The sequence below is a fragment of the Lichenostomus cassidix genome, chromosome 1Aa (assembly GCF_008360975.1).
Source record: "Lichenostomus cassidix isolate B80296 chromosome 1Aa, HeHo_3.0, whole genome shotgun sequence".
Lineage (NCBI taxonomy): Eukaryota > Metazoa > Chordata > Aves > Passeriformes > Meliphagidae > Lichenostomus > Lichenostomus cassidix.
Window position 1 is genome coordinate 15,949,552 of NC_139480.1, and position 144,179 is coordinate 16,093,730.

Below are 144,179 nucleotides of genomic sequence, written 5' to 3' on the forward strand. Positions count from 1 at the left end.
AAAAGCATTGTATCATTCTATTAATGTTAGCGACAGTATTCTGTTAAGTACTATCTGACTTCTGCCAAGCTACGAAAGCTGTTCTAAAATCAATTGGATCAATAGTATAGTGTCTAAAAATAAAATACCCTCCTGTTCCTCCCTTTTCAGCTGTGAATTGGAGAGCTGCTTTATATAGATGATACTTACACACAATAATGCCACTTATATGGGTTTGAATGGACAATACCAACCTCAGCACAGAAACTCTTCCTGATCTACTTTGGATCTTGGAATTTGAAAACTTACAATTCTAAAGTTTTAGACATGGAATAAAAAATATTCTTTACTTTTTATAAGAGTACTTACCATATTAACTAGGCTCATCAGGAACTATTTAGGTGAAAATAAATTAATTGACATCTAAACACCTGTTCAAACATTGCTACTACTCTGACCAAGGTAGCTACTCATTTGAGTGTGTATTTTTTAAAGGCCAAAGAAATGTGGCAGCACTTACAAGAAATTGCTCTTAATTCAAGGGCAAATGTGCTAATCAGCACATCCTTAAATCTGCTACTGTATAGAGCTATGAGCCCCAAACTGCTTGGTACTCACAACTACTGCCACATATATTCAAGAAATATAAACACAGGATCCTTTTCCTTGGCCTAACTATTGTCACACCCAAAGAAGTTTTCCTCTAACTTATCTAAGTAATATCCAACCCAATATTTGCTTAGTACTCCCCAATTCTTGATCTATCACCACTGATGGTAATCCTGTTATCCATCTGATGGAAGCTGGCCTATCTAATAAAAATGGAACTCCCCAGTTATCTTCACATAATCTGTTATTGGTTCTTCTTACTTGACCTGCATTGGAACGTCTTCACTTTGGTTTCACTGTCACTTACAGTTTAAATATACAAATCTTTCTTCCTATGATCCTTTACACACTTTGCTAGCTGTACTTCATTTAATGCTGTGCCCAGTTTCTGCATTTCCTACCCTTTTATTCCTAGTCATTCATCATGGTTTATGGAAAGTATATACTTTTTCTACAAAGTATATGTATATATTTTTTATATATACATATATATCTTATCTTTTATCTATATATTATATATTATCTATTATATATTATACATTATACATTTTATATTATATATTATATACATACTAAAATATCTGATTAACAGGGCAATTCCTAGATATACTGGTTTTGACTGGGAGAGTTAATTTTCTCCATTGGAGTTCATCCTGCTATGCTGTTTTGGATCTTTGACAGAGGCAGTGCTGATAACAGGAGGGTGTTTAAGCTGTTGCTGAGCAGTGAGCACAATGCTAAAGATTTGTCTCTTTCTCACACTGCCATGCCACCACATACACTGGGGATGCACAAGGAGTTGAGAGAGGCATAGAGAACGACTGTTCAAAAAGAAGAAATCTTGAGAGGATTGCCTCTAGATTTGCATATAGACTGAGTTAGCTTCTCTGAATTTCTCTCCTGGTATTGCCACAGGAAAGAGCTATGAGATAAAAGAACGTTTTTCAGTCTAGTAAAACAAATTATAACAGAATCCAGTGTCTGGAAATTGAAGCCACAAAAAATTTATATATTTTAAAGTTGAGAAATTAACTACTGGAAAAGTTTGCAAAAGATCATTTGGAAGTTCATTGCTTAAAATATGAATATCAAGACTAATTTTTTCCTTATGAGATTTATTCTCACTTAAAGGGAAATCGCTAAATGACATTTGTGTAGAAATTCAAGCTGGGTAATCACAATTTCTTTTTTGGATTTCAAGAATCTGCCAAGTTCCTTTGTGTCTGTTTAAGAGATGGCTCTCATATGTCCTGAGCTGGTAAAATTCTGGGTTCTAGATGGATACCATTTTAAAAATTTCATGCGTAAGACCTAGTTAGTTTTATGAATCTCAAAAAAATTGACAAAAGGTACTCAAAAAGAAGCTGCTTTTCAAATGTTTCCAGGTCTAATAAGACCTAATGTAGAGATATACTACTGATATTTAAATATATAAATAAAAGAGCCAAGAAATAAATACATTTGAGGAATCAGCAGGAGAAGAACATTTTCACACAGTTTCATAACTGCTGAATGATATTTAAATATAGAGAATGTTAGGCCCAGATGGGCATGCTGTGAACTGTTCATAATGTTAAATGCATTAGCATTTAATATTCATAAAACAACAGATTTCACCCTTTATGTATTGAAATACATGAAACTGTTGCTGGCCTATTATGGTTGCTTTTATCAGCAAACCTTAAATATGTTTCAATTTTATCAGTTAATTGTTTATCAGCAGAAAATTTTCCCTACTTATTCTTTCTTTATCATGTGGTAAAGTCATAAGTGCCTAAAAATTAAGATTAGTGATCTGAGTGGGCTTGAGTTTCAAGACATGAGCATTGTGTCACTGCTCACCCATGCCAAAGGAATGGGACAACCTGTTCCTGCATTTTCATGACACAGAGTGAACATAACCCACACACAGGCCAAACCTCAGCATTATTTGGTATGGTAGCTGCTGCTTCAAAAGACATAATTTCCTCAAAATCCATGTGAAGTAATGTGAAGTATCTATTACCATGCACAGTTGAGTAGAACAACACCAAAATAGGACAAGTCACTCTCACATTTTTAAATGGTGGGTGAGCACTGTTAATTTACTCGCACTGCCTCTTTAAAAGGAAGTAAATCACAGTAAAAATGAAAAGGCTAGAAAAGAAGTTTCTTGGAAAAGGAAGGTAGACTAAACCAAAATTGTCTTTACCTGTGTATAGCTCAAAACATAATTTTATTTACTGTGTTAGCTGCATGCACAGTTCAGAGGTCACTAATCTATTTATTAAAGGAAATGAAAAACAAAAATCACTTTGCAGGGGCAGGAGGTGAGGTTTGAGGGGCACTAATTTTCACTGCAGTGGATGATAAACATCTCTAGTCTTAGCTGGGAAAAATAAACTCTTTTTGTTGTAATGATTTATGGGAGGCATGTCTGATTTGGTTTGTATCTCCATTTTCTCCTGTGGTCTCAGTTCCCAAACACACTGCCTGTTCAATGATTCACTGGCATCACAGAACCATAGTGCATTATAAAAAATGCAGTTTGGTCAGAAAGTTTAATCCAGTTGATTGTGAAGACAGACAAAACCATCACACAACAGTACTTCAGTTGGAAGGAAGCTACAGTGATTACCTTGTTCAACTGCTTGACCAAGTCAGGGCTGACCAAAAGTTAGCGTATGGTGTCAAGGGCATTGTCCATATGCCTCTTAAATGCTGGCAGGCTTGAGGTATAAACCACCTTTCTAGGTATCCTGTTTGACCACCCTTTCAGTAAAGAAGTGCTTCCTATTGGTCAGTCCAAAACTCCTCTGATGCAGCTTTGAACCATTCCTGTCACTGGATCCCAGGGAGAAGAGTGCAGCATCTCCCTCTCCACCTCCCCTCCTCAGGAAACCAGAGAGTAATGAGGTCACCCCTCAACATCCTTTTCTCCAAACTAGACAAACCCAGGGTTCTGAGATGCTCCTTAGAGGATATTCCATCCAGCCTTTTCACAGCTCCAATTCCCTGATCCATGCACAAATCCAACTGATGCCATCTCTCTACTTGTTCTCAAAGATATTAGTAGCTGTAAGTTTCCTAAGTAAGTTTTGTATTTAGCAGTAACTGCTGTATAATTAAAGTTTTTAAGGAACCATTCATGAAAAAGATTTTGCAAGATGCAAATGAAGAAAATTTCTTACTTACATGCAGAATTGTATTTCTGCTCCTCTTCTTTTAGGTAGAAGAACATAATTCATATTCCACAGCTCTACATTAAGATTTTTCTGGGTTTTTTTCCCTTTGTATGCCTTTTTTAGATCATTTCCCCAGCACACAGAAGCACAATGGAAGTCTTGCTTATATGGAGCACTCTGTTCAATCAGGAAGTGCTTAATCAGGTCACCCATTTTATCAGGTTATCTTTGCAGGTGTTGGTGTGCATAATGATAATGTCAATAATTAGAAAGAGAAGCTATAGCATTATGTTATATTTGGCCACTGTAATGTTTTAAAGTTTAAAATATTTTATGTATCTTTATGGACTTCATATTGCTAGCAGCCCCAATTAAGATGGTAAGATAAAGTAGACCTCCTGCAAGAACTAAAGACACTAGGGGTGGCAGTTAATCCCCACTGCTGAAACAATGTTTTCTTCTTGGGGCTTATATGCATCAGGCTTGATATGCCAGCAGGAGAAAAAAATCAAAGAGGATAATTCTATATGAAAAGAAAAGCTAGATGTGGAAGAAGAACACAGTCTAGTTTAACACAAAGGACAAAAGGCCCTAGAAAGAGAGTACAGGAAATTCAAATACACTAGGATATTCAAGGGGAGGAAGCGTGACTATGTAGGAGGCTCATGCAGACCTAGACATATAAGCAGTTTTTTGTGTTAGGTTTATGGGATCATAGAATATGACTTTGTGATAAATTGGAGTGGAAGGTGTCTATGGATATTCCTAATCCAACTTCCTGCCCAAAACAAGGTGACCTCTGGGGTCAGACAAGGTTGCTCAGGATTTTATACCACTAGGTCTTGAAAACCTCCAGAGATGGACAATTTCTCTGGTTAACCTGCTTGCAACCAAGCTTCCACCTGTTGCTTCTGCAGAAAAAGGTTGTTTTATACACAATATGAAACTTATTTTAACTTACACCTCTTGCCTCTTATAGACTTCCCATGCACCAATGTGCAGACCCTAGATCTGACATTTCTATAACCTCCTCATAGGACCTATGAGAGGCTACTGTTCAGTTTATGCAGTTCTTTTCAGTTTCTCCAGTTTAGCCTGGAGAAGATCTTTCTTCCCCAGGCTAAACAGGACAGACTCCCAGCTTCCACCCACCTTGGTGGCCCTTTGATGAACTTGCTACAGCTCGTCTGTGGCAGCGCAGTCTTGCAAGTCACGAGCGACCACCCCACGCCACACAATGGGGGAGTTGCTCAGGGCCAAAACATGCCAGGTGGGCACGCAGCTGCGGCAAGTGGTGGAGCTGCTGGGGACATGAGCTGCTGTGGAGGCACGGTGATAAAAGAAGTGCAGGATCACGAGCTGAGATTTCCAGGGAATTTGTTAAGGTCCACAGGTGAAGGTCCGGGGATGGTGAAGAGTGATGGAGAGCAAGGGAGGATGGAGGGGCTGGAAATGCAAGATGGCAAACCCCGAGCGAGGTTCTCGCAGAGGGTTAAGAGGAGAGGGAAGAGGGGAGTGATTAGCTCTGAACAGCCAACCAGGGAAAGCCAGAGGGGAGGAGCTAAGGAGGGGAAAACGGTACACCAATAATCTTACAGCATGGGATGGTACAGGCTCCTGCTAGGGAGAAATTTCTGGAACATAAACCATATACAGAAATCCTATTAGCACACTGCAACACTCATCAATGTCTATCTCATATTGGTGGGCCAAAACTGGACACTGTACTCCAGGTGCAGTCTAATAAATGGTGAATGAAGGAGGAAAACCTCTCCCCTTGAACTAATAGCTCTGTTCATGTTAATATAGACCAGAAGGCTGTTGGATTTATTTTCTGTCAGTACATATTGTTGGTTCATTTTCAACCAGCTGTCTGATGAGACCCCAGGGCCTCATTTCACAGAGTTACTCTTCAGCTAGTCTGTCCCCAGCCTCTGTCCCTGTAGGGTTTGTTCTGTTTCATGTGCAGGTCTGCATATCTGGCCCTGTTCAATTTCATAAGGCCCCTGTCAACCCATTCCTACAGCTCTGCTGTCAAGCCCATGGATAAGTCTCTTCCATTCGATACCATCTCCAAAGTTGATGAGACCACACTCCACTGCCTTTTCCAGACCCTTGTTAGAGATATTAAGCACAACAGTTCTTAGGTTAGACCTCTCTGGCACTCTGTTAGTTATCAGCCTCCATCCAATATGGACACAACCCATTAACTTCTGCCTTTTGAGCCTGATTATTCCACTAGACTTTTACCCACTGGTTGTTTGCTCACTCAGCCTTTAGTGCCCTAAATCATGTGCAAGAACATGGAGGAAGGCAGTGTTGAAAGATGTTTCCTGAACACACTTAAGGATACTTGCCTGAAGTCCAGGGTCAGTTTTCTTGCTCTTCTCTTCTGTCACTCCTTTCTGAGCTCCACTGCTTCAAGGTCACTACAGCCAAGACTGCAATTGATTGTCATCTTCCCAGCCAGTAATTCCTTGCCAGTGAATAGCAAAACCAGCTGTGTGTCACTGGTTTTGCTATTCACAGGGCTGGTCCACTCTGTACTTCTCTGCTTCAGAAATCTGCTGGAGTGCTTGCATCCCACAGCATTGTCATTCCAGCAAGGAAAAGAGAGATCAAACACCCCATAAGAGCCAGGGCCTGTGATACAGAAACTTCCAGGAATTGTTCTCCTTTTATGCCCTTTTCAAAATACTATTGATTCGAATAAATTGAAGGAGAGAAGTCTGACCACAGAATAACCTTGTCATTGCTGCTGAGAGAGCAGATGCTGAACTTCAGTGATGTCCTGTGGTGAACAAGGCAGATTCTTAATGTGGAGTCCAGGGACTGCAGTCCTGACAAATGCAGGCTTGAAAATGAGGTGTGTTAGCCATTTCAGCATGTGTGAGGGACTACGAGTGCAGATAGATATCTGTAGCCTGCATTGGGAATGCCAGCAGTTCAGAGAAACAGAGCAGAGTCCTGGCACAGCTGAACCTGGTGGCTTGCAGTCATGGAGTCATAGAATACTAGGATGGAAGGATTCCTCAAGTGTCATCTGGTCTAACCTTTACTGGCAAAATCACAGTCAGGAGAAGAACAGCCAAGCACCCTGTTCAGCTAAATCTTTAGTGTCCAATGCTGGGAAATCCACCACTTACCTGGGGAGATTATTCCAACATCTGATCGTTCTCATTAGGAAAAATTTTCCCATTGTTTCTGACCAGAATTTTCCCAGGAGTGAGATATGCACTTCCACCGAGTACAGACAAATTTATGACTACATTAGCATGGAATTAATTTATTATACCTTCCGTCACAATTTTGCTTTAACAACCATGATGTAAGTCTTAATCCTTAGTTTTCTTAAATTGGAATAACCTCTGAGATTACCTTTGTGCAGTTGTACTTTAGTGATCTTTCAGACAGCTACAGTATATGTACAGCAGCACTATGACAAGCTTTGATTTAATTTTTGTCCTGAAATCCTGAAATCCATCCTTATTACTTCAGGATGTTGTTCTGTGAGGTCATGCAATGTTACTTGCTCATTCAGAGGTGGCACAGGACAGCACTTGCTGTGCTGTACAGTGCAGAGTGACACAAAAATAGAAAAAAATAGGAAATTTAAGCTCCAAATTTAACGTGGAAGCTGCATTTTATTTGTGACTGCCGCGTGTCACAGGCTACCATTGTTGTTCCAACATGGCAGGATACAAAAGGGTTATGGAAATGCTTTATTAAAGTACTATCTTTAACCAATAAACAGCTTTTAATGACAATTTACACCGCACCTTGAGCTGAATAATTTAACTTGTTGTAGGGATCATATTTAACAAATCTAAATGTCTGCAAATATACTAACATATTAATTTTGAGTATTTTTAAATATTATTATTTCTTACCATAGTTGCAATAAACTGCAGGAGTTTGCAATTTTTTTGAGACTGTCCCAGGGTTTTTCCACATAGGACATGTTTAAATTCATAAAGTATGCAAATTTGATGCTGCCTTTGTTTTAATCTTAATATTGTCTTCTTTGCAAGTGCAGTCTTAATAACTAGTAGTGTTAACTCGTACAGTTTTTGTTACCAAGACACTTTCTCACTGATAGGCGAAAATATGTGTGTGGCAATATAAAAATCCATGCATATCTACACATATGTATGTATATATAACATTTTGCAATCACATTGCTATTCCCAAAAGTTTATTCATCAAGATAAGTTTTTATGGTTGCCAGCTGGGGTTAAGGCACAACATATGGTTTTTCATTTATATTTTTCTCTAAAGTAAAATACAACTGCAATCTCAGAATTTATGCTGTTAATTTTTCCGTGTTCAAAACATACTGAAGTAGAAAACTATCCAGTCAGCTAATAAGGTGATGCTGGTTATTCTATAAATACTCACCAAATGCTGAAACGTTTTGGATCATAAAGCTTTTCTTTCTTGGACACATTATCACACTTGGAAATAGAAATACATATTACCCCAGTATCAACTTGTAAATTACATTTTCTGTGAAGATAAGTAGTAGCACCTAGATTTCATGGGATGGAATCACTCTGAGCATCACATTGCAATTATTTTTACTCTTTGCTGCTTTAAATTTTGATTCATGCACAGTTTAAAGGTTTGAATAATTGAATCAAATAATTTACCATACACTAAAAGTTAGAAAGAAGTCATCATTGGTTTCACCAAAATTGTGTCCAGAGTGTGGTTTTTTCTGGGGCAAGGGGTAGGTTGTTGGCTGGAATGTTGAATGTTTCTTCAGGAAAAACATATTTTTCCATAAAAGTCTCACTGAAAAGAAAAAACCTCTAGGTATGGCCATTTCCTGGCAACATCTTTAAACTCACTCAGTGAGTGTAGTTTTATTCCTCTCTTCATGTTTGCAACTTCTTCCTCAACCTGCCTTTCTTCTCACCCATTAAAGAGCACCCTTTTTTTTTTTTTTTTGTTGTTGTTACTGGAATTCATCTTTTTATTATACAAACCTCCCAGATGGTTCCCACTTCAGCCATGGTTTCTCTTCATTATTCTAAATATTTCTTTTTTTCTTCTCTTATTAAAACTGTATAATCTTGACAATTTCTAAATGTTGTTTTAGGAATATAGCCAGCTTTGCAATGGCACTTGTTTTCTCTTTTGTCTAGTCTCAACCAGAGCCTGCTGATCTCTTTTTCTCAGAGACTACTTTGGCCAAAACTGTTAAAGAAAAGCCTGACAATTCCTGGCTGGTGAAGTCTCTGGGAATTTAACAAGTACTTTTAAATTAAAAGAAAAAATATTCCTAATTAGTACACGCAATAAATATGTACTGTAGAATTCAGGATTTGATATATTCAGATGTGTCATTTAATGAGAAATTATTTCTGCACCTGCGATGACCCTTTTTAGTAAAAGAGAAATTGGATCAACAAATGTTAAAAGGAAGAATTTTTAGGACTCCGATCTGTTTCTGATTTAGTAATTCTTCCAGCACATTTTAACAAGCAGCTGAATGAGGGCATTCCAGGACTTGTAGGATTTCAGTCCATTCTTCTGAAAGGGCCAGACACCCTTAGAGATGTTTCTTACATAATCCTGAGAAGACCAGAGTTTGCCCTGTCAGGTAAGCACAGCAACACCACATCTCATATGGAAGGTGAACAGGCTTTAGGTAGATGCAGAATACCAGATAAAACATAACTCTTTCCCTTTTTGTGTTTGTCCTGGCATTCTGCAGAAAGAGGGGGAAAAGTAACAAAGGAATACAGATGACTGAAAAATCAATAAATTTTTCTAAGATTTAAACTTCCCAATTAATAACCTGCCCTGCTTTATTTTTATGTGTTCTATGAACTGGTATTACTTTGGCAAGAAAGACACAAATACAGCCCCCTCCCAAAAATTTTATACAATTGTTCCCAAAGTTACTTCCAATTTCATTAATTCAAAATTCAGTCTAATCTGTGGGATGACCACTTTCTGAAGACTACTGTGTATCAATTTGTCAACACATCTCTTTTTTGTGGCATTGTCTAGCAATATGCAAGTTTTTTTCCTGTATCACTATCAGTTTCTTCCCCAGCAGTACCAGTTCACACAAGAATGACAGTAGGAACACAGCTGTCAGACTAATTTGGTTTGTCTAATTTTGACAGCAAGAAACCCACAGTATTTGCTATTTCATGAACAGTACAAACATCCCAGCTATTTTTAACTTATGTCATCATGATAAAAAATAAAACTTACATGAAGCACAGCTTGAGCCAAGCTGCTTTGGATCCATTTCAGAAATTGCACCCCTTGGGGTTTCTGTTCACATCTCAGCCAACTGGGCAGGGCTTGCAGGCACAGGGACAGAAACAGCTGCCTACAAAATAACTGATCATATTCACCTCATATGCTCAAAGCTAGAATCATCTAAAGGTCTAGTCTACAGTAACCTATGGCTATCTGAGTTTTCTGTTTTCTGACAAGCTATTTTAAGCAATGAAGACAACTTAAGAGACTTAGTGCTGTGCTATGTGAAAGCCCAGAAAAAAAAAAAACATCCTTGTGCCATTGGGTAGTCTAACAGCTTATACTTATTTTCACACGGTGCTGTCCTGTATCATGATTCTATAGCACATGCCGAAAAAAATTTTATTATTGTGTATTTTCTGTTTCCTAAAATAAATGCAATATCAGGGGGAAAAAAAAAAAGTTCCAGAGCACAAAATGCAACATACACCCGTTAGGAGGAATAGACATAAATCTTTGTTTTCTAAAATACTCTCTGAAATAATCTAATTGGTGGTATATTTCTAGTTTATAATGAGGCAGAAAACCCAGGCCGTTTTAAATTTAGGGATATGTGATCTCACTGCCTTTACATTCTATGGTATTGGCAGTAAATTCAGAGTAAGACACAGGTTTTTTCAGACAGCCTAACATCACAATTAGAGAGACCAGAATCAAGTTGAACAAGTTGAAAGCTTTATTGTATAATCACCACATTTATTTTATCAGATAATTTAGATGCTTTCTTGCTTCATTAATTTTTTTATGACCAATCTCATTTACATACTACGGTTTAGTCCTTCTACATATATTTATATTGGGCCTTATTCAAACTACCCTTGCCAAAATCTCAAAATATAATGCTCTTCTGATACATGGCTGTAACCAGTTTTACAGGCACGATAATAGTGCTGGAAACATTATTGGAGGAAACATGGAATGTCTTTTGTCCCCTCAGGCTGACACAGATATTGTGAGAAATAGATCATCATTAATTTGCAGGACAACTGCATTGTTTCCAATATCCTATCAATTCCTCCCAGAAAGTGTCAGAGAAGCAGCACTTTCAGAGAGTGATTTAGCAATACAGCAATTTTTCTAACAGAGAATGTATGTTTAATGATGTTTCAGCATTTTTGACAATGACTTTTCATGTTCATTTACTTTAAATATGCTGTATATATGTTAAAAGATAATTCCCAAATCCAAAACCAAGACACATCTTTAAAACTAATGTGATTATACTAAACAAATCCAACACCAAGAGTAAATGAGGTTACTGAAATGTAAGGATAAGCTGAAATGTTCTGAAGACATCTTAATAATGGGAAGGGGAAAGCCTGTGTGACTCTCTTTTTCTCTGTGAAATGTCTAGACAGGGGGCTATAAGTCGACACATGGAGGCATGCTCAGTGTGCAAGGAATGGCTTCTTACTGTAATGCATCTGTTAATTCAGCCAACGACTAGTCAAAGTTAAAATATATTCAAGTTCATTGAAGTAATTGAGGAAATTCACCTCATGTAGTTTCACTGTGTGATTTTCCCACATCTGAGCTCAGCTGTGAATCATGGCTGCAGCATTAGAGATCTGAGCTGTGGAGAAGGCTGAGCAGCTCTGTGTGGCATTCAACTTTTGTTGAGATGATCAAACTCCAGGGTGTCCCTGCGTTACTCTAAGCATTCATCTATAAAAGACCTGGATAGGATCATGAGTGAAAAATGAGAATCCACACATTAGGTCTTCAGTAAAATCATTTTCATGATGCCTTAGAATGACTGTTTTGAAAGAGACAGCTAAAAATGAAACATGAAGGATGCATTCAAAAAAACATGAGGTTTTATGGTAGGTTGGTTGGCATATGGTAAGCTGACATATTTACTGCAAATGAAATGAAAATTAAAGATATACTAGAAAAAATGCTATAAAGTCTTAAAAACAGATGCTTTTTATTCTGCACAGGTTGAAATGTTAGCCACAACAGAAGCAGAGAACTACAGAATGACATTGCTAGGATGATCCTTTCCTTGTTGAATTAAAACCATTTACATGAAAGATTAACTCAGGGTGTTATAAATGCATTTTTTGATGTAGTAACATTGACTCTGTATTCTGTCTTTGAGGAAAATACAGTAACATACTAAACTTAAAATAAATAGTGTGTGAAGTGGTTTTAATTTAGGGAATTAAGTTAATTCTTTTCACTAAATTTGATTAAATCAAATACATGGATTCAATATGGTTTAGCCAATGAAGCTTAGAATCACATCTTTAACTAATCCAGGCTGCAATCCTTGAATGTCATACATACAAAAGTTGTAACTGATGATGACTGAGACCTGAAAGGAATTAAAAAAAAGTACTAAGTGCCTTTGGTATCATGAATATTTCTTTGTATTTCTTCTTTATCGTCTTCCCATAATTTTTTAGAGCTAGAAGGTACGGGCTTTCTTTTCCTTTCCTATAAGATATTGAGACTTTTTTTGGTTTGGATTTTTTTTGTACTTGAATGTCTCATTGGTCAGACTGAAGGCTATTCCAGGATATTGCATAACCTCCCACTTAGGGACATATTGTCAATTATTTTGCCTCAGGTTTTAAAACAATCTTTCTCTTAGTCTGTCTAAAAGACAAAAAGTGAGAAATGTTTTTACATATGCTATAGAACATACTAAATTCTTTATGTCAGTCATACTCCCTTGGGAGTCTAATTATGAAGTTTACAGGTCTGTGCACTTTTGTCAAAATTATGACCAGATAATAATTGTGCTTCTTTTCCTTACTCTATTTAAGGACTATTTGTATTGTATCGATTTCTAAAATTTTTGTGTATCAAAATTTATTTTTGTTGGACAAATATTATAGTCATGTTATAAAATTGATGTTAAGCCACCCAGGAGGTAGTAAGAGTTATATGAGCTTATTTTCTTAAATATAAGTGATAATAAAGAAGAAGGAGTAAGCATTGCATCAATTACATTTGAAAAAAACTAAGAGTAGTTGTCAATATGGGTGAAGCTTAAAATTACATAAAGAAAGGCGCTATGAATAATATAATGAGTTCAAACTAGGAAACAATATTCAAACTGGTATTTTCAATTGGTTCTTGACTCTGAAATCTCTTCAAATTTTGTTTGCAGTTTAACGTGGCCAAGGAAAGAAGTCAATAGTTCATGGTTATGACTTCATTAGTTAATTAAACTGGGCTGAGAACAAACTTTTTTCATTACTGCTTATGTAACCTGGAAGACATTTATAAGGGTTTAAAAATTGGAGAGAGCTATTGATTCAAGTAATTTTGCTGTAAAAATTTGCATTAATGTCAGTGTACTTGTCCATTATTTCTGGCTACAGAAATTACTACTGTCCTGGATAGTAGATATATATTAAAAAAACACAGTTGAAAAGATTAGCCTGTGTCTAAGGACTAGGCTCTGTGTCTGAAGTTTCCAAGACCACAAAACTGTGCCAGCTCTCCTCTCATAGCAGACCCTAAAAATTTCCCAACTCACCTTCATATCCTGTTCTGCAGAGGTACACGTGAGCACTTGGACAGGTTAAGAAAGTGCACAAAGTGAATACTGAATTTTACTAAACTGTTAATATTGGCCAGACAGCGGCTTGGTACACCAGTGATATAATTTATTTACATAAGGTGGGAGGCCTCCTCAGATATGCCAGATCCTCTGAGCTCTAGAGGATGGTCTTCAGTTGCCATGAGGGTGACAACCCTGGTGTACTTGATCTACATGAACTTACAGTGGTTACACAAGTAAATATATCAGTCCCAATAAGAGATCCCGGATACCTAGACCAACTGGTGCAGAGTTTTAGAATCATAAGAGTGAGATTTAGCACAATCAATAGCACAATTCATGCCATGATGTGCAATTATCATCTCACTCTGTTCTCTGTTCAAAATACTGAAAATAAATTCCCTGGAATTATCTATCTTCAAGATAATGTCCAGACTCTGTCTTACAGAGCTAGCTCAAGCCCTAGCAAAAACAAAGCAAAACAAAGAAAAAAGAATCCAAAGAGCAAGATAATTCTACAGTATGGACAAAAGGAGATCCAGTATGTCTAGTATTGCAACATAAACATATGTTCTGTGTATGTAATTTGTCTCATTAAAGGGATCACAGGACTCTCCTCTGAGCAGAACCCAAGGAAATCTAGATACAGTTAGCATTGTGCAGGAATGATGACATGGGAGCAACAGGGACTGTTCCATAGTCCAGGCTCGGCTGTCCTGAGTAGTATGCTCAAATCCCTTTATAAATAGGTCTATCTTCATTATAAAACTAATTATTCATGACAAAGTACCTCCTCTTCCAAAACTTACAGAAAATTATAATGTTGAAAGTGCAAATTATTATTTGGATTCCTCTCTAAGCTTTAGAGAACACACATTCAGCTGCTGTTTATTTTGCTTAAAAAACATCTTATAGCCATGATCATAAAATGTGTATGCCCAGTGGCAGTTCAAATGATATTTAGCTTGTAAGAATTGACACCAAACTCTTCTACGGAGGAATGATGCATTTTCTGCTCTCATGCATTGGCGAACATTTCTTGTTTTAGTGTGCAGTAGTGCCAGACTTGAGACTAGTCCTCTGCTTTTTGTAAGAGGGAAATAGGGCTCAGGAAGATTTTCCTGAGGATTATAAAGTTTTGAGGGGGGTGGACCCCATGTTCCCAAGGTAGTGGATACTGGTTGCTCTTAAAACTTCAGAGTGCCACTATAAGAAAAACAAGAAATTCCATTTAAAAAAAAACAAAAAAACAAAAACAAACAAACAAGCAGTACAAACTCTATAATGTTTTATAACATGGATCTGAACATTTAAGCAGCATACACGTTTGAAAGAGACAAATCATATCTGCATCTTCTGTTTCTTGGAACCATAGAACACACAAATTGAGCAGACTACTTACCAGAGAGGAAAGCAGAAAGTTCATATGTAACTGTGATATTTTGAGAATGAAAAAGCTTAGTATGCATAATAGCTCCACATCTACATTGTGCATTCAGTGGCAAGAGGACATATGGAAAAAATAGAAATGTCATTGCATTAGTCATTGAATTAATGTTGCGACTGCCTGTTAGTATCAAGGTTATGACTTATACAGGACAAACTCTTCAGTCTTTTTGTTTATCAGCACTAGTTATACTATTTACATGTCCTTACTTTAACTTTGTTGACGGCAGAGATGTTTCCTCTAGACTTTTATTTTTATCTGCTCAAGTAAAGTTGCAGAGGCTGTCACTTCAAATAATAAACTGCAACACAACATTTCTATGTGCAATAAACAATATTCAGTTCATGTTTGATCTAAAACATAAAAAATGTGGAGATTTGGAGAGATTTTGGACATCCCTTACTGTGGAAGATACTGTATGGGTACTTCAGTAATGGGATCCAATAGACCAAGCACCTCAAAGTACATTTCAAATTAAGGAGTTCTATTGATAGCAGTATGTATAAGTTTGACGAAACTTCCCAAGTTTCATGCAGAATATTAATACTTTTATGATATCTTCTCATGTTTTTCTACCTTTTGTTCATGGAAAATATACTTCAAATCTTATCTTTTAGATATAGAAACTAAACCTTCCCAGGTCACCTGTTTAGTCTTTTAAAATTCAATACTATCACAGTTCTCTGAATTAACTGTTGTTCAGCCACTGTTCCATACACCAGTATATCTGTGAAACAGCAGATACAACATTGATATTTTTATATTCATATTGATTGAGAAATCTAATTGCCTTTCTAAAAAAGTATGGCAGAAAATTGGACATGTGATATATGGTACTTACGTGAATCATCATATATTTAAATCTAAATAAGGCATACGTATAAATTTTATAAACCAAAATAATATTTTAGCACATTTTATTAATTCTAGCTTGCAACATTTATATTAGCAATTGATTTAAGTGAACTTATCATGCACACAAGATTCAGGATATGTATAAAATCAAAAATCACTTGTCACTGGACTTAACATTGTTTTAAAACTTTGTCAGGGTTGAAGAAAAAATTATGGCATTGGCTTTGATAAATACTTAATCACAGAATTTTTTTATTTATTCCTTTTTACTAATAAATAAAACTTTACATCTCTTTCTAAAATGCTGGAAGTAAAATAAGTTTTCAAAATTTAAAAAAAGTCAGACCTCCGAAATTCACATGGTTACACTCACTAGCAATTCACAGAATAATCCTCAAAACAGCATACAGCCTATAACTGTTACACCTTCTACACAACTAAAACACAAATAAAGCTTTGTACTGAGCTGTGCAGTGTCTAGGAGGAATGTGAGCAGGCAGTACATTTACATGAAATAGGTTCAAAGCCCTGAGCTCAGGCAGTGGCTCAGGTAGCTAATGATCCCAAGAAAGAAGAACTTGTAATACTCTGCATCTAGCTGTCATTTAATATGGAACTGCAAAAACAGAGGTCCTGTGAAAGCAGGGATTGGTTTCTAAGCTAGAAAGCTCATCAGCAATAAGCAATCACAGGCCTGTGGATGGCTCCACCTGGATCCAGTTGTAGTGAGTGAAGCTCAATTCACTTGAGGCGTCCAGGCTACACCTGAGAGAAGCAATTTTCTCTGGAGAGTTGATCCCTAGTGGAAGGACTGGTGAATCTCAGCCTGGGGAGCAACCTGGAAGTTTGAGGTCTTTTGGGAAGCAGTTCAAGCCCTGTCAGTCTAAAATCCAGAACCCTCCTTGCTTAGAGGGCTTTGTTATCTTCCCCTTCTCCATCCCTCTTCTCTCTTTCTTTCTGTTCTTCTCTTAATCCTATTTCTATTGATTTTCAGTCACTCTCTTGAGAATGCAGGAGCCTTATAAAGCCAGTGGATAGTGACAAACACCTTATTAAAGCGTCCTCAGACACAGTGAAGGCTGTGGATCTGTCCCTTTCCACTCCTAAGGAAGGTGTTCCAATTCATCCTGCCAAACAGACAGCAGCTCATTAAATACTACCAGACCTAAAGTGCCCATAATAGAAAATGTGACTGCAAATAGAGAAACTAACAAGAGTCCCATCTTACACCAGAAATCTGGAACAGACAATAGAAACAAATTCAGACCAACACTATTGTAACGTCCCTTCTCTGGCTCATCAAAACAGCTTTGCAGGGTTTTCTTATCACACATGCCATGCATTTTCTGCCTATAAGCTTTCCCACAAACCTTGTTTTGCTTCTGCATGTATATAGCCCTCGCCACTTTTTAATCTATGGTTATCAATGTCTCTAAAAAAGTGAGCAATTCACTGAAGAAATTAGGCTGTGGAAAAGATTGGCAAAAATTAGCATGAATGTATTACAATACTGTGTCTAACCAAAGCTTTGTGCAGTAATTGAAAGGAGCAAAATAAATAGTGCAATTCAGTACAAGGAAAGTCAGTTTACATTGTTAGGATTTGATTGTTTTTTTCCTAAACTAACAGCATGACATGTTTTATAATTACATTTTAGTCTTTCTGATGTGCTTGTGTTTTAACTATCTTGCACAACTGCTAAACAATTGCATTATCTTCAGCAACATTTTGATGGTGCTAGAGCTGTTTTGTGTTGGGGTAAAAAGGGAATGTGTCTGGCTGCAGTACTGTGGTAAGAATGCTATTGTATTGATGCACACAGCAGTGTCACAGATAATTCCAGGGTTTTAAGATAAACAAATAAAAGCCTGTAAAATATAAAGAGCTCAGTTCTTGGTTTTTTAGCAAGGAGCTCTGCCATGGCAAAACTTGAAAAGTGGCTGATCTGGGACCAGCTGTATGAAGGTAGCATGTGAAGCTGCAGCATCTTGGTATCCTTGAAAACCCCTCCAAGATGTTTAAGATGACAAAAATATCAGCCATTTCTACAAATGAGACAGGGAGTGTGGAGGGTTGAGTTCATGAAGAGGCAGAGCAGCCCTGTGCCTGGTCAGAGGTAGAGCACTCCACCAGGAGAGGCATGAGAGGCAGAGTCCTTCAGAGACTGACACCTGAAGAGGGGAGCAGGACATGATAGAAAAAAAAAATATGAAAACAGCTGGTGCAGGAGCTTTACCCATAATAATTTATATAGTCTGCCAAACCAGCTCTCAACAAGGTTCTCTCCTAAATTCATAACCAGACAAGTCAGCAGTAATCAGAGATGCATGTCTGGGAATGAAATATTCAGCCTACCAATTGGGACACCTCAGGGACAGCAATACAAACACACAGGAAAAAAAAAAAAAAAACCAAACCCTGGTACTAAAATCACTGGACTTCAGAATTATCCATGAAATGAGAAATGGCTTCCAGAACTTTTCTTTCAAGGCAATTACCAATTACATTTCTGTAAGGAAGAGAAGGGTTAAAACCTTTGGGCAGTAAAAGTTTGAAATGCAAGAAGCTATAACAGGCAAACATTTATGTACCAGGGTTGCATACAATGTCCTATGCAACAAGAGCTGAACATAAACTGTTATGTGCTGCTTATGCACAGTTGTACATAAATAACACAAGTTTCATGCAGGGCTTCATATTATGAAGGTTATGTGCAAAATCTTTCCATCTCACTAACTTTTCATGCTTGCATTTGTAGTAAATTGAACCACCAAAACCAACCTGAAGGCAATCAAAAAAGAAAAGCAAATGAAAAACCACAATACACATTACATTAGCCAATTCAGAAGAATAAAATTTTGCAAAATTTCACATCACAAGGTAGCTAGCTTTTATTAAAATTCTTCTCTGTGCAGTTTTATTCACACTTTGTAACACTTCCTAGTTAAACAATCACCAAAAGTGGACCTCCATTCTGCCCATTCTGTGGTTTTTTAGGGAATCTCAAAAAAGTGTTCTTGAAAATTCTTGCACAGGGAGATGGGAGTTTATTTTTACCGCCAGAGCATCACCTCTTCCATTGTGAGAGACTCGAAGGATTGCTGGCTCAAAATATTTCACATGTGTGTGGGAAGGGGCAGGTTGGGCCATTCCCTGGCTAGGCAGTGCCCTGCTCTCTACAGCCCACACCCCCCAGCCAGTATCCCACCTGGCAGTGGCTGCCAATCCCTGGCATACAGGAGTCAATGCTCCACACCTGCCCCTGGAGCCTCTGACCAGCTCCTGAGTGGCCAAATGACCAGAATTCCCACCTGGAGGAAGGGCCCTGCAAGGCCAAGGGTATTTAAGGCAGAAAAGGAAGCAAGCACAAGTTTTGATCCCACCTCCTCTTGGAGTTTCTGCCAGCTGGACACTATTGGAAACAACAATGGTACCTATATTTTTTCTTTTCTGTCTTATTTTTCTTTTTCTACTGCTCTCTTTTTGGAATTTTTAAGTAACTTCAAATTGAAAGGGCTTGGAGTTTGTGAGGTTGAATGGCTTAAATTAATATGTTGTGGAATGTTTTATATTGAGTGAATGTCCCGCTAAACCTTTTTCCAAAGTGCTCTGATTTTCTAAAGTTCCTAGTGAAGTTTTTTTGTTTGTTTGTTTTGATCTCTTGGGAATACCTTGTCAGTATTTTTCCTGTGCATCTAACTCAGAGTACATGAATGACTGTGAGCCCTTTTAAAATTCTCATTGAGTGAGTTTTCCATCATCTAGTTTAATTCTCCAGTTTCACACATCTATTTGATAAATGTCTTTATAAACTAACAAAAATTGCAAGTTCAACTGTAATAACTGAGTTTTCCATCTGACCTTTACTTTGTATAGATACTTATGTGTCCATGTTGCCATACCTTTCATTTTCCTCCATATGTGTAAAGTGTTATAGCTGTAATAAATTTATTAATGAAGGAGTATTGTGCTTTCCAATAGAACAACCTAACAGATTCTGGAAAAGAGGCCAACTATGTTGATTCAAGTTCTATTATAATCTCTGGAGTCCCCTTTCAATAAAAGTAAACTGTAGTGCTATTTATAACTTCAGAAGATTTTAAAGTATTGTTTTACAAGTCCCAAAGGTTTCCTTTCACACTTCATGTTTTCTGTTTTGGTCTCTACAGATTTCGGCGTTGTGCTACAGGTCTTGTATTCTAGCTAAGACATTTGCATAGGTATTATTTTCTGCAGTTAATTCCCTTTAAATTATCAAGTTCTTGAGGAATTTATAACTTGCTGTAGTGTGCTACAGTTTATTCACAAATGAACTCATCTGTTTCAATAACTAAAAATAGGCAAGCATGTATTTTTGCTCTTATGACTTGGGACTTGTGTATTAAATTAGATTTCTGAACTGTTTAACAGAAAGAAAAGAGAAGAAATGCAAAAATGCTAAATATTCACTTTTAACACAAGGAATATCTAGTCATCCTAGATCTTACCTGATAATACATTTCATTGTCTTCCAGGCTCAAAAGGCATTTTTGGCTTTTTTTGAAGGCTCCTTTAAATAGGGTCTTATTATATTTAATATATAAATACTATTCTTAATTAGAGACCAAGAAGTCTTATGTTTGCTTGGAGGCCTCCTTACTCCAGAACCATTTTCTAACATCTCTCATTATTAATGCCCTGTACAGCAACAGTAGTGTTATTATTTAGTGATTGCTATTTGTCTTTTGAAAACTTTAAATGTGGTGACTTCCCTAATTAAACTGTCACAAATGGGGTTAATTTTGAGTAATAACTCATGCTTTGCTGGAAAGAAAAACCAAACAAGATTTAATTTTCAATGTTTCTTTCCTGTTCTGCCCAATAAAATAAGAACGTGTCAACATATCAAGCACTAGAGCCTATGTTTGTGCCCCTACTCATGCTCATGTTCATTCTGTGCTGTCAGAGCAGATGTATTGAGGTTGCTTTTTGGTTGGTTGGGGTTCATTTGGTTTGGTTTTTTTAAAGGATCACAGTGCCAAACTCTCTGCAGCAATGTCCAACAACATAATTGTTACAGCAGTTACAATCTGCAGCTTGAAAAACTAAGATTAGATATTGCAGGGGGGAAAAGTCACAAGGTAGGTAGTACTTCACTGAAAGAAGTTGCACAAAGAGGCAGTGAAATCTCTCTCCTGGGCATCTTGAAGACTCTGCCAGACACAGACAAAGCTGCCCCTGTGCACTGCTGGCAATAGTCCAGTTTCAAGCAGGAGACTCCAACTGACACTTCTATTATACTATGAAATAATTTCAGTCCCTTACTACATCCCAGAAGTAATAATAGCTACTGTCTAGCACAGGAAATAACTCATTGTGTGCCTAAAGACTGCATTACCTTTAAACCTTAGTGTGTTAAGAATAATGCAGAAAGAAAAAAATTGCTAAATCACTGGGTTTTGCTGATTGTGTTTATACCCTTAATATTATTTTAACAATGGTCTTTTGTGGTTTATTAAATGCTCTCTTGTGTTGATCAAAGTGGAAAAAGTCCTTTATAATGGGACCCGATCTTTGAGAGCTGTAAATGCTGTACAGTGTGTATTTTTGATCAGCAAGAAAAAGTAATGCATAGCAGCAGCTTTTGGGAATTACAGATATCTTGCAAGAAAATAAAAGGCCATTGTGTAGACAATGGCACAGAAGTTCAGCTCGTTATTGATTTGACAAGAATGATTCTCATGGTTTGATTTTCCAGAAGAGCTGAATGATTTGAACTCTTTCATATTCTCAATAATTACCTTTACTCAGACATAAAGTCAGTTTGGAACTGCATTCAAAAGTATAAAATAAGAAGATCTGCATTGCAGAGATCTTTGCTCATTCATGGTTGATCAAACTGATTACTTAATAAATCCTGATTGCTCTAATTTTTTAAAGATGTTCCTATTTAAAGATCTGCTGCCAAATGAAAACAAATCCATATTCCTCCACAGACAAATAAATAATAGTAAATAGGTAGAAACAGTGATGGAATTTGTATGGAAGCACATTGACAGGAGATGGCTTATAATGAGGAGTGTTATCCCACACTGTGGAGCAAGGGACAGTGACTCAGAGCTGACCATGCCTCTGACTCTGCCTCATTAGTAAAAAATTCTGTCCCTGGTTTACTCTGCTGTTTCTGGTACGTCAGCGGATGTTCTGCAATAAGGCAAATAATCTATATAATAACTTTTTGGTTTTTTCAGTCAATAGAATAAATGCAGACATTATTATTATTAAATGTGGTTAATTACTCTATCTGTAAAAATGCTGTAGCATTTTCTGATAAACATACATCTTGTCTGCAAAACAGCTTTAGTTTTATTGACTTTTTTCTCATTTATTCACTTACCAGAAATAATTTAGAAAAGGAGTTCACTGACAAATATGTTCATAGAAACAACGTATTTCCATGGGGTGTCTCAAATCTTTGGAAAAGAAAAATCAGATTGGAAGTAATCTCAAATGGAACCTGTTCAAAATGGACCATGTTTGGTCAAAGAGGGAGCAGGAATACAGATCAAAGCAGACTTACCAAGATGATTTCCAGGATGTCAGCAGTAACCATGATTTTGTTTAAGGCCATGCATTGCAGCAAAATTCACTATCCCATTCCCCCCAGAAAATACAAATTTCACAAAGTAAGCTTTAGGACTAATTTATCCAGTCTCATAAATTAAAAGTGTCTTAAGCAATGAAGCAACAAAGCATTAAATGAACAATGCTCCAGCTTCTTCCTTAAGATATTTTAATCAGTGAGTATGGAACATCTAGAAACAATAAAAAATTCTTTAGGCCACAGTGAAGAAAGGTACCTGTTTACTGCACAGAGATTTCTGTATGGAAATTGAGTAAGTTTGCCTTTTGAAAATGTACTATGGGTTGAGCTGAAAAACTTTCTTGCAATCAATGGCTAAGAAAGTGATATATTAAAATTATCATGTGTAAGTGGTAGAAAAGTACTGGATGAATGATAGGCTGATAAATAATAATCAGATTTTGGATAATACAGAATTTTTTTCTAAATAATGAAAATACTGATCATAAGTACATGATAAATTATTTACACAGATTTTTTACACTGTTCCCATCCTAGTTCTCTTTACTGATGGTTACCTAAAAGGCTGTCTAGAAAAAAAGGCTAGTCACTAACTGATCAGCATTTTAACTTTTCAGCACTTTAACCATTGGAATATGTGAAGTTTTCTGGAACTACTGTATAAAGATAGCTGAGAATGAATGTAGTGAAGCACGGAGACCGAGACGTTTTTGTAAAAATTTTCAAATTGATATGAAGAGCTGCAACTTTAGAGTATTTTGGACCTTCTTAGATGTCCAGTTCTGTTCAACAATGAAGAGAATTTAGTGCTTGGATACTCTTGGGCAACTAGGCCTAAGATAATTGGCAGAGAGAAGATGAGGGTCTGAACTGAGCAGAGAATGGTTTAAGAATAGGGACTTTGAGAGAAGGTGATGGTAGACTGGGGGTCTGCTGTCAGAATACAGACTGCCAAGGATAAAAACAGCTTTTATTTTCACTATACAGGGGAAGGTATTAATTCCTTTGAAATATGTGATGTTCTTGTTCTTAAGAGAGCTTTAAGAGCTCTGAGTCATGCAGTGGAGGTTATTTTCTACAGGAAAAATAAAGATTGGTTTAAATAACTGCTGATGTCTTTAAACCAATAGGATAATAACTAGTGAAGGTTAAAAATATATTGCTTTTATATAACATGAGAAGATAGTTAACAAGGGGAGAAGAACGTTGCAACCTGCAACCAAGTTATCCAAGGATAACTTGTTTATCCTTAGGATAAAAGGCCCTATATTCACCAAAGTTATTGTTTCAGCATTTATTAACATCACTGCATCTGCCTACTTGCTCACAGATATTTACTGTGACTGCAGCACCTGTTGCACATTTCACTCTTCTGGTCAAACAGAAGACGTCTTTCTCTTGCTTGTGTATGTAAATGTTTTATTGCTTAACCCCCTCCTTCACCTCATAATCATAGAAATGATGGCAGCCTTCAAAAATTTAAATGGTGCCTTTTTGTTCTGGGGAAAATGTTGCCCATATCAAGGGCACATTTAAACAGACTGTGTTCTTGAAGATCACCAGCTGAGAATTTTCTGAATATCACCTTTTCTTTTTTTCCTTGGAAAATCTTATACAAAAAACAATCACAAATCTAAAATTCTAATTCAGATCTGTGGCCTTTTCAGTATCTGAAATGAACTTCAGTTATAAAAGCTCTCACACCTTCTGGTGGCCTGCTTGAATTACCTGTGTCTCTGTACCCTTCCTGCTGAAGTGCTGATTGAATGTTAGTGGATAGAAATGCAGACCTTAGGAATGTGACAGACAGGTCACCCTCCAGCCTATATTCTTGTTATGCACAGAATCACTTTGTCCAAGCCAGTAAGAATGTGTTCTGAAAGCTGCCTCCCTACCACCAACAGCTGATCTGCACTTTACAGATGTAAATTTATTGGTGCAGTTATAACATCTAAGCCCCAGTTCTTGTTCAGCAGGTATAACGCTAATTGCAGGAACAGTCAAGACACCTCTAATTAGGATAAAATCCATATACTGCGTATAGCTTTTTTGTTGGAGTTGCTGAAGCAGGTTAATGGGGAATTCCCTGGTGACAGGGGATGTGTCTCATGGTTGCATTGAAGTATTCCTCCATGCAGTACAGCAGGCTCTGGCAATCAAGAGGCAGGGATCAGTAGGGTTTAACACTTTGCAGTGGGATGAAAGTTTCAGAAGAAATTCTCTTTGCCTCCAGCATTAACTCTATTTGGAGTAAAACAGTGACAGAGGTGGCAGTAATTATCCTACAGTTATCAATGTAGCAATCTATTTGCAAACTATCAGATGCAGAGCTGTTTGTCACAGGGACTGATGGCTAAGGTAGCATGTAGCAGCAGCACCAGCTAGTCTAGGCTTCCATGAACAGCTTATAATGATTTCAGTAGTGCCTTCAGTTTACATTTAAATTCAATCAGGAAGAGCATGATGGCACAGCTGGAATAGCCAACAAGCAAACACTGAAATGTCCACTCCACTTTCAGGAGAATTAAATTCATTACTAATTTGTTATGCTTGAAGTACTCATCATATAAAACAGGATATGGAAACAAAATATAGAACCACTGCAGGTGTGCTGTTTTTCACACAGTGAAGGCAGACCAGCCTTTTTTTTTCTGGGCAGAGATCTCAAGAGCACTGCTGGTACCATCTGGTGTGGGGCAGGGAAGGAGATTGATATAGGTCTTTAGTGAGGGTTTAGATCATTGTGCCCTCATACATGGATTTGCCAATATAGCCATTTACTTCTGAACTGTGAGTCTCCCCTGGGTTTATATGACTGTCTGCTCTGGGTTGTTAACCCCATCTGAATCTGATAATTTCTAGAAGGTGAGATAGTTGCTTTTTTAAGCTCTCCAAAGATTTTTCTTAGAAAGAAACCAATCTTAGGCAAGCCTGCTGTGAAAAAAAACTGTTTTCCCCTCAGACTAAAACTTGTCAGACAGAAGAGCAGCCAGTTGCATATCGCCTAGGAGACACAAAGGATCAGGGGCACACTGCTGCCTGGAATCTGACTTTAGACCTAAGTGACACATAAATATGAGCATGATGACTTTGGTTATGGGAGAAGTGTCAATTTTGTCTCTGTTTGGATAAATGCATTTGAAATGTTCAGATACCTTATGGATTCCCAGCTCCTTGGCACATCATTACAGCCACCTTTAGAGGAGTGCCTAGAGGACACGATGGAATAACAGTACTGGTAACACAAGGTATATCTCTGGTAGAGATAGGTCCTGTGAAAGATACATTCTGAGCAATCTGCCATAGAGTGGTTTGTTGTTGTTTTTTGTTGTTTGTTTGAATAAGAAGAGAACTTCCTTGCCATAAGAGTTATCCTGCTAGGCATGCCTGACACTTAGACCTTGGGAGACCACATGCCCTTGCAGTGGGGCCTTCAAACTTGTTTAGTGGGTGCTTAAAGGATGGAAATAATACATGGAATAACAAAAGAGCAGTGTTTCTAGCTGCAGCCAGAAACATGGGTATAAAGGTATTTTCTAGCCAATGTTTTATCATCGTATCACAAAAGACAGATTTTGTGCATGTGAAAGTGCTCTGAAGTTAGGATTGCTTCTTGTCAGCCCTGCCCAACACCCTGCTGCAGGTTACAGCATGACGCAAAGATTCAAAAGGAATTTGGGAAACTGTTGAGGTTGTACCTGAGAATGCAGTATCTCATAGCTAATTGAAGGCACGCTTGATTGTCACATGACAGGAATTAAGATTCAATTTTCCAAATAAAAAAAGTGAAAAAATCTCTCCCTTCAGGCATTTGAAAATGCCATTCTCACATACAAAATGTTAATTTTTGATTGAGCTCCCTTAGTGGCCTGAATTTCTGAGTTGAGAACTATGTGAGTAGTGGCAGCAAGGCATGCAGATCATCACCTGTGCAAAGGTAATTCATGTCTTGTCCACAGACAAAACTGCATGACTGTCTGCAATTTAGGGCTGGTAAGTTCTGTAACACGTAGGCAGCAGGTTTTACACCTATGGCAGGTGGTGACTATTTGTGATACAACATGCATGGCTCATGAGGGTCTGGAGAGTCAGGGAGTCATTTCCCTGCTGACAGAGCTGCTGAGCACTGTGTGGCCAGCTGTTTGGGAAACCCCTCTTAAAAAGAGCACAGACCCATATCTACTCTTGCACAGAAAGCAACAGAGTGCTTCTCCCAAAGGAATTATTACTCTGACATTGGCATAGAGTAATTATTGGAAGGGTAATCAGGTCTCTCACACAGGATGGTCAGTTGCTGTTGGGACAGCCATGGGAGCCTCCATTGCAAAGGTTCCTGTGACATCTTCAGCTGGATTGATTGAGACTCTTCAAATCACTCTTCTTCTCAATTTTTATAAACCAACTGTTCTACTATGCAACTGCCCCAACACATGTGATCTATCTCTATCAATTGTTTTAACTGCAGACAAAACATCTCTCAAGCATCCTTAAAACTTAAAAATGAAAAAGGACAATTTCTTCCTCTTTGGGTATGGTTTTTATTTGCAATTGCCTTATTTGTGTACAGTCTGATAACTTCTGCAGCAGCAGCTACCTGGGAATCTCTGGGAATTACTACTCAGGGTGTTAATCAACACATAAATTAGATTAGTCATAGAAGGAGCTGTCTGGGGGAATCTTGAGAACTGTCCAAAATCTCATGTCAAGAATCCTGTAACCATCAGTCAAATACTTATTTGTGAATTTTCCTAGGAGCTGGTCAATCTCCAAGTCACGTCCCTTGTCTCAAACCAGGCATTTGCCAGATCACATCTATGCAAATAATTTGCTGTCAGATTCTTGGACCAGTGACTGAGTTCATGTTTTCAGAGTGCTGGGTGAGTATAAAGGCACAGCCTTGATCATTATCTACACCAGAATTACAAATACTGAAGAAACTAATTTTCACACATACAACTTGGAATTTTACTTCTGTATCTCTTGCCACATTATGGCGATATAGAAAAATTTAAATCTAAAGTATTATAATACTGTTTACTAGTCAATAAAATCCTAAAAAAATATATAAATGTCTCAGCTATTTTTATTCTCTTTAGAATCTCTTTGCTTATGGTAAAATTAAGCAAACAAAAGTGAACGAGTGAGGAGAGTTCAGGCTTGCAAGCTCTGAAGAAGGTCCCTTGTTGAAGCTGATTTTCACATGCATCTCTCTTAACACCAGCTGAGGGCGACAGCCAATAATGATCACTCAATGCTGGTTTTCTCAAGCAAGGGGAGACTGGCCTAGACAAAAGCTGTAATCTAGGCCGTCTCGTGAGAGGAAGAGAGAAGCAGCTTTGCTATATTTCCGTCACTGACAAGGATATAATAAAAACCTATTCAATTTCTTTTCTGTTTATTCTTGTGATAGAAATTAACTAATTCTGTTAACAGACCTAATTTGAAGTCCCTGGTGCAGCAATAGGCAGCATTGCTGTGAAATTTCAGTAGAGGGATGAAAGACTTCTTATACAAATATGCTGGATAGGTCCTTGGGTGTGTATGAAGGGATCTTGGCCACCCATTTGGCATGGCCACTCACAGTAACATGTGGAAGGTGTTATGTAGTTATCATCACCCTGTGAGTTCGCACCAAAATTCTGCACAGCCACAGGCAGTGAGTACTACTGTCACAGTAGCATTTACACAAGAAGTAAATGCCCTTTGACCCATGAAAATAAACAAGCACTCAGGCCCTGCTATCAAAGGCAATATAAGTGTAAGGAGAGTTTAGTTACCATCATCCCTTTTGAACCTGCAACACAGAAATACTGATTTATCTCTTAATATTAATGGCAGAATAATTTAATCTGTGAGAGCCATAAATGTGGAGTCATGGTTCCAAAGCAGTCTCAAGTGCAGCTTTACCACGGAGGAATCAGGGATTTACAAGGATGGCATAAATCTAATTTCTCAGAGCTTATTAGAGATGTTGACTTGAGACTAGGAGATGACAGCTGATCACTGAGTTTTGTCTCGTTTGTAACATGTTTCCTTATTTTTTAGTCATGAGCAAATATCAGAATTACTCCATAGGTGTTCTTATTTCAGTCCAGGAGCTGTCATCAGTGTAAATTGGATACAACATATTTACACAGGCACACCTGAAATCAGAAAGAGTTTCCTAGCAACCTCATCTTCATCAAAACTGGAAGGAAAAATAATTATATTTAATAGAATAAAACTTTGCTAAATAAAGGATATGACACTTCAGTTTCATTTTCCTAAAGAATATTCACAGTGTTTCCCTTGTTCTTGTTCCCTAAATTTCCTGTCAGTTACATAACTCCTTTTTTAATTCATAGGCATCACCATCAGCTATGTTAAAAGTGCTCTTCACTTCTGTTGAAATTCAAGGTCTCTGTGCCATGATTTTTCTTCTGTACATTGTCTTGAGAGGTGTTCAAAAGGCAGAATTAAGACAAACATGCACTTCAGAGCTCAAAATATATTCAGTGGATTTAAGTTTAAAAGTTGATGCAGACACATCATTATACAAACTGGATACCTTTTTATTGTGCTATTTAGAATGCCTATCTTCTTAATGCAGAAGCTCAACAACTTTTTAAAAATTATTTTAGTAAGCTTTGATAGAATAAATATTTTGGGTTTATGTTTAACCCTGATGTACAGGATGGCACTTTGAACAAGGAGCTCTAAAGGAAAAATTCTTTCATGTGTTCATCAACAGCTTCTGTCAATCTCCAGGAGCAGAGGAGCAAGGAGACCATTCCAGATCTGGGACTAGAGTTTGGCTGTCTGTGTGCTATGGTATATATGCCTGCATAAAATAAGCCCAAATTTTAATGAGGACAGAACAGAAATTATGAGGCTACGAAAAGCTTTCTTAACCAAGAAGCTGACACAGATGACTGAATAAAACAGTATTGAGTCAATTTATGGAAGTGAAATAAAGTTAAGATCAGTTAGTAAAGTCTTTTGACATAGAACGGCATAGTAATCTGAGATTAAGCATAAACTGAAAGCCAGAAAATGAAATCCGAAGTGCAAAAGAACCTCATAAATAAGAAGATTATTTCTTTTTTGTAGACTTCATTGCATGTACAAAAAAAATAAAAGAGTTTTATTCTTTTGTTTCTCAACTGGTAAAGTATGATAAATCACAGAATTGTAGAATAGAATCGTAGAATGGTTTGGACAGGAAAGCACCTTCCAGATCTTCTAGTTCTGACCTCCTGCCTTGGCCATGGACACCTCCCACTAGAAAATGTTCAGAGCCCCATCCAGCCTGGCCTTGAACACTTCCAGGAATGGGATAACCACAGCTTCTCTGAGAAACCTGTTGCAGTGTTTTGCCATCCTCACCATAAAGAATTTATACTGAATATAAAATCTAAACCTACCCTCTTTCAGTTTAAAGCCATTACCCCCTGTCCTACCCCTACATGCCCTCGTCAAAGGTCCCTCTCCCTCTCTCTTTTAGGCCCTCTTTAAGTACTGAGTCAGCTCTATAGATCACTAAAATGCCTTCTATGATCATCCTTAGTAAACTATCTCAGTGACAACATACCGAAACATGCACCTCTTTTCAGTATAAAAATGTACATGCAAACATAATAAAAGTACTAGTAGCTAGGTAGATAACTTCCAACTATTTTTAAATTCAAATTGAAAATGCCATTCCTAACTTGGGAGGGACTAGATTTAAACTTGAACTAGATTTAATTCGATTTTTTTAAAAATCAGGTCTTTCCCCTTTTGATTGGAAAATTGTATTCCACAGGGTATATCTCTGTATACCTTGGACTGTTCTGACAGTGAGATTAGTTTATTACAATTACTATGGAAATAAATAGAGTGTGAACAAACAATTCTGCTCACAGTAGGAGCCTCATATTAGAATGAAATGTGACTTTGTGAAGAACACTTCACAGCTTTAATGTAATACTGCTCGCAAAATAACTATGTGAACATCATAGGCCATTATTTAGGATAAAAATTGACAGCACTTACTTAAAGTAGTCAAGTTTTCAAGTTACTACTTAATGCGTATAATTTAAAAGAATTCAAATAACTTTGGCTAAGACTCTGACCTCACAAAGAATCCCCATAGGGCATTGAGGATCATGTATAAAAAGTTTATTGCTAGATCTGAATCTGAAGGATCTCCTTAACAATCATTTGCTGAATGTCATTGAAAATATTCCTAGCAGCCTGTTTGAAAAATTCAGTCCTTAAGAACTTAATCTGACACTGGCTATATATATTTGGAAATCACTCCCTCCTGAGAACATGGAAAGGTCTTTGTGAAACTCAAATTTCATTTAAGATCTTGAGGCCTAATGGGATTTTAAACATTTTACTCACACAAAGAAATGCTTTGGCACAGCTGTTCCACAGGTGGGGGTCTTTTCTATTCACACTCAAATTTTTTTAATAATTCCAATTACTTTTTTCTTCTACTACTAAGTAAATAGAGATTCAAGGCAGAAGAATTTTCATTAAAATTTTATACTTGGTCAGACAAGTAATGAATAAATATTTTAAAAATCAATGAGATGAAAAAAGTTCTAAAAAATTAATTAGTCTCAATTAAAACACTATAAACATAAGATTGGCTTGCTAAAAAGCAGTAGATCTATTAAAGGGGACAGATTCCTCCCAAGAAAACAATGATATATTTATTTTCCCACAGTATGTAGGTAGTTCATCTCATAGTTTTGTAGAAAGGCATGAAAAAAACCCAAAGGATATAAAACCCATGTGTGATCCATGTTCTTTTATAAACACGGTATTTCTAAGATTTCTGTAATTCAGTATTTATTTACAATAACACCAACGATAACTTTTAATACCCTGTAAAACACTGATAAGAGTTGGAAAAGCTGGAAAGAGATGTTCCATCTGAACATTCAATGGCTCGTATTACCCCTCTTTTTGTATACCTATAAATGCAGTGCTTCCTTCCTCTTTAGGTATTGTACTGGAAAATGCAACAAAAGAAAGAAGAATGAATGATTGTTTAAGTGTTGCTGGCTAGTCTTAGATGGTTGGCTCATAAGTGTTTTAAAAAGATTAAAAATTTAACATTAAATTGCATTTGCTATTTGATTTATAGCAGCAAAAAGATAATTTAGTTTTAGAGTGGTCCACTCCAGCACTAGGTGTTATGGAAATTATCTGTGAGAAGTTCTGTAAATCCCCAAAAGTTACTATTTTAAAAAGACATGAGTAAATGAAAGAAATTAATTTTATCTAGTTAAAATATTGAGGGACTAATCCTGGTGCGATTACCACTGACTCTTAATAAGGTGGAGGAAGGCTGCCTGCCACAGGCAATTTGGCAGTGGCTGTGACTTCGAGGGTTGTTTCAGTCAATTGTTCAGCTGTCTCCAGTGCAGCCTTTTGCAGGAGGATGGGTGTATTTGCCTTTGGCAATGTCCAAGACTCTACAGTTTTGGCAGTGCTCCTGTTCTGGTCTCCTGTTCCTCTCCCTGGGCTCCTCTGATCATCCCAGGTTCCAGCCCTCACCCCATCTGTGGGGACAGGGTCAGCTTGCTCCTTCTTGGTGGCCATGATCTCTGGAAGTTCACAACTCAGAAAGATGCCTTTTCAAAACACATGGAGGAAATCTCTCCATGTTAACCAAGAATTCCTGGGTTTTTTTTTTCTTTTGTATCTGTTTTGTTATGGATTTTGAAAGAAAACAAATTTTTTTCTACAGATGTTTCCTTATTTATGTTTATACATGGCAAAGCATATGGATGCTGCCATGACAGTCAAGTGCTTTCAAAATTAGACTTAATGAGCACTAATGACAGCCAAACCACACTATTGCTATTGCATTTTCAGTGTACTGTTTTCAGTGTACACTGTATCATTTACTTTAATGATGATTATATCTATCCCAGAAGTCAGAACCTGGTTTAAGCTTTTAAAAATGTGATTTTAGAATATGTTCTATTTTTCATTCAAAGTACTACTTTTGCCAGTTTTTACAGTGCATGTTAAATGCATTTACACAAATCTTTACACTTCAAAACAGAAAGACTTCAGAATTCATCAAAACTATGATACAATCTAACATTTTGGAAAACCGTGAAAATATGTTGGGAAGGAACCTATTAACACAGAGGCTAGCTGTTTTGACCCATCTCTGTAGCCATGTTAATAAACCTGCATTTTGCAAAGGCTGACATGTAAGGAACAGGAAGAAAAGAGTGGCAAAGCATCACTGCAGGAGCAAAAAAAAATGTATTTTGTACAAGTAGCCCTGTAAGGGATGTTCAGTAAAAACACTACATCCCAGGAAAGGGCTTTTGTTCTAAATGGACTGTGGTTTTGGTTCTATTTTGAGGTCTCGATTTCTTTTGGGGAAGATTTTTGCTGTCAAATTATTTCAGTTTCATCAGAGTTTCCAACTGTGTCCAGAAGGAGACGAGAGTGGATATTGCCCTTGTAGTTAAATAGACTACCCATTGTAAGAGATTTGGGAAAATTAAAAGACTACAAACGAAGTCAGGAACTCACCTTTTGGGCTTGTGTGCCCAGAGACTGTAAATACATTTGGAAGCCACTATCTATTGACAGATGGCTGTCTTTTAGGCCATGTTTTAGCTCAAGTTTTTATGCATTCACTTAAAGGTATTAGCAAAAAAAGTTATTATATAATTATAAAATGTGTAATAGGCAGAGCAGTATCCTCCTATCATATGAGTCAAGCAATGGGCAAAGACTATGTGACCAAAGAAGTTAATCAAGGGAATATAAATGTTTTAGAATTAAAGTTGTTTAGTGTCTTCCTTTTACTCTTCAGACATTTTCAAAGTGCTTACTCAAAGACAAAATATTGTAAGAAAATTAAGAAAAATATGAACACATGAATATTGTATTATTGTGGTGTGTATGAGTGGTATTAATGTTCACGTCTGCCTACTAACATCTCCAGTAAGGCGGTTGTAAAGCTATTTTCTCTGCTAAATATTTCCCAGTAATAAGCATTTCCTTTACCATTCTTCCTCCCCCACCATGTCCCCACCTCCCAAATGTCAAGGACATTTGAGACATGCAACTTTTTTAAATGCTTAGTAGCCATAAGATTTTAGAAGAAGTGTCACGATTTCTCATGTCTGACTCAGGACTCTTCATCATTTGGGTTTAGCAGAATTGCACATACATTGGTGCATTAAGCTGCAGAAACAGTGAATTCTCTCAGCCTTATCTTGTTTCAGTTTGTAGGAGATAAACATTTTCCATCTCCACACCAATAGAGACAGATCCTCACGGAGAATCCAAACTAAATGTCATTTGTCAGGAAGAGATGTCCAGATTTCTAGGCATCCAGACAATATCCTTTCATGGAAATGTAGCTTAAGACAGGGTCATTTGTACTCAGCACTTAAGGCTGAGTAAAAACAGGACAGACCTATTTATAGCAAACCAAAAAAGGAAATATTTTTCCACTAGTCCAGAAAAAATAAATCTGCAACATAGTCAAGAATCCAAGAATGTTAGTGAAGTGAAGAATAAGGAAAAGAGTAGACAATCACAAAGTCAGACAAACCAGTCAGCAACTGCAAAAAACATTAAGAGATTCAGGGATCAGGATTGAAGATCAAGAGCCTAGAACACATCTGTAAGTAAGAGGCATATCATACAGAAATCACTGTGGATTTTCCAAGTGGATGCATCCCACAGGGCAGCCCTTCTCTTTTTTTGCAGATTAATTACAGCCAGATGTAGCTTGATTGCCCAGGTGGAACTGACTGAGACACACAGAGGCTGAACTTCCAATTTCTTTTTGGAACAGAGGTTTCACAGAGCATTTAACCTAGTGTTTCTTTATCTCCAAGGACTGGTTTTATTTCCCCTCAGAAAATTCCAAAGAAAAAATATCTGAGGTGGTTTGAAGGATAGCCCCTCTCTTTTTGTTGCCACTCGGAATCAGCAGATGGAAACAGCAGGCTGCAGGAACTGAGCTCTCAGTTGGTGTCTGAGCAATTGTCTCATGCCAAGAGAATTGAGAAGGCCACAGAGGAACCAGCTCCCAGCCAGCATTTGGACAAAAGCCATGCCAAGGTGGTTAAGCAGCCTGCAGGGAAATCTGGCTTCTGCCAGTGTGTAGATGAAGTGCAAGGCACAGTGAAATGTGACTCCCAGCTGGCACAAAGGCAAAAATCCATGCCAAGATAGTTGATCCAGTCACAGAAAGACGGCCTTTGTTGGTACCAGGCCAGATATCAGTAGCAGTGAGTCGAGAAAAGCTTTCAAAACTCTCCTGTCTCTTGATTCAGATATGAGTCCCTCAGAGCAAGCAGAAAAGTTTCATTATCATTTTCTGAATCTCAGGGGAAAGCAGAATTCCAACCTTGTTTTTACAGCAACCAGAAGGAAAAATTTCTATTTCCAGAAAGAACATACATAAGGCCAGGGATGACATGCATAGCAAGAGGAGGAAAGTCCATCCTGTACATGTACACCCTGAGCTTCCTTGAAACATTCTTAGAGCTTTCTGACATCAATGAGTCATTTGCATCCAATGCATCTAATTCAATTGTCATTCTGTGAGGTTGTTTCTACTTCACTATCATCTCAAGAAGAATGAGATGGTGGTTTGTGCTCACTGTATGTAGAGATAGACCTGCTTCCTTTCCTCATCGTCTTAGAGGGATTTATGGCATGGCTATTTTTCTCCTTAGGATATACCCACACATGTTCAGAAACTGCTTGCAATTTAACTGGTAAAAATATTGGTAAGAAAGGGCACCTTCCTTAGACTTTCAGAAGTTTTACAGGGTGACCAAAGAATGGCTTTTTTCACACAGCTCCTTGAGAGGGAGCAAAAAGTCTCATTAACAAGGATCTCCAGAACTCTGTGAAGCAAAAAAAAAAAAAAGATACTTTTCAAGCTGGGACATTACTAATGCTCTCAAATATGTAGCCAAGGTTTTCATTCAGGAGAACAAATGGAATCTAATTTCATGGGTGTTTTCAGGAAATAACTTTCTCACCTTCCAAACATAAACATATATTTGTCTTTGATTCTTACTATCCAAATTTATTTTATTTGTCAATAAAGTAAATTAATTTTACCCAAGTCAAATGTGTGATGACAACTGGTAAGTGATCTCCCTGTGACAACCCGTGCACTTTTCCGTCTTATTTTTTGTCCCATCCTGTTTGAGAAGGCTTAGAGAGTGTCTGGGTTTGGTCTGGCAGCTAGCCAAGACAAACCCATGAACATTTACTTTGCTTTCTATTCTGATTTTCTAGGGGAAAGGCAATTGAGCCAAGACATATCCAAGAGCTAATCCAAAGACAATTTTTCTCTACTTTACTATTGTCATGTGCAGGAATTTTTGTCAAGAAATAGGATTTTTTTCCACTTTGTCAGTCAGTCATAATTTTCAAATATGCTGCAAGGCAGACAAACATATCACTTTGAGGTACCAACATGAAACAATATTTATGATTAACAAGTTTGGGTTTACAGATTGAGATGATTGAACAATTATTTTGTATCTGTAGAATTATTACAATGAATCCTTTGTAAACTCTTTAGTCAGAAAGCCTCTTCAAATTTTGTGATTATCAACACTTCAACACATTTTAGGGTGCCAGAAAAATAGTTTGACTGAAGTAACTGGTTTTCAAACTAATTAATGCTTGTCACAGACTATATTCTTACAGTAGGTTCCTAAATACTGCTTTCTAAAATCCTTTTTCCCCCCCTATTAACATTTTCCTAGAATTTTTGCCTTGGAGATTAAAATTTTTCAAGCCTAGCTTAAATCTGCAGTTTGTTTATTTTTCTGCAGTGTTTGAATTAATACCATTTAGTTCTCTGGAATTTAAGTAGACTGAAATTGACTTCTGTTATAAATTGCCTTATGACTACTTGCTGAAGAACTGTACTGATGAATCAGCTGAACCTAGAAAATTAGAAATTGGCAGATATTTATTCTTTATTGAGAGCAGTGCATTTGAGTGTTCCAGGAAAAATTGGTTTTGACTTGGCTGAGCTGTGGAGGTTTGAAAATAATGCCTCTAAAATATGCCTTGTGCACGGAAACTGAGTTCTTTTAGCATGTCTCACTAGTGTTCTTAGTAAATCAGGTTGCAGTGACACCCAGCAGACAGCCCAGAGTGCAAGGGAAGCTCAGAGTACTGCTGAAAGACAAGATGGTTCCAAAGACCCTTCCTTATTCAATCTGTATTGGCACACACCCTGACAAGTATGTGCACCATGTACTCAAAGGCTTCCCAGACACTGACTGCAATATGCTTTGTTTTAGATCTGCTAACCAACAAAGAAATGCTTTTTCCAGGGTTTTGTGCTTGTGATAGTTCCAGATGATCTACTTTATTATGCATTTATAATCACATTTATGTTACCTTAATAAAGCAGCTAAAAAGAGCTTACTGGGAGGAGAAAGTGAGATTTTTCCTTCCCTGAGGGACTTACTGAGCATACTCAAGAGGATCTTGGAGACAGGAGAGTCAGATACAGTCACCAATAAGAGTCTGACACTCATGAAAGGACATTTTACAGTGGAGAAAAGGTAGCAAAAATACTTTAGAGGGGTCTAGAAGGGTCTGAGATTGGTGCGACGCAGAAGATGATTGAGTAGGGAAAAGCAAGGATAACAGACAAAGGATATCAATCAAATTTCCTTTATTTGAGTATTCTTTACTTAAATAACTAAATATTTGCTTTTTATTTAAAGAAATTATGTCCTTTGAGGGTCTTAAAATATTTTGGTTTTACAGCAGACTCATTAGATGTGGAAGACACAGTGACATCCACACTGAAACTTTGGTTTTGATCATACCAGATCACAGTTAGAGCAGAGCAAAAATAGCTGGCATTTTGTGGAAGCTGAAACATGTTAGCATTTCGTTCACAGAATAAAAGGAAATACAATGAATAGTGGGGCCAAAACTCTCTTTTTGAAATAAGGTAGCATTTATATTTATCAGTGTTTTAAGTGTAGGAAGAGTCAACATTTCATTAAATAAGGTCAGTAATAGAACAGCAGAAAAATAGTCACAAAATTCTTTCATCAATGCTGCAGGATCACAATAAGGAAAAGCTCACCAAGTGTGACACAAATTAGATTGTGACTGGTTTCACTCTAGCCTATATGACCTCAAGGAAATTGTTCACAGTAACAGAAATTTCTGAAGGTTGTGCTGAAATTTTCAACTACTTTTTTTATTAGATTGATATTTTCCAAAAATTGAAATCCTTGAAGTGAATGTTTATAGAGTATGAAGTCTTTTAGATCAAATGCACAATGCTTAAAGGGTTTAGAAAATCACAGAATATTTAGGGTGGGAAGGGCCATCTGGAGATCATGCAGTCCAACCCCCCTGCCAAAGCAGGGTCACCTAAAGCAGGTGACACGGGAATGTGTCCAGGTTGGTTTGGAATGTTTCCAGAGAGGGAGACTCCACAACCTCTCTGGACAGCTGTTCCAGTGCTCTGCCACCCTAAATATAAAGAAGTTCTCCCTCATGTTGAGGTGAAACTTCTTGTGTTTCAGTTCATGGACATTGCTCCTCATCCTGTCGCTGGCACCACAGAAAAGTCTGGCACCATCCTCGTGGCACCCACCTTTGAGATATTTGTATTGATGAGATCCCCTCTCAGTCTTCTCTTCTCTAGACTAAATAGGCCAAGCTCCAGCAATCTCTCCTCATGACAGAGATGCTCCAGACCTTTCATCATCTTTATGGCCTCTTCCAGGCACTCTCTGGTAGTTCCTTGTATTTTACTGAGGAGCTCAGAACTGGAGGAGTTTATGTTATACATTAATCTGTAATAAAATAAAAAATGCTCAGTGAAGTATGGGCAAGGTAAGGGAACAATATGTTTTCTTTTTTTTCTTACAGTTTGTGAGTTACAAATGAGGTAGACATTTTTTGTTGATAATAATGATCTGAACAAGGTTTATTATGGCAACTTTAGTATGGCAGTTATGCAGAAGAGCCTAAAAATGGACTTTCAGAGCTATAATTTCTGTGGTCATAGAGCTCATTTCTGTGGTCATGGAGCTCATTTTCCAGTACAAAGGCTTCTGTAAAGACTAAGGATGACATCTATCCCACATGAACCTTATTAAAACATCCTTAAAGAAATGTAGTTTATTTATGGATTTTGGGAAAGTTCTTGAAATGAGGATAACATTTGTGATCATATAAATATGACACAGATTAAATCTCTTGACAGCTACGCAGTTATTAAAACAAAACAAACAAAAAAAACCCAACCAACCAAACAAAAAACAAAACAAAGCTAACAAACAAAACTATTATTTTCAAATTTATTCCTCATCAAAAAATTCAGAAAAAAAATGAAGTACTAACTGTAGAGAACAATTCAAGGGAATTTATCTGAATTTAGTTTTCTATCTGCCTCTCATTTGACTGTATCTTTGTTAGATGGGTATTTCTTAATCACATTGGCAATGAAAATGCCCAAATTCAGTATGTCAAGAACTATAACAATTTTGCTGGGATGTGTACATCTTTTCCAAGATCCATTTATTCATTCTTATGTTGAACTCAAAAATAATTTGATCTCTTAATTTTCCCAAATAACTTCTGACAGTGTAACTACTAAATTTATGTTGCAAAAATCTCCTGAAGGTATTAAGACTTTTCTCATTTTTAGTCATGATAATTCATTTTTGCCTAAAAAGATTAGGATTCTTGGGTCACTAAATTATTTTCCATTTCCCTTATCTATGATAAAAGCACTTTATAAATTGATATCTGTAAGCTTTCTGGTTTTACTGAAAATATGCTGGACATAGAGCATACCTTGATCATACTGTCTTTCTTCTGGTTTCTGATACACCACCTTTTTGGAAACATCATCAAATCTTAATGAAACATATGTGTACATATCCTTTTCTGCTTGGAAATTTTCTGTAGTGCTGGCTAGATAAATTCTCTGAATGGTTCTTCGGAACAGGCACATCAGAAAAGTGGAGACTAATGCATGCTGACCTGCCATATGGGCAGGATTTCACTGAAACCCTTTTTTTCTTCTTATGAGACATACATACAAATCCCAGAAGCTATGTACACAGTTTTGTGTTTAATAACATAGTGCAGCATACTGTTCACAAAAGTATGTAGGCACAGATGAATCATGAACATAAACAGAGGGAGACAGATTGTATACATTGAGCCTCTGTGTCTAACTCTCACACCAAGCACAGTGGATGCCAGTCCTTACGCCTGCGGCAGCAACAACCCTCAGAACCTCTACCCTGGGCCTCAGAAGCATCTTATTAACCCCAAAAGAGCCACAGATTCTGTATTACCTGCTGTAAGTCTCTCCTCTGGAGACACCTGCAGACTCCCTGTCTCCTGGGCCTTCAGCATGGAAATAATCTTTGCTGCAACCCTGAGCAGCTTTATCAGCTTCCCTTGAGTTACGCTCACGGGCTCTGCTCCTCACCTTGTCACTCACAGCAGGGTGACAGTATCAAAGCTGGTAAATTTTGTTGTGCAATCAGCTGCTGTGTTGCAGACAGACACAACAAATTCTCTGCTGAAGGAGTTTGAACAGGGGGCCAAAAACTACAGTTAGTAAGAGAAGACAGATTTTTTTAAAGATGGAGAGAGTGGATAGGACACTACAGAGACAAAGGAGGAGGAATGTGCAGAAACATAATAGCCAGAAGACACCAATGACAGAAGTAATCTTTAGACTGTAAAAGGATGAGACAAGAAGGGCTCGAGGGGGATATATTTTTTAGAAAGAGCAAACAAAATCCCAAAGAAATGGAGCAGAGCCGTCCATCCTGTGCATTTGTGGAAAAAAAACAGCACAACATTCCCTCTTTCTGCTAACATCTGGTCACAAAAGGAAGCCAAGAACCAGTCAAAGAAGAGCATTTCACTGGCAAACACATGCCAGAATTCTTGCTATCACTATCATACAGCACTGGTCCATGTCTCAGGCAGAGATTTAATGACTATGTAACTTGAAGAAAATAAATGTACACAAGGGTGCTTATTTCCCCCCCAAAATTGTGGGGTTTGAGATGAAACAAAGAATTTCAACTGAGAAAGAAGAAAAACTCTTAATGTTGTGTAGTCACATTCAAAATGTTTCTCTACATGGAGCCTTTGGCTGAAGACTCCAAGAAGGGCTGGAGATCCCTAGATGATGTGGTGGAATTGCCTCCCCTCAGCACACACATGACGTTTAAATATCCAGCCAGCCACAAGATGTCAGCACACTCAACGGGAATTCTTACAAAACCTAAAATCTGTATAAATGGGGTATTTCTGCGTCACACATCTCTCTTCCTGCTATTAATGGCAAAAAGAAAAAGATGTTTCTGAGGAGTTACATGAAATTTCACATTCGGGCTCTGCCTTCAAAGTGGAAATACCTGATCTATCATGGTCTGACCATAGTACCTTAATGAGAGTAAAATGCTGAGACAGAACAGAGAACATGGTTTTCTCTTCCCATTCTGAAACCAAAGGATGTTGGACAAGCTCATAATAAAATAGCTCATAAACACTTTAAAATAGCTCATAAAAGCTTAAAAAATATTCAGTAACAGAAAGTAAGCTCTGGCCAGCTGCTTAGATGTTTTAGACTGCACACTCAGTCTTGAAATCCTGCTTCAGTACCTCTCCAGAAATTACTTCAACTCGATAAAGTGTCCAGATACCTGTTTCATGGCCTTCATCGTCACAATATCTATAAACCCTTAAATACAAATTGTACAGGTGTACTCTGGCTTGTGTGTTAAGTACCATAAGTGGAGACCATAAGGGATGTGGGCACAGCACAAAATACATTAATCATGTCCACTTCCTTTCAAAAATAGTTCAGACTCAAGATGTCATGATATCAGTAGTCTTTTGCAATTTGTATACTGATCAAAATATTCAGCTAGTTATTCCTACTACTGCATTCTTATCTACAAATATTCAAGTTTCACCTTGGGCAGAAAAATGCCTGGAACCTTCCTGGAGAATATAGTCAGAATTCCATCTATGTTACTTGAATTCTTTCAGCACATCAATGTAGCCACAGCAGATGGTATATGAGAGGCTTTCTGGGGAGATTGGGGTAGCTAGATTCTCTCATCCTGACCTCCATATTAGGTAAATTAGTAGTCAAAATATACAACTAAGTTAGTGGCATCTGGATAAATACAAGCTACTTGGAAAGACCAGCATGCCTCCTGTAGAGGAGAGTTCTGTAACGTGGGTATTTTGGGGGTTTTTTTTGACAAAGTCATTAAATATGAAAATAAGAATGATTTAGTTGATATAGTCTATCTGTATGTCCAAAAGACTTGACAATGCCACCTGTCACGCCTTTTAAAGAAAATCATAGAATCTTAGAATAATAAAATATGCCAAGTTGGAAGGCACCCATGAGGATGATTGAGTCCAACCCCTGGCCCTGCACAGGACACCCCAAGGATCACACTGTGTCTCTATGGTCTTTTACAGGGGGCTGAGGTGAGACTTGTGCTTTACAGTGACTTCATGCAAGTCCTAGAAAAGGCATTTTGTAGGGAGCTTGGCAAGTTTGCTGTTAATACTAAATTATTCAGAATAGGAAAAATGCAGACTGACTGTGAAGAATTGCTGCAGAAACTCATGAGGCTGATTGGGCAATAATATGGCAGATGAAATGCAGTGCAGAAAAATGTAAAGTGATGCACAAGAGGAGAAAACCCACAAATTCACATATAAAATGATGAGCTCCAAGCTAAGTGCTACCTCTCAGAAGAAAAATCTTGAGATAATGAGAGTTAGCTCCACAAATATGTCAGTCCTATGCTGAATAACAAAAAAAAGACAAAAAAAAAAAAACCAAACCCAAATCAAATGTTAGTAACTCTTAGGAAAAAAAATAGAACAAAACAGAGAACAAGGTAATTCTCAGCTGAATAAATCATGAATCAAATATAAAACAAGTTCTGGCCTCTCTCCCATTATCCTCCCATATTCAAAAGGATATAGCAGAATTTGAAATTATTATCAAAATAATTGAAGCAACAATAATTATTAAAGGTAAGGATTTATTTCCAAGTGGCAAAACTGAGGCATATAGAGTCAGCTAAGACTCTTCTATCTAGAGAAGAACTAAACTACAAGGAAGAGTAAACATGTCCATAAACTCACAGAAAGGCTGAGCTGAGAGATGACCCCCAGCTGGATGGCCCTTTCTGACTGACATAGTACAGCCATTCCACTGTGCTGCTCACATTCTGGCCAACAGGTAATATGAACTAATAAGAAGCATTTTGGCTATTAATTTAGCTATTGGCTAGTATCACCTCCAGAGCTTTTATTATCTGTGATGCTGCCATTTATCAAGCGCATTTTGATTAGTAAATTCACTTTTTTGGAAGAAAATAAGTAGAAAGCTTTTGAGAACAAAGATTAGGAATAATATAGTGATGGTATTACTCATATTATAAAATAGAATAATTATATCTATAATCTGGTAATATGCCCATCTTAATCATTACCCAGGTAAAAGTCTAATTGAAATTAATGAACATTTTCCCAGAGGAATGGTTTCAGGATTCTCTTCTATATAGATTATTTATATCATGTTCATCACCATAGTTTCTGAATCCATTCCAGTAGTACATTAAGCAATGTGACTAACATCTGTCACATGTTTTTTTCTTCAGTCTCTCTCCAGGGAGATAAATATATGCAGTAGAGTTTCTTGTATCCAAAAGGAATTTTGCCAGGTGAAGAGAGGAAGAGAAGATAAAAAAATCAAGGTGGGGAAAATATTCGGGGGTTTTTTTTTTTCTATTAATATACAATTTGCTTTATATTTATATTAGTGAAATCATGGGGGAAAATATGCACTGCATTTAGACCTTGCTATTTCAATTTTCAGCCTTGCTTTTGAGTATGACCTTGGTGCTGAATTAAGCTGCAAGTAAAATGAAGTTATATCCATTAATTTGACTCACTTTCTTTTCTGAACTAACAGTGGTAATCAGAAGACAAAAGAAAACTATGAATCATGTTTTGTTAATGCAGAAGAAAAGACAAAATGTCACCGATCATGAAGTACTAACAATTTTTCAACGATGATAATTGAATGGTGTCTAGTTACTAAGAAACGATGGTAACATTTTAAAATATTTAATTACTTTAAATTACAACTGATTTGCAAAATAAAATATTTCATATACATGGATTAATTAACAAAATTTGCAGTGAAGTTTAACAAAACAGTACCATTCACTGTTTGACTTGGAATATATCTGCATAATTTTTGAGCCATCCTTTTATAGACTGATATGTAATTTTCTTTGCAAACTTCAAGATATATTTTTCAAGGAGCAGTTACTATGACCAAAATCTGCATTTTACAGATGTAGTCAGTAGAATACAAAATTACTCACTTAGTGAAAAATTGAGCTAATGCTAAATTCATGGTTGCCATTGGACCATATGGCCTCCCCAAACAAAAGAACAAAACAAAAGTAATTAATAATAGACTAACATGGTTTGAAAGCCCTCCATTTAATTTTTTTTTAGAGTTCACTATAAAAGTGGCTTCTCCTTCTTTATTTAGAGAAGTACAGGGATTGCAATCTTACCAGCAGATAAGACGAGGGTGCAAATAACCATCCCATCTTGGATGTGACCTTGGCTGCGCCCTTCCAATTAAGATATTCAAAACCAAAGGATCATTTCCAGGAAGTGTATATGGGCTATCAACTGGTAGTATTCTACAGCCCATAAAATTATGAATGGCATGTTCATTATTGTGCTGGAGAGTTCAGGGAAGTATCTTAAGAATGTACCCCAGCAGCACACAGACAAAACCAGTTCCTACACTGGATTGTCAGGCTTTTGTTAAAGACCTTGATGAAATATCGAGCTGTTTAGTTCTGTAATATTAAAGGAAGCTTGGTCCTGCTATTATTAAATAGGTCTTCCTTTTCTCAGCGACAGACTTCCCATTCTAGCTAATGATAGCAAACACATCTGAATATTTATTATGTGTTGAAAGCACAAATGTTGGATAGAGACAGAATATAATAATGCCTTTTATTTTTCTTGAGGGGATCTGTCTTGGTGTTCTAAGTGCCACAGATAAAAGCAGCAATAAAAAAAAAGGAAAAAGAAGAAATGAATATCTCAAAATAACAAAGCATTACTGACTAAAGGCTAAAATCATCTTAATGCATCAGGCTGAAAGCCATCCAAAAGTGACCTATGAGAGCATCCTGTAAAATTACAACCCTGTGCCTTTGCCAGAAGCAAACCTTCCTTAAGCCTTAGGCTGCAAAGGTGAATTTTTCCAGAGCTTGGCTCTAGAAATAGTTCATATCTCCTATGAGGGTTAAAAGGTATAGAGAGTGCCAGCATTTCTGCAAGAGGTGGAAGTTGCGTAATAAAACCACTGACTATGGATCTGAGACTATACCTCATTTTCTTTGTGTCATTTAGTACGGCTATGTGCTAAACGAGATCAGAATTATTCATGCTGATGAATACCTAAGGAATTGCCCTATGGCAGATCTGCATATTGTGTGTGCCAGATACACAAGAGTTAGACATGCAGTTTAACTGGGTCTAGTGACCTTTAGAATCATGCCTGTTTTTTATTCATGAATCATCACTTTGTTTAGGAGGCAGTTAATGTTCATTCAGATTTCTAGCCTTTGCTGACCCCCTTCCAGCCTAAGTCCCTTATTGCAGCAGATGAATGTTCTGAGGTAAACCTAAGCCAAGGTACGAAGTGGCAAGTTGTAGCTATTTAGTGACTATTTTATTTAAATATTCACAATGAGCTTAAACACCACACACACACACTTGAATTGTAATCACAGACTTATCTGTAGCAGCAACAGGGAAAATATTTTCCTGCAAGCTTTGATAGTGTCTCCAAAATGTAATTGATTTATTTTAGATGAAAATGGACAGTGAAAGACCAAATGTCTCCCTAGTCCGTTTCCCTGGTGAGGAGAGTGCTCTGGTCAAAATCTGATTGTCAGGATTTGATATTTCTTCCAAAGGACAATTCTTGCCAGACAAATTACCTGTTGATTTTGGCCCTCTGGCACTACTTTTTTCTAAACTAGACAAAAATTATTTTGAGCAAAAAGAAGCACCAGGTGCAAACATCTTTGCCATTTATTTCCTTATTTCTCCTTCAGCTTTGAATCTTTAATTCCTTTCCTGTTCTGTATGCCCATATAATCTCTTCCCACTCTCTTTTCCTCTTGCTGTTGTCATTCTTTTACTTTGTTTGTACAAACAGCATTTATTTTGTTTTCAATTTGCACTTCTTGTGTTCACTGCATTCCTTTGACAGAAGGCATCCTGCTCTCTGTCTTGCTCCCCATTGACCTCCCTCCCTCTTTTTAAGTTTCTCGTCCCTTTACTTTCAATGTGACTATCTCTTTGTATACTCTCCAGTATATTCTTTGAGTGTATGTGTGCATATAGAACAGACAATCCCATCTTTTATCACAATCTTTAAGCTGCACAGAGCTTCCAGCTCTTGATCTCCTTATCTCACACATTCTGTGCCATGTTTTTATGCTGTGATTAATAAAAAGTCTGTGTTGGAGGCTTTTAGCTATATAATAGCAAACAAACCAAAACTTTGTTTCATTGGGGTTTTTGTTGTTTTTTACAGGACCATTAAACAGTTAACAAACTATCAACTCCCATGTGGCTTCTAATCAATAACTGACTGAAACCTTAGATTTTCTGACGGTGTCTTGACCTTTTGAGTAGCAGCCATCCTTGTGGCAACCCATCCAAATTTCTTGCCTAACACATGTTCTTGTTGAATTACAGAGTCCCTTCCTTTCCACGTTCTTCCAAGGGCACTAGCTGTTGGTATGAGTGATCCATATGATGAGGCTTAAGACAGTCAGGGAACTGAGCTGAGCTGAGCTGCCATATCACTGTGCCTGGGGGATGAGACAGCCCTATAGCAATCACCTTTAGGCAGTCAGTATATAGTGGACAGGAAGTTATAACACCTTTACCGGAATCAGGCCAAAACACAATATGTACATGGCAGTATTCTAGTCAGGTTCTTCCCCAAAATACCTAGATCTGGGGAAGATGGTAAAGTATTTCACTTCCCAGTGACTTTCATCCCTAGTATTTGTTTGCTGCCTTAGCAACAAGGCATCAGAATTTATTTTTGAAAGCTGAGGTAAACACTGGCAATAATAAGACTTAAGTTTTTAGAGCTTTTTTCAAACAAAATCCATCATATCTGTCTTTGCTTAGAATCCAGTTAGACCTTTGTATGTATATTTATTGATGACCTGTATGGAATAATAGCATTAAGATGACAAACATAATTCTCTTTGCTCAACTAGTAAAAAAAAGCAAAATGCTTTCATCCAAACGTCAAATACATAATTTGGATAAATCCACGAGGGTAATGTTCACTCTCTGCAATAGACCATCTGGCACAGAAGACAGTGTGCCAATTAATATAGATGGAATGACTGTTAGCACTACAGATAGTAAATATTTCAGGCTAATCTTTTTTGTCATTTATCAGCTACACTCATCCTTCAAAATTTGCGGTCAGAGTCTCCAGCATGTTGAAACAGATCGATCACATTCAGATTTTTACTATCATGCAAAACCTTTGCTTTCTTTTAAATTCTTCTGTAGTCCTGGTTTCCACTGTTTGTATGAGGGTGAAAGATGATTATGAAGCAGCAGCACAGTTAGCAGCATTATTTGGCTGAGTTGTATGCCTTTCCCATTAATGTATATGTATTGCCTTGCTATTGTTATGATTAATCCAAAGGTTGTGATTCACCTTTTCTTCTCTAAGGAAAAGGTAAATATAGTTTGAGGGATACAACCCTAATGGCTATTACAGAAGAGAGAATAATACTATGTTTGCAATATTAACTATCAAGTTGATGTTGAGAAGGCTGGGTCAACTGTGCCTCTCACCTAAAATAATTTGCCATGACTGTATTTCAGTTATATTTTTGAGAGACTTGGGAAGTTCTTTTATAATACTCAGGAATTATTCTTTTAACAGTACTCAAAGAAAGTTTTTGAATGTTAATTTGTTTTCCAGAGACATTTGATAAAGCTGTAAACAAAGCTGTATAGGAGCCAAGTAAACTATTCTCCAGACAATGTTCAGAATGCTTCAGAAACATCTTTTGAATCTTACCCTTTAATGTTGGAAACTTAGTAATGAAGCATTCAAAACCTTTCTCATTATAATACAATACCAGCAGTAAAACAGTGTGATGGTGGAAGTAGCAGATCAGGATTCTTTTTTAGTTTTCAGGCCATCATCTAGCAGCCTAAAAGAAAAAGTGAAAAAAGAAGAAAATTATCAAAACACAACTGGTTTTATTCGTTTATTTTCTAGTTGCCTTTAAAGGTGTAGAAAGACAGGCAGAAACTTTGCATATTACTCATATGGAAACTTGGAGAATGCATACAGAGCAGTGCAGATTGAGGCTCTGCAATGAGATCAGGGAAGGGTTTTTTGAAGACGGCTTCAGCACTTCTCCCATCTGACCACATTCTCCATTGCATCACAGTAAGCATTCAACACATTATGAAAAAAGGATATTTTCTTAAGTATCAGGATTGAAACATACCTTCATGAATATGAATAACACAGGGTCATAGAATTGAAATCATAGAATGGTTTGGGTTTAAAGAGACCTTAAAAATCACCTTATTCCAACCCCCCTACTGTGGGCAGGAACACCTTTCACTAGATCAGGTTGTTCAAAGCCCCATCCAATTCTTCCTTGAACACTTCTAGGGATGTAGTGTCAGCAACTTCTCTGGGCAACCTCTGCCAGTGCCTCACCACTCTCACAATAAAAAATTTCCTTCTAATATGTGATCTAAATCTATCCTCTTTCAATTTAAAGCCATTACTTGTCATATTAACAAAAATATTACAAAATGTCTGATTTTAAATATTTCTGAAAATTTTGTTATAACTGAAATCACATACTGATTTCACCAATCTGACTCCCACTGTTATCTGAGGCCAACAGCTTCAGTAATGCAACAGGAGTTCTCAGTAAATGAACAGATAAGTGTGTTTGGCTATTTCTGGAATCTGCAATACAGACATTCATGCTAAGCAAATTGGTTTTATTTTGCAACAAGTGCACCACAATGCTTTGGGAGGATTCAGAAATTTCTTGGGATTTGAGACCTACACATACATGAAGAGGCTTTATGAAACACTCACTTGTGCCAGTTTTGTTTATATTGCCCTTGATAAGCTGTTAACATCCAAGAAATGAACCCACTCTATCATTTCTGGGGCAGTTAGTTCTCTATGTATTTAGCAGTATTGAAAGAAATTTAAATATAAGAACAGGTGGGAATTTAGGACAACAATATCCCACATTTTTTTAATCTCAGTCCCAAATATGTGGCATTGTTTTCTTTTAGAGATGAGAGGTGGATACAAAACTATAGATATTTTAGAAAGTGACAAATCAGATTTTTATATCTGCATTATAGCACACATGCATGCCTACAGAGGTTGCCATTCCTTTTGTCATAAGTAAATTTGTGTTTAAGCACCTAAAAACATGGCTCAGGGTGTGATTAAATTAGGTCTGAAGAACTGTACATTGCTAGAGCATAGTCCCCAATGCAGACTTTGTAATTCAGTCATGTCCTTGCTTGTTCTGGATGACCTACAGGCCTACTGAAGTTTTTAATTATGTGATTACAAATGCTCATACTGGAGACAGTCACTCAATGTTTTCCTGCATGAAACTTTGCTTTCTTGTATATTTTCATCTTTCTCTTCCATGTCAGGGTTTGTTGGGTTTTTTTTGCTTTCAACATATTCATTGTAAGTTTGCAAGTTCCTGGTTTTGAGCTATGGGAGAAAAAACAAGAATTCAAATCTCTAGGACTAACTTATTTTTAATATTACTTATTTAATTACCTACTGTCATGGTTTTCTGGAGTAAAAGTGTACAAAGGCTTTAGAAGAGCTTTAGAAGAGTACATGAAAAAGGCCAGGAAATCTCAGTTATAGGGTTCACTATGAAGATTAAGATATTCTCTGAAGTATATAATTACTTTGAGTGGTATGTATTACTAGCTTCAACCCCTGCATTGTAGTGAATAATAGTTTTTTAAGCTGTGAACTAAAGTCTGCTGTTGGTCAATGAATAAAAACTGAGGATACAATTTTTATTGTCTGAGCAAAGCATAAAGGAATTCTTCTGTGCAGATAGGTAAAAAATTCTTGAAAATGCTTATAAACACTGTCTTTTGATAGCCACCCTTTACATTTGTCTTAATAAAATAATTGTTTCCAATTTCTACTGTTCTTTACTAGGTACTAGCACTTGATGTTGAGGGGATACATTTTTTATAGTGCGAGAGAACAGTGTTCTTTCAAGTGACCTTGTAGGCACTATTACATTTTAAAGAACAAATAGCAGATGTGAGATATTAAATATGAATTTATGAATTCCAATTTATTTGGTAAAGAACATTTTCATTGCAACCTTCACTTGCATTGTAAGCTCCATCATGATTAAGATGTTTAAGGCCATGATTCCACAAACATTCTTCTTGGTGATAGAATGGCTTATATAACTCTTATCTTCTCCCTCTCTTCCAGTGTTTACTCCTATCCTTTCTCTCCCTTTCAAACGCACTATAATCTTTACAGAAGGGAACAGGCTAGACTGAAGTTATTGCTGGGACTAACCTCTCAACCAAATCTCACAAGAGTTTGTCACAGAGGTGTAAAAGGAGACTTTTTCCAACCAGAAGTGATTTATGAATAATCAGATCAGGCTGAAGAGAAGAGATGCTGTGAGGCATTATACAACTTGTAAATGAGAATCATATGCAAGAGTGGCAAGATACAGGCAGAAATCTATTCAGAGATGGATTTTTTTTCACAGTCTACACAGGCTTAAAAAACTTACATATTTCTCGTTCTCTCACCATGTACCCATATTTACCTCTAACTGGGAAAGCAGAGCTCCCACAGACCAGTGGTCTCCATGCAGAGCATATGTTAGCACAAAATCCTTGGAAGAACTGTGACAGCTGTCCTGAAATATATTCCTGAAATTCACAATGCTGAGAACAGCGACCATCTCTGCTCTCAACTCGAGACCTCAGGAGGGTATGGAATTGAGTGATTGGATCGATGCGCAGCAAAGTAATGGCAGCCCAGAGAGTGGACATGTGCCCAGGCAAAACAACATTTCTGTACTATGGCTCTGAAAGAGTTACCTGTTCATTGTTGACCATCTCTGGTTTCATAATAGTGCAGTTTTATCATAAGATCATAAATACAAAATCAGAGTAAGGAGCAATGAGCTAGGCATAAATGAAAAATATGAATGTTTGTGTCCCAGGGCATGTTTTCCCAATCATTTTAATCTGCTTAAAGAATTACCCCTTTGCTGCAGGAATAAATAAAAATCAGAAACAGTAATATTTTTAAAACAAAAATTGAAATAGAAGTTATCTCTCAGTGTACATTTTCTTCTCTATATCCTGACTTTTCCAAAAATTTAGCCCAGGGTAGTTAGACTGTGAAGGAGGAAAGAGAACATAGGTTCTTGTGCACGAGCTAGAAGGAGTTCTAAGAACATGGGGTTGATTGGAAGGAGAAAATGTAAAGTCAAGGGCAGAAAGGAAAGGAGCAGTTAAGAAAAGGGAAAGAAGGCAAGTGAAGAGCATGAGGGGGTGTAACATTATTGTTAGCAGTATGATGAAATCTAAGGAGGGGTGGAGCTGTGCTGATAATTGAAATGAAATTAGAACACTTTAATAGCTTTTCAGAGGATTTAATATGTTCTATTCTTACCATCAGCAGATTAATATGAGAATATTAGAAAAAAATCCAAACACACACAACAACAACAAAAATACAACTTTTTGGTACAATTAAAATTTTGCTAGAGATTTCTTACTAGAAGAGCAACAACATGCAGAAACACTGTGATTATTCCAAGTGAAAGGTAAGAGAAACCCTGGGTGAACTTGCTTCCTTCTGCCTGCTCTCAGGAGTACAAGCCTTGAAGTGGGATGGTCCTTGCTGCCTGCCAGCTCTAATGTGAGAAAGTTCTATCTGCAATTTAGTAGCTGCATGACAGAGGGAGGCTTTTATGAGGACAGGTGCCAGATCTTTTATAGTTCAACCAGGTATCAAGATCTTTGTTTAGAGCCAGCAAACCCCAACTGTTTTCACTGCTCTGGGAATCCAGCTAGAATAACCTTTGTAGACAAGAAGCACACAACAAAGTCCAGCAGGTTCCTTGAAGTGTGGGTTTAAGCAACTGAAAATCCAGGAGGGAAGAATTCCTGGAACTTCTCCAAGTTCCGAGGCAGCGTGTGCCTTTCCTCTTTGAGTCTCTGATTCTGGTTTTCAAAGACCACTGTCACAGCAGTCCTTCTAAGGAGAGAGATCATTCAGTGTACTTCCTCTGCCTTAGAGGATTCTCTGATTGTCCATTAATGTTTCTTCCTCTGGTGCATAAATGCATGACGTAGGGATAATGTTTGGGGTATTTGTTTTTTTCTGGTTTTGATGTGTTTTTAAGCATGTGGGTTTAATATTCCGGTAATAAGCTCACTGACATAAATAAAGTTTTGTGCATGCACAATGAGGTTCAAATTGCTCTTTGTCTGGAGGAAGTCCCTCTCAAGGACAGATGCAACATATGGGAAGTGGGGCGGTGAGACTAGACTGCTAACTAGCTGTCACAGTCTTGTTTGGGATCTGTGTAGACCCATGGTACCCCAGGGAAATCATCATTAAATTCTGTTCTTGGAGGTATTACTTTTTCAGCACAGGGAAAAAACCACTGTTCTGACCTCTCAGTCTCCACCTGACACTTTCACCATTTGTCCAATATTACAGTTTACTTCTGTGGGTTGAAGGGACCTACTATTTTGAGTGGCCTTGAAGAACCTTAAAAAAGTGAGTGTATCCTGATGAAACAGACCAGATCCCATAAGATGATACTGTGCACAGAGTCTGACTGTACTGGTGAAATGGGAATGAAAACTCTTGTCTGTCACGCAAAGGTCAGGACAGGCCAGGACACAAGTTACAACAACAGCTGACAAATGCAGTGTATGGGAATGGGATAACTGTGCTGTATGTTCATGCTAAGGCAGACAGCTAAAGAAAGCAGTTCGGTACATTTTTTAAAACAGTTTCTCCCCATTAAATTAATCAAAAATATTAAAGTAAGAATTAATTTATTTTTAAGAGTTATTTTTCTTTGAAATTTAAATAAGTTAATTTTAAAACAAAGTTATATTCCTCAATATCCACAATCCATGTATTTCCCCCAGTGTAAATATCAGGAAGAGATTCTGAGAGCCTGAAAAAGGGAACGGACTCAGAAGGACAGAAGATAATTCTGAGAAGAAAAATAATAGAATTAATCATTGAAATGACTCATTCAAATGTTATGACAAGACAAAAAAGGGCACTCTAGGGCAGAGCAGAGTTTATTAGGAAAAGAAGGAAAAGCAAACTATTCAAATGACAGCGGAGTTATGAGCTTAATGCATTTTATCCTTCATGTCATTTTATTCAAGCAGACTCGGATTCATTCATGTATTTAGATACAAAACTTTCCTCTTTTTTAGATTTCCACGGGGTCACTGAAAAGAGATGAGGTTTTCCCCAAAGACAGACCAAAACAGCATTGTACAGGCTTATACAGGTTTGTAATCCTGCCCTGCAATACTCTTTGCTTTACTCCTGCTCTGGCTGTAATTGTCCTTACTGCAGAGGGTGTGATGATAACTATGGATCCCTTCTGAAGTGAATTGCCCTCTGAGAGCTGCCCTGGGGCAGTGGGCAGCAGAATCTCCTTCTCTTGTGCAGTTCCATCACCTGCACTGATAGCCAGGGACAATCCTTGGGGCTGGCACAATATCAGTGTAAGCAGAGCCTTCAGTCCTTTTCCCCTCATCTTCCATTGATACATGAGAAGATAAGTTGGGTGATGTGAAGATCCATAACAACATCTTGAAAAAACATCGATGATGATTTTTAAAATTGTTTATTAGAGTTTTATAGAACTGATCTCTGTTTTCCTCTTAGCAAAAATAATTAGTTAGTATCTACTTGTAGGTATAGGCTGAATATTCTGATTTTTAGTTTTCAAAGACAGTTATAGTACTTTGTTTTGTAAGCCTGTAACAAAAAAAACAGAGGAGAGCAGAAAGTGAAACCATAAGCATCTATGCAAGAATCAGATTCTTCAAGATTAGCAATCAAAATAAATAATGACAAAAAACTAAATGTGATTGAACTGGAAAGGCTGAAATCTTACAGATATGACGTTCAAATAAAATAAGATTTGACGCCTTCTAGCTATCCTATTTGACACTCCTACTGATATTTAACGAAACTGTGTTAGATTACACTTTATTTATATTTCTGAGAGTTGTCCTGTAAACAAAAGATAGAGACATCACTCATTAATAATTAAATATGATCCCTTGGAAACCAATTCTTAGGCAAGGAATCAGTTTTGAAACAAATTCCACTGCTACAGAATCACACAAATCACCTCATTGAAATTTTTGCTCATATAATATTTTCATGCCCTATTCATTAGCATTTGTTTATAAATATGAGGAAAAATATACAACATTTCTGAAATTTATACACTTTCACTTCAACCAATAATATTATTTACTATGGTGTATGTTCTGAATCATATTACAGTATCATGTGAAATCTCTGCTTCTGCATATTTCATCCTTCCATCCAAGCATTCAGTCATGGGTGTACATCACTCTTGCTATTTGCAGTTTATTTTCCTCTTTTCTTAAGGTTAAAGGGAGTTTACATGTTTTGGAAGTAACCACTAATGGAAATTAGAGCTCAGGGGGTTGACTCTTGTCACAAACTGGAACAATTGAACTGCCAATCCTGACAACAAGTAACAAAGCAGAAAATTGAGAGATAGACACCTCTACCAAATGCTGTTGACATAATCTTTCTTTTTTCAATAGATGAAGGCAGAGTCTGTGTGCAGTAAGAAGAACTTAAACTAATAAAATGTAACTTGATTTATTGTTTCTGAATATTCAATATTTTAAAGGAAGATTACCACACCCCTGAGACCAACTTCTTCACCAAGGGAACACATGCAGCCAACAGAAAATATTTGATCATCTTTTCTTCCTTCCTTCCTTTATAATATCTTTAATATTTACTAAGATAATACTGCAGCATTTATGTCTTCCGCAATATTTTTTCTTGTTCTGAAAAGCACTTTTGTAAATCTCCTTGCTAAACCCATGTGGTTCTCTGAGATGAATAATTTAAACTATACATATGTTAGTAACTTGACCCAAGGACTGTGTGAAATCTAACAAAAATGCTCATATCATGCATGAAAGGAAATATGGACTAAACAATCTATTGTTCTCTTTCAGGTAAAAATATTATCATCATGGATGACTTGCTGTAACATAGTTTTTCTCAGGAAAGAGCTTCTTTCCAAAGATGTTTATAAGGTAGAAAAATATACTTTTTCTCTTCTTAAGACTGAATACTATAATTCCCCAGCAAAGTTTTCTATGATAAAGAAGATTCAAAATATTGAGATAAAAAAATTTGAAAGACTACTGATAGAAAAGACAAAAAAATTGATACTTGAAGGAATTTTTAACATGTAATGTCATTGTGGGGGTCACATCTGGCATAGAAGGACTGCTGATGACATTAAAACTACTCTAGTCACTGAAACTTATTTTCAGCCTTGTAGTCTGTGAATCACCCACTAACTGACAGAATCACTGAGACATTCAGGTCAGCAGTGACCTCTGGACTAGGCCAACACCCCTGTCTAGAGAAGGATTATCTAGAGTGGGCTCCTAAGGATGGTGTCCTGTCTAGGTTTTGAGTGTCTGCAAGGATGTAGATTGCACAACCACTCTGGGCATACTCTACAAGATTTTGACCATATTCACCAAATTAAAAAAATAATTAAAAAAATTAGAAGAAGAAAACAGTTTTTGTCTCATGTTTAGGTGGAATTAAATCTGTGCCCACCACCTCTTTTCCTTGGATCATTTGATACCACAAAGAGGAGACTGGTTCCACTTTATTTAACATCCTCAAAGATATTTTTGAACACATAAGCCCCATGAGCTTTCTCTTCCCCAGGATGAACAGCCCCAGCTCTCCAAACCTCTCTTCTCATGAGAAAAGATGCTTCAGGTTCTTAATCATCTTTGTGGTCCTTGGCTGAAGTCAATCCAGTATGTTCATGCCTTTTGTCTACTCAGGGCCAGACACAGCACTCCAGAGGGATCTCACTGGAGCTGAGCAGAGAAGGACTGCTTACCTCAACCTGCTGGCAGTGCTTTGCCTGCTGCAGCTCAGGAGGCTGTTGGCCTGCTTTGATGCAAGGGTGCATCCTTGGCTCATGTTCAGCTTGTTTTCCATCAAGGAAATAAACATACCAAAGGTATTTGCATATTTTTATATCAAGTTGAAATGAATGCGCTGCCATCATGAATTGTAGGACTTCAGAGGAGTTTAAAAGCAGTGTCAGCACAAAGGTCTTCCTATTAATTCCTATTATAGTTCAAGCTCAGGCTCTTTTAACTATATCATCAGCTTTTTTAACTTGGCTTTAGTTTGGGGAGAACTCAACCATTTCACAAAGCTGAGTTTTCAATCAACCATTCTTATTTCAAAACTCAGCTCCAATCTGGAGAAAAAGAATAACGTTTAATTACATACTTCAGTGCACTTCAGAATAGAAATGGGCTTTTGTTAATCACTATTGCAAGCTCTCAAACACCACTGAGACTCATGATCATCATTTTAAGATGAACTAAATCCACGATAAAAGGGAAGTATCTAAACAGAGAAAGCAGAAACCTGAATTCTACTTTGGTTGTAATGTTGGTAGTAAAAAAGCAAAATACCAATCACCAAAAATTTGGGAGTTTCATTCATTGTTTGTAGAATATTTTAGTACTCATGTTGTGAACGTTTTTCATGTACAATCATGTTGGCTTTTCTTGTCAGAGGAAATACCTAGCCCAAAATAATATCTCTTTAAATGAATTCTTAAGTTTAGATAGTGGCATCAAATCCTTTTTTCTTAAAAATCTTAGTAATGGTTGCTGGATTTATTTATACAGAGTTAAAATAAACTTTGGAGTACATTTAGAGGATATTTTTAAAAACAAATTGACAAGCAGTGAGCTTTTTGGAGCATGATGTTAGTTTGTTATCATTTACAGGAGCATGCTTCAAAATGAACAGAGTCTGTGCTTGAAATTTCTAAACAAAACTGAGTTGTCTGACATCTGAGATCCCAACAATGACTAGCTGTGAGAAAGAGTTTGAAATATAGTCTACACATACCAGGAAAAGAGTCAACTAAAACAGAGGAGATGTGCAAGGAGGAACAGCAAGCACGGTTAGCAGCTTTAAATGTCTGTTAATAGTTTTGTCAGAATCATTGTGTACATTACTCTGTGTGAGTAAAAAATAAGCAACATAAGAAGACTGTTAAGTACTGAATGAAACTTCAAAGTGTCATCCCTGCAAAGCAGGAGCATAGCAACGTGTCTCTGCAAATTTCCACGAGGCTTTTCCTTTGTTCCCCTGCTCAATATGTTATTGGCTGTTTTGAAATATGCACCCTGCCTTATCAGAAGTCTATTGGTGTGTTCCCCAGCCTTTCTTCCCCTCAGACCTTCCGGGATTGGCTCTCCCCCCTTCCCTTCCCGTCCCTTCCCTTCCCTTCCCTTCCCTTCCCTTCCCTTCCCTTCCCTTCCCTTCCATTCCCTTCCCTTCCCTTCCCTTCTCTTCCCAACCCATGCCAGTGTCAGCCTGAGGTCACTGTTTTTGGGCTCCCAGCCCCTGCCGTTCCCCTGCTTTCCTCTCCCTTTCTCCTTCCCCGCAACCCCCCCGAAGACCCAAATAAACCTCCCTGGGAGACCAGAGACAGTGTCCAGTATGTTCTTTCGCCTCACCCACATTTCCTGCAGAGCTTCTGTCTCCCAAGCCTCATGCCACGCTGTGCGCTCCCGCGTGCTCGCGGCACCCTAGCTCCGACCGGCCTGGACTGCGTGGGGGTTCGCATCTCAGCGGCGACCCTTTTTTGTGGGGTTTTGGGGGTCCTGCTCCCTTCCCCAGAGGGAGAAACCTCACAGGAGAAAGTCCAAAATCTGACAGAGAGGACTGACAGATATAAGAAATTATTTCATACATCCGTTAGAATGCAGCAATATGGATATAAGCTCCAGGAAACAGTAGCATTTGCTGTTGTTCCTGAAGTGAAAAAATAACATTTACCAAAAAAAAAAAAAAAACTAAAAGCCAAAGACATGCTTTTACTACACATTACTGTAATTTTTCATGTGGAAAACAAAAAAGCCACACACAAACCTTCAGGTTATAAGCTGTTCCAGGCAAGGTTTACTCTCCAAGTGTTCAGCTGAGACTAGGGCTGCTATTTCTTGGCTGGCTCTAAGTTGCGCCTTGCTCAGGACATCGTAACACTGGAGTAGGTTTGTAAGCTCCAAAGAGCCAAGGGAGAGAAATAGTTTGCTAACCAAAGTAAGTACTCATAGACCCTGAGAGGGGTTTACTTGTCTCCACTGTCTACTCACAGAGTCTAGACTGCTGATTTAGGTGGTTTGGATTATCCTGCTGAGGCCCACTAACGACACTTTAAGTGTTGCTTTGGTGGAATGAAGCTCCTGACTTAGTCTGAATACTGCAGACAGGCACAGCTCACAAACTTTTCTGGATCTGCCCCCAAAAGCCTCATCAAAAACTGTGGAAGAACTTAGTATTGATAGTGAGCTGAATGTAAGAGTCCCTTGCTCCTAGCTGAAATTGCTGCCTTCCTATATCTGTCAGCAGAAGTTTGAAGTAAAACTGGGGTCCCACTTCTTCTAGGAGAAGTGCTGTATCCACATGTAAATAAATCAGCATACATCTGTAGAATTAAGCTGTGATTTATTTAGTTCAGTTTCCTATTCACGTCTAATATTTTGATCATAAATCTTTCAGATGACAAAGAAAATTACCCATAAATTCCTCTGGGGAGGATGGTCTATTAACATTGCTTGCAGGACCTCCCACTAGAGAGACAAACAAAATGAAACCACAAAGAATATGCAATCAAGCAAACATTGTGTGGGAACTGTGAGGCAGCAGGGAAATTTAAATATATATTCCTAAGGAAGAAAGAACAACAATAATCAGCACATGCACACACACACACCAAAAAAAAGCATCAGCAGAACTGGCTTTAAAACTAGGAGAATAATTTTGGAGCTATTCTGGCAGAGCTAAAGATGCACAAAATTATAAGGACAGTTCTAATGTGAATGCAGTGCTATGGGAGTTGAATCAAATCTTCTCAATTTATGCATTGTTTCACACACCAGTTTAGAAAAATAACATAATCTATGTCTATGTCTAACCTCACATTCCAAAGCATAAAGAAACTACTCTCAGCTTAGAGAGACACAGACCTGAAAACCTGCAAAAGTTAAAATATTTTGCTCACTTTGTATGCCTATAAAGCAGTGAACTGACAGGGATGTTACGGGAATCTTTAAAAGATATGATGGAAGAGGAGAAAGAGAAACATGGGGTAGGATTCAGCTCTGATTCAAACATCTACTTCTAGGCAGCCACGACTGAAAGGTTCTGCTAATGATCCAGGTGTCCAAGCTCCAGTCAAGGCAGAGACAATACAGTCAGCACAGCCAAGGAGTTAATGGAGAACAATTCCACTCATCCTAAGGAAAGCAGTTAGCCATGGTCAGCTCTAGGCTATACTGACTGTTAAGGATACCAATGAGGATAAAAGGAGCTTAAACTTTTAATCTATGGATGTGTGGAGTCTTCCATTTAGATGTCAGTACCTGTGAGCTGATTCCCTGTCAGAGTGTCTCCCAAGTCAAATACTTACATTCCAGATTCTGTTAACCCTAAAAGGAATTGAACCTGTATCTACTATATTCAAAACCAGTAGGCTACCTCAGCCCTCTGGTAACCATGAAAAATGTCATCATTCTTGAGGAGAAATTAATTTGTCCCCAGTAACAGGAAAAACAAGCAGGGTCTGCAACAGAATTGGGGGACGAATCAGTCTCATTTTACACTTCAGCAGCCTCCAGTTGCTTTGTGAGAGTAATAATCACATGGAGTAAAGAACTAAGCAAACTAGCCTCAAAGGACTTTGCAATCAATTCCCGCCTAAATACAATGTGCTTATTAACTATTTTTCCGTCTGTGGATACCGTCAGCTCCTCAGCCTGTGGAGTGAGAATGTGCCCGTTTGCGTCTGTGGATCTGTGGCTGCAGGCACTGGAGGCACAGTTGCTATGCAAAGCCTTCGACAAATTGTTTGATCAACAATTTGAGCAAGGTGTGGGGGGAAGTGAGATGAGAAGGAGGCAAGCCAAGATGCTTTATTTTAAGATTGTTTGGAGATAACAGAGAACTAGAACAGGACAAATATTTTCAGCTAAAATATACATGAGGTTCAAAATGCAAACTGAGCAAAGATGAGTGTTTTCTGAAATTATTTTAGGTCAATTGGGTAGCCAAAAGTGAAGTTTTTCTTTTTAAAATAAAAGGGTTTTGAATTTTCATGTTGAAATTTCCTTCAACTTTATGTACAAAAAGTTATTCTTTTTCCCAAGATGAATTTTTGTGGAAATTAGTATCTAGTAAAAACTGTATAAAAATTGTTTAATCTACTGAATCCATTTTTTTTAGGACCGACAGAAAATGTAAAAAACAATTCCAGTTCTGCTGAAGAAGAATTTAATTCACATAGCAAAACTTTAATTGACATTAACAGGTTCCACTGACTGATTGGAAGAATTAACAAGTAAAAAAATGCTCCTTGTGATCCTATAATAATATTAAATTACTGGAAAAGGTTTTAAAATTTAAAGAAAAAAAATTAGAAGAAAAAATCTTGAGAAAACAATTTATCTTGTATAAGCAATCAGCCCCATTTCAACAAAATTGTATTTCAAAATAAGGGGAACTAAATTACCCCTAAATAAATTGCCTCTAGTAAGGTTGTTATAAATAAATTGGGGACAATTATTTTCATTGAGAAGTACCAATATATCAGTAAAATTTTCAGAAGAAAAACATTAAATAAATGGGCATTATCTTCTTAGTTTTAGGTTCATAATGTACACTTCAGTAAGAAATACATAGTCCATTTGAACCTTATATTTAATTTCACTTCCATATAAGAGCTTGATATTTTGTGTTACAGGGGTTTTATCACATGAGAATGCAAAGACATGAAAATAAAACGCAGTAATGTTTAAGTGCCTTTTTTCCCCAATTTTTTCTACAATAAGTAATATCTACACTTTCATTTTCCAATCCAAATAATAAAAATAAACTTTACAATGTCAGAATTTCCTGTGGGATGGAAATAAAGCTTTTGAACCAATTATACTAATTAGAATGTAAAGAGCTTTTATTCACTCTCCATGTTCCCATGACTCCAAAAATATGTCTATTTATTTGAAACTGTTGAATGCTTCATTAAAATTAGATCAATAAAAAACCATCTATAGTTGAGATATCTTTTTAATTCTTCTAACATTGAACACATTAAGGAACCAAGAACAGTTATATATCCAAAGATATTACCCTCTTTGGATGGAAGATAGAGTTCCTAATAGTTACTAAATTCTTTAAAAAGCTATTGAAATTTTTTGCCCTTCCCACTGGAAAACATAATTTTAAGAGTTCTTACTAACAGCATGTGTTAGAAATCAAAAGTGATATAGTACGGACTATCTTGATTTAGCTGCTTCCGAGTAAAGGACAAGTGTTCTAGACTCTCTTCTAACTCCACAGTTAATTTTAATAAGACTACTTTCCAGATAGGAAATCGGGAAATTTTATTTCACAACCATCTAGTGACAGGAAAGCCTTATTTGAACTTGGTGTACTCAATGTGTCTGAGAAAATGTATTTGCATGTCACATCTATGATGGTTTAGAAGATTTTTATTACCAGAGCTTACTTATGCAGAGCTTATTACTGCTTCATATTGTTGGTGCATTTTTATTTGATATAGAGCTGTATCGCCTGTATTGCAACAACATGGCAAGAGTATGTGCTCTGAGTTACACCAATCAACTATATTCACTCAGTTATACTGAAAAAAAAAAGAACTTGGGGTCTGAGATAAATAACCTGTAGCCACCACCAGAAACCAATGCAATAAGTTCTATATTGCATACTTTTCCATTGAATTAAGATAGTCACTATAATTCTCTTACACTTCGAAAGGTATAGAAGATAAGATAAAGGAACTAAAACTTCCACAGAACATGCATTCTTCCCAGAATATGGAACCAGATTGAGGATATTCATGTTTGGTGATAAAACGTTTTGGTCTTAATCATGGCCATCAATTACTCCGAAAAAAGTTCTGAACTATGATACAGAATTTTACATGGAGAATAAATCCAGTTTATCCAAATGATCTTCCTAAAGAGGCAAAGAGGTTCTTAGAGTAGGTGGAAAGAATTCTGCTTATAACAATAAATATACATGAAGATTTCTGAACTAGAAAACACTGTGAAATGAAAACAGTTCTGTGACAGACTTGCAGTTTTCAAGACTGTGCTGTGAAAGATACGTATTTAATTTAAAAGTCAGAGCTAATAAAACTCTGAAACACACTTTAAGTAAAATATGCAGAAAAGTGCAAGAATACCACTTCACATTAAATCCACAATTCTTTATTATCTGACTTTATTTGTTCAAGAAAAGCTGATTTTCTCAGTCACTTTAATACAATAATTTTGATAGATTAAAATTGTGAAGCTGTTGGATCCCTATCATATATTTGATCAGTGTAATTATGTGATTTCTTCCAAATTTTGTTATTTGTCTGTAACAAGATTAAAGCACCTGCTGTTACAAGCTTTTCATTCCAATTACATTGATGGGAAGTTCACATTCTTCAGATACTCAAAACAAATCTGTTTAAAACAGAAAAAGAAAAATACCTGACGGATGTCTGGGAATGCCACTATGTTCTGATTAATAAATGAATTTTCTTGTGATGTTGTTACAGACATTTAACAAAAATCTTGGAAAGAGGCATTAACACACACACAAATTGAGCAGAAATTTATAGCAGCAAAATAACTTGGGGAATTGCTCTAGCATTGGTGAAGCTTAGATAAAAACATACAGATATATCTCTATAAAAATACACCATTAATTTCTGAACTCTTGATTACAGAGTATTTTAGACGAAAAAAATGAAAATTATATACTTATCAGTTCACATTAAAAAGCTAAGTTGGGTTGGGTTTTGAGTTTTGGGTTTTTGGGGGTTTTTTTTGGGGATGTTTTTCCTAACATACAATTGATTCAACTGGTTTTAATGGTTAAGGAATGTGTTGATGTGAAAAGGTGACCAAAAATATCTTATGCATTGAACCTTTGAAATCTGAGCAATGATTCCTGGTTTTGGAGCTAGTTGATACAGTTGTAATTTGGAATTGGTAGAAAATTCCAGCAATGTTCTATTCATTCTCCATATATATCCTAAGTGTTGTCACAGATCTTAGTTAAGAACAAAAAAAGCCAAGTTTGTAAAAATAAAAGTTATGGTCTTCTTTGTGTGATACATCCTTTAGGCATTGTCATACTCAAAATCAAGCAGATTAAAAATATATATTTTCAAACTCATATGACAATCATATATTCAGAGCCACTTATGGACCACAAATTGATACCTCTAGAATTCTCTCATGTGTTTACATCCTGGAAATATATAGTGGAAATTTTCCAGAACTTTTACCATAGAACTTACTCGCTACTAGATTCATATTAAGAAAATTCCTACAATCATCTCAACCCAAAATCTGTTTTCCCACACTGTTGGTAGGTGTGTCTGTATGCAATAGGGCTCTTCAAACACAGGTTTTTATCTATAAATAAAACCCTACTCCCACATGCAAAGGAGCAAGATATAAGTCCAGTAATTCTTAATAAAACTGGAAAAAAAATACAGTAATCAAGGATATTTTCTATTCAATATTCACAAAAGTGTCTCAGACACTTGTATCTGCCTTCTATGACTCAAAGGCAGCTATTGAAGAAAATTCTCAATAAAGACAGCTTGCTCTGTATCTCTTGTGTTCAAGAATTAGAATTCTAGAGGACAGAAAAGGAGAAAAGAGTATCCTAATGCCTCAGTAGGATTGAAAACATAGGGCAGGAAACGGAACCTTCAACAAGTGTATGAAATATGTGACAGGTCTGCAGCAATGATGTATTGGGTAGGGTGTGTTCACCTCAATATTCCAGGATAAATTATTACCTGGATGATTAGATGTTAGTGGCAGAAAGAACTTATGATCTGTAACATTGCTACAGCTGAAAACATAAGGAGTCAGAGTAAATATGGACATTAATTTATTATCATTTCAAAGCCATACATACATTTGCCCTTTTAAAGTCAAAAATTAGAATACAGTGGTCTTGTACTAAATATAACAAAATGTGTTTTGCAATAGAAATACAAAAAAAAAAAAAAACAATTGGCAATATTTTAACATAAAGAGTTCTGCAGACATATCTTAATATCTATTACAGTTTTCAGATAAACATTGTAAAATGGATTTCTGTCAGGAATACTCAGCAGGAACATTACTGTACTGTTGAATAAACTGTTTCTTGTGATCTTTTCCTGACTTTCATCTACTAATTCTGGATTCATTCCCCAAAATAATAATAATAATGGCCTTGTCAAAGTTTTGTTCCTAAGCAATTGAACATAAAAATACATGCAATTATTGTTTGCCTTCCCAACTATTTCAGCTCTGCAGGGAAGGACACAATGTCGTTTTTAGCAGGAGTAATTATTAAACATTCTGCTTCCCACAGTGCATCATGGTAACCTAAGATAAGCTAAACTTATAAAGTGTCAGCAGCCAAAAGAGTTAATGTGCAGTAATGTACATCTTATGTGCTCCAAAAATCAAAATAGAAATGTCAAGGGCAGTTGGAGCCAGTATGAGATGATGAGACAATTGTTTCCATCTATACTGGTTTGTTGACATTCAGTAATAGAGATGCTTGTCTCTCTTTTACTCTCCTGAATAAGATTTGTTGAAAATAGTTACATTGACAAAAGAGTACTACAGAATGGACTCCGCACTCTTCTCTGACATCTGAAATAGTGGCTTCTCTCAAAAAATACTGACTACATGTTCCTACATAAAAGCTAATGTTCAGGTTGGAATTGAGGAGATGAAAGTAAATAGGGCTTTTCTTTTCAACTTCCTTTCCTCCTTTTTAATTTTATCTTCAGTTACAACTGGATATAGCATGAGGTATGGTGTATGATAAAATATGGTTGCCCTGCCTGATGTCATATATCTCTTCAGAGCACCTTTTTCCTTTGAAGTACATTTCAGTTTTCTACAACAAATTGGGGGATCAGAAAATAGAATATGGCAGTGATAATATCTATGATAATCTCTTGTAACGGGTGTCTGTGATAATTTCTGGCATCAGAGGAGGAACAAGCACCAAGTAAGTGCTATAGTCACTGAAATCTACTGAGTTATTCAACCTTTCAACTAAACAACTAATGACTGTTAATATTTAGGTGAGGACTATGAAACATGTTCAAGCTCTCTTCTCATTTGGAGAGAGATTTGAGAGCTACCTGAAGTTATCTAAGCTAATAATCTATGATCCCTCAACCGTGTACTTGAAGAAATTGTGCTTTGCTGGTGGATGGTTTACTCCAATCCAGGACAGCATCTGAGAGATGGGATGAGGAACATTGTGCCCCTTTTGCTCTCTGTTCCTGTCTTGCACAGGGAGCTTAGGCACTTAGCTTAGGCTAGTTGCCCTGGTTTTGGATGACTGAAATTATGTAAGATGAATCTCATTCCTGATCATCTTCTGTCGAAATGATTGCTCACATCCCCAGGGATGGTCAGGGAGGAACATGGCAAACGAAAACTATATTTCCATACTAAAGGTGCAATAGCAAACAATTTTAACCAAAACATTTCTGAAAAGTTTTTATAAAGTTGCTCCTCTAACATTTGGGGGAGGGGAGAGAATGCAATTATTTTGATATTAAGACCAAAGACAGTTTCTATCTGGAAAGCTTTTGTGTCTGTGTATATTGCCATGTACCTAAAATTACTATTTCACAAAAACCTATCCCTCCTATAATTTGTAACTGGCAGAGTAACTTTCTCAGGCTCAGCAGAAAAAACCCCCCAGAGTTTAAATAGTTGTACACTGTGAGTTACCCACTCCTTAAGGAAGGTTCTTGCTCAGGCCTGTTGGGCAACTCTTTGAATGACTGTGATAATGCAAGCAGTGCACAAACCAAAAACCCGGATAGCTGTGGGGTGTGTTGGACCACCAAAGCTAGTCTGGCACTCCCATCCTCATCTGGACACAAATAGAAAATATAGAAAAATACTGGCCTATTCAACGCACATTACTGTTTATTATTTGCATTTGTTCTAGATATGTATTCAAATAGCATTGATATTTTGCTATCAAAGACATTATGCTAAGGACATTATGCTAAAGCCCTTGTGGTACAGGAGTGGGGCTCTGTAAGGTTTTGACAGAGCTGAAGAATGCGAGAGATTTAAGGTATCATTTTGTCTTTTAAATTCTGAACAAGAAAGGAGGTCTTGGTATAAATCAATGTCTTCTAGTCATCTTCACAGGTCATGACAACCTCATTGGACTGTTTGATGCAATATTAGGCTTCCTTAAAATTTTTTAAGCTACAGGCCCTTACCAAGGAACACTTTTGTCTGGGCCCACACAGCTGTACTATGCATAAGTTACCCCTTACATAGACATTTAAAAGGAAGTTGTCTTCCACAATTCATGTACCCTGGGATGGCTCTTCAAATATTCCCAGTGACACGAAGGTGGGTGCAGTTACTTCAGTCAGGCTGCAGAGAAGCACTACAGATTTTATCCATCCGCTCATCCATCCCTACATCCATCCATCCATCCATTGAATCATAGAATAGTTTGGATCTGAAGCGGCCTAGTCCATCTATTCCAACCTCCACTGTAATAAGCAGGAACATGTTCAACTAGATCTTCTATCTACTATTTACATACTTGTTGAAGATTTTAGTATTTGAGGCTAAATTAATCTAAATCTTTCAGCAGTAGAATAATAACATATTTTGAATATCTTCCAGATGCTCATTCCTTAAGTACCTTGTGTAGGTATTTTAATTAGGACAAAAATCATCTGAGTTGCAATTTCAGACAAATTCCAGCTGCTGCTCTTGCTTAAATGACAAAATATATCTTTAAGAACTAATAAATTCTCTCTCTCCTGGAGCAGGGTGATTCCTTTAGCAGAGTGGCTAATAATGCAATACTGTTCTGAACTTGATAAGCTTTGTGGCAGATGGTAGAATGAGGAAGTTTTTTTATGTTAAGAATGCCGAGCATTATGTCATGACATAGGCAGGATTAGTTCCCAATGTGCTAATCAGGAATGTGTCAAGCCTAATCTTTTTTTTTCTTATTTTAAAAGAAAACCAAGTTTTCCCTTTCTCTCCTGTGGTTTCAGAAAATTATTGCTCAAAATGCTTCCTTAGTTCTTAAAAATAAATTTGCAGTTTTACCTAACATGCCTCCCAAAAGTGTTGCTTGTTTTTCATGTTCAGTCACCCTCTTGTGGAAGACTCTGACCCTAACTTTCAAAATTGCTTTTATTCTACACTTTGCAAGCCTCATGTTATTGGCTATGCTGTTCGAGAGATGCTTGTATCTAATCTATGTGCTGTTGGGTAGAGGACTGATACTGTGATTATTTTCTGTGTTCCAGGCAGTTACCACTTGGGAGTTCTTGTAAATGAGAGGCTTATTCTCCTGATATTTATTCACATAAATAACTGAGATGTATCAATCTGCTCTAAAACAATTTAAGTGGTCAATAAGCAGGTTTTTCTGTTCAATTTGCAAGTACTGCAGGCAATTTGCTGCTCATCATCTGTCCTGATGGAAGAAATCAGACTTTAATCACATTTAGTGGTAACAGCCTTTAAAAGGCTCTCTTTTGTAGAGAATTTTCTTTTATGTAACTTCACACAATGCCATCTCATTTAGTACACTTTAATCATTGTAATGGAGGGTAAAAGAGGGATATAAAAAGTTTTAATAATTAATACATCTCAGACTTTAAAAATTGGTCCGATTTCTGTGTTCCAACTTGTGAGTAGGCTGAGAATTTTCTTAAAACTAATCCTAACATTTATTCAGATCTCTTAATTTTACTCAGAGTCTGCCAAAACGTTTCATTTGGAGTCTAACATTCTATTTAAAGTAGTGAATGATGTCTGATATACTCTGGGATTTTAAGACCTAAGGGACAGATGGCAATTCCAGTGTCTCTACGTATAAGTGTCTGGATTAATTTTTGCTGCCCTAAGATGTTGTGCCTGGCTTCCAGCTGCTTCTCCATCACAAATCCTTACTTTTGTCAACCAGGAATATTCCTTGAGAACCCCTTTTACTTGATTGCATCTGTGCAGTTTGGCTGTTTTCAGTCATATTCTCCTCATAGCATATCTCTGTTCTTTTTCTGGTTGTCATGTTTTGTGTTACCTAGGATTTTATTCTTTTTGCATTTTACAGTCCAAGTTCCATCACTATACCTCCAAGTTAATTCATGGGGAGTGTTCAGTGCATAGAGGAAAGACTGCTGAGCACATCTCACTCTAAGCATTGGAAGGAATTTTCTGGCAGAAGAAAACTACTATGTGATATTAAGAGTACATTGCTTATGTTTGTGGGAGCATTTTCTTCACCTCTACATGGAATTGACCGATTCTCTTCCTCAAGAGTCCTCATCACAAACCTGTCAACAAATTCCATGATTCCTTCCAACTCCAAAAAACCTATAATCTTCATGTGTTTTATAACCATTGAAAGCAAAACTTGAGTTAATTCCTTCACCCAGTTTATTCAGCGAACTCTTGGCATCTCATCAGGGTCTTTCATTGATGGGTGCTGAATAGTAATATCTGGGTCTCTCTGTCAAGGGTCTGAGAAAATTCAATAAAGGCTTATAATCCATGTCTTTTAAAGGATTACTTCTTTTAACTGAATGAACACTTTTTGCAATTTTCAGGTATTTTCTTTATTCTTGTTCTCTGAAAATTTGTGCGGTTTTTTAATTTCTTCCTTTTATTAGATTTAAGCACCAATGTTCTAATGTTAAAGCTGACAAAAGAGAAATATGATCAGAAGGTAACTGAAATAGTTTTCTATTCAAGTTACCCTTGCATATATTCTCATAATTTGTCTTACTCTGTTGTTCTTCCATGTTTCAATTCATAAAGGCTTTAGAGATAGCAACGAAAGCTTTTAAAATTTCATTTAGTCCATTCCAATACATATGTTTATGGTTAGCACTTCTGCATTGTTTCATCTTCTATATATTATTTTATATTTTATTTAGTTGAGTACTTTGATATTGAAATTTTTTTGCACATATCAAACAGCTCTGTCCACAATTGCCAAAGGTCAACATAGATTCATCTTGAATGTCTCTCTTAAAGGTTTATATTACTTCATGCAACAAAAAAATTTTTGTATTTATTTGCACTAGAGAGGTCTTCATTTATCACTAAAGAACTTTTTTAATGAATAAGATTGTAGAAATATGAACCTGCAGGCCTTATTATGCCTTTTACTTATAGACACCAGAATCTGTAAAAAAGTTTAACTTTTTCTCCTTAAGGCAAACCCTCAACTTCATTAGTGTCTAAGCTTCTACTCTGTTTCTTTAGCTCTGTTATTCATCTATGAACATTTTTCATGTATCAGTCACAAGCACTCAATTTTCCTGTATAGCTTTCTAAATATTCATTAAAGTATTTATATTCAATCCAATGATATTTTTACAATCTGAGTTCATTTAATTTCTTCATGTGTAGAACTACTCCTTAGAACTATATTAGAAGTTACAATTGAGGTCAAAGAATTTCTTCTGTTGCTCTGTCATTACTGCTAAGCACAGGGTTGCATTAATTGAAACAAATTACAAGTTCTGCAAATTGTACTGCATGTTTTTTGTACCATGTAGACAATTCAAATATCTGTGAAGAAAACAGCTTTAGGTAAATACAAGCAAATTTGTTTCCCACACACTGTTTTTCTATAAATCAGCTGAATTCACTGGTCTGCTATGCTATATGAGAGAAGAAACATACACTCCCTCTTTCAGGGAGTCTTTGCTTGATTTATTTCTTGTTTTCTTTTTTCTCCGACTCTCTGATAAAAGTTATACAGAATGACAGTGCTGTCTACAGGTGCCCTTCAGGTGTGGAAAAACATAACAACTCTGGTTACAGACACAGGATTCTGAACAAAAGCAAGGGACTCAAGGAAAGTAGAGAGATTTCTATGAAAGACAGTTCTGAGAAATCACTGGGTATCCACAGCACTGGGTTGAAAATTGTAAGACTTAAAATTGTATTTTCTATACTAACTATATAAAGTAGATTACAAGGCTTGGAGAGTTTTGTATCACACCCAATCTTTCTGTCTTTCCTGGATGTATTCTTTCAGAGACCCAAATCAAATGGCTACATAGGAAGTAGAGCTGCTGTAAAACATGCTCACCTTCTTCAATAATTTTACAGTGGAAGGACAGAAAGTCCAGCACACTTCCACAGTCCAACTGTGTCTCAGCATGCAGGATGGAGTTAGAGCTGCTTTCAGCTTTAACTTTTCTTTCTGTCTGAAGCACACCAATGCTGACCTGGTACCCAGACAGGATGCTGACCTCTGTTGAGCACGTGCTGGGAAGACAGAAGAATTTGTTTCTAATTCTATGACTTTTTAGCAGTACATTAAAGATTTTTTACTTCTTTCAGCTTAAAGAGATTTGACAAAAAGCCTCAGTATAAGTGAAAGCCTTTTTGCATATTTATTAATCACAGTTGCACAAACTACACAAAACAGCAAACCATATAATCCCTGATTACTTACTAAATATGGGAAGATTCCTACCTGCAAACAAGTCTGTCTCAATCCCCTTTTATATTTTTTTTTTCTTCTCTGACATTAAATTTTATGTTTATTCTTTTTGGGAAGAAAATTAAGAAGTAAGATCTAACCTTATTTTTTTTCCATAACATTCCAGAGTTAGGTAATAGATTAAAGAAAAAATAAATCCTGAAATACTGTGGAAATAAACTTTTGTTAAGTTTAAGTGCTGACTTAAGATAGTATTTTAAGCACCATTCATATAAAAAAGAATTATTTTGGAAGGCATGCCATCAGTCAACAGCCATGTCTTAAGAGCATACAGAGCTCTTTAATCCATTAGAAAAATTTGTCATGCTTGGAGTGAACAAGAAAATTTATTGACACTACTGATGTGATTCCCCAGATTGGTGATGTTAAAATATGTGGGGAATACAACTGCAAGGATTCTGTCTGGAAATGAACCCTTATCTATTATGACAACCTCAACTCATATTTGTTATGAGTAGTAACATCTATGGAAGTTCACCTGTCCAAAACTAAAGTAGAGCAATAACTCTAGGAACTTCCCATGTCCTGCCCTATGGGCTCTCAGAGTTATTTACCTATGAGAATATCCATCACTCATTAAAATCTCCTATAACTCCTAGCTTTCTCCATTATTCTGATGTTTTTCTAGCCCCAAAGTATGGGAATAGGGAATATGGGCGAATTTTGGGAAGATGTGTGAGACTAACAAATTAGGATCCAACAATTAAATTCTTTAGAAGATTGGAAGTAAAGAACAGAATCACCTATTTTCTCTTTTGTCATTCTTTATTTTACTGTTTTATTTGAATGGTTAGGCAAGTTTGTTCTCATGGATGTTATTTCTGTATTAATGATTTACAGATTTGATTGGAATAAGAATTAGCCTCAGATGTTTTATTGCTTGCAGTGTAAACCACAATGTATGAGTACAAATATTTAGCAGATTATGTGAATGAAGGTATGCCAAGGTTTAAAGAGTTGAATTTTGATATCTGGATGGGGTTTTGGTGAAAAGGAACCTAACAGAGAGACACAAAAGGAGTCTCTAAGCGTAGGTACAGACAGACCCAAATCTATTCTGTTCATGCTCTGAGCAAGCAGACAAACTCATCCTGGCCAGAAGCTGCAGAGCTCTGTGGTGTTGTGTTTGGCTCCTGAGAGGTCAGGTTTATTAGTCCAGGCTCAGTGATGCTCCATCACAGCCACATGGTTTTAGGATGGGAGCTGGAGTAAGGCCAGACAGCTTGCAGGGTGGCCAGAATGAACTTGGGTTGTCAGCATCTGTCTGTATAGATGTGCCAGATGCTTTGAAAAGGGTGGGTTTTGCTTGCTGGAACAGGAACAGCATGAGGAAAGCATGGGTTGTTTGGTTTTGGTTTGGGTTTAATTCTGTTATTCTTTTTTTGGTTTATTTTTCCCGAGTCTACTTTCTCAGTTGAGGCACATCACAGAGTTAAAAGGGATGCCTCCCTTAAAAACAAAATACCAATAAAATATGTGGCTGTAAATCCTTTCCTCTTCATAACTCAGTGTCTAATACTTGAGGTACTTTTCAAAATTCTTCCAATAAAAGAAAATTGACTTTTTTTTTTAATGTCACATGTGCCAAGTGATGCAGAATACATTTATCAAGAGCAGCAAAATACTCTTGAGAAAGAAAAAAGAAATAGAATAGAACAGCTCTAGTGCAGGGAATAGCCCTGACAGACCTAGTAGCACAGGAGATATTAATGCAACTTCGCTGTCTGACCACCCAGGAGCCACTCTGGCAGTGACAGCTGCACCTCCTGAGCTGGGACAGAGGTCCCTTTCACAGCTCCACCCCCCACTCACTCCAGATCTCCTCAGCTGGTTCAGACTCAGGTTTCCCATAGCAGTATCTCGGTTGTCTCTATCCTTAAAATAATTTAATCCTGGTGCAATAACACAATAACAGCTCAAGTCCATGCCCCTGAGGAAGGACCTCAAACAATGCAATTCCTGGGCTTTTATAGCCCCACAGTCTTAAGTGTGAAAGTCCTGCCCAGTCTGATGGCCTATTCACCTGCTTGGGCCACAGGTCCCCATGCCATTTGTTAATGCAAAGTGTTGGCAGTTCAAGACTTCTTGCCTGTGGTTTCTGACACCCAGAATTCCCTCTGCAGCTCCCACTGCAGCTTGCAAACTGAGCTACCAGTGCTAAATGTAATCCTCAAAAGAGAAAAGACATGGGAAGGTGCCAAATATCATACGGAAGGGACCAGTCATGTTGCTCCTTTGTATCTAAAGTTAGTTGTGTCCTGTAGGAGAGTTACTTGTTTAGGTAGCACAGGTGACTAATGGATTGCCCATCTAGGCTGGTGGGGTCCACCCAGCTGTGATGGAAAACAAGGGCTGCAGGTTCTCTTCTGCCAAATAACACCAAAGGTTAGCCAGCCATGGCCTGGAACTCTCCCTCTGCCTTCCGTCCTCTCACACACACAGCACATGTGCATCTGCACACAGACCTGCTCATCGCACACCTGGTGATGCACCACTAATTGGAATCTCATTTCACACACATGAAGATGGGAAAGAAAACTCATCTTTTGCTTCTAGTGATCAATCATTGCAAACAGCAAGAGGCATTCAGATCTGCTTTTTTAGTAATGGCGTTGCATTTATTTTTTTTAGAAGAAAAAATACTCTAATCGTAGATAACCCATACTGCTTCCAGAGATGGACATGTCCCTATTAACAGTGACAAAGGTGAGGACACATAATTTGATAATAGCTGCATAACTCCATGTCACCATGTACAGAGGAACATGAAAACCCAGTGTGGTATCATGATTGCCTTCAGTAGCAATGCCTAAAAAAACCATTGTTCAGATTTTCTTTTCTAGGGGACCTCGCCTTTATTGCCAAAGGGGGAAAAAAAAGAAAAAGAAAAGAGTGCAGAAATCTATTCTTTTTATATTGTGAACAACTGAGAGATTTGGTCTTTTTTTTAAATTCAGGCAAAGAAAGTCATTAATAATGAATAACTGTTTATGAGAGGGTATATGGAAAATAACACACAAAAGAGGTGCTTAAAGATTGTATTTGAATTCCATGAATTTCATTAAAATGCTGTAAAATTTAAAAACTGACCCAACTGAAATCAGAATAGAAAAAAGGAAAGGTATTCTTTATTCTCAGCAGTAGTTATTAGGCCTCAGCACAGGTTAAATGTTTACTTTTAAAAACAGAGAAGTTAGAGTTACAATCAGTAAAGAACTTTAGCTAACCTAAAGTCAATATTACAATACTTCATTTCAATGACACCCTGTGCTGAAATGAAAATAAGACAAATAAATAAGAATACTATGAATATAAAATAAATGCAATTATATATTTATATAAATAAATATGAGTAACAGACTGTAAATATGATACAAACAATATATATAATTTTCTGCTTTTAATTGTTTAGGGCAGACAACTGTTTTCTGACAACTCCATAAAAGCACCATGCTGATAGCATAAGGCCGTTATCAGGGATGCAGAAAAGGATATACGAATTTAGATTCCACATCTGTAACATTCTTCTGGAGAGAGCTTTCTCTCAAGAACTGAGAAAGCTTTTCTACCATTTAATAACATAAAAGAAGTACACACAGCTCAGCCTGAATGGAGCTGAATTCTCCAGAATGCTCAGATCCTGTCACTGTACATTAGTCTGGAGAAGGGAAATTCTGTTGAAACTGTGCTCCTCAGCCAACAGAAGTCAAGGTTTGTAGTTTTACACTAATGGCCAAGGATTGGGTCTGATCACCTGGGATGAGTGAGGTTTGTGCTGGTTCTACCGCCATTTCCCCCTTTCTCCAAGCCTGGTAAATGCCTTGTCAGTAACAGAGAATATAAAGGATGCTTAATTTTCACAATCCTCAGTGCTGAGAGTCACGAAGACTTTTATACCTGATCTCTACACTTGGTACAACATAACTTTTAAAAATGTTAGCCCAAAATACTATTTCTTAGAACAGAAAGCTATTTCTTATTTGAGTACTCACAGCCCAACTTATTATCTTATAAAAAGTACTAAATATCTAATGTCAGCATTTCAATGCAATAGCCAGACATTTTCATTTATAATATTAGTTTCAGATTGTATTAACTTGATTCTTTATTGAACAAAATGTAATATGTATATATATTACACATACTGAATGTAATTACTAACATTTAAATTAATAAAATAATAAAAAGCATAACCCATTATAATTTTTCACAGCTCAAAAGCCCTACATGGCTTCGTGCTTCTAGCTTAGGAAAATTTGGAGAGATTTTTTTCCAATTGCAGGTAAATGTAATATGAATTATAAGCATGAGTGGTAGTGTAATATTCCATTTTAGCTAGTTCTCTTTTACATACAGGGCATGGATTTGCTTTAAATCAGTTTTGTAAACTGGTGATATTGCAATAGATCAAATATTTCTAATATTAAACTACTGCAATACATACAAAAAAAAAAAGAATGAAAGTTAATTCTTTCACATTGCAAAGTAGGGAATTAAAATGTCCTTAATACTTTTTGTCAGTGACAACATTTTCCATGATAAAGTTTTCTAGTTTAAAGCAGCTAAGGATTGTAATTTCCTGGAAAACAAAATCATTTTAGGAATGTTTTAACTGGAAACCAAAACCTTCATACCTTTTTTTTTTTTTTTTTTGGTACAATTCAGTTCATCCATTTATCTGTGGATAGCCAGGTGGGACAGATATGTCAGTCTCAGGCCATTTCTAATAGAAAATGGTTGAATATTCGCTTGGTTAGATGATGTAGGTATATTATTTTGATAGAAGAGCAGTTATTTAATGTCATGGGTGATGAATGGCACAAGAAGAGTTAGAAGGGAAATAATGGTGATAATTTGTCAAAGACACTAAGAGATAGAGTGGTAGGGCAGGTGAGGTAGAATGATACACTGTGTAGTTAGAATAATATGATATAGTGCTGCAGGGTTGGAGAATAACTTAGTAGGACACGAAAAGAAATGAAAAAGAAATGGGCAAACACTGCTTTGTACTAAAAGACTGAGAAATACATAAGAAAATATAAGTGCTTGGAATACTTCTGATACAGTACAAATAAAGCCTAAGAATAAATATAATCTGAATTATGCAAATAGAAGCAACAATAAGATACACCAATTAGAAAAATACATTTCAGAAAAGCAGAAAAAAGGATACTCTTAATGTCATGGGAGGGAAAATATACAATATGAAATCATTTTATGTCTCATTCTTCTGGATTAAATCTTTCTGACTTACTTAATTTACATGTCTCACTACAGTAAGAGGGTAGACAAAATGAAAATATATAAGAACAGAAAGGTGTGTTTCTGGAAGGTTTCAAGCTATTTGAGCTTATTTCTAGCTTTTAAAAACCTCTTCAAAAGCATTTATGACTAATCAGGAGATCGGAGGTTTTTAAAACATAAGAGGTATTTTGAAAATAGATTTTTGCATTAAAAAAAAAAGAGTAAATACACCGGAAAGCTCAGGTTATGTGAGTTTTTCAATACAACCTGCAGAAATTGAAAAGAATAAAATGCAGAGCGATGAGTCACATATAAAACAGTAGTTATATAGCAACAAGAGAGGAAAAGAAAAGACAAGTATGAATTTTGAGCAGCTGGTAAGGTTGCTGAAAGTCTCATCATTGTTACAGGAAACATCTCTGTGAATTTAAAATATACAGGATATAAAAGGAATTATGAAGACTTCTGTTGCTAACTGTTATGAATAACCACTTAGGTGCAAATGAGAGGAAGTGTTTTTGAAAGACAGAGTTGCCCTTTGAATGGACAGTTCAGTTCATTCAGTTGATTCAATATGAAAGAAAATAATTTCAAGAGTAAATCGAACCCAGAACATCTCAGTTTCCCCAAGGCAGCGCAGCCTTCTTCCCTAGACCAGCTCTGTGGACTGTTGCAGGAAGAAAGTAAAGGAAAGTCTCTGCAGTTTCAGAATTTTCTCGTCTTTTAGGTGATTATGTCCTTTATTGCTAAAGAAACATTCTCCATGCGTTCTCAGATGCATAGACTGCTCATGGAGTTCTCAAACTCAATACACAGTTTAAGTGGCTGGCTCTTCTCTGCCCTCATAGCTCATGCACTGGGATAAAGCAAGGATTATTCCACTGTGGTAAATACAGTTTACCACCACAAAATCAATAAGACAGAAGAGTCAGATTTCTCTTTTCTTGCTTCAACAACCATTTTCCACTGTGTTTTACTTTCTTTGTTGACTGAGTCCATGCTGATAACTAGAATTCTTTATTTTTGGAGTGAGGGGAAGGGGAAGAATGAATTGAAGGTTTTAATGATGATGACAAATTATGCCAATATTCTTCTCTCCAGTCCAGAAGGATAAACCTGGAGGTGTATGTGCAATACAGATTCCTAAATCCATTCCTGCATACCAGTCTTTCCTGTGTGCACTATTTAAGTATTCTTCCTTAGATACGAAAGTGTCAACAGGTGTAATCAAGTGTAGGGAGTCATGTTGAGAGGCAGCCTTGCTGTGACAGAGCAGAGGCTTCCTACTGAAGAACCAGCACATGCAAAGCTTTGCAAACAGCAGAATTTACTTGGCACCTATGCCCTACCAAAGCTGACATACCACCTTGTGTGTGGGCACAGTGCCATCCTGACAGATGGGGACGACTGCAAGCAGCCAAGAGACCATGTCTGAGCATCAAATATGTTTGTGGAGGGCAGGATTCCCAGCTAGAAATGTCAAAACAGCTGTTTGTCCTGAGTTTTGTGTGCCTACTGGTTAGATGGGCTACAGCTTTGCTAATTCATCACTGAGCTTGATTAATTTTGTAAGAGTTTCTGCTATAGCTGCTGGTTGTCATGATTTCAGACTACTGTTGTGTGCAAAGCAGCAAAATTAGTCCCTTCTTTTACACTGCTCATTATGAGAGTGAAAATAGTGTCTCAAAGGGACAGAAGAGCTTTTCCTAAGGAAGAGCCTCATTCCTTCTGCAGGTTCCTATATTATTTTACTAAATGCAGTCTTACAATATTTGGTATTCATTCATCTCAAATCCAGCACCTTTAAGCTTTCATATTCAAACCCATCAAGAACTGCAAGAGTTATTTAAAATAGTTTGTTCACAAGATAACATGTCAAAGAGTAATCAGGGCTGAAAAATGTGAAAAATGGCAGATCTCTAAAATTATACTGTCTCAACTTTTCTCTAAGTGTAACATTATCTGTAACTTCCATTTTCATAAGAAGAAAATACATTCTTTCCCACAAGGCAGTGGAGCTTCAATAAATTATTGCTTTTTAAATAAATCTACTTTTATCACTTTTTAACCTTCGTTTTCAGAACTGATTTCAGACATGAATCTATTATGACTACTACTAACACAATTTCTATAATTCCTTTTGTAACACCTCAGTGTCTATGACTCCAGTGAATAGCTTCATAATGACAGTGAAGTGATTCTTTTTTGTTTAAGGTTGAAAAGATTGCCTTTCCATAGGCATTATTGTAATTGCTACTTTTTGTGATATTTAGAGCTTCAAGTGCAGTGCACACTATTACTTTTCAAGAATTTTAAAATATCTACTATTTCTACTACCCAAAATCTGCAGTTCTTAAGAATTTACCAATATCAGTCAAACCAATGAATGTCATTATTATTTAAATTAAAAAAAGAAAAGAAAGTTGTGCTTCAAAGACTTGTTTCACTATTAAATAATGTAGAAATATTGACCTCAGACAAAAAGGTTTAGTTTTAAAACACAGAGGACATTCTGCATTATAATTTATGGAACAAGGTTAAGCCTTTCATACCCCAGCTTCTAAAAATGTGTACTCCAGCAGATGACCTGCCTTCATATTCTCTGTCAGGTGACATTTGTTCCCATTGCAAAATCTTTCACCAAGACTATGCTGACCTTGAGCAGCAATAGACTACTGTGTTTCTTAATGGAGATGCAAACCATGCTGACAACTCAGTCTACTGCCTGCATCAGTGCTACCAAGGGGACAATGTTTAGATCAGGGAATGAATGCATGGGGAACATTACAGCTTCTGAATGAAGAATGTTAGAGATGACAAACAGTAAAAGATCATGAAATTCAGATCTATGTGGTTTAATCTGCTGCAAGTACACCTCTGTGGCAATGTGCCACAGGAGACCCAGGCACTAGACTATGGGAAACTAAGGTTGAGTAAGCAACCTCACATTCTTATTCAGAAAATAAAAAGCTTAGTGGAGGGGAAAAAATCAAGTTCATTCAAATCATAAAAGCTGTATGGGGATTAGAAATCACTTTGTTTTCTCTATTTCCTCACTTCAATGGAAAGCTTTGACTTCTGTCAATGCACTCTGCCGACAATGTTCAGAGCCACTGACACATGCTGAAAGTGTGGTTGATTTCTTAGACTGATAATTGTGGCACATTTTTTAGCTAGCATTTTGGTAACTATTTTATCTTGTAAAAGGATACCCTGCTTTCAGCTTGGCTGGAGCTTCTTCCCATACCCTGCTTGTCATCTTCCATTCCCCCTCGTGACAGCAGGAATTTTGTCTGCTATACCCTGCAGGGCTCTGCAGCTCAGTACTGCAACTACAGCTGTGTGTGGTAAAGAGAGTTATACCAGTATAAAACCACTGAGACTGAAGAACTGGGTCTGTCTTTCACTCCCAGGAGTTACTCTGCAGTTCAACCTATAGTTACCACTTTACCAGCACTTCCAGGCAGACACAGAGCCTCAGGGTAAAGGACACTGCTCACTCTGGAGTTAAACACACAAGCCAAAGGAAGGTGGACAAAAATAATTAAAGCTATTATTTGGGAATATAGATCTGTAGAGGCAATTATACCAATTAGGCTAGTAAGCTCTGAGTTTTGTTTGTTTGTTTTAACTAGAATTTATAGAATGGTCAAAGCAAAAAATTGAACCGTCAGTGACCAAAAAGAAAAAGGGCCAGTCATTCAAGTTTATTACACACAGAATAAGTTTACAGGTAGGAATTTGTCAAATAACCTACTTCTTTTGAGACCAAAAAGTCAGGGTACTACTCAAAAAACCAGTCTGTCAAATCATGAACTCAGCCAAGTAAAAATGAAGCCATAGACAATGTGGCAAAATACATAGGCCAAAATAATTTGTCAGAAGACACAAAAAGAAGAGTGGGCTATGCCACCTTGCAAGGCTTTGTCAGAGCTGGAAGAGATCACAGCAGAAACAAATCAGGTCCACGAGCACTGTTAGAGCAACTCATCACAGCATCAGATCAGAGAGCTGCAACAGAACTGAGTGAAATAGCATCATAAAAATATTTAGGACACAAACTGATTTGAAGAAGAAGCCAGACAGAATTTATCAAAACAATTCTATTAACATTCAGGGAGTTACCGACAATACAGTGTAAATAGACAAAGCTAATAGGTCACTCCAGTAATGTTTTCTCCTTTGCAGGAAATTGATATGTAGACTGACAAGACGAATTGAATTGAAAATAGAATAAAATATTTCCTCATCCTATTACACACAACATTATCCAGTTGTGTCAAGCCCTTGATCACTTAAAGAGAATGAAGACATGTAACAGCAGAAAAGAACACAACAGAGGGAAAAAAAATATCTAAAAATAGTTCTTGTGGTTGAAGCTCTTTGTTGCTGCATAAATAAGGCTTTTGTCATTCCAAGCAGAGTGACCAAGGGTCTGCACCAACCTGAACTTACCTTGCCCAGAACTGGGCTGGGCTGGTTTCAGCTCCTACCTCGGGGTCACATATCTGTTGCCTCCCCTGCCTGAGCCAGATCTGTGCCAGTATCTCTGCAAAGGATCTGACAAACCCAGGGAGCGTCTGCCCAGCAAACAAGAGCCTCTGGGAGCTGAGCCTGGGCAGTCTGCAGGGCTAGATTTACATTCACCTGGGAGCAGCCAGAAGGCAGCAGTCTGGGGCAAGGAAATGTGTGACAATACACACAAGCAGGTCCTGGGTCTAAAGAGGAAGATACCTCCACCATAAATGTCACCCTTCTCCTAGCAAAGACCCCCAGACAATTAGAGCTCATTAAAAACACACCATTGTCTGCAATTTTTCTTGGCAAAACTAGAAGTCGGCCTTAAGACCTAAAAGGACACTGAAGGGACAAGTGCAGGACCAGGGGAAAAGGTAACTATTGGAAAATTTTGGGGTGTTGGAGTGCAGATTTTTTTGTTATAAAAATTTACACAGGCAGGACTTCTCTGTGTTAGAGAATTTGGACTATTAGACTGTTAAAACATTAAATGGATTAACATACACAAATCCTTAGCTCCACAGATACAGTAAATTCTTCCTTACCCAATGCCAGGACTTCGAGTGTAACAAGAGTGCACAGACTAGAGATGAAAGAGACCACCTGCCTGTCCTAGGTTGCAATACAGATGTATCTAAGTGTTCTATTACCACCAGCTGTGGGCCACTAGCTGTTATCAGCTGCTAATGACCCACCCCAGGTGACAGACAATGGGCCATCAGGGACCCACCGTGTGACTCATGGACTTATCTCATCCCATTGTGGGATGCTCTGCCCAGGAAGGAGGAGCCAGGTGTTCCCACCTGGATATAACCTGGCCTTGGAACTGCCTGAGCTAGCCCTGTCTACTGGGTTCCCAGAGGACAAGAGCCACCACTGGACCTTCAGCTAGAGACCAGACCTTCACAGGATCACTGCTTCAACTGAGCTACTTGAGTTGGACTGCTACCACCACCCTAACAGGATGTCAGGTTGTATCTGACTTTGTCAGTGCTTTTCCTTGTATTATTTCACTTATTTTTAATTTCAATCTGGACTTGTGATCTCCCACTGGTTTGTTTTCAAACCAACACACTGCCTTAAAGCTTATAGCCATTAACAAGGTCTTCTCACTATAAGATGAAGGAGAAACAGGATAAGCTCATTGTTAGTAGGAAGTTATAGAATGACTAAAAGAAATAACTACATGTAATCTTGTTGGTCACTGTAAAGAAAAAACATGGATATCTTTGCTTATTAATTGACTCGCCAAAAAATATATACGTGTCTCTACAAAGAAATAGCTTTCCAGTGCTAGGATAGGAGAAATTCTTGGAGTGACAACCAACACCAAGCACTTTTGTGTGGTGCATAGCTGGCATTTTTATGGCAGATAATATAGTATACAAAACTCAGGAAAATTACAATAACAGCAAGCTGTTCAAAACTCAGAAAGAGAAGTTTATGTATAATAGGTACTAACAAGCTGTAAGTACTAGCTGATTACCATATACATTAAACAGAGAAAAAAGTTCTAGCCCTAGATTGTTGGGATTTTATTTTTTAATATTTATATAAATAGACAACATTATCAGAAAATGCTCATACAGCATTTATTGCCACTGACAGAAAATAATGCCACTGCTTGACAAACAAATGGCTGGAAGGTTAAATAAAAGCATGAGCTATTGTGGTTATGGTATACCATATAATGTATAACATACACACACAAAACACAACTGTAGTGGGACAAAATTCAGAGATAGGAGTATGTAGATGTCATGGAAATGACAGAATTATGAGCCAAGACCAGAAGATTTACTGATTCAGACCAAGTGCACTTTGGTTCATTCTTTTGTTTATGTGACAGACAAACATAAATAATTTTTCTTCTTGTGTTAATGCCATTTGTTGATTGCTACTCACTCTGCTTTGGGTAGGGGAAAAAATATGGGAAATTTGTCTTTTAAGAATCTCAAGAGAGAACTGCCTGGATTGCTCTTTCCATGCCATATGAGAAGTCACTAGCAGCCAGAAAGCACAGCTCTGCCTGACTCACTGGATCCTGATTCTTTTAGATTTAACTTGATTCACTGGATCACCCAAGTAAGCCTCCTATTATCAGTCAAGTTAATTTTTGTAATAGTTCTCAGGGTAGCAATCTCAGGAAGCTACAGAGGGCTCAATTCCTTGTTTGCCATTCCCTATCTCCCCCCTCCTGGGGCAATGTCCAGTGAGGAGGGAAAGGTTTTCTATGAGGCATAACTCTGAGACCAACACTGAAAAACCAAAACAGTAAAGAAAAAAAGTCTTTGAGAATGATTTGATGATTCATTAAAAGAAACTCACTTGTAGAGAGGAAAACAAAAGAGAATAAAGAAGACTTAGTCCCCAGCCTTCTTGCAATTTTTACCCCATTTAGAGTTTATGAACATGCATCCTCATTCTCTCCTTGGTTTTTTTACACTTAGTGCAGGTCAGGGGAGAATGAACATATGCTCAGACTCTGTAGTAAGCTCCTCAGATGAGTTAAAGTGGAAGAATATCACATTCCTGAACAGAAAGGCTTAAGAATCTCTCTTGTGAGCTAAATACTAAACTGAACATCTTTGTCTGAAGCCTCCCTGAGTTTTTCTTAAATATTGGTCTGGTTATTCCATCAAACTGATGTACCAAAACTTTGTAAGCAAAATTTGTTTACTTAAAAGTCTCAGTGAAATAAATAGATGTTTTGTTTATAGCAAACATATTTGTTGACCACACTTTGTTTTTCATTGATTTATTCAAAATTTTGTAATTAGAATAGTCCAAAAAGGAAATACAAAATACTTTCTATATAGGATCCAAAATATAGAATTTTTGCCAGTACCAAATTATCTTTTTCTTTCTATGAAAATAAGGCAAAGTGAAACAGATTCCATGAAAGAGCAAGAGCAAAGTTTCTAATTAGACAGACTTCTATATGTATACACTTCTAGAGCTGAGAAATATCAAAACATTTGCAACTCTTTTTTTAGAATAGGCTTTTCAATATAGTCCATATTCTTCTTACATAAAGATGAGAAGGGAAATAACAAGCAGCTTTTAAAACAAAGCACAAACTGTCATTGATGAACAGTGACATAAGACAGAAGTTCCAATCAACCGTAGAGACAAGCAGAAAGAAAAATGCCCCAACCATCTTTAAAAGGGTATCCAAATCCATTTTCCCCACCTTCTGAAGCCAACAGATAGTGCTGCTAGTAACAGCTCAGAAAACCTGAGATTCAGTCACCATCCTTGAGAGTGCTGCTGTGTACTCATTAACAAGGCAACAATTAGTGAACTCCTTTGCCAGTCTATTAATTAAGGATCATGACACTTGCTTTCTTCCTCCCTTTCCTATACAAGCACCTTGAACAGCTGACTGAGATCAGGCAAAATTGCCAGCAGGCTGTGAGAGCCTTGTGCCTCTCTCAGGAGATACAGAATATCTCTCCAGATTTTCTTATCACGTGTCCCAGTATCTCATTTGAGGAGCCTCCAGTCTGTATAGAGCATTGGTTTGCTGCAAAAATACAAAGATTAAATGCTCTGTTTGCTGCTTTAGTGGTTTACAGCTTTCACAGATAGCAAACAAAATGTCATTGTTCGTGCTAAGCAAGTAAGAAGTTACTCTAAAAGTTTATGTAAGTGACCAAGGACATTTTTCTTTTACCTAGAAATGCATAACATTTCTGTTTCATTATATCCTGATATTTTATAAACAATTTAAAGAAAACTTCTAGCCAACACCACACTGGCCGACCAATAGAACGCACAAACACATCCTCAAATTGTGCCAAAAATACTCCCTCTTTCACCATGAATCCCTCAGTAACATGACTTTCTGAGGGCTAGCAGAAACAGCTAGGTTTATCTCCTTTGCTTGGGACGTTGTCCTTTGTGATGAGTACAAACACATCATCACCTGGAGAAGGCAGGAAATTTAAAAATTGTTGTAGGTATTTTAAGAGGAAAAATCTTTTTCCCTAGATCTTCAATGTTTTATAGACAGTGATTTACTTAGAAATAGTTCTTGCAGTGAAATTTTACAGCCTCAGCTTAGGCAGTGCTTCTGGGGATAAATGGTTAAGAGATATTTTTCCATAAATTAGTGAGAGAAAACCCATAAAATTTGTCATCAGGCTTCAAAAGTGTGCTATTTTCAAACAGTACAAATTGTGACTGGCTCAGCACCATATGGTCTTTAATTTTCTCTAATGTATGCATGTGCACAAGTTGCATTTAGGTAACTAGGATGCTGTCAGTCTGAAGATAATTCTACATACACTCTAACAGGTAGAAAGCAAAGGTCTCTGACGATATCTGAATCATTTCAAAAGATGAACTTTTTATTCATCCGCCATTCAAGTAAACATGAAGACATGTTACGAGCTGGGTTCTTGGGAGATTTTTTTTCTGAACCATGGCTCAATGCAAAAAACAAATGCTCAGAATAAATATATGTGGTTTTCAAAACCATTTTCCTGGATTTTTGTTATATACAGCCTTCATGGAAACCTGATGAGTTGCTTCCACTAAGAACAATGTCTACATTGTATCTTAACATAATAACATGACACAATGTAAAGTATTTTAGAAAAAATCTGTGATATATTTTTTCTGCTTTGTGTGATTATTCTGTAAATATTTGCATTATATTTCTTTCCCTTTGCTCTTTGAAAGTTTTGGGAAGTAAAACACAGTAGCCAGATATCAAGCTGGGCTATGTATGCTGTAGCACTGCCTTCTTTACAATTACACCCTGATGAATCACCTGAGAGTTGACTTGACACCATTTAAATATTGATATATGAACCATTTAAGGGTGAATGTAGGAACTGACTTCATTATTTCTATTTACTTTAAAAACCCCTTCCTTTTTACTTTATCCCTCAATAATGATTTGACACCAGCCAGTTGAAAGTGGTCTCTGAATAATGTTTTAGAACTAACAGTTTTTCTTTCAGACAATTTATATTAACCTAGATATCCAGAAGTTGTCAGTATGATAAAATTACTTTGATCTGGACTTGAGAGGGAGGATTGTGAATGACATGGAGCAATGTCAGCTGGCTTGTGATTGCCTCTTTCACCAACAACCCTCAATCATTCAATAACAAAATAAATGCCAGGAAAAGAATCAGAATTTGTTCAGGAAGAAAAAAATTAGACATGAATATTTGGCATGTAGTATAGCGATATAATGGAGAGGACAGAAGTACAGGGGAAAAATCTTGCCAAATGATTGATAAAGAGATGCTCTGCTTTGTACTTGAGACAGCTTGGAAAGAAGGGAAATTTGAAATGTAGTAACGGCACTTGTATTAGAAACTGTAAGCCAGTGACAAATAGTCAAAATAAGAATGGTCAAAATAAAAATAATGTGCTCTGCTCTACCAGTTAGCCAAGAGCAGTCCTCCTCCTTTTGAGCTCTGAAAGAGATATGGTCTAGAAATAGAAGGGAATTCTAACAAACCTTTGAGTAATCTGCAGGGATTAGCAGTTCACCTTAAACATTTTATTTACATAGGCAGTTTTATAAACATGATTTGGAGAAGCTAGACCTTGGTTTCTCTAGGGCTGTGAACATGTAGATGTCATTGCAGTGATTTAGAACAACTAATTCAACTGAAATATTATTTATATCTGTGTGCTATACATTATATTAATTATATATATGTATACATGTATTATACATATATATAAAATATATATTTACACACATATAAATATATTAACATATATTCAGATGGAAGTTATAGTTATATTGTGGAATATCAGTACCCTAGTTCTGCATATAAAATCAAAGGCAACAAAACCCTACGCTAAGACAGGGTAAGTGGATTTCTCTGAGATGATCAGAGACAGTCCATAAATATATTGTATCTGAATTTACAAGTAAAAATGGGATCTTAAACAATGCAATTATAAAAAATTCTTCACTTTTTAGTAATAAGTAAAATTAAAGGTCTGAACATGAAATATAGACTAAGTATGGGTCACAGGGAAACTTTTCAATAACTGTACTATATTGCTGATAGATGTCTGTAGAGAAAATGTTTGAAAACACTATTATTCCAGATGCTTCTCTGCACGCTGTGAGGAAGAATTGCAGAGCTCCTGTTCCCTTTCAAGGCAAAGTCACTTCTGCTAGCTCATGCCATCTGAAATGACAGTGGCAGATGTGGCAGATTTTGCACTAAAATTAATGAGAGATACACACATGACTTTCATAAGACCTGCTGTGGGCAGTCATGTCCAGCAGAAAGCTAACAACAAGTAGCCAGGGAGGAAGATTTAAAAGGTGGGAGACAGCATAATGGTTTTTGCAAAATGGATATACTTATAAATCCTCACAGACAAAAATCATAGCTATGTGCATTTGGGTTCAAGACAAATGATGAATGTGATACATTATCTTTCTCAGAAATTCTTAGAGGTTTCTTAAGTTAGAAATGCTTATGACTGATTAATCTGAAAACAGTATAATCTAAGCAGACATTATTATGATTTTGAGGTGTATTGAAATATAAAATAACTTAAGTGCATACAAGAATTTTTATTGGTTTGTTTTTTCATGTGAATTTATTGCACATTTCATATTTGCTATGGATAAAATCCACACCAAATCTGATCTGGAATAATCTGATGACTTGAAACATCAGCATTTACTAAAAATAAGTAGATGTCATATGATTATAAAGAACATCCAAGACCAAAAAAATCAGCCAAGGTCACATTAAGAAATAAACTCATATTATTGTGATAGGCAGACAAAAATTCTGAAGTCAGCTAACAAAACAAATCAAACTCCTTTCATAACATCCTTGCAGAGGCTGAAATAACGATTCTGTTCTGATGTACACAGCACATGGAAATATAAAAGAGCACTCAGGACAAAATAATTTTGCAGAAGTTAAATATTTTATTTTAACTTATGACCATTTTATAGTGAAGGTTTTCATCCAGAATCACTTGATGGGTTTGGGGATGGAGGGATTTATGGAGAGGCTATCCCTGAAATTGAACTAATGTGGTTATACACAGAGACAAAACAAATGTCACCCACTCACCAGTACAGGGTGGTATTCAACTAAGATTTCAAATGAACTAAATGATGAAATATATAAACTACTGAATCTAGAAGGTAGTCTCCCACTTAAAGCTCGATGCATGCAAGCTGATAGCATTGTTAGTTAATAAACCTATATTAAAAAAAAATAATTAAAAAACCCTTTCATATGAAGCAAATCAGTTAAGAGTATAGGAAAGGATAAATTTACTGAATTTCTGCCCCCAAAGTCAATAATCACTGAGACAGAAATTATTAAATACATATAGTCTGTCTGGATTTCCAGAAGTCTTCACAATGATCTTTTTTGCAAACTCGTACGGAAAACAGTGAGCCATTGCATAAGTGCAGGAGGATTTTTTCACGGCCAAAGGTAATGAATAAATGGCTGAGACCACAGAAATGGAAACAGGAGTGAAATGTTAATTCCTGTGGTGTAGGGAGATCAGTAGTGGAGTTCTGTGCTGTTCAACATTTTCATAAATAGCCCAGTAGCGACATTGAAGAAGTACCTGTGCTTCTGATGATGCAAAGTAATTCAAGATACTAATGATGATGGCAGATTGTGAAGGATCTACTGAGCAACTGGATATTGTAATAGCAGATAAAATACAGTGCAGATGGGTGTAAAGTGATATACACAGGGGTGAGCAATATTGGATTCATACACAAAATGAGAGGCTCTCAGCTGACCAAAGTCACTCAGAGGCACTCAGGTTATTGTAAGCCCTTCTGTGAAAACTGTCAAGCTAAGTGCTGGATAACACTACATACATAAATAGGTAAATATACTATATATGCAATGTTCTTGTTATCCCAAATATCTTGTTAGGAAGGGGTGTAGTTCTTCATCCAGTAGGCAAAACTGTAGTCTTCCTGGCAAATGATTTTGTGAATGTAAATGATTTCTCTGAGTTAAAAGGTTGACCAGAGTTACTTGCAAGTGACATTAATAAGAGGCAGTGAAGAAAAACTGCAAGAGTCTCAGGAATCCTGCACAGCTCAAATTGTATTAGGGACCATTACTATATATGTTTGTTTTCCTCTTGCTCTTCCTCAGTGTCATCTTCCTGTAGACTTATTTATCTCACTCAATCTTTGGTGTGACTTAGAGCACACTGTTCATATATTACCTTTGTTTTATAACCCATTAAGAAAAAATTAGAATAGAAACATTGTAAAACAAAATCGTGTGGCACTCTATATAACACATTCAGGAAAAAGGTCCTCAGATTTTCTCTACTAGTGATTACCTATGCTTTGAAGACCTGTTTCTGTTTTAGGTATAGCATGCAAAATAAATAATTTTTGAGGTCTCTGACGCATTAACTTTTGTTAAGAAAGTTTGCAACAGCAGATCTGAGAACTTAATGGATGAATGGGATTTTTTAAAGAGGCTCATGTGATAGACAACAATATATATTGTCTTAAAAACACACCTAATTGAAAATTCAAATGAGAAATAAAACTATGCTCAGCAGAGACTGCAACAGGCTAAAAAAGTCTTCAGTAAATGACCCTTTGTTTGTTTTAAATGAAGTCTTGTTTTAAATTATCATCTTTAAAGAAAGTGTGTCTTAAAGAAATCCCCCCACAAAACAGCCCTTCCAGTAAAAATTACATTGTTTTAACAAGAACACTGATTTATAGGAAATAAAACATAAGATTCTCAAATGTCACTGTGCAGAAGACTAAGTAAAGCCTAAAGTAGTTCATACTTTTCTCTGATGTGTACTGAAAAATATATAGTCAGCATTTTATTCTCTAAAATGCATTGGAGACCAAAGGCTAATGTCAGAAAGAAATATCAGATGATATAGATCAATATGAAAGCAACAACAGAGGTATTGCCTTTGTGAAATTATTTTCTCTTGACATCCCTCTTTTTTTGTGACTGGTGCAAAAGAGAAAAATAATGGAATGTAACATATCCTAAATGCTGTCCTTAAAAGCAGATTCACAGGTTGTTTCATTTTCCAGATTTCAGAGATGTTGTCTTAGCTATCATTTGCCTCTTGGTTTTCCTTTCAGATTATTTTAAACCTACAAAAATATAAGCAAAAATAACTAAACTTTCATAGTGTGTTCATAGATTTTTGTAAAATAGCTTACCATTGACAAAGTATGGTCTTTAACAATGTACTGTACTTATCAAAGACATAAACCCTACATACTCTAGAGTTTGTCACTAAAGGCATGCACAGAGATTTTTAAAATATCGTCTTGATAGTGAACACGAGTATTCTAATTATATTCCCTAAAAAATGTCACAAACTTCATATTCACTAAAGGCAATTTTAGACATAGGCCTCCTAGGTTTGAATTTAAGGGGCAACTCAGGATTACATAAATCCCACCTCTTCCAATTCTGTTTAAAATTAATTACATCTAATTACCAAAGGGATCTTGGACTAAGTGTGTCTGATGAAGCTATTGTGCTTTGAGTTTAATAGAGTGAGCTCTACTTTAAATGTTATATCCTTGGTCACAATCTGGCTTCCTGATATATAAAGAGGACAGCAAAACATGTTGTCAAAAGCAACCATAGCCCACACAAAACAAAGATTTGTTGTTTTGTTTGAAAACCTGTCAGTATATGAAAGTCAAGAGATAAATGAAGAGTATCTAGAAAACATTCCTATCTTTATCTCAGAGAAATGTTGAGGATTGAAAATAAAAAAGATTTCCAAATTCATTTGAATGCCTTGGAGGAAGATAAACATGAAGAGGACCTGCAAGCATCTCTCTTATTGCACACAGTGGACAAGAAAGTCCTGAAAGTATTAACCCATTTTATTAGAAACCAACTGAAAATATTCCACTTAGAATGAAATCCTAATACTTGGGAACTGCTGTAGTCCAAGAAAACTATTTGCTTTGATCAAAATCAGGTCCTTTTCTTATCTACACCTAGGAAAATAGCAGATAAGACATTTAAAAATCTGAAGGGGGAAAATAAGTGGCAGCTTCAAAAATACCAAGAGTAGCATATTTCTGTTTAGTGCTCCTGCTGAAAACAGCCTATATTGAAACTAGTGAAGGAACTTCAATTAGAATTCACACACACACAAAAAAAAAGTGTTATAAAAACATCACTAGGTCAAACACGTGGGTTAACAGTTTCATCAAAATTAGGAAGAAAAAATGGCAGATAAGAAAATTTGTATTAACAGGCATTCACAAGAGAATATCATGTTTATCTTGAGACAGCATCATCCTATCTGCACAATTGTTAAAACACAGCACCAAGTTGATAAAAACATTTTCACTGAGAACAAGGACAGGTCCTGGCAAGCTAGATTACAGAATCAATCAGCTGAATTGACCAATTTCAAACCCAGTACAGTAGCTGCAAAATTATACATTTTCCTCTTGCAATAAACTGATATAGGGGGTGTTTTAATAAAAGAGCAAAGAAACACTTGCAGATATTTTGAACAACATGTGAGGTGATAATGGCTGTACCAGCCCCAGATGCACAGCGACACTAAGGAAAAGGATGAGAAGGACACAAGGATGATATACTCCATTCCAAAAAGATGCCACCCATGAAAAAAGCATTCAAATATATAGGACATATATGCTCATGAAGCCATTTAAAGAGCATGTTAAAGCTCTGGCTGACATGAAAACCCCCACAGAAGTGTGTATATCCTTGAGAATTTGTTGTACATTACTGCACAAGAAAAACAGGTTCAACTGCTCATCTAAAATAATTGTTTTGTGATATCGCAGCTTTGCAACAGTCATGAAAAAACCAAAGTTTGCAGAAAATAAAGGCAACACCCTGCCATGTTGTCAAAGTCTGAGCATTTGTTGCCAATAATAAATAATTTTAATGGAAATCACCAGAAAAGCAAATCTTGAGACAAGTAGATGTGCTGGTGTAGTGTGACTCAGCATATGGAACAATTTCTGCCTAAAATATTAATGGTTTCTTTCATCCAATTGCACGAAATAGCTCAAGGTTTCTTCTTCCTTTTTGTCTGGTTGGTTGGCGTTTGTTTTTTTTGTTTTAGTTTTGTTTTTGCTTTGACATATAACACCCATTTAAGGATTTTTTCCACTTTCCAAAACTTTAATCTCCTCCTGACATGCCAGTCCATTTGGCCACTGCTAAACAAATGCTCTGTCTTCAACACATGGCACCCCAAAATAGGTATTTAGTGATCTCTTTTTGCAAGCAGAGAAATGCTTATTATTTTAGAACAAGAAAATCCAGCCCAATGAAACGACAGGTAGACTGTTTGGATGGCACAATCAATGGTTTGCAATATAGCTGCATCAGAGAGCAGAAGTATTCTGGCTCGTGTAAAGCTGAAAAATTACAAAAGATGGGTAGGAACACTGTCTTGCATGGTCACTTGGTGACAGGAGACAGCTTTTGTCCTGTTAGGCCTGTGACCCACTGACTCCAAAGAGCTTATGATGGATTAATACACCTATAATAAAGACTGAAATGATAATGTGGCCAGACAGCACAGCAACAATCCCTTTCATCCTGAAGATTAAATACACGTGAAAACAACATACACAGGTGAAGGTTACAGCTGGAAGGTGAATGTTGTACATCTACAAACCAGCAACTGAGACTGGGACAAATCAGAAGAGTAAGAAATACACCAGAAGTGCTTGTGTCTGAGGAATGAGACTTGCAAAGGAGCATTAGAAGCATCTGAGGAGAGCTGAGAGTCAGGTTTGCTCACCAGGCTAAAGTGGAGAGTTGCTGGACATCTGGAGCTGTTTGGCTATGTTATCTACCTTTGACTGACACAAAGAGCTATTAATCATAATGACGCCTTAATTAATATGTCTCAGGCTAGATAGGGAAGATACTGGCATGCTGCTTAACAGAAGGTTTTTCAGGAACATAGAAAAGAAATCCAGTATATTGTCCTATATTTTCTTTAAAAATATCTATGTGAAATCACCAGAATACTATTGTTGGTAGAAAAGTCTTACATGATTTAGGTGCTGAGTCTTCTGCACTGTGGTACTGTTAAAGTTATTACTCTCTGCCATATAATAGGAATCTATGGTCCAAACTTAAATACCCTTCGTGTCACCACAAGTTCTTCACACAGTGAAGGTATCATGTTTAGAAGCAGACATAGTCTCTCTTCCTTTTTCCTGTGTAACTGCTGGCAAATCTGGGGCCATAGGGAGATACCACAATGTGCAGATACCTAATTTAAAAAATCCCAAACAACCAACCCTGTCTTCATCCTTCCTGAAGGACTATTAGTTTACGTATTAACAACAGCACAGTGTAACAAAACAAAGACCTGTGATTCCAGACATATGGTCTATGCCCCTTTCATTTGGGCTAAGAGGATGAGTTTCCATCAGGGAACACAAGCCCGGTACTTTCAAAAGTGTTCTTTGCTGCCTTTTTCTCTATGGCATAATTTGGGATGTTTTAAGGCCTTTAATTAATGAAAAAAATCTATATTTTCAAATATTTTGTAAGGAAGTGAAAATAAAAACTTTCCACAGCCAAAAAAATAGTGCATATTTCTCTAGATGCATATATGGAGGTGGAGAAAAACAAGAGGATAGAAGATAAGAAAAAAAATAGATATCATCTGGAATGGGGGAGAGGAGGGAAGGGAGGGCAGGAATGGGATGGTGCTCCAGGTTCTGTGGCAAACAGTAAAGAAAAATATTTAGAGGTGTCAGAGAAGTAGAGGTGTCAGAGAATTAAAGGTGTCTCCAGTAACATGATCGCTTGAATTTTAAGACAGGGTGTCTGTAGGCAGTTAGGTAAGGAGACATCAAGAAATAGAGTGTGAAAGAGTTAAGGATAAAAGAAATTGCTTAGGATAGATCTATCTGTGAATTTCACGAACACAATTTTGCTGCCATTTTAAGCACCAAGTGCTCCACTCACCCATATTTTGAGATCAAATTCCTGTAAGTATTTAAGCCTGCATGAGAGCATTATTTCACACTCACAGGAAGAATTCAAGTAATTCCTGCAAAGACAGGCAGCTCAATATTTGAGATATAGAGTGGTTCTGCAAGAAGATCTGTTTTCTTAGACTGACAGACATGGAATACAAATGTGGGAATGAAGTTTCTTGTGACACCTATACCTGGAAATTTACAGTAACCCTTAGGTGACGGCCCTGCTTCAAAATTCATGCATGATGTCAATGGAGAACTGGTGCATGGACTGGAGAAGCTGCTTACCCATGCTGTCCTCGGAGACTGAGCTGAGTGTGAAATCATTTTGGATGAGTGTTTCATGGGGCATTCCATGTCTGTTCCTGTTGGGAAGGCAGATTGCCTCAGTGAGCTGAGCATCAAGTCATGAAGGTCACACAACAAAATAGAATGGAATAAACTATTTCAGTTGGAAGAGTCCTACAACATTCATATAATCACAGAATCATGGAGTGGTTTGGGTTTGAAGGGACTTTAAAGGTCATCTAGTTCCAATCACCCTGGCCATGGGCAGGGATACCTTCCACTAGACCAGGTTACTCAAAGCCTTGTCCAACCTGGTCTTGAACACTTGCCATGGATGGGGCATCCACAACTTCTCTGGGAAAATTGCTGCAGTGCCTCACCATTCTCACACCAAAGAATTTCTGATATCTCATCTAAACTTACTCTCTTTTAAGTACTACTCTCTCTTCTAAGTTTAAAGCCATTTTGTCTTGTCCTATCACTACATGTCCTTGTAAAAAGTCTCTCCAGCTTTCTTGGAGCCCCCCTTTAGGTACTGGAAGGTCTCTCCAGAGCCTTCTCCGGGCTTAACAACCCAAATTCTCTCAGCCTGTGTTTGTAGGAGAGGTGTTACTGCCCTCTGATCATATCCATGACCTCCTCTGGACTCACTCCAGCAGTCCCATGTCCTTAAGTATTTCAACTGCTTGAATCAATTCAGGGCTGACCAAAAGGTAAAGAATGTTATTAAGCTCCAAGTACTTCTCAAACACTGACAGGCTCCAGGCTGTCAATCTCTCATCAATCTCCAAAGCTCTCCAGGAAGCCTATTCCACTGTTTGACCCTTCTCTTGAGAAAAAAAAAAAGCTTCCTAAACCTCATCTGGCTCAGTTTTAAACCATTCCCACACATCCTATCACTGGATACCAGGGAGAAGAGATCAGCACCTCACTACTCACCTGCCCATCTCAGGCGTCTGTAGAGAGGAATGAGTTTGATGCTCAGCCTTGTTTTCTCCAGCTGCCAGCACTGCTGGGTAATCACCCCTTGTGACCAATTAATTATGTTGTATTTGGTGCACCCCAGCATGGGGTTTGCTGGGGGCACACTGCTGACTCCTATTGAGCCTGCTGTCAGCCAGCATTCCAGATCCCTTTCTGCAGAGCTGCTCTCCAGCCACTTCTCTCCAAACCTAAACCTGTGTCCAGCTTTACTCAGTCCTACTCCACCCTAGAAAATATTCCTGGCAGCAGTGATATTCAAACCTGTGTCCCTAAAGATGGAGCCTTAAATCCGGAACCTTTTAGACCATTCTGCCACACTACCCTGCTGGCAATTCCATCTCAATCTCCAGGGACAACAGCCCCCAACCAAAATGCTTTAAAACAAATTATTCTTATCCATGACTTAAATATAGTATGAAAAAGGACAAGTAATGGCTCTTTCTACATGTACAGGTAGGCACTACACTACATATTTCAGATTTGATCATTAGATGTCAGGAACATCAGCTGGAAAGTTCTACAAATATCTGCTTGCCTAGGAACCTCTGATCCCTTTCCAAGAAAAGAAAAGATGATGGTTTACTTTTTGTGAGGAATGACTTTATCTTGACTTTGCGTTCAACTTCATATTTTGGAATGTAGTGAGACTGGGGCATGAAACATCTGTCCCTTTATGCAAAGACATGAGATTGCATATACGTCTTGACCTAGCAGAAAGTCAACTGCTGCAATGACAAGATGCTGTCCCCCGGAGTCAAGTATCGTCTATAGAAAATCAAATGATATTTTCTTTTTCTTGGATTTTTTTTTAGTGTTAACCTATACAGTTCTGTATAATCAGCAGACTGCTGTGTCCTCACATGCTTCTACTAAAATTCCTTGCCCTATCTCAGCTTTTATTCGTGCATCTACTTATCCAAATTAGAGTATACATCTGAAAATATTTCCCAGCTTTCTTTATGCATTTATCACTGTCAATACATTGATTTGAATAGCAGAAGTATTTCAATAAATGCTTGAAAACTGTAAGTATTATACAAGCCAAGGCAGAACAGCAAATTAGAGGGAAAAGTTGTTTTTAAGCACACAGGTGATTAGGGCCACTCACGTAGATTAATTTTTAGTTCAAGGCTACAGTTTTACCCAAAGCCTGGGATTTTCCACAGAAGCATTCAGTTTGGCTTTGATGATATTGAGATATGAGGAATCTACTCTTTTCTTCATGTTTTGCTTTACTGGATATTCACTCCATGTTAAAAAAAAAAAAGTCTGATAAGTATTTTCTGCCTGAATTCTTACATCTTTTGTACCCCTGGTATTGTTTGCTGCTAGATTAAATACTTCTTTAATATCCTGTACTTTTACCCTGTGAAGGCAGTTAGAAATTATGATCAAATAACCGTGCAGTCCTCTTTTTGTTGAGATAAGTACATTGATCTCTAAAAGGTTCTCAGTAAACATTAAATATTTTTTGTGTCTCTGAAGATTTCTGACATTCTACAATTTTCCAACATTTCCTTCCATTGAAAAATACACTATTAGAACTGTAATACTCTAGCATTCATATAGTATTCCCCTATAGATCTGAAACTTTACCTGCAGGGAGAGGGAAAAACATCTTCCTATTTGATACTTACTCTAATTTTTAGTTCTTTCTAAGCATGTCTCTAGGCAGTCTTGCCAAACTTTGCTCAAAAGAGTCTCCCTAAATCAAATGTTGTAGTATGACCTTTTTCCCCTAAATGTTCCAGAATAATTTTACTTGTGTGAATCAGAACACCCATCAAAAAGCACTGTAATTCTATTTTTAATTAAACTATTTTCTAGAAATACAATTTGTACACAAACATATTCAGGAAAATATTTTTTTTTTCTGTCTTTCATTCTTTTATAACACAGAGGTCTTGAAGAAAGTGTAGTTGCTGATCCAAAGTTACAATGGCCTTAGAGGGATTTCTATTTAAAGACTAAAACAGGGGAGTAGGGGCAATGATTATTTTACTTGCATGCTCCTGTAATTACTGATGCCTTGGGAAAGATATTTATTATAACAATATGTCTTGAATGGTACAAAATATAGAGAAGTGTGTGCTCTCAAAATTTACTTTGATCATCTCAAGGTTTTGCTAACACTGTATTTATCTTGCATTGCCTTAACTGTCAATACATCATTGCTTTTATGTTCTTAGAGAAGCAAAAATGAAGAAACTCAGAAATGGCATTAGAATTCCAATTGGGATTTCTTCCAGTGCTATTCAGCGTAAGTAATTGAAAATGAATATTGTATTTTTATATACCTTGTAGCATTTCTTCCAAGAGGCAACTTTCTATTCACTTATTATTGTGTAGGTTATAAATGGTACTGTGCATTTCTTCTATCAAAATGCTCAGCTAGTGATATTTAACTGTAAAGAAATATATCCTTGGGCATTGAATATAGTCAGAAATTACTAGGTGAATTTAACCAAGAAAAGAATGATCCCATATTGATATAGTGAATAAATTTTTGAGTGTGGGACAATGGCCCCCATTTATTAACATTTTATATCCACATTGAAATGCCTGACCTTGCTTCAGCAGTTTTATGACTAGCAAGATCTCTGGAAGCTCAATTTTTCCCTCTAGAAAAAGAAAGCAGCTATGTCAATGGGAATAAATATAACTCAGATGTAATTTTTCTGTTTTTCTTCAGATGTAGCAAAAACTTTAATACCTCTATAGCATAACAATTTGGATAATAAAAAGACCAACTGCCATAAAAGTGAGGAGAGTATATACTTTGAAATAGATACCCTGTTATGCACAAGTGAGGCACTGAAAGTAATTTTTTAGTTATGTGGATGCCTGAAGTATAGGCAAAGATTGCCTGCTATTCATCCTTGAGATGAATATCAGAACAGCTGTGCAGGCATGCAGCGAAACCTTTGGACAACCAGTGGTATGCAAATGAATCTTAAAAATCTAAGTTCAGGAAACAAATTCAAGACAACTAAGGTTCATATCCTTAAGATCTTGAAATGTTCAATATTTGAGGCAGATATTTGTCATTATCGACTCTCAAAAACCTTTAATCTATTTTAAATTTGCTTTAAAAAGCAAATATCTATGAGAGCAAGAGTAAAAATTCCCAAAAACCCACTTCCAGGGAGGTGCTGGGTACCTTGGGGCTGGAAGTGAGGCCATGCCTCTGCTGGACTGGCCCTTGGTCCTAGAGCAATGTAACCTCTGTTCTAGCGAGATATCTGAGCACTGCTGGAAGGAAAATCTCAGTTGCTTTTTCCCAACTCAACTTTGCAAGCTGCATGTCAGAGCTTTTCTGCCCTGTATATGGTGTATCCAGAGCACCAATACCTATTTTAGCATGCTATGAATTGCTCTCCCAGAAGTGGATGCCTGACTTATGAAGCATCATCTGTCTTTGCACAGGTTTTGAAAACCACAGGGCAACCTTGAAAATAATGAAACAACATGAGCAAATCTAAACCATATAAAAGATAACAATGTAAAAACAAACAACAAAAAACAGTCCCAACTTTACAAAGTAAGGAAAAGAAATTTGATATTTCATCTGAAAATCCAGAGGACCTACTGTTCACGAGTGAAGAGGAGCTCTACTTTTACACAGAAAGTTAATTTAGCAACACCACCTGACAGATGGACTCCCCAGCAGGTACTTAGTCTTCTTATTCCCCTCCTGTTTCACAGACCCACACAGTTTTAAAAGAAGTCTGAGACAGTGAGAGGTAAGTCTTCTTTCAGGATGAAGCAGGGGGGCAGTTTCCAGGCAATCTAGTACAGAGGCAACTTTGTAAGTCAAGCTATGACAGAATAATCAATGGGTTGGGTTTTTTTTAAGTGATCTCTGCTGAAAAAATAGAGGAAGGGACTGGATTTTTTTTTTTGCACATTGAAAACATGTCTGAAAGCATTAAGAATCGTGTATTCCAAATATCACCACATTGTTACTTTGGACTTGATCTATCCAATGACAGCTTTCTTTAAATAGAAACAAAGGTTGAAACTGTTTAAGGATCCTTAAAACAGCTGTTTGATACTCAAATCTAAGACATTTATTAGTTCTGAGACTTCAGTGGGAGTCATAATCTGTTGACTGGAGATGGTTAGCCAGAAAAAGAATCAGTCTACGTGGTCATCAGAGCTTAGAATTTAAGAGTGTGAGACGTTGCTTACACAGCAGAAGCAGTAGGCCAGGATAAGTACATAAAAATGTCATTGTGTAGGGAGAGGGAAGAAAACACATCATTCACAAGAAGGACTGGAACTGCCTGAAAATGTCTTTTCCAGAAGCTACCATCTGGGAATTAGCATTTCACTGACCTGGTACGAACAATTCCAGACATATCCATCACTGAAGAAAAAGCTAGATAAACTAGGCTAAATCTAGACAAACTCCTTAGCGTGAAAATCAGGTGGGATAGAAGTCTACACAATCATGAGCAGCTGCACTCAATAGGTGAACAGTGTACCAAGTTCCTACTTGAGAAAGAGAACAAATTAAACTAAGTGATAGTTTCAAAATAAGCAAGAGGAAACACTTCTTCACGTCATGATGAAGACAAAGTAATGGAATTCTTTTCCACATGATGCTTGATTATGAAAAGATCACATGGCTTCAGAAACGCTTTTAGATACATTTTTAGAAGAACGATAATTCAAGATTATTAAACCTAAAGATGTTATCTTCGATATATGTAACTTTGAATCACAGAAATTTGCACTTAAGAAAATGTCCATAAATACTTGTGTTCCTATATTCAAAGAATCATAAAATCATTTGGGTTGCAAGGGAACTTTAAAGGTCATATAATCCAACCACCCTGCAATAAGCAGAGCAATTTTCAACTAAATCAGGGTGCTCAGTGCCCTGTCCACCTTGGTCTTCAATCTTTCCAGGGGGGGTGCACATTCCTCCTTCTGGGCAACCTGTTCCAGTGTATTACCACCCTCATTATATATAAAAAAAAAACTTTGGTATATTTCTTCCATAAACATATATATCGTTTGAAACCATTATACCTTGTCCTAATAACAACAGGCTTTATTAAAAAGTTTGTCCCCATCTTTCTTATAAGTCTCCCTTAAGTATTGAAAGGTCACAATGAGGTTTTCCTGAGGCCTTCTGTTCTCCAGGCTGAACAATCACAACTCACACAGCCTGTTCTTATAGGACATTGTCCTGGGGTGACACTATGAAACTACTTTATTCCTTACCTGCCTGCTTAATGCCCACAGCTACAGTGCCTTGAAGATGGACCGGGGCGGGGGGTGGGGGGTGGTGCGGGAAGGCACGGGTAGAGCTGGGGTCAGTTTAATGGCCAACCCAATGGTCAGTTCAACCAGCCCACACCTGGCGTCAGTTAATGGCCAACCCAACGGTCAGTTCAACCCAGCCCACACCTAGGGTCAGTTAATGGCCAACCCAACGGTCAGTTCAACCCAGCCCACACTTGGTGTCATTCAAAGGCTGACGGACCCGGGGGCAGGGCTGGAGGTCAGTTAAACCTGCAGGTCAGTTAAATGGCTCGGCCCAAAGGCCCTGGCTGCACAAGTGGCTTGGCTCAAAGGCCAGGAGTTGATGGCTCCTGGAGAGACACGGAGCGGGAGAAGGCTCTCCACTGGGTTTGTGAGGTTGTGCGCTCACGGCACTGCTCTCTTCATGGCTCTACCAGCTAGCTTAGGAAAAGGTTTTGTTTTGTTTTTTTATCTTTTTTCCCCCCCGGCCTCCCTGCCTTCCTTCCCATCTCTCCACCCTGGGAGCCTGCGGGGTGCCCCGGCTGGCTGAGCTCCCAGGAAGGCCGTGCCCGTGAGGGAAGGGCAGAGTTACCGCAACCCAGCAGCTTCACCTGCTGTGAGGAGACCAGGCTGCTGGGTGAGCTCCCCTTCCTTCCCCTGCCCAGAGACTGGTGGGACCTGTTGAAGGCTCCTCTGGGTGCCCTTTTCCCTTTTCTTTCTCTTTGTTTTTCTCAGTTTCAGTTAAAGTTTTAATTTTGCTGTCCTGACATAAAATATTGACTTTAAACAAGATTTATGTGAAGTCCACCCATACACAGAAGGAGTCTAGCTTACAAGTTAATCAAGAATATATTTCAAAATATAATTTAAAATATTTGAGTTGAAAAGGATGGACAATGGTCTCCACATGGCAGAAGAGCCAGTGACAAAATGGAAATGTTGCTCCTGAAGAAGTGAATGGAGTTTCGATGTCATTAAAAAAATTAGAACTGTGGTAAAAATGGAAAAATATTTCTAGGAAATGTTCTTCATATAAATAAGATCAACATTATTAAGATTTAATAGCAGTACATTAAATAAGGTGATGAGAGAGACTGACATCTGTTAAATCCAAACTTTCATATACTGAAAGATGAGACAGAGAGCAGACTTGTAGCTCTGAGAAGGAAGGGTGTGAAAAGGAACACTATACCAAAACAGCATCTCTTATGGTAAAATATACTGAATTAGTGTTAAGTGAATATGATTAGCTAGCATGCACAAAAGTCAGTTTTCTTATATAGCAAGGAAACAGGTAAATTGAATTAAAGTGCAGAGATGTGAATCAAAACACCCAGAGCATGAAGTCAGAACTTACATTTGAAACATGCAAGATTGAAAGTAACTCAAGCTGCACAATCTTATCTATGGCATGTGTCAAGCTCTGTGACCTGCTTCACAGCTTTCAGGATATGACCACATTTGTTCCTAAGAAGATGAGCTCTGAGAAAATGTGGGCTGGATCTTAGAAAACTATTGTAGTTTTGATTGAGTAAAGTGCTGGCATAAGGACAGAATAGAAACTGCAGCATACAATTACCACCTCTTCTCACTGTTATGTCTAATTATTTATAAACAATGCAAAAAGGTTAACTGAAGTATTTAGAAAATAATCTCTTGTATACATATCTGTAAGGTAGAGAGTTATGTATTATAGTCTCACAGAAAGCCACAGATATTTGTAAATTCTGAAAAATTAGTCTCTCCATATTTATACTTAAATCTTAAAAATAATCACAAAATAAATACTCAACAAAATTAAATAGTTCAGTTAAACAGATTATGAAATTTATGACCTGCAGAAAATTGTTTAATTTCATTGATTCCAGGTAAGATACTGATTCTCCATCTTACACCAAACTTATTTAAATAGTCTCTTTTAGTCCACTTGTGATCCAATCCCAAATTAATTTTCTATCTTTCATTATTCACAACAGCATACAAAATTCAATGATTGCCTGCAAAATAAGCTCACCTTTATCATTATCAGGCTCATTAAAAGTCCTCCAAAAGAAGACCCCCTATCGTCTCTCCGCTGGGTTTTATAAATCTTTCATTTACCAGTTTCAACCTCCCTAGTACTTTGAGTTTCAAATGGTCTGTAATTCTCCCCAAATCCTCTTAGATTCTGAAATCTAGTTTCTTTTAGGCTTCTGGCAACTCTTTTGTTGTACGTAGGCTACTTTTTTTCTGAAATTTTAATTTTCTAAAGTTTCATCTTTTGAACTGTGGATAAAAATATATGGAAAGATAACTGCATTTCTTTCAGACTGCTCCTAACTGAATACATGAGGATTTTTGTTTGGTTTGGGGATTTTTAAGACTCTCAATTATTTTCCTTAGTCATCTGTTTCCTTATTCTGTGGGGTGATTGATTCTCAAAACTCACATGTAAAAAATGTCATTGGTCTGAATGATCTGGGACACAGAGACAATGCTACTTTCACCAAATAGATACATTTCTGCAAAAATCTTGCAAACAGAACCACTTCAGAATATTGTTTACTACCATTTGATCATACTTATCATTCATTGTTTGAAGTCTGAAACACATTTTCTTTCCCCAAAAAAGCAAAACTTGGGGGAGACAAGCCCCCACAGATATACCTTGCTTCCTGGTTATTTTGTACTGTTCAATGCCTTTGTGTAAATGTCAGAAATTCAAAATCTCTCAATTCCAAAATTTAGTTCATCTACCCAAATTTCTCTGGGATATTGATACCATAGATTTTGTCTTGTGTTCCACATGTGAAAGGTTAATAATTCTTTTAGATGTTTTATAATAAACTGGCTTTTTTTTCCCCTTTCCATCTGGAAAGCACATCATAAATTCTTCTAGAGGTTAAAAAGCCCTTGAAACTGAAGCACAAGGAGAGCACATAACATTGAGGCAGTGAAGATCTCAATGGGATATAGAACACTACAGTATGCAAATCCATATGCCTTGATTTAAATAAGATATTAGCATATTAGTTTGCCATAAGTGTATAAATCAAAGAAAACTGACCCTTAACTTTATCTATTATCCTTGAATACTGCAGAAACAAAACAGATGCCCTCACAATTCCCTTTCCCAATTCCCACACACGCTTTACAAAAAGATAGAATTTTGTAAAGCAGTTAAATTTAAGACCATTCAGAGCTCAGCTACCTGGGGCTAAGCTCTGTCAGATTTCAGAATTAAGCTCATTAAGTTGCTTATAAAAGCCCTTTTCTCCTCTAGTAGGATGGTGGTGATAAATGGTTGTGTCTGAAGAACTTCAAGTGCCTTTGATGGACAGCCTGCTTCAAATGAGTTGAAGTTCTCCCTTTCTTTCTGTACCCACCTGTCTTCTAGGGAGAGCCGTGTTACAAAGAATGTGCCCTCTCCTACTATTTTTACCCCTTGTATGAACTCCTAGAAAGTGGCCCTGTTTATTTTTTTCCTTTCATTTTTTTACGTAGGATCAGATTAAGACTAAGAATCAGCATCCTCTAGCTGCAAATGATACATGTGAAAGCATAGAAAAGATTATGTCAAAAAAAACAAGTTTTACATTATTTGAGGGTGAAATTTTCCTTTAAACACAAGTCAGAAAAATTAATATTCTCCATTTTGGGCTCATGAAGTTAAATATTTCTTGGTAATTCTCAGAGCATCTCTAAATGAATGTGCATATACACTTTGTCCTTGAATGCTATTTGTTTGACAACGTACCTACTGTGTTTGTATAATATATTTATTTGGACAGGAAAATCTACTTTACTTTCAAAGTCATACCACTGCTTGACTGAGGAGAAATTTCTGATATGTTTTCTGCAACAAAAATGTTCTTTACAGAGGAAGTCTTGTTTAATGAAATTTTATAAGACAAAAATGTACAAAACCAAAATTACCCTGTCTTTTTCCAGTGCTGCAAATTCATAATATGAAGGGCTGTTGGTGATGTATTATAGCAAACTATGAAACAGATTCACACAACATGATGCTAATAATGTATTTGTGGAAAAAAGGGAGTAATAAAAACTTATTTTTTGGATTCCAATTTAAAATTATAACAAAGGATGAAAGCAGATGGGACAGTGAAATATTTGAAGATTCAAACTACCATCTGTCCATAATTTATTATCCATCTGATTGTAGGTTATTATTGTTTTCCTGCTATCATTAAACAGTTGTTATTTATCTTGTTACACCACTTCTGCATTTAACATTGAGACCTTCACAGATTTGAGTGCTGTTTTCTCCAGTGACCTATAATTTATGTAAGTCCTTTTATTGTCCTTACTTCTATTCACCAGGCATCTAAAAGTGAATATTGCTCTCAGCTTAGATTGCTGATTAATTAATTTCTACCTTCTATATCCCTGCACTGCAGCCTTGGGTTAGGAGTTTAAAGTAATAATTCACCGTTGCATATATTTTGTCAAGTTAAATTCTTCAAACTTCTGAGAGAGTCCAATTTCCATGCTACATTTAATAGCTGGTCCCTTAGAAATTAATCCCTTTCTATTTGTGATTTATTTTTTCTTCTGCTTAGAGACAAAAATGGATTTCCCCCCCCGATCTGCTGTGACCTGGCTGCCTTTCCTGCAGTATTCAGTGTAAATGACATGACTCCATCTGCTATTTTTTATTCCCTTATGGAATTTTAGCTCTGAAGATTACAATGCAAATTGGAATGTCACAGCTACGGGTGGCAAAACTACATCAGCTCTAAACAGAGGCTGGTAGCAGTGGCAAATTTTGAGTACAAACCTAAACACCTCCAGCACTTGTGCAGATATAAAATTCCTCATTCAGTCCCTAGACACTGTGTGTCCACATATCATCCAAAAGCCAGCTATGCTTCACTGCTATTCTCAGTAGCTCAGTATGGTTCATTTTCATGTTACTGATCCTATGTAACTAATAATGAATTTAAAATAACCTGCTGCTTTCCCCCTACCAGTAACATGTTCACTAAAAGTGATCCACAGATCCTCTAGAAATGATTTTCTTTTGCTCATCATCAGCCTTCCTAACTTTTCCATGGCTATGATAAGGACCATAACTAAAGATCTGGATTTAAAGTAACAGAACCTGTGGAAACATTTTACTTTTCAAATTCATATTCATCCTTATTTGAGATAAATACTAATGCTACCAGCTCCTCCAAGAGAATGATATATTCAGGAAAATTAATAAACTTTGGAATATTTCATTTATATTTCTTGAATGAACTCAGAATACCACTCCAAGTTGGACATCCTCCCAGGTTTTCAGAGTCTCAGAAATTTATCTCATAGAGTGATTAATCTCATGTACCATGGTTCGCTACAATTATTTCAATAAGGATAATACCACAATGGAGGAGAGTTCTCTGTAACTTCCAAGCCTTATTTTCTTACTTTCAAGTCTAACAGATTTTTGTTCAGTTTTATAAACTAACATTTCTGCCTGTCAGCACAGACCCTTTTCCTCAAGCTTTTCACCCTTTCCCTCTAGTTCTCATTTCTATACATCACTGCCACTCCTGACCTTTCTGTCCTCCTCTCCAACAAGGACAACTGTCGCATTCTGCACCAACTTCAAACAATTAAACAAGGAAAATTTCTGACCTCAATGGGCAGCACAAAAGTGTGCTAACATTTTTGGAACACTAAATAGAAAAATAATATTGTTCTATTTGCAGACTATCAGTCTTCAGATTTGATTTCTTGTCTACATCTTGCAAAAGTGAATTCTTTCCCTCAGAATTTTCTCTCTTCATTTTGTGAAAACAAATCTAGCTCTAGTGAGGACCTAAGCTTCAAAGTGCAAAATACAAAGAGGAAAGCTTCAGAAGACATTAATCCATTAACTTTCAAAGCACTGACTTCAGCAGGCACTGGTTAGCATCCCAAGCTTTGTTTATTATTGTAAGTAGGAAATTGGTTCTAGATAACTCATAATTTTTCAGAGTCAGAAGACATAACAAGAGTTTCCAAACCACTGCACAGATTAATTCTTTAGCTCAAAATGTGATCCATGTCTGCTGGTAAAATTTGGACAGTCAGCAGCCAGGACTACATAAACCATCAAGACAGGAAAAGGTAAGAGAAATGTAGCAGTGATCAAAATGTTACAGCATTTGGTTGGGGAACTCCATGGTCCTAGTTCCAAAATTAGCTTAATTTTAATCCAATATAAAGTATGTTCATATACCTAGGAACAACTTCTAACTCTGTGAGCCTAAACAGCTTTTGAAATTCTGGTTATTTTACAACATATTACTTGTATAAATGTAGTAAGTCTATCCTCTTACAGTGTGTAGAAAGCCCACCAAGATCAACTTATATCTTTGCAATAATGTATTGAAGTAGTTGAAGTGAGCATCATTTATGGATTACTGAATTAAAGACTGAAATATCCTGAAAATTTTTCTCTGCTGTTCATAAAATCATGCATGGAACCATAGAAATGGTTTGGGTTGGAAGGGACTTTAAGGATTACTTAGTTACAGATTCCTGCCATGGGCAGGGACTTCTCCACTAAACCAGGTTGCTCAAAGCCCCATCCATCCTGGCCTTGAACAGTTCCAGGGGTGGGGCAGCTATGACTGCCCTGGGCAACCTGTTCCAGTGTGTCCTGGTTTCAGCTAGGGAAGAGTTAATTTCTTCTCAGTAGCTGTTACAGTGCTGTGTTTTGGATTCAGAATGAGAATGGTGTTGATAACACTCCGGTGTTTAGGTTTTTTGCTGAGTCATGTTTATCCTAAGTCAAAGACTTTTTTCCCTTATCTCATGCTCTTCCAGTGAGGAGGCACACAACAGAAACTGGGTGGGGGCACAGCTGGGACAGGTGACCCAAAGTGGCCAAAGGGATATTCCACACCACAAAAAGTCATGCCCAGTATATAAACTGGGGGCACTAACCCAGAAGAGGGGTCTGGCATCAGTGAGCAATTGCATTGTGGATCACTTGTTTTGCCCTCTGGAGAATCAACTGCACCACCCAGCTTGGTGTCATCCAAAAACTTACTGAGGGTGAACTCAATCCCACTTACTCTCTCATGTAGAAATCTTTTATTTGATCTTTTTATTCATAATATTTTAATTTCTGCTTCCTCAGTCTAACCCATCTTTTGTAGTCTGGATTTCTATTAAAATGCTGAGGTTGTTTTAGGACATCCATCCTTGGGATGTTCAAGAACACCTACTGCTGGAGGTTTTCAAGAATCAACTATAGACATCTTTGAACAGCCTGATCTACTTTAGCACTGTTTTGGGCAGTGGGTTGCACAAGATGATCTCTGAGGGACCCTTTGAACCCAAAGGTTAATGTATGATTCTATAAATTCAAACTCATCTGGCATGCCAGACTGAACTGTAGCACAGGTACTGAAGCTTCATATCAGGTAGCAGTCACCTGCTTTGAAATATACATGTAATTGCATCTCTATTGCCTTGCAGCAGTTTTCACACTAAATCCTAATGATTTGCAAGACTACAAGTTAAATTTTCTATTTTAAGAAATCAGTAACTGTGGAAAACCAAATACTGTTTTGTCTGATGATATAAATTTAAATTGGGACATTTTAGCTATGCATTATGGAGCTATCTTATTTAACTCTTTTTCTGTCATGCAATTTTTGGGCTACATTGCACAGCCTTCATTCAGGTTGATTCAACATTAATTCAGAGGTATAGTCCCATTTTACTCATCCATGCAACTTCCTTTTTTTGAAAGGACCTACTCAGCTAGCAAAGAATTCGACAGCAAAAAGGTTACAGTCTCCAGTCCTTAGGCAAAACTGTTTAAGTTTAGATTTTTCTCTAATGAAAAAATACATTCTTTTTGTGACACTGTAACTGATGGTATTTATTAGTGTACTTCGACTTTATGCTACTCTGTGCAGTTGGGGATTACTTTGTATTAATAACAATTACAATAATACAGAATGTTGTGTTCTTGGGCATCCATATTATATATTCTCTGGGAAACAAATTGTGGTCAGGATGGAGTCTCCCCTTAGAAAGCACTTGAACAAATGGTGAAAAATGCTGCATTCTGGAAATAAATACAAAGCAGGTGGATGGGGCAGCAGGAGGCCATATTGAGGAGAAATGGGCAGCTTCACTCTCTCATTGCATATTCATCATCTCCACCTGTTTATGTAAATGACAGACAGACAGATATTAATAACTGAATGGAAGGACTGACTTCCCATTAAGACAAAGATGCTGTTCTGGTTGTATATGAAATTTCCAATTGTTACTGGTAAAGATCTCTGATATACCTACAAAACATTTATTTTGAAGAAGAATAAGCATGACTGCATTGTCAAGGTAAACACTAAGCTATGGAAATAGTACTCTGCTGAAGCCTAGTTAAAGATCCTGTTGCTTTTTACTCTTGGCCACATTTTTCCCTTCCTTTTGCCAGGGGCAATCTGTGCTGAAATTTAGTAGGTGTGATGATATTTAACTTGTTACCACCAGTGATCTGATTGCCTTTCAAGCCTTTCTAATCTGCATGTTCACTGCATGAGTTGTATTCTGCCTGGCACAAACTTTTATAGCAGCTGAAGCACTGGTTTCCTGAGTGCTGGCATCTCAGATTAGATTTAACTGTGTTCTGTTTACATTTAGAGTTACGCTTTATCATTAGTCAATTAAACCAGCAGACATGGATTAGAGCTCTGTATATGTGTCAATTTATCCACACAGTGCAGTCATTTTGTTTGTCAGCTGGTAGATGGTTTATTCCATTACTCACCTGAGACATCTGCTTTGCCAGTTAATCAGACAGTCATTTCGTATTAGTTATTAAGCAACAGACTGTACTTTCACCTTTAATTCATCCACGTTGTTTGCTCAGAAATTTTTCTAGTAACAGATCCTAGAGTTTTCTTGGAGATTTATCCTACATCTAATGAAGAAGATATTTTATGATTCATTTCTCAAGGTTGAGACACAAACAGCTTCACAGCAAAGATACCTTCTGGGGGAAAGTGAGGCCAAATTCCACTTGCTCAGTTGAAAGAATGACTGACTAGTAACTAGGCCTAGCAGAGAAATAAAATGGGTTCAATTCTCTCAGAGTCTGGAATCAAGTGTTTCTGTTGTTTGGAGGTGCATTATTAAACACCCTAAATCAATAATAATGAAAAAGGTCCATAAGTAATCTTAAAAATCCCCAAATGAAACCACAAATAAAATTACAAAAAATTTATCTTTTCAGATTGGTCTTCTAGCCAATACTGAGACACTTCAGTGTGTAGGAAGGCATTCAACCATAATCCTGAAGTCACTTCTTATCCCATCTGTGTGTCAGCCTTACCTGACCCATTCCAAGTAAATTGTACCACCCAGCCTCTTGCCCCATAAATGAATTACATGACTGAGGAAGTAAGATTAGTCTGCACAATTAGACAATTTCTTAGGTATTTGATAAAGAATTCAAACATACACCATCAGAATTATGAAGAGTTAATATCAGAAGGAAGAAAACTTATTTATCCTGCCCCCACGGGCAGATGCACTCAAAGACAGGTGAAGTTCTTTTAGAAATTTAATATTTTCTAAAAGAGGAAATAATTTTCTTAAATGCCACAGAAGTTCCAGGGGAGTCCTTGAATTAAGCATATATTTTGTACTTTACAGAAACTATATCAATTATCAAGGTAAAAGTAGTTAATGAGCACTGGGGCTGGGATTCCTTTTGATATAAATTTCTCCAATAACTTTTTTCTTGTTGGGGCCAATGTTAAAACACTTCCACAGAAACTGAATGTAAAACCAGTAGGAATCTTGTCTTCACTTCATGACTAGATCAAACCTTAAATGTCTCCTTTTCTCAAAGAATAGTATCTAAAATTACACATTGATTTGTTTTTACCAGTCAGGAAATTAGTTATGGTATCATGATGTGCTGCCATCTATCATCATTTAAATGAAGCTGGGTCTTTTCCCCCTGCAGTCTAGTTCTATAGCTTAGAAAAATATTAAGTATCACATGAACATAACACCTTTTCACAGTGAGCATGCCAGAGTCATGTGCTTACCTTCCATATTGAATATTTAATCAAATGCACACAGCCACCTTTTAAAAGTGGGGAAAGGTTTAGGAAGTATACCACATTCTTATTAATATTGACATGTGAAGCTAGGAATACTCTGTCAAATGGGAATTATAAGAAAATTTACAGCATTCAAGGGCTACAAGTTAGTAGAATTCCTGGGTTTATGAAAAATCATGAGATTTTGAATCAACACAAATGATAGACCTGTTTCAACTTGCTTTCAAAAATAAAATATCTGAGAATTATTATTGTTGTTGTTACTATTGAAAATATTGTTGCAGGCATCATGTTTTGGACTTCTAATATGGGAAGAAAAAGTCCCAAATCTGATCAATTACAAGGTTTCTGTTTCTGTGTTTCACAGAAGAAATGTCTCTGTTTCTACTTGGACATGTAAGTCTAAGAATATTCCTATTTTCCTCAATGTTTCTGAAAGGCTTTCACAAAACTTCATTTTCTGGCAAGAAATACAGACATGGAAAAGTTACACCCTGACTGGGTCAGTTTGGAAGGGATCACAGTGGGCCATCTGGTCCAACCTCCCTGATCAAGCAGGGCCATACTAGAGAACATTGCACAGAAATGCATCCAGACATTTCCTGACTAACTCCAGTGTCAGAGACTCCACACCCTTTCTGGGCAACCTGTCCCAGTGCTCAGTCACTTGCACAGTAAAGAAATTCTTCCTCATATTCAGGTGGAACTTCCTGTGCATCAATTTCTGCACATTGTTTCTTGTCGTATGCCTTGGCACCACCAAGAAGATCCTGGCTCCATCCTCTTGGCAGCTTTCTTTACTTATAGACATTTTTGAGGTCACCTCTCAGTTACCATTTCTTGAGACTGAACTGATCCAACCCTCTCAGCTTTTCTTCACAAGAGAGGTGCTCCAGTCTCTGAATCATCTTTGATTCAGATTTTCCCCACTTGCCTTTCTTCAGGTGGTCCATATCTCTTTTGTTTTTAGGAGCCCCGAACTGGACACAGCCTTTCAGGTGTGGCCACACTAGGGCTGAGCAGAGGGGGAGCTCACATAAGTGGCAGGCAGCTGTAAGCATATATTTGTTAGCTATGCAAATCAGGCACATCTACCAAGACTGTGCTCATATAATTTTGTATATGGTAAGTAAGAGTATTCTGGGGTTTGAGGGTTTTGATCTTTTAAAGATCATCTTTTAAAAGCAGTCTGAGCGATTGTCACCAACTACGTTCTGTAATTTGCAATGTATTTGTATTAGTTGTCAGCAGTCAGTTTTTCATATGGAAATATTTCTATACACTCAAGACAAATCCATTACTTCTTTGTTTAGAGAATGTTATATTCCCTTTTCAAGCTGCTTATCTCAGGCTATATTATGTCACATCACCTTGTTAGATGGCACTGAAACACTTCAGTTTTACAAAAAATTTTTTCCTTCCATCTCCAAAGATGACTGAAGGTTTTTGTCTGGTTCGTTTTGTGTTTTGTTTTCCATTACTCAGGAAACAGATTTTCAGTTTATTTTTTTTTTTAAATCACTCCCTCTCCTTATTTATAGCTATCTCGGGGATCTTCTTCTGATGGTGGCTATTTTTTTACTAGATTTCTCGAAAGCATTCACCTAATTTGATTTGTACTTGCCAGTCTCACATTGAACAGATATATGTAAAGCATTTCTCATTTTATTTTTTCCATACCTATAAAATCTTTATTTTGTATTGTTATTGCTGTAATTTAATTTCTGAGTCAGCTTTAAATTAAAATATTTTAAACTTGGAAGGAGATGAAAAAGGAAAAAATATCATCCTTTCCTACTTAATTTAATTTTTTAGCATATGTAGCAAACTCCATGTAGAATCCAAGTCCAATGTTTCAGCAAGCACCATAATGAGACTTTCTGTCCAAATGGAGTCATAATATTTTGTTCTTTTTATTTCTGGCTCAGTAAAACAGAAAATAAATAAGTAATTTTGAAAAGTAAAATATAGTCTTTGGAGTGAATGAGCTTTTCAAAGCCTTTTTTTCTATCATGACTAACTACACTTTACCAGCATGACTCTTTTCCTAACATATCTTATGAAAAATATTTTATATGTTTTATTATTAAAAAGGAGATATTTATATTGGTTTCATAGAAAGTAGAGAGAAAAGCTTTATGATTTTCAAAACCTCATTTTTCAAAGCTTGAACTTCTATAAGTAAGTGATTGTGCCAAAAACCATTCTTTAATATTCTCCCTGGTCATAAATCTCAGCAACTTGTGATTTGGACTAATGGAGCAATGAGATAAAGATTTTATTAAAATCACTAATATTATCTATACAGAAAATTACAAACTTTCAATTTTTTCTCTTTAAACACACAAAAAAAAGAAGAGTTTACCATTGCCATTGGTTTTCTTAGACTGGCAATGAGCAATCTAAAGTAGATGAAAACTGAGGAAAATGTCCCCTCCATTGACCTATTGAAGGATCTAGACAGGGGAGAGCAGGTAGTCTAGCATTGCTTGGTTGGCTTTGGGGCTCTTCTACATCCCAAGCTGCCCAGCATGTGACACCCACATTCAGATTTCCCAAAGTCAATTCAGCCTTTGTCTGAATCCACTTGTACTTCCCATCTGACCTAGCAGCAGGCTACATCCAAGCCACTGCACATAAGTCATCACAGTCTCTGAGAGGGAATTAAAAGTTGCTTATTGCATCCACAAAGCAGACTGACGGCTACAGTTCAATAAAGACCATGGATACACAAACTGTTAACAGTCAAAACTAGCCATGAAGACATTCCCATGGATAAGTGATATGCAAATTTGGCTAACCTGGCCTGAAGCACTTCCTCTGAGCTGTGTGCATATCATGGCAAGCAGCAAATGGCTGACAAAAGCAATATTACAGACCCTTATAATAGGACATCTGTCTTCATACAGCTCAGAATTAGGTAGGAAACACAATTTCACATGAATGTCAAAGACAAAACTGAAATAATTCATAAACTGAATGTGTCTACAGATGGTCAGAATACCCATAATTACAGAGAAAACAAAAAGTATAAGAAAGAATTATAAGCAAAACTTCCATACTCATAGACCCAATATTGTCACAATTCAAATATTTGGTAGCTTGTCTGTGTCCCACTCTGTCGGTGATTGATACAGGTACTGAGCCTGGTTCATGCAAAGTCCCATTTATTGACTTTAAAAAAGATGTGTACAGAGCACATCTTTTTTATACTGTTACAAACTATAGCTTAAACCATTACAAGAACTTTGGTTTTCCGGAGTTTTTTGTTTTACTTTTCTTATGGGCTGCTGATTGTTGCTGTAGTACCCAGGATGGAGAGAATGCAGCAGGCACACACACATCCCGTGGTAAGCAGAGAGAGCTTTATTGTTTACAACTTCTGCTTATATGTGCTAAAATCCCATAGGTGATTGGTCAGTGGTCACCCACCTCCTGGGGTGATTGGCTGGAGTCCTACCATGCCCAATTCCAAACATTCTTTGCCTTAGACACAAACAGATCAGGATAACAGCAGGTGTTTAGGTACTATTTACAAAAATTATCCCATTGTTTTCATAGTTTGCATGGGTAAGGAGAGATTCTTAGGGAAAAGCTTCCACTAGCAGCTTTTCAGTATCCTCAACTGATCACCATCATCTCACTTAACCTCTCCTGCTAATCACTTATGCATAAGGTAAACACAGCCTTGTCTTGCTCTTCATCTCAGCCCCTCCTAGGGGCGATTCGGCTTATCTCTCTTAACATTTCCTATTAACTGATAACTGAAGACCTCTATAGCTTCGGACCTGGCAGCTCCACCCTGAGCTCCCACACCACTCCCATCCCTCTTAGGGAGTTCATCTGCCATCTCTCCTCTCACATCTGTCACTGAAGCAACTGATGGATGTCACAGCTGATGAAATGATGCCAGGCTGCATGGTTCATACATCTGAGCATCAAAGAATCAGTACTGTGCAACCACAATCATAGATGCTTCTGGAATGGACTCTAGAGTTTATTTAATGCATCACACTGTTAAAAGAAACCAACCCCCCCAAGAATTTAAAATAAATTAAAAAATGGGTACTGTGAATTTGCTGATGGATAATTAAAATTTTTAGGAAAAAAATGCAAACCCTTAAACTTGCATTTTTCTACAAATCTCTTCTTTTCAGGGCCTTAAAAACATCTTGCATTACGTCTAGAGCTTGTATCTGCTATTTATTTAAGATACAGTGGGAGAAAAAGTGGACATTATGCCACAAGTAACAGATTGTATGAGTTTTTTTCCAACTCTTGTCTACCACTGACAATGTGTTGGTGGTTTTTGATTGTCATATCAGTAACAGTGATCTTAACAGAAGAACAGGTATTAGTGGTTTTAATTGAGCTCCTCTTGAGCTTTTGCTTATCTGTCTGTATATTTTTCTGCTGAACCCATTGCTTGGTGCTAAGGTGCCTACTTACAGCATGTGATCAATAGAACATACTTTTTTTGGGGAAGAGGGGGATAAAGCTGTTTCTGACCCCACCTGTGTTTATTTCTCTGGAATCATCTGAGTTGTTACATATAAACCTGGCAACCTATGGCAATCTACTAAGGTTAGAGTGTATAGAGACCTTGTAACTATTAGAAAAGAATGAGCTGAAACTTCTGTGTTTAGCCTTTCTCTCTCTGACTTGTTATCAGTGTTAAACAGGTATTAAAAAGTCAAGACCAGAGTTCATTTGTGCTCAGCCATTGGACAGAGTATATCAGCTGCTTTTCTGCAGTGAGCTGCCTAGTTGGAAGTAGGAGCTAAGGCAAGATTGCGTATAATTTTTTTTTTTTTTCTGGAGCAGAAATATGGAACAGAGTACTAACCCAATTTCTTCCAAACAGTTCCTGACTGTTTTAAGGATGCACACTGGATTCACTCTGGATCTACACTTCCACTCCCTCCTTTCTCTTAAAATACAAAATTGACTGTTTCAAAACAAGGATTTAGATTCAAAACATTAATTAATTGCTACATTACAGAGACCTCAGCTTTGCCTACAGTTTTTTCCAGCAGTTATTCACTTGACTCAAGTTTAAAAACATTCTTGGTTTGATGTTTGTCTGCTCTTTGGTGACTCTACTCTTTTTGGAAAAGCAGGTTTCCTACCAAAGAAAAGTGTTTTGTATTGCCCAGTCGCATGCCTAATCCTTGCTCAGGAGCAGTAGGTGAGTATCAAAGTGAGACAGCAGAAAGAGAGCAAGTCAGAGGAAAGACTTGCATCTTCTAAGTACAAGGAGATGGTAAACAGAATTTCCTTCTAAACAGCTGGGACTCTGTTATAGTTTGTTTTTTCAAAGGGACAGAACTGTAAAAATTTTAAGGGGAGTTGGAGCATTCAGAAGTCAAAAGGTATTTGGAAATTCATATTCATGAGTCTGAGGCCTGGCTCTTATCTTTTTGCCCTTTGATATTGCTGTTTAGTTAGCTATTAAATTAGCCAAGAGTTGAAAATGTACTTTCCACAATGCTTTGGCTTCTTCTTTCTGTCTCCTCATGCGTTGCAGGCAGGGGTAGATTTTACTTAGGAATGATGGGCTTAGTCCCCACCAGAAATTTACATCCTTTGCCTCTCAGTTTTAATTCGCTTTTGCAAAAGCATTTGAGCTGCTGCTGCCTGCAGGCATATTTAGCTTCATTTTCACCAGTGTACTAACTCTTGAATCCCTGTAGTCCTTCTTCCCCTCATTACTCTATGTTTCTCTTCTACAGCTGGTTTCAAAACTGCTGGGTTATGCATATATGAGGCCCTTCCTCCTGGAAAACTAGGTCACTGGGATGTAAAATGAACCTCTTTTACTCTTATGAAAACTGTTACATGTTGAAAAAGTACAGCACAGTTACTTTAAACATTTGTTTATGGTAAACAGGGAGCAAGCCTGCATTTTTATTAGTTCTAGTCTTGTCCTGTATCCCAATCACACTTCTTTCTCCCTAACTCTTATTTGTGGGTGGCAAACTGCACAACTGTAAAGCAGTATTTTGATAGCAACTACAACATTACTTTAGTTGCAATACTTGTTAATGGGAAATTTCTTACTTAGCAGGTAAGAAAATTCTGGTCAGCCTAAGTACTATTGAGGTGACTATTATTCAAGAAAAAAGGGACTTCTGCAGACCTTATCAGGCTACATGTTAACAAATATATGGGGGGGGGGGGTGTCTGTATATAATAGCATATACACAGGTACATGCTGAGAAGCTCCTGGAACTCAGAAATTGTCGCTTGCTTCAGACTGTCACCATTATAGCAGAAAGACCTTAAGACTAAAGGAAAATCTTATTCAAAGTAAATATTTGTGTCTTTTGTGTGTATTTGTATGTAATTCACACTGTAAAATCATCCCATGCTGACTCCATCTAATAGTCCAGGACAGCAGTCAGCCTATATTCTACTTAAGAGTTTGTGAGGTGGTTAGAAACACCAGCACTGCAGATTTCAGTCTGGCTCAGCACTACAAAACCTTTAAGCACAAATAGTCTCAGAAACATTAGTTTCTTGCATTTAAAGATAGTTTTAGTTTGTAAACCGTGTGTTAAGTCTGATAGTGTACTGTGAACAATGAAGAAAAAATGCTTAGAAAACTAGTAAACAACACATCTAGAAAACCTACTGTTCTTAAAACGCAATTCACACTGATGTATATTTACAATGGTTTTACCTCTTTCTTGTACTTTTTAGAGCAGATGATTTTTAATCAATAGCAAGACTATCCAATGACAGAATTATCTCTGCTCTAAATTCCTATCTGATTATTGCATGGGTCAGAACTTCTTCACTTACCAACATAAATACTAGCGCATAACTCTTTCTGTGCATATTAAAGGGGCTTTTCCTGTAAAGCTTATTAAATCATGTAAATTGAGAAGGAAAATAACTGCTTCAATATCTCTACTCTCTGACAAGAGACAGCAAATCCTACCTTTCTTTCACATTCTTCAGCTTCCAAGAAAGATCTGGTAATAGTTAGAAATAGAGTAATTTTTATATTATATGTATTTGAATGGTCAATTGTTTATGTCAGTGGCTGTTTTACAGTAGGAGAAGTTGCAAGGTGCTTCATAATACTCTGCTCTGAAATGACCTAACAAAAAGAAATTTTCCTGCCAGCTTCATAAATCTGTGGTTTGTTTATGGCTTATAGAAGAAAAGACAAATAATTCAGGAATTTAAAAATAATTAGTCGCAATAGGATATTCACCACAAAATCTTGTACTTTCTTTGAATTCAACAAAGCATATAGTAGCTTTTAGGAACTACTATTGATTGGTCTTGCTCTAGAATTTGCTTCTACTGTTATCATAATCAAAGCTGTTCTCTCCACTCTGTGGTCAAATGCTCAGCTGAAACATGTTTTATCTTTCCTTAATCACTAGTGAAGGCTTTTTCTTTGTTTTGTTTACTTATGAAACCTGTTTAGCATGACATTTTCCTTTACATCACTAAAAAGTGATTCAGTTCCCTGTTTCCCCACTGATGGCAAACTTCTACACAACCCAAATTCTTACATAATCTTACCACCTGTTCCTTCTGCTCCATCTAGGGGTTGTTTTATCTTAAGCATTTGACTAATTTAAAAAAAAAGTTGTCTTTTAAAGAAAGTGTGTATTGTTGCTCCATAACTTCTAAGTTTTGGCTACTGTAATTTTAGTAAAATAAAATGTGGAAAAATGACTGATAAAGGTAAATTTAAGTTATGTTCACCTCTCAGCATGCAGTCATCTGCACTCACAACGCTTTTGACTCATCTGCTTGAACTTTGCAACAAATTAGCAGTAATATTACTTGAAGAATTGAGGGGTTGATTTGTTGTCATCTCAAATTTTCATTGCAAGTTGGATGAACAGGAATGATGCTCTAATTGATGCCAGCTGCTTTGAAGAAATGGTCTACATATCAGGAGTCATCAGCTGAAGGGCCATGTTTTTATTTGTCTTAAAACAGTTGAACAGGAAAACCAGAAGGAATGAACATTATTTATAAAGTTTTAGTGAAATTTCAAGGGTTTGAGCTAATTTTCAAGTGACTAATAAGTGTTTCTCCTTCCAGCTGAAACAGGATGAGAAAACTGATAGACATGTCTGGTTAAAATGTCATCGAAATGTGCAGTGACATCAGTGTCTAAGGCATCTAGTTTCAGTGATTTCTCACTTGATGGGAATTCTGACTTTGCTAAAACAGTAAAAAAAGCTTAAGTCCTCTGCAACTTCATGGGAAGGGTTGTGTTATGCAGCATGGGAGATTTTGACTTACATTACCGCTCTTGTCAGCATAAATTGAAGTGTGGAATACTGCAACTATCACATCTCTAAATCCTGTGCTCTAAGCATAAGGGGATATATATAGAGAGAGAGTGGAAAATCTCATGGGGAAATCTATACATTGAGCTTTAATTTTCTCTTAAATGTTTTTTAAATCTTGATTTTATTCCAGTCTGTCATTAAAAAAATGCCAAAGTCATAAATGTTACTACAAGGTAGAGCTGGCAACTTCTGCAAAGTTCTGATCTGGCATATTCTGTTAAAACTAATTGCAGAGGATGGATAGTTTGGCATTAATAATCACAGAATTGTTATGGAACCAATATCTTTATCTGCAGATATTTCCAAGCTTGTTCTCCCAATAAAAAGCCATGTTTAGACTTTTAACGCAATACCAGTCTCCTGAGAAGTGACAGTCCGGGACCTATACAGCAGGTCATATTTGTAATAAAAAATTGTACATATGCCTGTTATAGAGAATGTGATTTAACCAGAAAAATAAATGTTATCTTTTCCAGCTAGCATATTGATAAAAATATAAACACAGTTTAGCTTTGTATTTGGCAACATCTTTTATTACTCTATTGACTGATAGGTACAGTGACATGCTGGAACTTGCTACAGCTTCTCACTGTGTTCAGCTGTCGCTGTTGAGCCGCTAGCAGAGAAAAGAACCCAGTTCTCAGTGGCAAGAAGGAAAAGACCTTTATTGTTTTGATTTCATCATATATATAGAGTTTTCAAAGGTCACCCAGACTGGTCAGTCAGAAACCTCCCCCCTAGGCCTGATTGGCCAGGCCTGCACCGTCCAAATCTTGGGACACTGTTTTTAATAACATCCAAACTTTATTTATAAAACACAAAAAGAATTCTCATGGGAAAGACCTGTGCTAGCCACATTCAGCTGGATGTGAGGGGGCTTAGCCAGTTGAAAAAGTATTATAGTTCTAATCCACCCAACCATAGTATTTAATTGCTTGGGTTTAATGTCCTAAGTGAGTTTTATAAATAAGGTAAACAGGATATAATATAGAAACAGTTAAAACATATATTTTATATATATATAAAAAAATGGAATAAATGTTAAATAAATAATTGAGATAAATGGTATTAGTGTTTAGGGTAAATGCATCATAAACACTTTTTTGGTAACCAGACCTCTCTACAAAGGGTGCACCATCTGGGAAAGTAGGAAAAGAAGCTCCTGCAGTGCAATTGAGTCCCGAAAGGAATAAGGGTTCAGACATCCAAAGTTTTGCAAACACACTTCTTGAAGTCCTAGAGGGAAGTGGGGAGCTGTTCATCACCTGAGTGCAACATTGGAGAAAGTTGTACTGAAAGGATATGTGAGAGATAAAAATGTGCTGATTTATAAATGTTTTATTTATATTTGATCTCCTTGAAATTCCTGTTATTTTACAATGTTAAGTATTTTAGTTTATGTTCTGACAAAATCTAGTCTAATTTAAAGACTCTGCCTGAAGTTCTGTTCCATCCTAAGTATTTCTGTCTTTTGCTTGCATGCTGGAGCCCAGATTCACATTCCCATTTTGTAGATGAGATTATCCTGTATTGTGGATTAATACCAGTGTATCTATGAAAGAAGAAGGAAGGAAACATCATTATCCTTCTTTGTAATCACTTATTATGTTCACACCTTGGGCAGTTACTAAAATCGCTATATAATAAATGTAATTTACACCACCATTATATTTTTGAAGTAGTTAGTGATTGTTCTCTTAAATTGTTTTAACTGATCTTAGGTGACTAACTTGATCTACCCACAAAAGAGAAAAATTATTCTTCTGGAAACAGTCATTCATGGCTGCATGTTTAAAAATCCTGCTGAAACCTAATTGTCAGATAGCACCACAAATTGTTACTGGTTTAGCCTGCCTTTCGTTCCTGCTCCTTTTTAAATTTTCTTTTTTTTTTAAGATACAGACACTTTTCTACTGAAAAGTTACTATTCCTTTTAAAATTATTTAATTATGACAGTGGAGCAGAACAGAGCAAGAAGTAGAAGAGATACTACACAAAAAAAAAAAAAAGATACCACAAAAATTCTGTCAAGGGACTCATATCACAGTATGTTTCAATATTTACCTACTGGTACCAATGAATTAGAGGGGTTTGAGTGAGTTGCAGTTTGAACATTCAGCAGCTAAAGAATTAATACCAGTTATCCATTTTCAGTGCTGCATTTCAGATTTTGATACTGCAGTATTATAAGTGGGACTAAATTATAATGCAAGGGACTGAGTTATCTATCTCTAAAGAGACAGCTTTACAGTCGCAGAAAAACTTATATTATTTTAACAGACAATGGAAAAGTCCAGCATACTTGACCTAATGGGCTCACATTTTAAATTCTTATTCCATATTATGGATATATATAATTCAATGGAGAGATATCATATTCATAGAATCCTGCAAGGTTGTTTTCTTTTTCCTCAAAAATCTTATTTTTAAATGACTGGTAAAAAAAATAAATTCTTTTCAATCCTAAATATGCAGGCAAAAGTTATCTTTCTGCTCTGTGAGACATCTCATTTCCATTGGTTAATGTCAGCTGAGGAATCCACTGAGCCTTGACATTTTTCACTGGAGTTTGACAAAAGATAGTGGCAATAAATAATGAGCTTTCAGAACTAGGACCCTATGCAATAGTAATATTGTGCTTTGTATTACGCTTCAAAAGACCAAAACTATACTTGATTTTAGTGAGGAATTTTGTTGCTTCACTAATGAATGTTAGAACAATTGACCAATTCATACACACAACACGTACTAAACTTTATCCCTTTTTATGCATGTAGACATAATGATCACTGAGTGAAGATGAATTTGACATTGTTTTGTGCATATTTAAGTTCTCTTGCCTAAATAGTTTGTTTTTCAGAAAGTTGAACTCCTGCAAATTCATGGTTTTTTCTATTAGAGACTCCTCTTATTAAAATGATACTTTTAAACAAATGTTTCTTTTAAACCTCTCTCTTCAATTTATTTCCTTCTCCCATCTTAATTCCCCATCCCAAACAACATGTGATGGACTTTAAAATTCGTGCAGTTTACATGGTATTCAAAAGCAAAAGTAACTGAATATACACAAATTCTTGGCATCTGATGTGAAATCTTTGTAACTTTTTTCCTAAGTTTTACTAATTTGTTCCCTCTGGATTCTTACTGCTTGTTGTAAAGTTAAAAAGCTCGGCTTTCCAATAGCACCTAAATAAGGAAAGACTTAACCCTTTTCAAAGGCAGTATGAACTGAACACACAGTGGAACTCACGTATGAACGCAACGATCTTATTCTTTATGAACTGTTACTTTTCATTATACTTCACTTATTTCAGCATTTCTAGTCTCTCTAGCCTTAGCTAGTGCTAAAGTTCATATTCATATTCTGTCAAAGTTTGCCATGTATGCAGTTAAAACACTTCATACACAGGGCTTACTGTGATGGTGCTCGGTTACCAGAGAGACTATTTTGTAGCAGGTAAAAATGTTTGCAGGTGTTTGGAAACTTTGCTGAACATTTTCTGCTGCAATTAAAACATTTTTAAATTTTTTCAATGTCTTCCTTTCGGCCTAATTAAAAAAAAAAAAAAAAACTGTTTTCATCCCAAGAGCAAAAAGATTGTAGTAAAACCTCCCAGGCATTGATCAGCCAAAGGCCAAAGCAGAGTTAAAGGCCCTACACAGCTGCCCACCATGAATTGTGCTCCCTTAAGCTATGATGAAAGTGAGTTCCCTTACCCTTTCTCTTAGCCAGCATTGGTAGCACCCTGTTAATGTTTCTCATATGAACCACTGGAGGAAGATCTAGCTTCTAAGCATGTTAATTTTTCATAACTCAATTGTTTATGTAAACCTTGGGGCATGTCAGAACTAAAGATGAAGAAGGCCTCGATCTGTGGTAAAAACTTCTGTGGTCACTGACAAGTTCATTCATCCAGAAAAAGGAGCAAGTACTAGCAATGTACTTAGTAGAGATAGACTGAAGTATCTGAGGTGAGAAAAGTTGAAAATGTTGCTCTTTAACACAGGCATAGTTAAATCAACTCCTCTTTCAGTTGATTCAGGGCATACATCTGTACCCACTCACCACCAACTTATATGAATACCCTTATTGCTGAACTGCTGAATAGAAAGCTGAAATTTTTTGTTCTGTCCTGTCTTCCTTTGCTTTTATCACATATGCCTGAAAAATAGTTTAAAAAAAGGTACCTTTCTAATGGAGCTTATTTAGTTTAGCAGTCAAACTGAAGCAGTGCCACTTGCTGCACACATGCTGTTGATCCTCCTGTTAGAAGAGCTCACATTTTCTGACCCTTCCAAGGGAGGCAACGTGAGCACATTAAGACAAGGCGCTTGCCGCGGGAACGAAGCTGTTCCACTTGCAGTAGAACGATGCATCCAGCTGTTCGTTTATTGCAGCCCCGTGTCAGAGCAACGAGGTTGACAAGAAATGGAAACAGCAGGCAGTGATGAGAATTGTATTTTTAAAAGACAGTGGTGGTTGCTGAGTTGGAAGAGAGAAGAAATTAGTCATTAGTTTTCCCACCTGTTCCTGTGCTAAATATTGGAACTAATTTGTTAGTTCCAAAATGCCAAGCAGCTGAGCACAGGAGGTTCAGTCTAAGTGGTTTAAAGTGCTGCCTGGAGGTTTATAATGTTTTTCCTTCAGTATGACAGGAACCTTTAATAGGAACATTCTAAAACACGCTTAATGTTAGGTCTCTCAGCCCTATCTCTTAATAAAGAGAGAAATTTCCTTCTCCATGCTTTTTTGGGTTGGTTGGTTTGTTTTACACTGAATTGGCTGTCAGATTCATGATAAGTAACAACAATGCTTCTTTTTTTTTAATTCTGTATGAAGAATATTTTAAAATAAGCTTCTATTTTTGAACAAATGAGAAATCAAGAAGAGAGTACCTACATTATTCTCCTCTTAATTCCAAATACTTTCAATTTGTCTTACCATGAAAATTTTGTTGGGTTTTTTTTTCTCTTTAATTAGCTTTAATCTTATTTTTTGTTTTCTCTACCATAATCATAAGCTGAATGTCTGGAATAAGAACTTTCTCTGATCTAACTCTTGTTAGATCTTATTAGCTTATAGCAGAACTTTCTCTGGCTGTTACTCATTTCATCTGAATAGTTTGGTTTGTGGGTTTCCATCTGTGTTGTCACAATCACACTTCAACCACTTAAAAATTGATTTAATTCAGGTCAAGAATAGAAAATCTTCATTGTTCTGACTGTTTCTCAGTTTCAAACTTTGCTGAAAAGAAATTAAAACAAAAGCCTAGCAAGCTATATACTGCTCCTAATTTTCTAGCTTTTTTCTTATAATAAACAAAACTTTAAACTAGAGCTTGTATTTCCAGTGACGTAAACTGCCATAGTTCGCATCAGCTGCAAATCTTATTAAGGTGTACAGGTAGACAGACCCCCAATATTAGTAACTTCAGGGAACAATGGACTCTACTGCCCCTATTCAAGCTGTGCAAGGCAGTTTGGTTGAATTGTGCATCTAGTGCTGCTTTTGAGAGCACCACAGGGGAGTTGGTTTGTTTTGCCATCTCTCTGTTGTTGTCACCTTTGAGTTCGCTGCTAAGGAGTGCCTCAGACTGAGTCACAAGAACAAAGAAGTTATGTATTAGTGAACAAGAAGAAGAGAAAAGGAGCAACTAACCATGAATCAAAGGGGTTTTATTCCATTCTGTGCCATAAGTGACAGACTTGGATTCGTCCTTTTAACAGATGTAGGAAGTTATTAATTTGCTCTATACGGCTTTCCTGGTTTTTAATATTTTTGGTTGGTTGGATGGTTGGTTGGTTCTTTGGGGATCCTTTGTCCAGAGAAGAAAACATTTGAATCTGCCCACTTTGATTTGCCTTGAGGAGTGGCCATACTGTCCTACAAATAAGGTGGTTGGATCTGCCCTCTGGGTATCAGGTGATGGTTATCTGAGGAAGAACCAGAAGTTTGTCATTTTCTGAAAAAATATCCTGCCCCCACTACTTTAATTTCTCCTGACAGTAAGTGATACTAGGAAATAAGCCATTGGGGTAGTCATTATCAGGAATCATGCTGACGTTTTCAAATTTTTGTTAGGTTTTTTTCCCCCAGAACACCACATAGCTTGCCTAACAATTATTTTATATTTGCTGCAGTGTGGGGCATGTTCATCAATGCTTCAAGTAGAAGTGCAAACCTATAATTACTGTCTCCACAGACAGAAAAAGTGAAATTTCATTTGTGATGATGAATATGCAGCTCTTTTAAAAAGTTCCTCAGTGTATTATTAGAAAGTGAAGGAGAAAAAAGAAACAGAGGGGGATTTGTCTGACATTTATACTAGGAAAATGACAGTTATATTGAGACATTTTTGTCTCTTTTAGCACCAAATCATCAAAGAATTTATATCTTTTCTTTAATGTATAGGACATGAGTAGAGAGTATATATAATCTATTTATGATAACTTCATTTTAAAGAACCTACCTTTTATACTGAATAAAAGAATATTAACAGCATTGAGACGTGCACTTACAAGGTTTTGTAAATGATAAGGGCATGTTTGTGTTTAAGAGCGTGTTCTAGCCATTGGCTAAGCCTGGGAAGTTTTCAAGTATCAAGTATGCACTTCTTTGGGGTATTGCCTTAGGGTTTTATAACACTGAAGAGAGAGGTCTAAAGGAAGAACTGTACTTCAGAGAGCTCCAGTTTCATGCTCCCATTTTCAGCTCAGAGCTTTCCTCCAAGGATGCTGCACCATGCATCTGCCCCTCACTGTTGCATCCTTGATTTTAGCCAGCCAGAAGCCTTTGCAAATCTTTCTGCTTCTCTGCCTGATCTGGCAGTATTGAAGTTGCTCCTGCTGTACAGCAGCATAAGAGATACTTTTAGACTTCAGTCACTGGGCACTGTTCATGATCTGATTTTACACTACCAGGGAATTAAAGTACTTAGACCACAGGTTGTCCTCATCACTCTCAGGCCAAAACTCCACAGAGAATTACAGTCCTCCTGGCCTGTCTTCTTTGTCTAAATCTGTGCTAGCTATAACTCCAGGGACTACTCTTTTCTGCAGCCAGTGGTATCTTGGAGCAAGTGATATGTCTTGTCAACTTCTTTGCTGTCTCCATTTTAGAAATTCTGCCTGATTTGTTTCCAGTACAGTGCAGTCTATTTTATATATTTATATTTCTATTTTATGTACATATGACAGGACAAGAGGAAATGGCCCCAAGCTTTTCCAGAGGAGATTTGCATTATATATTACAAAAAAATTCTGTATACAAAGGGTTGTAAAGTATTGGAACAGATTGCCCAGGAAAGTGGTAGAGTTCCAGTCCCCAGAAGTGTTTAAAAATATGTGCATTAGCACTTGAGGACATGGTTTAGTGGTGAACATGGTGGTGCTAGGTGGACAGTTAGACTTATCTTAAAGTTCTTTTTAAAACTTAAGGATTCTAAAATTCTACTTAAATCTTATTCTGGAAAAAAAAAAACTAAGCAGTAAATGGGCACATCCAAGATGTAGCCAAAATGAGATAGTGGAGAAAGACTGCAGCAGAACATGTGTGTGTAGAAAATAATGCTGATTCTCCAAAGAAGTTCACCATACATAACAGCCAAGTACGTGTGACTTCCATGCTATTTTCAATTGGTCGCTGTTAAATATAATTTGTAAGTTTCTGCTATTGGTGATATAATGGGGAGTATATGATATTGAGAGGTTAATAAGCCAGATGCAGTGGAAAATTAAGGTTACTGAGTAAAAAGAGTCATTGTCAACTAGATTTGTAACAGAAATGTTACCATTGATAAATAAATGGCAGGACTACATCTCGGTGGAAAAGATTGATGAAAGGGTGGACCTCCCTTAATTCTTATTCATAAATTCAGAATTGTAGAAAGTCAGGCAGAGATAAACCTTGCAAAGGTAATTATAACAAGTGAGAAAGGTTTTGTAGTAAATAGGGAGAAAAGTGGAGTTGCAATGTGTTAAAAGTGGGTATTGTCCAAAAGATAATATGGATCTGGCTCAAAAATTAAATGAATGCTTCATCTCAGTTTTCAATAAAGAGGACTCTCTAACACAGTGCAAAGGCAGAATGGCTGATGGGAATGACTAGATAGAAATGCAAATTACAATAGCTAAGGTGAAATAAAACTCAGGTGACTGTTGGAGTCAGGAAGATTGAGTAATCTTTATCAGAGATACTGAATAATTGACAGATGAAACTGAGTTAAGTAGCATGGATTCCTATTAAACCTAAGAACAGGTTTTGTACTTAATGGTTGAAGGAAAGCAAAATTAGTATTTGCAATTCCTCTTTTGCAGTTTGCAATTTGCAAAAGAAGAGGAATAAAATGTAGGAAAGGAACTACAAGAAAGTAACTATAAACACATTAGGTTTGATAAAATGCAGGAGGAAGGATGCATGACAGAAATCATCTATTTGACTGTAGCTTTTAAAATAAATCCTGATTTACCAAAAGTGGATTTTATCCAATCAGTCTTGCATTTTCCTTCATTTTTAAATATTTGTTTTAATGCGGTTCTCAATATCAGAGCTGAGCATAAAAATATAAAAATATAAAAATATTTTCATGAATAATCAATGAATTTTAATAGATTTATCTTTAGTTATAGCCAACATTAATAATAATCCTTATTTTATTGGCATAAACACATCACACTGTTCAGCTGTACTTTTGAGCTGACATTTTCCTCTTTATAAACACTACCACCTTTACCCCTTAAATATTAATGGATTTGAAACTCATGGCAAAATTATAAGGACAAGAGACACCATTTAAGTTTTGGAGAAAAGAGATGAGCTACACAGGGTGAAAAGGGAGAGACGAGAGAATGGGCACGAGAGAATGGGCACAAGAGAATGGACAATGAAATTTCGGATGAGGCAGGATTTGAAAGAAGAATTCATTATACTCAGTTTCTTCTCCCCAAAATCCTTCCTTCTTGCAATTGTCATAAAGAAGAAGAAAGAAAGCATCCTCTCCCAGGACATTTTCTATTCCGAAACTGATGATTTCAAAATAGCTGTATCTTTTTTCACCTGGGTTTGGATATGGCAGCACTACAGTCCTTTCCTGCCAGAAGTCTATGTGGATATGTACTCAGCTTCAAAATACTTCTAGTATCAGTCGCAGAGCAGCTGGGGCAATATAGCACTGATTCAAACCTCGCCTGAGAAGCTGGATTAATACTGAATACACTAGTACTCCGTTGATTTTCAAAAGTATCTATTTAGAGGAGAATTGAGATCACCTAAAATGAGGTTTCCACACATAAGCTAAAGGCTTGGATCACTATCCTAAATGTAGATGTTCTGGAGTATCTCATGTGGCTTCCAGTTGTTGGTCCAGAAGGAAAACTGATGTCTCAATATGTTTCATGCAATAAATTCTATTTTTCTTTTTAATTTGTAATTTAAAATTAAGTTGTTCCTTATTTATCAAATGCAGAATTTGTTTAATCAGACTCGGTTCTCAAACTATCTCATATGTTCCAATTGAGAATATGAGCGTACCAGACATTTCTTCTACAGAAGACTGACAGGGGAAAAGTGAGTAAAGACTTCTGGGAATAAATTAGTTTCAAAACTGTTTAAACTTTTGTAAGTGGCAATTAAATTCCTTGTAATCATTTCTTTTTCTTCAGAATTCTGAGTATTTGGGGAAAATACTAGATCCTAAATGTTGACATTTTATAGGCTCCAATTAGAATACTACTTAAACTTAGACTGTAGGTCTGCCCAGTTCATTTTGATATTTTGAGTGATTATTTTGAACATTTGAGTGTTCATTTTGAAACTTGTGTACTGGAGAAAGGTCGTTGGTAAACATGAAAGCATGAAAACTGCTTACTTAGTTCAAAGGAATTCGAAAATTCCTTTTATTCCTTTAATACTTCTTTTTACACTTTTCCTGGATGAGGGTCTCTCATGTATGTGTGTATGGGGATGTGATTACAAGCCCCAGACCATAGGCTGGAGGGCTTGTGTGTCTGTGGTGGCAGCAGCTGCCAAGATCCCAGTGGGTAAATGTCAATGCCAGAAACTGGAGCGGGACCTCGGGTCACAGGGACCCAGATGTCCATGTTGCCAACCACTGGAGCAAATGCTATGTGTGAGTGCCAGCAAAGATCAAACCAGGTGAGCCACCAAGTCAGTGTGGTGGTCTGAGACCCTGGGGTGAGTGGATCTCTAAGAGTGAGACGACAGGGATGGGATGTGGGGTGGTTATTGGGGGCCAGGAGAGCCCAAGATCTCTGTGTGTGAGAACATTTATGCCAGCAGCTAGAGCTTGGCCTCAGAGGCTTGCATGTCCAGGTGCCAGTGGCTGGGCAGACCAGGACTGTAAGCTCAGCTGTGGGCAACCCACTCTGCACATACACCCATATCTATACTCCCATTAGCAGATCTCAATCCTGCTCAGCAGAGAGGGGAGCAGCATGAGGCCATTCATGTTACCTTGTTCAAGTGACTGTCCTGTCAGTTTGCTGTGTCGGTAGGTGAGGCCAGACCTGTTCACCTGTGGTTTATGCCTGTGCTCCACAAACCTCTGCAGGTGTATCCTGGCAGTGAGTGCTCAGTCTTGCTACCTTTTGAACCTGGGTACAGGGAGCCGTGGCAACCTTGTCTCTCTCAGGCTTTCAGATCTGGTCTGATTTTCCCCTAACAAAACAAAAAATACCAAGTCCTACTTTTTGAATAAATGGAAGGGGGTTTTTTGCATAAGACTGAGGTTTTTCTTTTTCACAGATGAATTTGTTGTACCTGAAGTTAATACCTGCACTGCAGTTGCTAATTTGTTCAATGTTAAGCTCTTCCTTTTCTCTGGCAGCTGTTTGGCATCAGCAGTTGATGGAAGTAGTAATTGGGCCTCTCTTTCTCTGTCTGCACCAGCATTAAAAGCACAGACCAGTGTTAAAACACATTAATCATATGCAAAGTGTACTTCATTTCAGTCATACCTGGTCTCAATCAGTCAATTTTGTGTTGAGGGTTGAGATTGCTGATCCCCAATCTTTTCTTTGTAAATGTACTGTAACTTGTATTCTTCTTCTCAACTGCATTCCAAAAATGCAACTTTTTTAAGATTTTGCAAGAACTTACAAACAAATGAGAAGGTTTGAAATCCAAAGCCCATCAGCTGATAGATAAAAGACAGAGCAGACAAGTTATTGTTCTGCCATGTCCCGTCCAGAAAAGTGCAGCAGTTGATGGGGGGAAGAGGTCAGCTATTAGCAAACTTCTTTTATGTCTTCCTCCTCTGACATGTCAAATAGATATCATATTTATTGCTAGCAGGTGGTGCTGGAGTTAATGGTGACAGACTGAAGAACTCAAAAGTCATATGTGGCTGCACTGGTTGGGATGGAATTAAGGAATAGTTTTGCAAAGACTCCCCTGGTCTTCCAAGTGGATTTAAAATATAAGCGGTCTTTGTGCCACACTTGTGCCTGATTATTAAAGTAAATTTTATCTTACCTTTGCTTTTCAGAGGCTAGAATTTACAATTTGTTTTGGCTTTTTGGCATATGCCACACCCCATTTAGAATAGATTGCAAAATTACCTTTAGTGAATTTCTTAACTGAAAAAAGAGACATTTGGTATATATGGTTCAGTGTTGTCATTTTGGAGCTGCAATGACCTTTTGAGTCTGAAATGGTTTTATGTGAAAGGATTTTCAAATGGACTCGTTTATACCTTACACGCCCAATATTTTGGATTTATGCTAAGAGAGAGCCAAGGCTTCTGACTTTATAAATCTCTATCATGGCCTTAAAATGCCAAATAGAATTCACAATTAAAAACCTGATTCTTCAAGACCAAGAGAGTGTTTGCCATTGAGTTTAATCAGCCCCAAACTTAATCCTCTATAATATCAGCTTTCTGTTTTATGACTTCCTATCAAAGGTTAACCACACATTCATGCAGCAGTGTTGTGTTCTATGACTATTGTTCTGTGCTATAAATTTTTCAGTTTTAAAATTATTTCCCTGCTATGTGACAGAGTAGAAAGAAAGCAGAGAAAGAAGAGAGGGAGAGAATGTCATTCTATCATGTGAAGATGTGTTCTCAAAAAGTTCGGACTATCTCCTCTTCTGCGATAATTAGATTTACGGTACTAACAGGTAGCCATACAGCACAAATTTATCATATTCTCAAAGTCAATTTTCGTGGTTCTTTCACTCATTCAGACTCTAAAGTTCACATTTAACTTTTAATTAAATCTAGAAAATATAATATTGAATAAAAGTTACATTTATCAGTTTAATTTTGGAATATCTATTGGATATACATTATTGCTCTGTGTTTCAATTGAATTTCATTTATTAAAGACCCTTTTTTTCCTGCTATAACTAGTTAGACTCCTACGGCATCATGATTTCTTCAAAAAAGGGGTTTTATTTTGTAAGCAGTAAATGGTCTCCATCCAGGCTGTAAAATATATGCTAAGATTTTTTTCACAGATGCTCCACTTTTTGCTCTATATCTGTTCCCCTGTGAATGTCTGTTGGTAATAATTTTGTCTAGCTGCAATGAGAAACACATTTAATGTTTTTCAAATAATTGACACATTGACCAATAACAGACTCCCATTTTCCTGTAACATGCACTGCTGGAATCAATAAATTAGTTATTAGTAATCACTGTTTGCAGAGAATTAGGCATGGAAATGCCAACATATAGATAAATTGTTTGCAAATTATTTTATATTTACTGTGTGAATGTATGGCAGCTGACATGTTTGCTATCTTGATGAATCAGGAATGAAAAGCTAATGTTGTACAATGGAGTATCTCTGTGTGTGCTCTGGAGTGTGCTCTGCAAAGAGGTACCTGATCTAGTTTTGGGTGGCAGTCATCAGCAATAAAGGGAGAGGAGCTGTTCTAGGGTGTTGTTTTCTCTGGGATCCCAGTTTCTCAGGCTTCTGAGTGCTTAATTAGCCTCATATGGTATTACACTGCACCCACACTGCACCTTTCTCCTGAGACCAGTGCTGGCTTTCTCTGTAATTTCCTTTAATGGATGTGTACCTGGGGTAAATAGGAAGATGAAAGTAAGCAACAATAAATCCATTTAATTTTGCTCTTCTGTGGAAACATAGGATTGTTCAAAATTGCCCATATTTTGACATCACTGTCATCTTTAAGGGAGTTCTGAAACTCAATCTGAAGGTTTCTCCTGGGCTTCACTCACAATACAGAATTTGCCCTATGTTTCTGAATAAAATCATAGTGGAAAGAAAATAAAATTATCTTTACGCCTATGTAGATTAAGGTGTCCTTCAACTGGCTTTTTCATCTTTACCTTCTTTCCTTTATCAAGGAAACCAAGTTCTCTCAGCACACTTGGAATCAGAATTTTTGGGTTCATGGAAATATATGGGTTGACTTCACTCAAGTAATGCTAGACTCAACCCTCTAGTAGTGCTCTATGGATTAAAACTCACCGACCTACAGTCTCAGTGCTGCTATGATCTTATTTCTACCACGCCTGTTGAACTGTGTTTATGGTTATTCTTTACCTTTCCCTACCAAAAAAAAAAAAAAGAAGAAAAGGGAAACATCCCCCAAAAAAGGCCTATGAAACAAAAAAGACTACAAAAGAACATGAAAGTTGCACTTAGAAGTATTTCAATTAGATGAAAATTGTCTTTTCGAAGTTATTTTTTTAAAAAAAGATCAATTTGATATCATATCCTACATTCCAAACAGAGGAGGAATGAGTCATTGTAATGCAACTGCAGTAGCAGAAAGTTCTGCTTTATTGAGGACTATGAAAATAGTTGTGGTAAAGAAAACAAAAGACCATCCATCCCGAAACACATTTTTAAGGAAATAGAAAATCAACAAAGCAGAAGAACATTCTCAAATGCTGAATCTCCCCCAGATTTTAGGAACTTCTTCAAATGTATTTTATAGATAAAAACTTGCAAAATAGTTTTTTTTTTCTTTTGTCTCATCTTGTTCTCTAAAGAGGCTATGGAAATGAGTTTTGCAATAAGAAAACTGCCCACAGCAAACAAATACTCTGGAGATTGTAGATAAAGTTTTTTCTTTTTCGTGGGAAACTAATTTTTTTTATCCCCTGTAAATATTGAAATTGAGATCTTCTAAATCTATATTTCCAAGCTTCCTACAAATTTTTTTGGGTCATGACAGATTTTCAATTCTATGCAAGAACACCATAGTCAAACCATTATAATGAATCTAAATCATTATAATTTCCACAACAGAATGTGAAGGAAAATAACTTATTGATCAGGTCAACAGCCCTTGTTTTCTTAAAAAAAACATAAAAAAATCAAAATAAAAAAGAAGACTCAGCTTTTGTTGTCCTGCCTTTTGTTTCTCCACAATTTTTCCAGATATTCAAGGCTTCCACCAACACAATCATACCACCTAATTTTCTACTGCTCTCCAATATTTTAATTGAGTAGGAGACTCATTTGTCAGCTAGCAGTTGTGAAGTGATGTGTACGCTCTGTCTTGTATTTTGTGCTTTCAGAAAATTGAGTTATTTTTAAAACCCCCAAAAACCTAACAACAATAAAACCCAACAACACCCCACCACACTTTTAAAATCTTTGTCTTTTTTCATCTGTGCAATAGGAAAACATCAGAATTCTGCAAAGTCACAAAGGATAGGAAAATATTTTTTCCTTAGTGCATGTGGTTGCTTTTGTGGGTGTTTTCACTTATAATTAGCAGTCAAAATATATCACAAAAGGAGCCACGAATTACTTGACTATCCCCCTGAAATTAGACAATGTCAGTACATGCAAATACTCTGTCCTGCCCTACTTGGATTTTACTAATTCCAAGAGGATTTCCCTATTATTTTTACACTTTAGTAACATTTTTACTGCTTATCACACCAATAAAATCTATGAATTTGAAAGATATGAATTTTTAACACAATGCATCCTCGTTTGTAGCATAAATTGATGGCTTTGAGACTAATACATAATATCAGAAAGACAGTCAAACCAAACTTTTTAGAAATTTTTTATAATGCTGTCCTTTTTTTGTTTCTGTTTGATAAAATACAACACAGTTTTGTATTAAAAGGGTCAATCATCTACTTGCTAATTGAGGAGGATTTAAACTATGCCCTTTGGAAGGTAAAAAAATGTTTGCGTGAGTAAAAAATACATACTCTTAGTAATAATAGCCTAGCATATACCTTCCCCATGACTTCCCCATAATTTCCTAAAAAGAGTATTTTGGTACTTAGCCTTTCGTTTTGGTTTAGTTTTCTGGGGGTTTTTTACTTATTTTTATGCTATTTTGTTATATACGCTATTTTCTTATATGCTTTAGAGGGAGTTATTTTCTAAAATGATAAATGAAGGAAAAAGAACAAAAAACAAGCTACCAAAAGTTGCAGCTAATAATGGATCTACAGACGTAAGCAATGAAAATAAAATTTACTTAAAGCAGCATAGTTATAGGAAATATGCTATCATTTGTATTTAGAAACTGGATGGAAGTTAGGTCATAGCTTTGAAGCAAAACTTAAAGTGAACATACTGAAAAAAACCCAACAAACACTTCCAATCTCTAAAGCTGCAGCATGAATACCCTAATGCAAAAGAAACCTAGCTCTTCACAAAGGACCTCCTGACCCCTAGGGATTTGGCTTCCACCTCAGCTTTGCTGTGTCTCCGGTGTGATGCCTTCTCACTGAGCTCTCCAAACACATTCATGATAGAAAAATGGAATACCAATGGCATAAGACTGTGAATAAGGCCCTAAAAAAGATGATTTCTCATACCATGAAAAATAGGATGTTGGGTTCTTCCTAACAGTTACATCTGGAAAGGTTATAAACAAATGAGAAATTTGTAATGCAGGTAAATCATATACTTTGGTTTTATACTCTGGGGATTTTCTTCATTTAACATTAAACATCCCTCCAGCTAAAAAGAAGATTTTTTGAGTTATCTGGACTGAGCATGCTCTTAATGGCACAAGACACGTAAAATGCACAAAGGAAATATATGCACTTACAATTTAGCCTTTATTTTTTATATTAAAGCACATTTTTTCTGAAACATTACTTTGAGAAATCTGGATTATATCAATTGGCATGCATCAGAATCATTATTATTATTCCATGTAAATTTTTCTTATGTTACTTGAATGATGCAGTTGGAGTTTTGTATTGAAATTTTAAAAAAAAGAATCCAAGTTCATAGATGTTAACTGTCTTACAGAAAGAGCAAAATAATCAGGTATAAAACATCTGAAGTGATAAAATCTGAAGGAGAAGATTATAATAGCTATTTGACAGGGATACATAATAATGTAAAAGTTTTCAAGCATCTGCTGAAAGAACAAAACCAAATCTCCACACGTGGCACATTATAAATTCATTCATTCAGGGATTAGTAAAAAAAATTAAAAATTACTGCTAGATGTGACTCATTGGTTGTGCTTATTGGTTTTTATAAAATGTGACATTTAGAAGTATATGTCTTTCTGATTATTTATTAGTACTGTATGAAAACTGTTGAACTTATAAAGATAATTGTTCTGCTAGTCTAAACTGTAGAGTAAACCAAGAAATCTAATAAAATTAATATTTTTATTTCAAAAAAAACCCTCTAGAAATTAAATACTTGAAGTGTTCAACCAAAACGAACACAAACTATAATCTACAACATTGAAATAAAGAAGAAAAAAAATCATGCATTATTGTTAATGGAGAAAATTTTATCTTATAGTAAGTGTATTTCTGATGAAATGATAAAAGGAAGTGATAATACTTGTGCAAGACATCACACAGACAAAGGAAACTAAATGTGAAGTGTATTCAAGCCTTCTTAAAACTATCATCAATTTTGAATAATTCTGTGAAACCCTGCTATGAACAGAGCCACACAAAGAATGTTTGATTACATGACAGAAGGGAGGGGAGTGAGCTGAAAGCATGGAATACTTTGTTCAGAGAGAGAGTAAAAGGGCTATTTGTGAACAAAGGAACAAAAATGAAAAAGGCCTGGAAGAAAATATAACAAAAAGTCTCACATACAAATTGGAACCAACGTGGTACCAAGACATAGTTAAAGCAAAGAGTTCTTTCCCTATCATCCAGTCGATATAGATGGGGAAGCTGCATGAAAACCAAAAATATGCAGCAGCAGGACATTTTACAGTCAGCTTCTAGAGTTTTTTTTTACCAATTTCTCAGGCCAGGCTTCAAAGCATGTAATAAATTTGCCCACATCCTTCTCCCTCCCTCCCTCTTTCTATGCAGAACACATATTGAGAGGAATTCTTAGTCCTTTTGGTCCACCCTCACAGGTCACTTTAGTTACAGGTCTTCTGACATTACCAGAGAGACATAGCAAGCAGGATCTAAATAACTCAAGACAACATAGTAGGTATTTTTGGTAAACACAGTAGCTTGCTGAGACTTCAGCATGCCAGTAGGGAAGGCATTAATAAGATCCTCTTACCCAATGAGGCAGGTGATGAGGCTGGGGGGTGGCTGTCAGCTGTCAGTCAGGATAGGAAGAGTTGATTTTCCTTGTACTAGGTTGATCTTTCATGTTGCTGTCATGCTCTTTTTTAATTCACTGTTTTTCTTCTTAGGAATTTGCTTTTACTTATGTCAGTATTTACCTTGTGAATCCATCGGCTAACAATGCCTAACTTAGCAATTGCACTTCTGTAGATTTACTTTTCTTATACTGCATGGTATAGCTTATGTACTTTCACATATGTTTTTTTCCAGTAAACAATTTTCACAATAAAACTGAGCCATGGACATATGACCATGCTTTAACAAAAAGGGGTTTTGAGCACAGACAGCTGAATTCCTGAGATGAAGGTTACAGAGGGGAGCCTTGCTCTGTTCCCACATCTGTCCCCACTCTGGTTTGAGGCCACTGAGGCTCAATCACAAAGGGGTTCTTTGGTATTGAAGCTAAGATTATGATTACCCTCTTAAATAGATTGATGTTTTTTAGATAAAAACATTTTATAATAACTTCATTCCTTTTGTTGCCGCTCAGATTATCAACAATCCTTGGGTTCTTTATTTTCCTACATCTTATGGAAGTTGGCTGTGAAGGTCTGAGATATAAATACATACATATTGGCTTTCACAGCCAGCTTATCATATGATTGACAGAAAACAATTCATTCATCATTCATTTTAGAGAGCTTTTCTGACTTGCAAATGTGATAGTGGATTGGAACTGAATGTGGAGATACCTAGGCTGATTTTCTAGCACTGGGGAAAGATTTACGGTTTCTAATGGAAACCAAATAGAAACCAGTGAACCTGACTCTCAGTGCTGCCATAACAGTATCTATAAAATTATACTTGAATATATTCAAGTCATCAGGGTGGAGGATCCACTTCGATGGGTTGCACTATAATTTTCTTTGATTATCTTGTAAATACAAAGTGAAATATGAGGGAAGAGCTACAAATGGACTCCATGCAGGTCAGAGCGAAAAAAGGCATATGAAGCACCAGTGAATGTACACTAGCAGGTCCTTTATGTCTGTCATCTTGAGCTGAAAATATTTATTTCTTCTGTGTGAAATAATATCATAGCTTCTTTTTTTTTAAAGAAAAAGGAGAAAAATAGATAAATAGTAGAAAAATCTATGCATACCAAAGAAATGTAAGCAGTGTAGCTAGCTATTCATATCACCTCTGATCTTTTTCAGACTTCAGCTATAAGTTTTATATTGACATTTGCATATTTAAGTTTCACTTTGAAAAAAATAGAGGTTTAAGGTGAATTTTATTCCCACCTTTCAATATGAGAGAGAGATTAGAGAAGCAGTTATAAACTGCAGAATTCATTGCTATAAAGTAGACAGTCTGCTCACAAAATAATAATAAAATAATTATTTTCATTTTCAGATGCAACAGCATAGTTAAAGTCTACACTTTGTTTTAGTTGGAAAATATAGGTGGAAGATGTAGCATAGTTAAATACTTCCACATTTAACACAAGTACATATTTTCTGAAATATTAACTATAGTTTATACTTTGTTATGCAATTGTTTCCAAAAATATAGCTTGTGATCTGCTGAGAGATATTATCATGATTGGTGGATTTCTTTTTTTTTTTCTCAGCTATATTACAAGAGTTTCTCTTTAAAGATTTTTTTTTTAAGACGTTTCATTGCTATATTATTTATTTAGCATTAAAAAATATGGTAGTTTATCTGACGGGAAGAAGGATGTAAACAAATTTTCTAAGAATCTTTAAAAACATACTCTTCATCACAGAAAACATTGAGCTCATTCCTTAATAGTTATCATCAGTGCATATGTTTTTCTCTATGGAAAAACTTACAATAGACGTATCTTGAAGTAGCGTATTTTAATTATATGTTCTAAAGAATTAGATACTTTTAGTTTTCAAAACAATTTGTGTAGTGCAACATTTCTATTCAGTGGTTTATAAGCTGTTATAATTAAGACACTGTGTATTGCAAAAAACTATGGGACTTGGATTTTTTAGAGAATAGAAGACAAATATTCATATCCTTGGAAATTCTGGTATTTTCATAATCTAATATGTCCTGAGAAAAAGAATGTGTGATGTTTATGCACAAAAAATTCCCGCAACATTTAATTTCATCACATAATGATTTAGTCTTTGCAGTTGACTCCAGAACAGCACATTGTGAGGCAAGATATAGAACATTATCTGTAGCATTACATGCTAACAGTGTGTAAGATATTGCTCAAACAACAACCCTAAGTTATCCCAATAACTCATGTGGATCTTTCTTGCCTCTTTCTTCCTTCAAAAATCTTATCAGTCTAATGCAAAAGTTATCAGTTTAACACAAACTAGTTGTGTTAATTTTCTTGGTAAATTTTCTTCTTTTCTGTAAGTGAATCTGGTTTTGACAGGCATCTCAGGAATTTGTGAACTCTTTTTTTTTATTTTAAGCTATGAGGGATGACTGAAACTAGGATCACAACATTTAAAATGCAGAGCACATTAATATTGCAGCAAAGTTGATATTGTTGCATGAAAGAAATAAGCTTTCAAATGTATATTTGAATGTCTAAATTCATGACTTTGCTTTTTTTTTTATATACGTTGCCATACCCACTTAAGAACTTTTCATATAACACTGCAAATAATGGTGAAAGGATATTCAAAGCATAAAAACTGACAAAGACTATTGCATGCATTTCAAAAACTGTACCTATCATAATTGAAACAGAATACTGAAGAAAGTCAAGGGTACACGTATCTAGTAATTTTATAATGAATTTAAGGTATTAATTCCCAATTTTTTTTGATGACTGGTGATGTTCTACATGCTTGTCCTAGGTTGCAATATAGATGTATTTAAGTATTCTATTACCACCAGCTGTGGGCCGTTAGCTGCTATCACCTGCTAATGACTCACCCCAGATGACAGACAATGGGCCATCAGGGACCCACCGTGTGACTCATGGACTTATCTCATCCCATTGTGAGATGCTCTGCCCAGGAGGGAGGAGCCAGGTGTTCCCACCTGGATATAACCTAGCCCTAGAACTGCCTGAGCTAGCCCTGTCTACTGGGTTCCCAGAGGACAAGAGCTACCACTGGATCTTCAGCTGGAAACCCGACCTTCCACAGGATCACCGCTTCAACTGAGCTATTTGAGTTGGACTGCTACCACCACCCTAACAGGGTGTCAGGTTGTATCTGACTTTGTCAGTGCTTTTCCTTGTATTATTTCACTTATTTTTACTTTCAATCTGGACTTGTGATCTCCCACTGGTTTGTTTTCAAACCAATACAATGCTCTTCCACTCAAGTAACTTCTGACCTTAGTCCTGTGCCAAAGCCAAGCTATTCCATTGCTCTTACTGGATGAGCAAGTTCCTAAGCTTAAATGAAGCTGGTTGTCTCTGTTATGTTCAGTACAAATACTTTTAGCCAAAATACTGTTCTTCTCTCAGTTGCCTTAATAAACAAAGCTGTCTTGATATATATGTCTAAGGTAAATCCAGGAGAAGCCCTTAACCCTAGGAAGAATGGGTGTACACTCCCACCTGAATTTTATAAATCTCATTGAAATCTTTGTCTTGTTTTTATAATGACATGAAGGGGAAGCACAATGAAGTAGAGGTTTAAGCAAAACATAATATACAAAATAAGAACATGAATTATTCCTTGTTGATATATCACTAGCAGCAGAAGTCTATGTACTTGTTGCTTATTGGAAAATAGAAAAATGGTCAATACCTGGCCAAGAATTTTGTAACTTTCTGGCCTATGTTTCCCTGTTTCCATGAGCCTTGGAAGAGAAATTTTTTCTGGAGGGTCATGCAAAAAGTTTTGTACCAGTCCAGACATCACAACACAGAGAAAGTACATAACAGGTCTCCCGGCAGTATCCTTGAGTGAGGATTTTGCTAGTCTTATTTGTTATTCCTCTACTTTTACTCCTTCCAGAATTTCCTTTGAATCCTATATCCAATTAAATTTCAGGTGGGCAGGGATATACTAGTGATTTTGAACAGTCTGAATTCTGGGAACAGGATAAAATGAAGCAATTTCTATCATTAATCTCTATTTCTTTATTGCTCTTATGGTGGATATTGCTGCACATTTTCCATGTCCATCTCATTTCCATGTACATGAGAGGGCTCTATCAGCCATGGTGAGGGCCAGTTGCATCTGACAAGACACAAAACGAATGTTTGCCTTCAAAATAAACACAAAGAGGAAGTAGAGAAGTACATGATCCTCTCCACATGAGTAGAATTTGTGAGATCTACTGATCGCTTGATCATATCTCCTATTCCTCAAAAAAAACAAACCCAACCCTGGTAACCCAGAGTAGATGTTTGTTTCTCAAAATTATCCAAACTTTCTAGTTAATTAAATGTTAGCATTTTAAGATAATAACTATTTTAATTTCCTGTATGTAACGTTTGCTTCCTAAAATTAATTTGACAGTATGTAAACAAAGAGAAATAATTAACTTATTTTAAAAAATGTTATATTCTGAAGAAAGCAGTGTCTGGGTATTAGAACATAACATTTTACAAGTAGGAAAATTATTCTAATATGTCAAGGTATCCTAAAGGGTGTCATTCTCTGTTATTCAAGTTTCTTTGGTCAAGTTTATTGCCACAAGTGGCAATGCCCTAAAATTTAAGAACACAACTGTATTAGAAAAATGAAACACAAAGAAAACCATAACATGTCTGTGGAACCATTATATTTCATTGGCTCACTAATAGCAATAACTCTCATTACTCCTAATCTGTTCTCACAACTTCTATGTACTTGTAAAACATTCTGGGTGAATTTTAGTGACTGACAGGAGAGCTAATACTATGCTGAGAATGTAACATGAGATTTACCTAAGACTTTAAAATTCAAGCCTCTAGCTCCCTCAAAGCAATCATAGAAGGGTAGGAAACAATTACACTGCAATATAAACTGGATTTTTTCTCTGCATGTTGCCTTCAATTCTCCTCCAGAAGATTTGGGTCACTTTATTTCCATGTGAGACTTGGAGCATAGAAAAAAAAAAAAAACAAATTTTCTGGCATACAGACTAGAAGTCTGACTTTTAAAAAATTCTATGTGTTTGCTTTCAGGGTATGTCTTTAAAGCTTTCTTTTGGAGCCAGGAAAAAAAAAGTATGAGAGTCTTATTTTGGAAGCAATTCATACATTTGTTGGAAAATTATCTGAAATGAAAGGTATGCAAAGAAAACAGCTTTTCTGAACCTCACAAGTCTTACACAGAACTGTGAGAACTGTCATCTAACACAGTAAACTCTCAGTGTTGCAAAATGATTAGTTAGGATACTTCTGGTGAAAAATAAGGAAGAGGGAATTGGCAATAAGCTCCTGGAAAGCAAACAAACAAAAAAATCTCCACCCAAAACAAGATCTGTCAAAGTGAGGTTTTTGAATACTTCATGTCTATGTGCCAAATAGCTGAACTCCAGCTTCACAGAAACATAAGGAACATTCATCACACTGGAATTTCAATCTGTCCTGCTTCAGTGGGGCAAATTCAGGATTTACACAACATCTTTACTACCTCCCTCCCTTATGTGGCTACTAGTATGACATTACATGACTCACTGTGTTCAGGAAAGTCTTACAGTAAATGAAAATGCATTAATGTTAGTAAAGGTCACGGACATCATGGTGATACATGTCAAATTTCCAAAGAAAGACAATCAAAAATACAGAAAGAAAAGGGAAGGAAGGGGATAACAGATACCACAAGTAACATATTTATATGTAGAAAACATTGAGACTCAAGAAGCACAATATCAACACTCGAGAGACAATGATCCCTAATTGCAGTGCTGCCAGTCATACTGAAATGACTGACCACTGATAGAACTAATAGTAAAAAACAAATAGTTAGCAAAACATGCATCAGTGCCTCACCAGGTATTTGAAAAAAAACAAGTGTACCTAGTGAGCTCACAGCAATGGGAGATAATTATATCTGATGTCACATGCAATTCTGCATTGAAAACTCATGTCCCTAAGCTTTTTTTTCCCCCACACTCGAGTATTTAAAAAAACACACAAATAAGCAAATAAAGAAGCAGTAAGTGTTCTGGTTAGAACGTACAGTAATAAATAATACTGAAAGATCCTGTGGGGGGTGCATTTCCCCTGCCCTACTTTGCAAGCCACACTGCAAACAGCACCTGGGCTCTGGTCTTTGGAGCTGCTCAGAAACACTGTCTGCTCCCAGAAACAGATAATGAGCTCCTGTTTTCCATATGAACAGCCCTGGAAAAATATTTTCCTTTCCTGAATGGCATAATATTCCTCTTCTCACACTTTCAAAGGAAGTGCCAACCCAAACTGTGGCCAGGATGAAACACTGTTGTGACTGAGGCTCACTCTCTTGTGACCCTATAAACAGCGGTCTTATATGAGACCTTTGAGCTCTCCTGGACCACAGCAGCTGCAACCAGTAACCTCCTACTGAGGGGGACACCTCTCAGAGCTAAAAAACTCTCAAGTTTGCTATACCTGGAGGATCACTGAACAATGACAAGTCCTGGGCTGATACACTCAAGGCTCAACCCTTCGCCCTTTGGGAGATGTAAAGGCAGCCAAAGTGAGTATTTCACTGACTTCTGAGGGGAATTTTTCACAGGTACCTTGCTTGCACTGACTCTGCATGCACATGTGCATGTGCTACAGGAAATCTGGGAGAAATGCTGCTTTCTTAGATGTTTAATTACCTTAGATGTCGAAGCAAGTTAGGCCAGTAAGTAAGCTTATGACTTATGACTTATGTCTTAACCTTACTTAAATGCTGCTACGTGTTGTTCTTTTGCTTAAGTTGCTAAGTATAACTTCAAAGTTATAAGTTAAATACTATTAAGTGTTATTCATCTGTTAAATTGTTGCAGTTAAATTATAAATTAAGTTTAAGGTATAAGGTAAGTTAGGAATAAGTTGAATGTTGATCCTTTGTTAAATTATTAGGTTTAAGGTGTAAGTTAAGTTAAAATACTGCTAAATTTTTGTGCTAGTTTACTCTTAGGCCATATTCCTTTTTATCCTTGCCTCACTGTACTTTTGCCACATGCACCTAAACACACACACACATGCAAATACACACACAGACACACACATACCTAGAGAGTTCTCAGTTAAATTCTGTTTTGATTGCCTGGATTTTATTTGGTTTTGTTGTTGGTCATTTTCCCTTCATGTGCCTTGACTGTCTTGTAAGTAGTAGAGTGAATCTTGCCAACAAACTCTGTCATGCAGTTGCTTAATATTAAATCTGGTTTTTGCTCATACCCTTGCCAGTGATTTTTTAAGCAATCTTGGACACTCATTCATAACAGATCCAAAAGGGTAAAACACAATCAGTACCTGGCTTTTGGTTACAGATAAACTAATTTTTGGAATTGTTAGCAACAGAGAATTTAATATTTCTAATATTCGTCAGTAGCTACCAAAGAGTGATTCTTCCCCCTGCAGATCTTCGGCATTCTTAGAAGGCAACCTTTCTTGAAAGTTCTGTCTTGGTGGTTTTTTCAAAAAGATGGACTAGTTGTTGTTCTCTCTTTGTGACCAGGCAATTACTGTAGGGAAACCACCATATTTTGACCTCAATTTCAGTTTAATATTCAGTTATATATTATACCATTCAGAGATTTTCAATTATTTCATTTCTACCACCAAAGTGCAACAAAATCCTCTGTAACATTCTGTGACCCCTGCATACAGTAGAAAATAATTTCTACATTCTAGTTTCATTGTTTACGCATCAAATATGCATACATACATATCAAGCTCATCAAGACAGAAGATATATTGAGAGGGGTTATACTAATATAGTAATGTTAATACTAGTGGCAACATATTGTAGTAATAAACAACAGTGTAGAACTTTTAATAGCATGCTATAATTTCCCTGAACTCTTGTTAAAACTATAGTGGAGTGATACCAGAAATGTTTTGATCCATCCATCTTTTGCCAGCATCTCAATCTACCTTTTTCATTGTAGACACCTGCTGAGGAAACACTACCTTAAATCCTTGATATCATTTTAAGCTAGACATTAACCTTAAGGCAAATTATTTGCAAAGAAGTGTAGGGGAGTTAGTTAGGCATTTAATTCTTCCTAAATGTCAGTGATTTTTAACTGATTTTAAAATCTCACGCAAAAATTCCCTGCTATTCTATGGATTAGTATACAGCACCGCAGACTTTCAGAGTCTGAATGTGTTGCGTATTTTTTATTCACGCAGAATACTTTCAGTTCTGCAGTGAAGAAAATGGTAAACAAAAATCTTCACTTTCGGCTATTTCTTTCTTTACTTCCACTGCAGCATGTCATTCTTACTTATGGCCAAAATGCCCATGAAAAATTTACATGACTAATGCACAGCTTATTCAAGCAGGCATATAATATGCAAATTATGCCTGGTGACTGATGAACTGACTGGCCCAGGATATAAAATTAAAAATCC

The 144,179-nt window shown here is 36.8% G+C and overlaps 1 long non-coding RNA gene across 6 annotated transcripts; it reads right to left on the reverse strand.

Annotated features, from left to right (window-relative positions):
* Nucleotides 1–31,785: 31,785 nt before the first annotated feature.
* Nucleotides 31,786–99,851, reverse strand: LOC146443239 (uncharacterized). 6 transcript variants are annotated; one of them, XR_014846450.1, is made up of 7 exons: nucleotides 99,794–99,818; nucleotides 97,129–97,182; nucleotides 93,578–93,654; nucleotides 70,132–70,310; nucleotides 47,626–47,761; nucleotides 38,047–38,248; nucleotides 31,786–32,011 (listed from the first exon to the last, which is right to left on the reverse strand). It is a non-coding gene; the product is annotated as an uncharacterized LOC146443239 (long non-coding RNA). The 6 variants fall into 6 exon arrangements; XR_014846449.1 differs by lacking the exon at nucleotides 97,129–97,182 and having other exon boundaries at nucleotides 99,794–99,851; XR_014846451.1 differs by lacking the exon at nucleotides 70,132–70,310.
* Between the last annotated feature and the right edge of the window lie 44,328 nt (nucleotides 99,852–144,179).